General features: G+C 43.8%; 1 protein-coding gene and 2 long non-coding RNA genes across 4 annotated transcripts; 1 reads left to right on the forward strand and 2 right to left on the reverse strand.

Moving 5' to 3' along the window:
- Nucleotides 1–48,284: 48,284 nt before the first annotated feature.
- LOC143809848 (uncharacterized) lies at nucleotides 48,285–50,815 on the reverse strand. Its single transcript, XR_013222488.1, has 3 exons — nucleotides 50,457–50,815; nucleotides 48,712–48,768; nucleotides 48,285–48,436 (listed from the first exon to the last, which is right to left on the reverse strand). It is a non-coding gene; the product is annotated as an uncharacterized LOC143809848 (long non-coding RNA).
- A 1,009-nt stretch (nucleotides 50,816–51,824) lies between these two features.
- On the forward strand, nucleotides 51,825–54,032 carry LOC143809849 (uncharacterized). Its single transcript, XR_013222489.1, has 3 exons — nucleotides 51,825–51,839; nucleotides 53,528–53,584; nucleotides 53,860–54,032. It is a non-coding gene; the product is annotated as an uncharacterized LOC143809849 (long non-coding RNA).
- A 14,480-nt stretch (nucleotides 54,033–68,512) lies between these two features.
- Nucleotides 68,513–120,662, reverse strand: SMPDL3A (sphingomyelin phosphodiesterase acid like 3A). Of its 2 annotated transcripts, XM_077289453.1 has the most exons (8): nucleotides 120,517–120,662; nucleotides 105,992–106,205; nucleotides 104,385–104,529; nucleotides 100,916–101,012; nucleotides 98,338–98,516; nucleotides 74,918–75,098; nucleotides 70,774–70,898; nucleotides 68,513–69,142 (listed from the first exon to the last, which is right to left on the reverse strand). In XM_077289453.1, the coding sequence occupies exons 1-8, from the start codon at nucleotides 120,611–120,613 to the stop codon at nucleotides 68,804–68,806; spliced, it is 1,377 nt and encodes a 458-aa protein (XP_077145568.1). In that variant the 5' UTR covers nucleotides 120,614–120,662; the 3' UTR covers nucleotides 68,513–68,803. The 2 variants fall into 2 exon arrangements, with proteins under 2 accessions (XP_077145568.1, XP_077145569.1); XM_077289454.1 differs by lacking the exon at nucleotides 105,992–106,205 and having other exon boundaries at nucleotides 120,517–120,642.
- Between the last annotated feature and the right edge of the window lie 18,476 nt (nucleotides 120,663–139,138).

Here is a 139,138-nt window from a genome sequence, read left to right on the forward strand (position 1 = left end):
AAACTGAACTCCTCGTGTTCTCTCCCTCTACTAACCTACCTTTGCCTGACATTGCCATCTCCGTGTGCGGTTCAATCATTACTCCAAAGCAACATGCCCGCTGCCTTGGGGTCATACTTGATTCTGAGCTTTCATTCACCCCCCACATCCGATCACTGGCTCGCTCTTCTTATCTGCATCTCAAAAACATTTCTAGAATTCGCCCTTTTCTTACTTTCGACTCTGCAAAAACTCTTACTGTTTCTCTTATTCATTCCCATCTGGACTATTGTAACTCTCTACTAATCGGCCTCCCTCTTACCAAACTCTCCCCGCTCCAATCTTGTTGTGATTTTGCTTTTTGCTCCCTCTAGTGGTCATTAGTGATTTGACTCTGGAGCGTCTGTCTTTTCCTATATCCTCACCTGGGCCGTTAGTTCAGGGGCGTTGCTATATAAGCTCCCTGGACCTTCAGTTCAATGCCTGGCATCGTTGAAATCAGAGCTAATCTGTTGTGCTCTTGTCCTCTGATCCTGGTTCCTGTTTTTCAAGCTAAGTCTGCTTCTTTGCTTTTTGCTTTTGTTTTGTTTGGTATTTTGTCCAGCTTGTTCCTATCTGTATCCTGACCTTTGCTGGAAGCTCTAGGGGGCTGGTGTTCTCCCCCCGGACCGTTAGACGGTTCGGGGGTTCTTGAATCTCCAGCGTGGATTTTTATAGGGTTTTTGTTGACCAGATAAGTTATCTTGCTATATTCTGCTATTAGTAAGCTGGCCTCTCTTTGCTGAACCTGGTTCATTTCTGTGTTTGTCATTTCCTCTTACCTCACCGTTATTATTTGTGGGGGGCTTGTTTCTTGCTTTGGGGTCCCTTTCTCTGGAGGCAAGAGAGGTCTTTGTTTTCTTCTCCTAGGGGTAGTTAGATTCTCCGGCTGGCGCGAGTCATCTAGCGATCACCGTAGGCATGATCCCCGGCTACTTCTAGTGTTGGCGTTAGGAGTAGCTATTTGGTCAACCCAGTTACCACAGCCCTATGAGCTGGATTTTTGTATCTTGCAGACTTACACGTTCCTCTGAGACCCTGTCCACTGGGGTCATAACAGTATGCCAGGCCAGTATTAAATGTTTAATGCATTGCAGAAGTGGGATTATAAGAAAGAAAATTTTGAGTTTTTTTTTTCCCTCTCTCATTTTTTTTTTTCTTTTCCCCTTTACCTCAGAGTGGCTTAAGCTTGCTGCAGACATGAATGTCCAGACCTTGATTACAAGTGTGGACCAGCTTGCCGCTCGTGTGCAGGGTATACAAGATTATGTTACCAGAAATCCTAGGTCTGAACCCAAGATTCCGATTCCTGAACTGTTTTCAGGAGACCGATTTAAGTTTAGGAATTTCAGGAATAATTGTAAATTATTTTTGTCCCTGAAACCTTGTTCGTCTGGAGACTCTGCTCAACAAGTAAAAATTGTTATTTCATTCTTACGGGGTGACCCTCAGGATTGGGCTTTTTCGTTGGCGCCAGGAGATCCGGCATTGGCTGATCTTGATGCGTTTTTTCTGGCGCTCGGTTTACTTTATGAGGAACCCAATCTTGAGATTCAGGCAGAGAAAGCCTTGCTGGCTATGTCTCAGGGCCAGGACGAGGCTGAGGTGTATTGCCAAAAATTTCGGAATTGGTCCGTGCTGACACATTGGAACGAGTGTGCACTGGCCGCTAATTTTAGAAATGGCCTTTCTGAGGCCATTAAGAATGTTATGGTGGGTTTTCCCATTCCCACAGGTCTGAATGATACCATGTCCCTGGCTATTCAAATTGACCGGCGGTTGCGGGAGCGCAAAACCGCAAATTCCCTCATGTTGTTGTCTGAACAGACACCTGATGTGATGCAATGTGATAGAAAAACCGCAAATTCCCTCATGGTGTTGTCTGAACGGACACCTGATTTGATGCAATGTGATAGAATCCTGACTAGAAATGAGAGGAAAATTCATAGACGCCGGAATGGCTTGTGCTACTACTGTGGTGATTCTACACATGTTATCTCAGCATGCTCTAAACGTATATCTAAGGTTGTTAGTCCTGTCACCGTTGGTAATTTGCATCCTAAGTTTATTCTGTCTGTAACTTTGATTTGCTCACTGTCATCTTATCCTGTCATGGCGTTTGTAGATTCAGGTGCTGCCCTGAGTCTTATGGATCTCTCATTTGCTAAGCGCTGTGGTTTTATTCCTGAACCATTAGAAAATCCTATCCCTCTTAGGGGTATTGATGCTACGCCATTGGCAGAAAATAAGCCGCAGTATTGGACACAGGTTACCATGTGCATGACTCCTGAACACCGCGAGGTGATACGTTTTCTCGTTCTACATAAAATGCATGATTTGGTTGTTTTGGGGCTGCCATGGTTACAGACCCATAATCCAGTCCTTGACTGGAAGGCTATGTCAGTGTCTAGTTGGGGCTGTCGTGGTATTCATGAGGATTCCCTGCCTGTGTCTATTGCTTCTTCTACGCCTTCGGAAGTTCCGGAGTACTTGTCTGATTATCAGGATGTCTTTAGCGAGTCCAGGTCCAGTGCATTGCCTCCTCATAGGGAATGTGACTGTGCAATAGATTTGATTCCAGGCAGTAAATTTCCTAAGGGAAGACTGTTTAATCTGTCGATACCTGAACATACCGCTATGCGTTCATATATCAAGGAGTCTCTGGAGAAAGGACACATCCGTCCGTCTTCTTCTCCTCTTGGTGCGGGATTCTTTTTTGTGGCTAAAAAGGACGGATCTTTGAGGCCTTGTATTGACTATCGGCTTTTAAATAAGATCACTGTCAAATTTCAGTATCCTTTGCCGCTGTTGTCTGACTTGTTTGCCCGGATTAAAGGTGCCAAGTGGTTTACCAAGATAGACCTTCGTGGTGCGTACAACCTTGTGCGCATTAAGCAAGGGGATGAATGGAAAACCGCATTCAATACGCCCGAAGGTCATTTTGAGTACTTGGTGATGCCTTTTGGGCTCTCTAATGCCCCTTCAGTTTTTCAGTCCTTTATGCATGACATTTTCCGGAACTATCTGGATAAATTTCTGATCGTTTATCTGGATGATATTCTGGTTTTTTCTGATAATTGGGACTCGCATGTGGAGCAGGTCAGGATGGTCTTTAAAATTTTGCGTGAAAATTCTTTGTTTGTCAAGGGCTCAAAGTGTCTTTTTGGTGTACAGAAGGTTCCCTTTTTGGGGTTCATTTTTTCCCCTTCTGCTGTGGAGATGGACCCAGTCAAGGTCCGAGCTATTCTTGATTGGACTCAGCCCTCGTCAGTTAAGAGTCTTCAGAAGTTCTTGGGTTTCGCTAACTTCTACCGTCGTTTTATCGCTAACTTTTCTAGCATTGTGAAACCTTTGACGGATATGACCAAGAAGGGCTCCGATGTGGTTAATTGGGCTCCTGCTGCCGTGGAGGCTTTCCAGGAGTTGAAACGTCGGTTTACTTCGGCGCCTGTTTTGTGCCAGCCTGATGTCTCGCTTCCCTTTCAAGTTGAGATGGATGCTTCAGAGATTGGAGCAGGGGCCGTTTTGTCGCAGAGAGGCCCTGGTTGCTCTGTTATGAGACCTTGCGCCTTTTTCTCTAGGAAGTTTTCGCCTGCGGAGCGAAATTATGATGTGGGCAATCGGGAGTTGTTGGCCATGAAATGGGCATTTGAGGAGTGGCGTCATTGGCTCGAGGGTGCTAAGCATCGTGTGGTGGTCTTGACTGATCACAAAAATCTGATGTATCTCGAGTCTGCTAAACGCCTGAATCCTAGACAGGCCCGCTGGTCATTGTTTTTCTCCCGTTTTGACTTTGTTGTCTCGTATTTACCAGGTTCAAAGAATGTGAAGGCCGATGCTCTTTCCAGGAGCTTTGTGCCTGATGCTCCTGGAGTCGCTGAACCTGTTGGTATTCTTAAGGATGGTATTATCTTGTCAGCTATTTCTCCTGATCTGCGACGTGTGTTGCAGAGATTTCAGGCTGATAGGCCTGATTCTTGTCCACCTGACAGACTGTTTGTGCCTGATAAGTGGACCAGCAGAGTCATTTCCGAGGTTCATTCCTCGGTGTTGGCAGGTCACCCAGGAATTTTTGGCACCAGAGATCTGGTGGCCAGATCCTTTTGGTGGCCTTCCTTGTCTAGGGATGTGCGGTCATTTGTACAGTCCTGTGGGACTTGTGCTCGAGCTAAGCCTTGCTGTTCTCGTGCCAGCGGGTTGCTCTTGCCCTTGCCTGTCCCTAAGAGACCTTGGACACATATCTCCATGGATTTCATTTCTGATCTTCCGGTGTCTCAGGGCATGTCTGTTATCTGGGTGATATGTGATCGCTTCTCCAAGATGGTCCATTTGGTTCCTTTGCCTAAACTGCCTTCCTCTTCCGATCTGGTTCCTGTGTTTTTCCAGAACGTGGTTCGTTTGCACGGCATCCCTGATAATATTGTGTCAGACAGAGGATCCCAGTTCGTTTCCAGATTCTGGCGATCCTTTTGTAGTAGGATGGGCATTGACTTGTCGTTTTCGTCTGCTTTCCATCCTCAGACTAATGGACAGACGGAGCGAACTAATCAGACTTTGGAGGCTTATTTGAGGTGTTTTGTCTCTGCTGATCAGGACGATTGGGTGACCTTCTTGCCGTTAGCTGAGTTTGCCCTTAATAATCGGGCTAGTTCCGCCACCTTGGTTTCGCCGTTTTTCTGCAACTCTGGTTTCCACCCTCGTTTTTCTTCGGGTCATGTGGAACCTTCTGACTGCCCTGGGGTGGATTCTGTGGTGGATAGGTTGCAGCGGATCTGGAATCTTGTGGTGGACAACTTGAAGTTGTCACAGGAGAGGGCTCAGCGCTTTGCCAACCGCCGCCGCGGTGTGGGTCCCCGACTACGTGTTGGGGATTTGGTGTGGCTTTCTTCCCGCTTTGTTCCTATGAAGGTTTCCTCTCCCAAATTTAAACCTCGTTTTATTGGTCCTTACAAGATATTGGAAATTCTTAATCCTGTATCCTTTCGCCTGGATCTACCTGTGTCGTTTGCTATCCACAACGTGTTTCATAGGTCCTTGTTGCGGCGGTACGTTGTGCCTGTGGTTCCTTCTGCTGAGCCTCCTGCTCCGGTGTTGGTTGAGGGCGAGTTGGAGTACGTGGTGGAGAAGATCTTGGATTCTCGTCTCTCCAGGCGGAGGCTTCAGTACCTGGTCAAGTGGAAGGGCTATGGTCAGGAAGATAATTCCTGGGTGGTCGCCTCTGATGTTCATGCGGCCGATTTAGTTCGTGCCTTTCATGCCGCTCATCCTGATCGCCCTGGTGGTCGTGGTGAGGGTTCGGTGACCCCTCACTAAGGGGGGGGCACTGTTGTGATTTTGCTTTTTGCTCCCTCTAGTGGTCATTAGTGATTTGACTCTGGAGCGTCTGTCTTTTCCTATATCCTCACCTGGGCCGTTAGTTCAGGGGCGTTGCTATATAAGCTCCCTGGACCTTCAGTTCAATGCCTGGCATCGTTGAAATCAGAGCTAATCTGTTGTGCTCTTGTCCTCTGATCCTGGTTCCTGTTTTTCAAGCTAAGTCTGCTTCTTTGCTTTTTGCTTTTGTTTTGTTTGGTATTTTGTCCAGCTTGTTCCTATCTGTATCCTGACCTTTGCTGGAAGCTCTAGGGGGCTGGTGTTCTCCCCCCGGACCGTTAGACGGTTCGGGGGTTCTTGAATCTCCAGCGTGGATTTTTATAGGGTTTTTGTTGACCAGATAAGTTATCTTGCTATATTCTGCTATTAGTAAGCTGGCCTCTCTTTGCTGAACCTGGTTCATTTCTGTGTTTGTCATTTCCTCTTACCTCACCGTTATTATTTGTGGGGGGCTTGTTTCTTGCTTTGGGGTCCCTTTCTCTGGAGGCAAGAGAGGTCTTTGTTTTCTTCTCCTAGGGGTAGTTAGATTCTCCGGCTGGCGCGAGTCATCTAGCGATCACCGTAGGCATGATCCCCGGCTACTTCTAGTGTTGGCGTTAGGAGTAGCTATTTGGTCAACCCAGTTACCACAGCCCTATGAGCTGGATTTTTGTATCTTGCAGACTTACACGTTCCTCTGAGACCCTGTCCACTGGGGTCATAACAGTATGCCAGGCCAGTATTAAATGTTTAATGCATTGCAGAAGTGGGATTATAAGAAAGAAAATTTTGAGTTTTTTTTTTCCCTCTCTCATTTTTTTTTTTCTTTTCCCCTTTACCTCAGAGTGGCTTAAGCTTGCTGCAGACATGAATGTCCAGACCTTGATTACAAGTGTGGACCAGCTTGCCGCTCGTGTGCAGGGTATACAAGATTATGTTACCAGAAATCCTAGGTCTGAACCCAAGATTCCGATTCCTGAACTGTTTTCAGGAGACCGATTTAAGTTTAGGAATTTCAGGAATAATTGTAAATTATTTTTGTCCCTGAAACCTTGTTCGTCTGGAGACTCTGCTCAACAAGTAAAAATTGTTATTTCATTCTTACGGGGTGACCCTCAGGATTGGGCTTTTTCGTTGGCGCCAGGAGATCCGGCATTGGCTGATCTTGATGCGTTTTTTCTGGCGCTCGGTTTACTTTATGAGGAACCCAATCTTGAGATTCAGGCAGAGAAAGCCTTGCTGGCTATGTCTCAGGGCCAGGACGAGGCTGAGGTGTATTGCCAAAAATTTCGGAATTGGTCCGTGCTGACACATTGGAACGAGTGTGCACTGGCCGCTAATTTTAGAAATGGCCTTTCTGAGGCCATTAAGAATGTTATGGTGGGTTTTCCCATTCCCACAGGTCTGAATGATACCATGTCCCTGGCTATTCAAATTGACCGGCGGTTGCGGGAGCGCAAAACCGCAAATTCCCTCATGTTGTTGTCTGAACAGACACCTGATGTGATGCAATGTGATAGAAAAACCGCAAATTCCCTCATGGTGTTGTCTGAACGGACACCTGATTTGATGCAATGTGATAGAATCCTGACTAGAAATGAGAGGAAAATTCATAGACGCCGGAATGGCTTGTGCTACTACTGTGGTGATTCTACACATGTTATCTCAGCATGCTCTAAACGTATATCTAAGGTTGTTAGTCCTGTCACCGTTGGTAATTTGCATCCTAAGTTTATTCTGTCTGTAACTTTGATTTGCTCACTGTCATCTTATCCTGTCATGGCGTTTGTAGATTCAGGTGCTGCCCTGAGTCTTATGGATCTCTCATTTGCTAAGCGCTGTGGTTTTATTCCTGAACCATTAGAAAATCCTATCCCTCTTAGGGGTATTGATGCTACGCCATTGGCAGAAAATAAGCCGCAGTATTGGACACAGGTTACCATGTGCATGACTCCTGAACACCGCGAGGTGATACGTTTTCTCGTTCTACATAAAATGCATGATTTGGTTGTTTTGGGGCTGCCATGGTTACAGACCCATAATCCAGTCCTTGACTGGAAGGCTATGTCAGTGTCTAGTTGGGGCTGTCGTGGTATTCATGAGGATTCCCTGCCTGTGTCTATTGCTTCTTCTACGCCTTCGGAAGTTCCGGAGTACTTGTCTGATTATCAGGATGTCTTTAGCGAGTCCAGGTCCAGTGCATTGCCTCCTCATAGGGAATGTGACTGTGCAATAGATTTGATTCCAGGCAGTAAATTTCCTAAGGGAAGACTGTTTAATCTGTCGATACCTGAACATACCGCTATGCGTTCATATATCAAGGAGTCTCTGGAGAAAGGACACATCCGTCCGTCTTCTTCTCCTCTTGGTGCGGGATTCTTTTTTGTGGCTAAAAAGGACGGATCTTTGAGGCCTTGTATTGACTATCGGCTTTTAAATAAGATCACTGTCAAATTTCAGTATCCTTTGCCGCTGTTGTCTGACTTGTTTGCCCGGATTAAAGGTGCCAAGTGGTTTACCAAGATAGACCTTCGTGGTGCGTACAACCTTGTGCGCATTAAGCAAGGGGATGAATGGAAAACCGCATTCAATACGCCCGAAGGTCATTTTGAGTACTTGGTGATGCCTTTTGGGCTCTCTAATGCCCCTTCAGTTTTTCAGTCCTTTATGCATGACATTTTCCGGAACTATCTGGATAAATTTCTGATCGTTTATCTGGATGATATTCTGGTTTTTTCTGATAATTGGGACTCGCATGTGGAGCAGGTCAGGATGGTCTTTAAAATTTTGCGTGAAAATTCTTTGTTTGTCAAGGGCTCAAAGTGTCTTTTTGGTGTACAGAAGGTTCCCTTTTTGGGGTTCATTTTTTCCCCTTCTGCTGTGGAGATGGACCCAGTCAAGGTCCGAGCTATTCTTGATTGGACTCAGCCCTCGTCAGTTAAGAGTCTTCAGAAGTTCTTGGGTTTCGCTAACTTCTACCGTCGTTTTATCGCTAACTTTTCTAGCATTGTGAAACCTTTGACGGATATGACCAAGAAGGGCTCCGATGTGGTTAATTGGGCTCCTGCTGCCGTGGAGGCTTTCCAGGAGTTGAAACGTCGGTTTACTTCGGCGCCTGTTTTGTGCCAGCCTGATGTCTCGCTTCCCTTTCAAGTTGAGATGGATGCTTCAGAGATTGGAGCAGGGGCCGTTTTGTCGCAGAGAGGCCCTGGTTGCTCTGTTATGAGACCTTGCGCCTTTTTCTCTAGGAAGTTTTCGCCTGCGGAGCGAAATTATGATGTGGGCAATCGGGAGTTGTTGGCCATGAAATGGGCATTTGAGGAGTGGCGTCATTGGCTCGAGGGTGCTAAGCATCGTGTGGTGGTCTTGACTGATCACAAAAATCTGATGTATCTCGAGTCTGCTAAACGCCTGAATCCTAGACAGGCCCGCTGGTCATTGTTTTTCTCCCGTTTTGACTTTGTTGTCTCGTATTTACCAGGTTCAAAGAATGTGAAGGCCGATGCTCTTTCCAGGAGCTTTGTGCCTGATGCTCCTGGAGTCGCTGAACCTGTTGGTATTCTTAAGGATGGTATTATCTTGTCAGCTATTTCTCCTGATCTGCGACGTGTGTTGCAGAGATTTCAGGCTGATAGGCCTGATTCTTGTCCACCTGACAGACTGTTTGTGCCTGATAAGTGGACCAGCAGAGTCATTTCCGAGGTTCATTCCTCGGTGTTGGCAGGTCACCCAGGAATTTTTGGCACCAGAGATCTGGTGGCCAGATCCTTTTGGTGGCCTTCCTTGTCTAGGGATGTGCGGTCATTTGTACAGTCCTGTGGGACTTGTGCTCGAGCTAAGCCTTGCTGTTCTCGTGCCAGCGGGTTGCTCTTGCCCTTGCCTGTCCCTAAGAGACCTTGGACACATATCTCCATGGATTTCATTTCTGATCTTCCGGTGTCTCAGGGCATGTCTGTTATCTGGGTGATATGTGATCGCTTCTCCAAGATGGTCCATTTGGTTCCTTTGCCTAAACTGCCTTCCTCTTCCGATCTGGTTCCTGTGTTTTTCCAGAACGTGGTTCGTTTGCACGGCATCCCTGATAATATTGTGTCAGACAGAGGATCCCAGTTCGTTTCCAGATTCTGGCGATCCTTTTGTAGTAGGATGGGCATTGACTTGTCGTTTTCGTCTGCTTTCCATCCTCAGACTAATGGACAGACGGAGCGAACTAATCAGACTTTGGAGGCTTATTTGAGGTGTTTTGTCTCTGCTGATCAGGACGATTGGGTGACCTTCTTGCCGTTAGCTGAGTTTGCCCTTAATAATCGGGCTAGTTCCGCCACCTTGGTTTCGCCGTTTTTCTGCAACTCTGGTTTCCACCCTCGTTTTTCTTCGGGTCATGTGGAACCTTCTGACTGCCCTGGGGTGGATTCTGTGGTGGATAGGTTGCAGCGGATCTGGAATCTTGTGGTGGACAACTTGAAGTTGTCACAGGAGAGGGCTCAGCGCTTTGCCAACCGCCGCCGCGGTGTGGGTCCCCGACTACGTGTTGGGGATTTGGTGTGGCTTTCTTCCCGCTTTGTTCCTATGAAGGTTTCCTCTCCCAAATTTAAACCTCGTTTTATTGGTCCTTACAAGATATTGGAAATTCTTAATCCTGTATCCTTTCGCCTGGATCTACCTGTGTCGTTTGCTATCCACAACGTGTTTCATAGGTCCTTGTTGCGGCGGTACGTTGTGCCTGTGGTTCCTTCTGCTGAGCCTCCTGCTCCGGTGTTGGTTGAGGGCGAGTTGGAGTACGTGGTGGAGAAGATCTTGGATTCTCGTCTCTCCAGGCGGAGGCTTCAGTACCTGGTCAAGTGGAAGGGCTATGGTCAGGAAGATAATTCCTGGGTGGTCGCCTCTGATGTTCATGCGGCCGATTTAGTTCGTGCCTTTCATGCCGCTCATCCTGATCGCCCTGGTGGTCGTGGTGAGGGTTCGGTGACCCCTCACTAAGGGGGGGGCACTGTTGTGATTTTGCTTTTTGCTCCCTCTAGTGGTCATTAGTGATTTGACTCTGGAGCGTCTGTCTTTTCCTATATCCTCACCTGGGCCGTTAGTTCAGGGGCGTTGCTATATAAGCTCCCTGGACCTTCAGTTCAATGCCTGGCATCGTTGAAATCAGAGCTAATCTGTTGTGCTCTTGTCCTCTGATCCTGGTTCCTGTTTTTCAAGCTAAGTCTGCTTCTTTGCTTTTTGCTTTTGTTTTGTTTGGTATTTTGTCCAGCTTGTTCCTATCTGTATCCTGACCTTTGCTGGAAGCTCTAGGGGGCTGGTGTTCTCCCCCCGGACCGTTAGACGGTTCGGGGGTTCTTGAATCTCCAGCGTGGATTTTTATAGGGTTTTTGTTGACCAGATAAGTTATCTTGCTATATTCTGCTATTAGTAAGCTGGCCTCTCTTTGCTGAACCTGGTTCATTTCTGTGTTTGTCATTTCCTCTTACCTCACCGTTATTATTTGTGGGGGGCTTGTTTCTTGCTTTGGGGTCCCTTTCTCTGGAGGCAAGAGAGGTCTTTGTTTTCTTCTCCTAGGGGTAGTTAGATTCTCCGGCTGGCGCGAGTCATCTAGCGATCACCGTAGGCATGATCCCCGGCTACTTCTAGTGTTGGCGTTAGGAGTAGCTATTTGGTCAACCCAGTTACCACAGCCCTATGAGCTGGATTTTTGTATCTTGCAGACTTACACGTTCCTCTGAGACCCTGTCCACTGGGGTCATAACAAATCTGTCCTGAATGCTGCTGCCAGGATCATATTCCTGACCAACCGTTACACCGATGCCTCTACCTTGTGCCAGTCATTACACTGGCTACCCATCCACTCCAGAATCCAGTACAAAACTACTACCCTCATCCACAAAGCACTCCATGGCTCAGCACCACCCTACATCTCCTCTCTGGTCTCAGTCTACCACCCTACCCGTGCCCTCCGCTCCGCTAATGACCTCAGGTTAGCATCCTCAATAATCAGAACTTCCCACTCCCATCTCCAAGACTTTACACGTGCTGCGCCGATTCTTTGGAATGCACTACCTAGGTTAATACGATTAATCCCCAATCCTCACAGTTTTAAGCGTGCCCTAAAAACGCATTTGTTCAGACTGGCCTACCGCCTCAACGCATTAACCTAACTATCCCTGTGTGGCCTATTAAAAATAGAAAAAAAAAAAAACACATTATCAGGTTCCTTGCATCGTGTTCTCATACACTTTATGCAGTTAATAGCCCTCTGTGTCTGTACTGCTACATACTTAGGCTGTTAACTGGTTCATGCAGCTTTACACGAACACCCGAGCCTTACACTATGGCTGGTCCAAATAACTAAAGCAATTGTTACCATCCACCTCTCGTGTCTCCCCTTTTCCTCATAGTTTGTAAGCTTGCGAGCAGGGCCCTCATTCCTCCTGGTATCTATTTTGAACTGTGATTTCTGTTATGCTGTAATGTCTATTGTCTGTACAAGTCCCCTCTATAAGTTGTAAAGCGCTGCGGAATATGTTGGCGCTATATAAATAAAAATTATTATTATTATTATTATTATTATTACTTGTCCCCACAAAGAAAAAAGTGGACAACTTTGCGCCCTTCATCACGGGATATCATACCCAATGGACCCAGGTAAGGAACATCCTGAATAATCATTGGAGAATTTTGACCACAGATGTGCAAACGGCTCAAGTAAACAGTCCACGACCTCTGGTGACTGCCAGAAGGGCCCCGAATTTTAGGGACATGCTTATGAGGAGCCATTACATCAGGCCCACAGTTAGACTTAATCGTGGAATTATATTGAGAGGCTCATTCCCATGTGGGAACTGTACGGTGTGCCCATATATGCACCCCACTCTTGATTTTGTTACTAACCCCATAGATCAGAGATCACATAGATTGAAATCTTACATCAATTGTAAAACTTCTAATGTTATCTACGTCATCATTTGTCCCTGCCCTCGTTTGTATGTAGGCCAAACGTCACAAGAGCTACGCCGGAGGTGCCAGGGACACTTTTCTACCATCAATACAGCAGCAGCTGACAAACGGAAAGGTAAGACTCTGACCATGGTGGCAGCCCACTACTTGACTCATCATGCTGAGAGCTATATCAATACGAGGGTGGTTGGACTTGAACATCTAAGAGCTTCAGGCAGGGGTGGATCACTACGGAGGAAACTGTTACAGGTAGAATCCCGGTGGATCTACCTGCTTCACTCCATGGTACCTCATGGGATTAACAAAGATCTTCTCTTTACAGGTTTCCTAGGATAATACAACTTGTGCATATGGATATACAACAGGACCTTGTCTAGTGCTAGAGACATTTTATACCGTGTGAACGAAAAAGATGTAGGACCACACGTTTGGATGTATATCCCGTGTTGACACGTGAAGACTAGAGTCTTCCTCTCTGGTTCTGGGGATGATGACAAGAGGAGTGCCTTGGATATGAACAATGAAAAATTGTATTTGCTTCTTTTTCATTTGTATATGCATTTCCCCTTTACCTCCTTGAAGGGGAAGTGGATGAAGACCATATGGGATAAAGATCACATCGCCATATGGGAGGAGCAATTTATATGGACCTTAACTTTATGTGCAATGGATTATGTGCGCTACAATACTATTGATATCCATGTGCATATAGCATTTGTTATATGATGTTTATATTGATTTTTTTGGTTTTGTTTGACTATTATATTTTCTTTTCAGGTGTATGGAGGGGCTTCTTTGCCTCTTCACAGGGTTTATATGGATGCGCTCTATTGAATTTTTATGGGTGTATACTACTTTCTCTATTTATATCTTTATATTTTTAATACATTTAGATACATATCAAACACCTTCAATCTGTATATCTTGTCTTCCTTTGGTGTGTTGACAGTCATATACATATGACTGCCACATTACCTGCTCCCGGGAGCCGCGCATGCGCTATAGTAGCCCTTTCCTCTTCTGGGTCCTCAGGTTTGGTCTCACTGCGATCCGTCAGTCTTTTTGACCGGCGCATGCGCAGTTCACTTTTTGGAGCCGGGCAGCATTTCCTTCTGATCGTCACTCCCGGCACCTCCACTCCTGATCTGCCACACACCGGATCTTATTGATTTTCATTAGACCAGGTATTTATAAGCTTTATTGGTTCTTGTGAGTCCACTTCCCCTGACGAAGCTGTCTTGAACAGCGATACGCGTTGGGCTCTCCCTCTGATGTTACTTACTCCCTGGTGCTCAGCTTCTGCTATCTTCCAGGAGTCCCTGAGCTTTATGCCTTGATCACTATTTGGCTGCCACAGCATGATCCCTTATCACCTCATTACAGGTGATATCTGTGCCTAATTTGGCAGAGCTTTTTTCTTCCTCTTATTCATCTGGGGCAACTGTTTTGGCCCTATCTGTTGCACTTTATACATTTATATTAAGGGGCCACAGGACGCGGTTGTGCTGTAGTATTGTATTAGGCTCTATTTTTGGCATGGCTTCATTATCTATGGGTACTTCTTTGAGCACTATATGGCTTATTTGCCAATAACTAAGGTTGAGCGAAACGGATCGGTCATTTTCAAAAGTCACCGACTTTTGGCAAAGTCGGGTTTCATGAAACCCGATCCGATCCCAGCGTGGGATCGGCCATGCGGTACACGATCTTCGCGCCAAGTCGCGTTTCATATGACGCTTAAAGCGCCATTTCTCAGCCAATGAAGGTGCACGCAGAGTGTGGGAAGCGTGATGACATAGGTCCTGGTCCCCACCATCTTAGAGAAGGGCATGGCAGTGATTGGCTTGCTTTCTGCGGCATCACAGAGGCTATAAAGGGGCGTTCCCGCCGACCGCCATCTTACTGCTGCTGATCTGAGCATAGGGAGAGGATGCTGCCGCTTCGTCAGAAGCAGGGATAGCGTTAGGCAGGGTAAATTAACCCCAAAACCACTTGTGCTGTAGCGATTTCCACTGTCCAACACCACCTTTTCTTTGCAGGGACAGTGGAGGCTCGATTTCTGTGCAACAGCTCTGTGGGTTATAAGGCTCCCTGATAGCTGCGTTGCTGTGTGTACGCCGCTGTGTTAACCAACTGCTTTTTTCAAAGCACAAATCCTGTTGCTCCTTCCTTTCTGCACAGCTATCTTGTTTGTTTGTCCACAATTTTGACTTTTGTGTGCAGCAGTCCTTTTTATTGCTGCCTGCCATACTTTTCTGAGATAACTGTAGGGAGATAGTAATTGTAGTACAGTCCCTTTTTTTCTTTTTTTTTTTTTTGTTATATCTCTTCAAGCCACTTTCTGCCACAGAAAATATACTCTAATACAGTGGCCCAGATTTATTCACTAGTCTCCCTGAAAAAAAAAAAAAAAGGGCAGATTAAAATTGGCAAATCTGCATCAGTGCCAGTCCTGTCTGTGGCATCTGTCTTTCATTTTCTGCCACAGAAAACCTACTGTATAACAGTGGGCCTGATTTCTTCACAATTCTCCCAGATAAAATAAAACAAGTGGGAGATTAAGATTGGCAAATCTGCATTAGTGCCAGTCCTGTGTGTGGCATCTGTCTTTTTTTTCTGCCACAGAAAACCTACTGTATAACAGTGGGCCTGATTTCTTCACAATTCTCCCAGAAAAAATAAAACAAGTGAGATATAAAGATTGGCAAATCTGCATCAGTGCCAGTCTTGTGTGTGGCATCTGTCTTTGTTTTTCTGCCACAGAAAACCTACTGTATAACAGTGGGCCTGATTAAATCACTTCTCTCCCATATCCAAAAAAAAAAATAAAATAAAGGGAGAATAATCTTGCCAACTCTGTGCATCTGTGCAAGTGCTGTCTGTGGTATCTGTGAGTCATTTTGTGCCACAGGAACTATACTGTGATATAGTGGGCCTGATTAAATCCCTTGTCTCCCATATAAAAAAAAGAGGGACATTTCTATTGTCAGTGTGTGCATCTGCATCAGTCCTGTTAGTGCCATATCTGCCAAACTCTTTCTGCCAATCAAACAGTGTGGTGTAATACAGTGGGCCTGATTTTTCCCTGCATTCTCCCACACATAAAGAGGGACATTTCTACTGCCAGTGTGTGCATCTGCGTCCGTCCTGTTAGTGTCAGATCTGCCAGCGTCTGTCTGCCAATCAAACAGTGTAGTGTAATACAGTGGGCCTGATTTTTCCCGGCATTCTCCCACACATAAAAAAGGGAGATTTAAATTCACAACAAGTTCATGTACACCTTCTACCTGGTTTTACAGGACCACCTAACAGTTGTTAGTTAGGCTACATTTTTCAAAGAATGAGGAAGTCTGGTGGAAGAGGTCGTGGTCGTGGCCGTGGGCGGTCATTGCCAGCTGGTAATGATGGTAGTGGTGGTGGTCGTGGAGCATCAGGTGGTCGTGGGAAAAGCAATATAGCCCCTAAGTCTCGAGTTGTTGAGCCAGCGTCATCGTCTGGCTACACAAGGCCTCGAAGGCTCCCTTTTCTGGGAGTAGGAAAACCGCTTTTGAAGCCGGAGCAGCAGGAACAAGTATTGACTTTCATTGCTGACTCTGCCTCTAGCTCTTTCGCCTCCTCCTCGGAAAGTGCCAAATGTCAGAGCAGTGCGTCGTCAGTGGATGCTCCCGATCAGGAACAAGTCGCTTCCTTGTGTCCTTCACCCAGAAAAACAGTGAAGGATGCGTCAGGCGACACAACTGGTTACTCCATGGAGCTCTTTACACATACCGTGCCTGGGTTAGAAAGGGAAATTGTTAACAGGCCATGCCCATTACAAGATGAATGAAAAGGAAGGACAGTGCGTCCGAAACGCACGTCGGGGTGCACACAATTTAGCCGCTGGCAGCCTGGGAATAGTCCCCTGATAAATCGCAAGTAAGTTGGCATATCTATTGCTATTGCACAGAGCACTTTACTAGGTTTTCTGCACTAAGATGCCCCTTGTGGTGGTAATCAGTTATTGCACATAGCACCTTAGTATAGTTTTCCTCATATTCTTCCTGAGACATCATTGCATCTAAGTTGGTCGATTGCACCACCTTGTGGTAGTAATCTGCCACAGCACTTTTCTACATTATATTTGCCCAATAGCACTTTTTTAATTTTTCCACACACATTTTTTTGATATATATTTATATATTTTTATATTGATTGGAGTGGTTAAATGCACATTTACACACAAATATATTTTTTTATTCATGAATATTTATATTTTTATATATATATATATATATATATATATATATATATATATATATATATATATGCAATTTTTTATATATATCTTCCTTTAGTCTCTGGATAATATATGCTATAGATTACCTTATAATTAGATGAATTGGCTTGCCTTATTATAAGCGGCTTTATTTGTGCACATTCTGTATTGTATTTTATTTTATGATATATAAAAATTTTAAAGACATGTACATTTTTATGCTTGTCACTATTGTCACTAAATAAAAATTAAATTTTGTTATAATTATTCCCTGTCACTTTCTCATTGATGCAATTTTGTATTTCGGAGCATTTTTCTTTCCTTTTAGTGGTTCTACACTATAATCTTGGCACATGTGGTGACCCATTTATTACAAATCCTGGATATTAATTATAATTGGGATATAATAATAGTTTTTTATCTTGGTGTCATTACTGTGTCTGTTACTAAGATGAATCGGACATGGAGTGCACAGATGCACAGCCACAGCCAGATTATTATGCTGTTCCTTTGACTCAGATCAGAACATTGCCCTCGCAGTGTACTGATCCAGAATCTGACCCCGATAAGACTATGGAGCCCCGTCACGAACGCTATAGCACTGGCTTACACGGTGACCCAGAGGAAGGTGCACAGAACATAGAAGAGGAGGTCATAGATGACCCAGTTGATGACCCCGATTGGCAGCCATTGGGGGAACAGGGTGCAGGTGGCAGTAGCTCTGAAGCGGAGGAGGAGGAGCCGCAGCAGGCATCAACATCGCAACAGGTTCTATCTGGCAGGCCCGTATCTGGCCAAAAACGTGTGGCAAAACCAAAACCAGTTGTAGGACAGCGTGGCCATCCGGTTAAAGTAGCTCAGTGTGCAATGCCTGAAAAGGTATCCGATAGTAGGAAGGGTGCAGTCTGGAATTTTTTTAACCAAGATACCAATGATCAGCGCAAAGTCATCTGTAAGAAATGCTCAAGGACCTTCAGCAGAGGTCAGAATGTTAAAAATCTAAATACAAGTTGCATGCATAGACATTTAACCACCATGCACTTGCAAGCCTGGACAAACTACCAAACGTCCCTTAACGTTGTAGCACCCTCTCACAATGAAGCTAGTCAGCAATGCGACATCCCTTCCCTCACTGTAAGCCCACCGTTTACCACACCACCTGCAGGTAATGTGGCGGTTTCGTCACAAGGCCAGAGCAGTCAGGGAATCACCAGGTTCGTGGTAGGAAAAACTGTATGTAGGGCAACAGCAAGAATACCATCACCAACCCTCTCTCAGTCACCCATGTCCACAGGCACCCCCGCTAGTTCCACCGTATGCAGCTCTCCAGTCCAGCTCACCCTACATGAGACTCTCGTTAGGAAAAGGAAGTACTCATCCTCGCATCCGCATACACACGGTTTGAACGCCCACATTGCTAGACTAATCTCGTTAGAGATGATGCCCTACCGTTTAGTTGAAAGCGAAGCTTTCAAAGCCCTGATGGACTACGCTGTACCACGCTACGAGTTACCCAGTCAACACTTCTTTTCAAGAAAAGCCATCCCAGCCCTCCACCAGCATGTAAAAGACCGCATTGTTCATGCGCTCAGGCAATCTGTGAGTAGAAAGGTGCACCTGACAACAGATGCATGGACCAGTAGGCATGGCCAGGGACGTTAGGTGTCCATCACGGCGCACTGGGTTAATGTGGTGGATGCAGGGTCCACAGGGGACAGTAATATTGGGACAGTTCTGCCTAGTCCACGGCCTAGGAAACAGTTAGCTGTAGGCGTTCGTCCCCCCTCCTCCTCCTCGTCCTCCAGCCGAAGCGAGAGCTCGTCCACAGACCGCAGTCGCATGACCACTCCATCCGCAGCTGCCACTTTTGCACACGAGGTGTCCAATTATGGAACAGCTAGTGGCAAGTGTCAGCAGGCAATGAAGTGTTTGGGCGACAACAGACACACCGCGGAAGTTCTGTCCGAGTTCTTGCAGCAAGAAACTCGGTCATGGCTGGGCACTGTACATCTTGAGGCAGGCAAGGTAGTGAGTGATAACGGAAGGAATTTCATGGCTGCCATAGCCCTTTCACAACTGAAACAAATTCCTTGCCTGGCTCACACCTTAAACCTGGTGGTGCAGTGCTTCCTGAAAAGTTATCCGGGGTTACCCGACCTGCTGCTGAAAGTGCGCAGACTTTGCTCTCACATCCGCCGTTTGCCCGTACACTCCAGCCGTATGCAGAACTATCAGCGGTCTTTGAACCTTCCCCAGCATCGCCTAATCATCGATGTTGCAACAAGGTGGAACTCCACACTGCACATGCTTCATAGACTGTGCGAACAGAGGCGTGCTGTTATGTATTTGTGGGAGGATACACATACACGGGCAGGCAGTTGGATGGCAGACATGGAGTTGTCAGCTGTGCAGTGGTCGAAGCTCCAAGACCTGTGTCAAGTCCTTCAGTGTTTTGAGGAATGCACACGGCTGGTTAGTGCAGACAACGCCGTAATAAGCATGAGCATCCCCCTAATGCGTCTGCTGATGCAAGGTTTGACGCACATAAAGGAGCAGGCATCTGCAGCCGAGGACGAGGAAAGCCTTGATGACAGTCAGCCATTGTCTGCTCAGGGAAGTCTACAGGACGAGGTGGCGGGTGAAGAGGAGGAGGACGAGGAGGATGATGGGGATGAGTATTTTTTGGATGAGGAAGCTTCTCAGGGGGCAATAGAAACTGCTGGCGGTGCAAGGCTGGGTTCGGGTTTTTTGAGGGAGACAAGTGACGTTGATTTGCTAGAAACTGCTCCTCAACCCAGGATATGCACTGACTTGACAACTGGAACATTGGCAAACATGGCAGATTATGCCTTGCGTATCCTCAAAAGGGACCCACGCATTATAAAAATGATGACCGATGACGATTACTGGTTGGCCTGCCTCCTTGATCCTCGCTATAAAGGCAAATTGCAAAATATCATGCCACATGAGAACCTCGAACAAATATTGGCAACCAAACAAGCTACTCTTGTAGACCGTTTGATTCAGGCATTCCCGGCACACAGCGCCGGTGATGGTTCTCACACGAGCTGCAGGGGGCAACAGGGCAGAGGTGTTAGAGGTGCACAAATCAGAAGTGGCGTAGGACAGAGTGGTTTTCTGACCAGGTTGTGGAGTGATTTCGCAATGACCGCAGACACGACAGGTACAGCAGCATCAATTCAAAGTGACAGGAGACAACATTTGTCCAGTATGGTTACTAACTATTTTTCCTCCATTACCGATGTTCTCCCTCAACCGTCATTCCCCTTTGATTACTGGGCATCCAAAATAGACACCTGGCCTGAATTGGCAGAATATGCATTGCAGGAGCTTGCTTGCCCAGCAGCTAGTGTGCTATCAGAAAGAGTATTCAGTGCTGCTGGTTCAATACTGACCGAAAAAAGGACTCGTCTGGCTACCCAAAATGTTGATGATCTAACCTTCATTAAAATGAACCACTCATGGATTTCAAATTATTTTGCCCCACCTTTCCCCGCTGACACCTAGCTTTCCTGTAAAAAGGTCTTGCTTTGGGACTGGTGTTACTGACTGTTCCAATCTCTTAATTTGCAGCTGCTGTTTGTCCTGCATACAACATGTTTACACCTCCCAAAATGGCCTAACTCCCCCCACGGGGCCATGGTCTCGCCACTTGGCGCAAGCACCCGTCAGAGTGCCGTTTTTCTGAAGAGGTGGGTGTGCGCACTTTTGGTCAACGGCACTGGCACTGGGTCCCTCATAGTACAATGAAGTGTCTCTGGCGGTGGTGGTGTGCACCCACCATCAGACACACCATTGTAACATGAGAGGCCCTGTGCTTGTACCGCAGGCCAGGAGAGAGTGTCCCCCCCAGGTCAAACAGTGCTCTACCACTTGCAAATTTATCTGTCGCTGCTCCACCACTGTTTAGTCTATGCGCTGAAATCCTTCAATGGCTGGCACAGACAATAACAATTTGTTGACATGTATGATGCTAGTTAAAATAGTCAGGGGCCCTGTCCTACATTTACACCAGTAAATACTTTGCGCAACATTACAATGTCTGAAAGTCAGCATAGGAGCACACCCCTGTACCTAAGTATGCCACCCTTTTTTTTTTTTTTTTTTTTGGTTTTGTTATTTGTTGGGATACATTAACATCAATTTAGTTTTTGGGAGTACTTGCTGTGTCAGACACTCCTTCCAATTGTCCTCCGCTGACCACACCAATGCTGCCTGTGTACCCAAGTAGCCAAGTTTAAGCTGCATAGAGCCTATTTTATTATTTTGGGCCTAGGAAGTCTGTCTGCGGTCCCTCCTTCCAATTGTCCTCCGCTGACCACACCAATGCTGCCTGTGTACCCCTGCCACATAATGGAAGCTGCATAGAGCCTATTTTATTATTTTAGGCCTATGAAGTCTGTCTGCGGTCCCTCCTTCCAATTGTCCTCCGCTGACCACACCAATGCTGCCTATGTACCCCTGCCACATAATGGAAGCTGCATAGAGCCTATTTTATTATTTTAGGCCTAGGAAGTCTGTCTGCGGTCCCTCCTTCCAATTGTCCTCCGCTGACCACACCAATGCTGCCTATGTACCCCTGCCACATAATGGAAGCTGCAAAGAGCCTATTTTATTATTTTAGGCCTAGGAAGTCTGTCTGCGGTCCCTCCTTCCAATTGTCCTCCGCTGACCACACCAATGTTGCCTGTGTACCCCTGTAACCAATTTAAAACTGCATAGAGCCAACTTTTTGAGTTAACACATACTACCTTTGTCTGTCTGCGCCACTCAATCACGCGGTTCTCCACTGAAAAAGCTGAGCTTCAACCTTCAGGCTCTCATTAAGTAGTTTTTAATGTAACACTGCTGTTGCCCTACTACTTTGGTTGGGGCCTAGTAACGGTGTCTGCCGCTCCTTGGTGTTCTCCTCCTCCTTGGTGTTCTCCGCCAGGTTTCCTTGTCTGAGCTTCAACCTTCAGGCTCTCATTAAGTAGTTGTTTATATAAGACAGCAGTTGCCCTACTACTTTGGTTGGGGCCTAGTAACGGTGTCTGCCGCTCCTTGGTGTTCTCCTCCAGGTTTCTGTTGTGAATTCCGTCTGGGCTCCCTCTGGTGGCCCTTAGCGATACTGCGGGTCTGGAGCTGGGCTCAGCTGCCTCATTTCCTGCTATGCTGGTTCCTATTTAACTCCACCTGGACCTTTACTTGTTGCCTGCTGTCGTTGTATTCAGTACTGGTTCTGACCTCTCCTGGATTTTCCTGGTGACCTGTCTATTTCTGAGAAGCTAAGTCTTGCTAGTTCTTTTTGCTCATTGTTTCCTTGAATATGTTTCTCAGTACATGATGTGTTCAGTCCAGCTTGCTTATATGTGATTTTTTTCTCTTGCTGGAAGCTCTGGGGAGCAGAGTGTGCCCCTCACATTGTGAGTCGGTGTGGGGGTTCTTGTACTTTCTGTGTGGATAGTTTTTGTACCGACCGCACAGATCCCTGCTATCTTCTGTTATTATTTGTGGGGGGCTGCCTAAACTTTGGGGTTATTTCTTTGAGGCAAGTGAGGCTTTGCTTTCTCTCTAGGGGTAGCCAGTTTCTCAGGCTGTGAAGAGACGTCTAGGTTTTTAGTTAATGCATCGCATAAGAGGGATAAGAGAAATCCTGAGTTCATTTTTTTTTCCTCTGCAGTGTGTCTAGCCTCTCTCCTCCCCTTAATCTCTGGGTGGTTCAGAATTCAGCTGCAGCTATGGACCTTCAGAGTCTGTCTTCTAGTGTGGATCATCTCACTGCTAGGGTACAAGGCATTATGTAGTCCGCAGTCCTATGTCAGAGCCTAAGATACCTATTCCTGAGCTGTTCTCCGGAGACAGATCTAGGTTTTTGAACTTTAAAAATAATTGCAAATTATTCCTTTCTCTGAGACCTCGTTCCTCTGGTGATCCGGTTCAGCAAGTTAATATTATTATTTCTTTGTTGCGTGGTGACCCTCAAGATTGGGCATTCTCTCTGGCGCCGGGAGATCCTGCATTGCAAAATGTGGATGCGTTTTTTCTGGCGCTTGGAGTGCTTTATGAGGAACCTAATCTGGTAGACCAAGCAGAAAAGGTTTTGCTGGCTCTCTCCCAGGGTCAGGATGAAGCTGAGGTTTTCTGTCAGAAGTTTAGGAAATGGTCTGTGCTCACTCAATGGAATGAGTGTGCCCTGGCAGCGATTTTCAGAAAGGGTCTTTCTGAAGCCATTAAGGATGTTATGGTGGGGTTCCCCACGCCTGCAGGTCTGAATGAGTCAATGTCTTTGGCCATTCAGATTGATCGGCGCTTACGGGAGCGCAAACCAGTGCACCATCTGGCGGTATTTTCTGAGCAGAAGCCTGAGTCTATGCAATGTGACAGGATTCTGACCAGAATTGAATGGCAAAATCACAGACGTCAGAATGGGTTGTGCTTTTACTGTGGTGATTCTGCTCATGTTATCTCAGATTGTTCTAAGCGCATAAAAAACTTCGCTAAGTCTGTCACCATTGGTACTGTACAGCCTAAATTCATTTTGTCTGTTACTTTGATTTGCTCTCTGTCATCCTACTCAGTTATGGTTTTTCTGGATTTGGGTGCTGCCCTGAATTTGATGGATTTGTCTTTTGCCAGGCCCTGTGGTTTTATCTTGGAGCCTTTGCAATTCCCTATTCCACTAAAGGGAATTGATGCCACGCCATTGGCCAAGAATAAACCTCAGTACTGGGCTCAAGTGACCATGTGCATGACTCCTGCACATCAGGAGGTGATTCGTTTTCTTGTGTTACATAATTTGCATGATGTTGTCGTGTTAGGTCTGCCATGGCTGCAGGCTCATAATCCAGTCCTGGATTGGAAAGCAATGTCTGTGTCAAGTTGGGGTTGTCAGGGGATTCATGGCGATGCTCCTTGGGTGCGGGGTTCTTTTTTGTGGCCAAGAAGGATGGTTCTCTAAGACCCTGTATAGATTATCGCCTTCTAAATAACATCACGGCCAAATTTCAGTATCCTTTGCCACTGTTGTCCGATCTGTTTGCTCGGATTAGGGGGGCCAGTTGGTTCACCAAGATAGATCTTCGTGGAGCATATAATCTTGTGCGTATAAAGCAGGGCAATGAATGGAAAACAGCATTCAATACGCCCGAAGGCCATTTTGAGTACTTGGTGATGCCTTTTGGGCTTTCTAATGCCCCTTCTGTGTTCCAGTCCTTCATGCACGATATCTTCCGAGAATATCTGGATAGATTTATGATTGTGTACCTGGACGATATTTTGGTCTTTTCTGATGATTGGGAATCTCATGTGAAGCAGGTCAGGATGGTATTTCAGGTCCTGCGAGCCAATGCCTTGTTTGTGAAGGGCTCTAAATGTCTCTTCGGAGTCCAGAAGGTTTCCTTTTTGGGCTTTATTTTTTCTCCTTCTACCATTGAGATGGATCCAGTCAAGGTCCAGGCTATTTATGACTGGACTCAACCTACATCGGTAAAGAGTCTTCAGAAGTTCTTGGGTTTTGCTAATTTTTACCGTCGCTTCATCACTAATTTTTCCAGTGTGGTTAAGCCTTTGACGGATTTGACCAAGAAGGGTTCTGATGTGACGAATTGGTCTCCTGCGGCCGTGGAGGCCTTTCAGGAGCTCAAACGTCGGTTCTCTTTGGCTCCTGTCTTGCGTCAGCCGCATGTCTCTCTGCCCTTCCAGGTCGAGGTTGATGCTTCTGAGATTGGAGCTGGGGCTGTCTTGTCTCAGAGAAGCTCTCATGGCTCTGTGATGAGGCCATGTGCTTTCTTTTCAAGAAAGTTTTCGCCTGCCGAGCGGAATTATGATGTTGGTAATCGGGAGTTGTTGGCAATGAAGTGGGCATTTGAGGAGTGGCGACATTGGCTCGAGGGAGCCAAACATCGTGTGGTGGTCTTGACGGATCACAAGAATTTGACTTATCTCGAGTCTGCTAAACGGCTAAATCCTAGACAGGCTCGGTGGTCGCTGTTTTTCTCCCGTTTCAATTTCGTGGTTTCATACCTTCCGGGTTCGAAGAACGTGAAGGCTGATGCTCTTTCTAGGAGCTTTGTGCCTGACTCTCCGGGAGTTTCTGAACCGGCTGGTGTCCTCAGAGAGGGGGTGATTTTGTCTGCCATCTCCCCTGATTTACGACGGGTACTGCAGGAATTTCAGGCCAATAGACCTGACCGTTGTCCACCGGAGAGACTGTTTGTCCCGGATAGATGGACCAGTAGAGTCATTTCCGAGGTTCATTCTTCGGTGTTGGCGGGTAATCCTGTGATTTTTGGTACCAGGGATTTGGTGGCTAGGTCCTTTTGGTGGCCTTCCTTGTCGCGGGATGTGCATTCCTTTGTGCAGTCCTGTGGGATTTTTGCTCGGGCCAAGCCTTGCTGTTCTCGTGCCAGTGGATTGCTTTTGCCTTTGCCTGTCCCGAAGAGGCCCTGGACGCATATTTCCATGGATTTTATTTCGGATCTTCCAGTCTCTCAGAAGATGTCTGTTATCTGGGTGGTTTGTGATCGTTTTTCTAAAATGGTCCATTTGGTGCCCTTGCCTAAGCTGCCTTCCTCCTCCGATTTGGTTCCACTGTTTTTTCAGAATGTGGTTCGTTTGCATGGTATTCCTGAGAATATTGTGTCTGACAGAGGATCCCAGTTTGTGTCCAGATTTTTGCGGTCCTTTTGTGCTAAGATGGGCATTGAATTATCTTTTTCATCGGCTTTCCATCCACAGACAAATGGCCAAACCGAACGAACTAATCAGACCTTGGAGACTTATCTGAGATGTTTTGTTTCTGCGGATCAGGATGATTGGGTGACTTTTTTGCCATTGGCTGAGTTCGCCCTCAATAATCGGGCTAGTTCTGCTACTTTGGTTTCGCCTTTTTATTGCAATTCTGGTTTTCATCCTCGTTTTTCCTCAGGTCAGGTTGAGCCTTCTGACTGTCCTGGGGTGGATTCTGTGGTGGATAGGTTGCAGCAGATTTGGAACCACGTGGTGGACAATTTGACGTCACAAGAGAAGGCTCAGCGCTTTGCTAACCACCGTCGCTGTGTGGGTCCCCGACTTCGTGTGTGGGATTTGGTATGGTTGTCTTCTCGTTATGTTCCGATGAAGGTTTCCTCTCCTAAGTTCAAGCTTCGTTTCATCGGTCCTTATAAGATTTTGGAAATCCTCAACCCTGTGTCTTTTCGTTTGGACCTCCCAGAATCATTTGCCATTCACAATGTGTTCCATAGGTCATTGTTGCAGAGATATGTGGTGCCTGTGGTTCCTTCTGTTGACCCTCCTGCTCCGGTCTTGGTCGAGGGAGAATTAGAGTATGTGGTGGAGAAGATCTTGGATTCTCGTGTTTTGAGACGGAAGCTTCAGTACTTAGTTAAATGGAAGGGCTATGGTCAGGAGGATAATTCCTGGGTTGTCGCCTCTGATGTCCATGCGGCCGATTTGGTTCGTGCCTTTCATTCAGCTTGTCCTGATCGGCCTGGGGGCTCTGGTGAGGGTTCGGTGACCCCTCCTCAAGGGGGGGTACTGTTGTGAATTCCGTTTGGGCTCCCTCTGGTGGCCCTTAGCTATACTGCGGGTCTGGAGCTGGGCTCAGCTGCCTCATTTCCTGCTATGCTGGTTCCTATTTAACTCCACCTGGACCTTTACTTGTTGCCTGCTGTCGTTGTATTCAGTACTGGTTCTGACATCTCCTGGATTTTCCTGGTGACCTGTCTATTTCTGAGAAGCTAAGTCTTGCTAGTTCTTTTTGCTCATTGTTTCCTTGAATATGTTTCTCAGTATATGATGTGTTCAGTCCAGCTTGCTTATATGTGATTTTTTCGCTTGCTGGAAGCTCTGGGGAGCAGAGTGCGCCCCTCACATCGTGAGTCGGTGTGGGGGTTCTTGTACTTTCTGCGTGGATAGTTTTTGATAGTTTTTGTACCGACCGCACAGATCCCTGCTATCTTCTGTCTATTTAGTGTTAGCAGGCCTCATTTGCTTAAACCTGTTTTTCATTCCTACGTTTGTATTTTCCCCTTAACTCACCGTTATTATTTGTGGGGGGGCTGCCTAAACTTTGGGGTTATTTCTTTGAGGCAAGTGAGGCTTTGCATTCTCTCTAGGGGTAGCCAGTTTCTCAGGCTGTGAAGAGGCGTCTAGGTTTTTAGGTAACGCTCCACGGCTGCCTTTGTGTGTGTGGATAGGATCAGGATTGCGGTCGGTATAGTTCCCACATTCCCGGAGCTTGTCCTATTATTCAGGTTTACCTATCAGGTCAGTTTGGTGATCCTACCATCATAACAGGTTTCCTTGTCTGAGCTTCAACCTTCAGGCTCTCATTAAGTAGTTGTTTATATAAGACAGCAGTTGCCCTACTACTTTGGTTGGGGCCTAGTAACGGTGTCTGCCGCTCCTTGGTGTTCTCCTCCAGATTTCCTTGTCTGAGCTTCAACCTTCAGGCTCTCATTAAGTAGTTGTTTATATAAGACAGCAGTTGCCCTACTACTTTGGTTGGGGCCTAGTAATGGTGTCTGCCGCTCAATGGTGTTCTCCTTCAGGTTTCCTTGTCTGTGCTTCAACCTTCAGGCTCTCATTAAGTAGTTGTTTATATAAGACAGCAGTTGACCTACTACTTTGGTTGGGGCCTAGTAACGGTGTCTGCCGCTCCTTGGTGTTCTCCTCCTCCTTGGTGTTCTCCTCCAGGTTTCCTTGTCTGAGCTTCAACCTTCAGGCTCTCATTAAGTAGTTGTTTATATAAGACAGCAGTTGCCCTACTACTTTGGTTGGGGCCTAGTAGCGGTGTCTGCCGCTCCTTGGTGTTCTCCTACAGGTTTCTTTGTCTGAGCTTCAACCTTCAGGCTCTCATTAAGTAGTTGTTTATATAAGACAGCAGTTGCCCTACTACTTTGGTTGGGGCCTAGTAACGGTGTCTGCCGCTCCTTGGTGTTCTCCTCCAGGTTTCCTTGTCTGAGCTTCAACCTTCAGGCTCTCATTAAGTAGTTTTTAATGTAACACTGCTGTTGCCCTACTACTTTGGTTGGGGCCTAGTAAAGGTGTCTGCCGCTCCTTGGTGTTCTCCTCCTCCTTGGTGTTCTCCTCCAGGTTTCCTTGTCTGAGCTTCAACCTTCAGGCTCTCATTAAGTAGTTGTTTATATAAGACAACAGTTGCCCTACTACTTTGGTTGGGGCCTAGTAACGGTGTCTTCCGCTCCTTGGTGTTCTCCTCCAGGTTTCCTTGTCTGAGCTTCAACCTTCAGGCTTTCATTAAGTAGTTGTTTATATAAGACAGCAGTTGCCCTACTACTTTGGTTGGGGCCTAGTAACGGTGTCTGCCGCTCCTTGGTGTTCTCCTCCTCCTTGGTGTTCTCCTCCAGGTTTCCTTGTCTGAGCTTCAACCTTCAGGCTCTCATTAAGTAGTTGTTTACATCAGACAGCAGTTGCCCTACTACTTTGGTTGGGGCCTAGTAATGGTGTCTGCCGCTCCTTGGTGTTCTCCTCCAGGTTTCCTTGTCTGAGCTTCAACCTTCAGGCTCTCATTAAGTAGTTTTTAATGTAACACTGCTGTTGCCCTACTACTTTCGTTGGGGCCTAGTAACGGTGTCTGCCGCTCCTTGGTGTTCTCCTCCTCCTTGGTGTTCTCCTCCAGGTTTCCTTGTCTGAGCTTCAACCTTCAGGCTCTCATTAAGTAGTTATTTATATAAGACAGCAGTTGCCCTACTACTTTGGTTGGGGCCTAGTAGCGGTGTCTGCCGCTCCTTGGTGTTCTCCTACAGGTTTCTTTGTCTGAGCTTCAACCTTCAGGCTCTCATTAAGTAGTTGTTTATATAAGACAGCAGTTGCCCTACTACTTTGGTTGGGGCCTAGTAACGGTGTCTGCCGCTCCTTGGTGTTCTCCTCCAGGTTTCCTTGTCTGAGCTTCAACCTTCAGGCTCTCATTAAGTAGTTTTTAATGTAACACTGCTGTTGCCCTACTACTTTGGTTGGGGCCTAGTAACGGTGTCTGCCGCTCCTTGGTGTTCTCCTCCTCCTTGGTGTTCTCCTCCAGGTTTCCTTGTCTGAGCTTCAACCTTCAGGCTCTCATTAAGTAGTTGTTTATATAAGACAGCAGGTGCCCTACTACTTTGGTTGGGGCCTAGTAACGGTGTCTGCCGCTCCTTGGTGTTCTCCTCCAGGTTTCCTTGTCTGAGCTTCAACCTTCAGGCTCTCATTAAGTAGTTGTTTATATAAGACAGCAGTTGCCCTACTACTTTGGTTGGGGCCTAGTAACGGTGTCTGCCGCTGCTTGGTGTTCTCCTCCACTGAACAAAGCAGTGCCGCCTGTTTCCTACTGTTACCAATTTAGAACTGCATTTAGCCTAGTTACTTATTTGGCCCTACTCACTGTGTCAGCCTCTCATTACAGTTGTCCTCCACTGAACAAACCAATGCCGCCTGGTTAGTCCTGTTACCAATTTTGAAGTGCATTTAGACCACTTTATTATTTGGGCCTAGATCTGTGTTTCCTCCTCATCCTGCCCATTGCCCAACCACTGCTAGATGAGTCCGCTGGTACATTGACCCAGACCACTACATTCCCCTTGCACTCTACACAGCCAGAATCTGACCCTGCTGAAAGTCAGGTTCCTCTTCCCGCTTACTATACTGTTATGATCCGGTGACCTTGGAGCCCCATGAGACTTTCTCAGGAGTAGGTGGAACCTGTACTGACCGCAAACCCTAAACTGTCACTGCAACTAGAAGTAGCCGTGGGGTGTACCTAACACATCCTAGACACCTCGACACAGCCGGAGGACTAAATACCCCTATAGGTGGAAATGGGAATTCTATCTTGCCTCAGAGCAGAACCCCAAAGGATAGGCAGCCCCCCACAAATATTGACTGTGAGTATTAGAGGAAAGACACACGCAGGCAGAAATCAGGATTTAGCAAAAGAGGCCACGCTAGCTAAATAGGAAAGGATAGGACAGAATACTAAGCGGTCAGTATTAAAACCCTAAAAATATCCACAGCAGATAATACAAAAATTCCACCATCTAACTAAAGACATGGAATGTATATCTGCATCTCCTGAGAATCCAACTTGACTGAATTATCCAAACACAGTCTAAGCTGGACAAGAAAAAACATTGAATAGTACTGATTTGTAAAGCACACAGCATGTGTGCTACAAAAACAAAACCAGACACTTATCTTTGCTGAGTTGGCAGCAGGGCAGGAGGAACCAGACAGAGATGCAAAACCTCCAAGAACAATGGACAACTGGCAAGGGCTAATGAATCCTGCACACCTAAATATCCCAGTCAGAGCTGCAATCAGCAGGGACACCTGCCCAGGATTGCAACCCAGGGACAACTGCATTACTACCAACAACCACCGGAGGGAACCCAAGAGCAGAATTCACAACACTATACCACCTTACACGGGGACAAAGAGGAAGGTGCAGGTGAAAGTGCAGTTTCCTTCATCAGGTGGGGGGGCATACTCGTTGGCGACGTCACTGGCACAGGGCCCCTCATAGTTCGCAAAAGTGTCGCTGCCGGTGGGAGGCACCCCCGCCATGCAAACACACCACCGTACTGTGAGGGGCCATGTGCCAGTGCCAATGCGAACGAGTGGGCCCCCCCTGCTTGCTCAGGATCACAGCACTTGCAACATTGAAATACTTACCTCTCCCTGCTCCACCGCCGTGACATAGTCCACGTTTCCTGGGCCCACTAAAATCTTTAACCAGCCCTACCCCCCACAACTTTAGTCAAATGACCCCCAATTTCCAATGCCTAACTATTATTATAAAGTAAATTAATATTGACAAGCTTCAGTAACAAGAATGGATGTTTTTGCCATTAAAATGAGCACTCTAGGTGTTTTCCTGGCCTCCACTCACTGCCGACTATGCTTCCCCATTGACTTGCATTGGGTTTCATGTTTCGGGCGATCCCCGACTTTTTGCGGTAATCGGCCGACTTCACTCGACTCGACTTTTGACAAAGTCGGGTTTCGCAAAACCCGACTCGACCCCCAAAAAGTAAAAGTCGCTCAACCCTACCAATAACTACTAGTATGTACATATTATAGGTTGACTGTTATGCCTTATATATACTTTCCATGATTATATGGTAGATCTATGTGACATCTGGTAGTTTTGGGAGCATGTACACAGAGGGAGCTATTTGTGTATGTTTTAATTGTTTTTATTCATGTTACGAATAAAGCTTATGTATTTTTTTCACTATAATTTTGGTGGTGTGCAAATGTTATAGTGGCTCCTTTTTCTTTGTTCCATATGATTCTGTCTATTTGCCACTGTTTTTGCACCCCCATCACCTATTTATTACATTACTGTGGTGCGCCAGCTATTCAATATGTCTCAGGTGCTGTTGCCACTGCAGTTTCAGTTGTGGTTATGGTACACACTATAGTCTTGGTGATGGATTTAGGGGCTGGTGTTGCAATTCGAGCAGTAGTGGTGACCACTTTAGCACTAGGTGGCAATGCTGGTGTTTTTGGTCTGGTATCCTTTAATTTTGCAGCAGTGTCTCTGAGTTTCCTCACATTTAAGGCATACCGCCCCTTATCGCCAAAATGTCGTGTGTAAGTCACAGTGTCCCCAGGATACAGGTCCCTGTCCGGGTGTCCTTCTCTGTGGTGAGATTCTGCATCTGTCCTGTTAACGAACACTTCAGCATACAAGCCTGGCTCCTTGATGAATCCCCAGCCTCTTTTCAACTTAAAGGCCACTACAGCGCCCTGCCTCAGCGGGGCCTGGTATTTCTGCCTGTCCTTGCGGGCCAGAGCTTTAGCGCACAGATCTCTCTCATCAAACGCTTTGCGCCCAGCCTGGTATTCCTTGTCTTTCTCCTTCCATTTATAAGCAAGCTGCTGTTGATAGTCCTCCCAGCTAAGGACCTCCATAACTTCTCCTTCTTTCCTTTCTGTCCTGGGGAACCCCATCAGATCTGTCCCAGTGTTCATCCAGCGGCATACAGTCTATATTTCGCCGGGCTTATTGGTGGGCTGGATCGGGGCTCTCATGTGGCTCTATCCCACTTTACTCACTAATGAATCTACACGTTGCTTGGTGACTCCCTAGGGTAGAGAGAGTCATTTATTAAGATGCCTCTCATCTATTAGCTGGGAGCCATCTTGCTGGTGTACACATTATGCTAAATAACTCTCAGCAACAGGCTGAGGGAATTTAGCAAAATGTGAGTGCTGCCCTTTTAAGAGTAGAGGAGAGTGCGCGTGTGTGCAATAGGTGCACCACAGGGAGTTGCAGCAAGCACACAACTAGGAATCATGCAGGGGACTGCACCGAGGGCTGGGGCAGTGAGTAAGCCAGTATCCCTGCTTGGATGCAGGGGAGCTGGACATAGTGCTACAGTACACCCCTTGGACCACCTCTACTTCAAGCTTGCAAGGATTCTCTGCAGAGAAGTTGGAGGCCGACACCTCTTCACAAACTCCCACAAATTCTATTCAGGCCTATGACTGTCCAATAGAAGAAAAATCACAGCTCTCATCATCTTCATGACTAGGATGCTTTTCTCCAAGCCATCCACAGCATGGGACGAACACGGGCATAGTATCAGGACCTTGGCATTGGGAACTCTCTCTGTATGTTGAGATCAGCTACCACCCCGGAGGATTTAAGGATCAACTGGAGTTCCTCTGCCTGGTTGGTTGATTCCACAGACTTGGCAGATGCCACCACCTTGATGTTCTCTTCTCCAGACCACCTAGAGACTGAAGAAATCTCCTCTGATCCTGTCTTCTGTCTGATCTCCAAGATGACATGTCCACAAGGAAGGGAGGTTCCTGTGGGCAGACTATTGGTACAATAGTCAGGACTTCCCCTCCTCTTCCCTATCTTTGGAGACCCAGGACATAGTGACTCGGAGACTAGCAGATCTGGTGAAGTAGATGGTGACTTTCCTGACTGACCATGGTGTATGGGGACCAGACACCTCTTGTGATTTGATTGTCTCCAGTGCAGCACCATATGAGGTCCCAGTCAGGCATCTAGTGTTATCAGATGCCAACAAAGTTCCAAGCATCTAGAGGACTGGAGATCAGTGACCAAGCAATCTCTTACACCCAGTAGTTGTACAAGTGATGTGTGGACCCACTGTGCCACAGGGCCAGGCCTGCCCAGGAAGGTGCATAGCTAAGCAGATAACTGGTATTCACTGGATCTCCTGATGGTGGAGACAGACTGGGCTACAAGTAGCCACCAGTTACCACTCCTGGGCAGAGCCCGGTACTGCAGCTGCTGACCCCAGGAGTCAGGTACGCTGACACTGATTAGAGCCATGTCTGGCACCTCTACAGATCGGTTAATGACAAAGATTCAGACAGAAGTCCAGGGTGAATGGTACAGCTCCAAAATAATTCTACGTGTCACCCTGGGAAGATTCACTTCAGTTCACTAATAACTGGATAGTCCCAATAGTGATCCAAAAAGTGGAAAACACGGGGGGGGGGGAGAATCCGGTTCATAGAATTCCTTGTCCATTCCATATTAAGACAATAATGATGAGATGCTGTTTATATCTCCCTATTCAGGGATGTTAAGCCAGTATCTAGGGCTATTCGCTTTGTCAGAAGATATACAGAAACCAGGAATCAGGTAAGTACTTCATAGTCACAGATGACCACAGGACCACAGTCATATATAGGGCACACAAAATCACGGTCAAATATATGATGATTGAAGACCAAAGGAATAATTAAATATTACAGATTTTTCTTCCTTGCCTAGATATTACTGGAGTCTTCAGGATTACAGCTAAACCAAATGGTAACCATATAGGATGAGCATCCCCAGGGTAGATCATCAGATATAAATATAGAAACAAATTAGACATCAAATAAAAATACAACTTAAAAGCAGATAACAAATTGACAAAATAAAAATAAATGCATATATCACAGAAATGCTGAAAAACTCAAACTCTCATTGAGTTCCCTTGGACTCATGGTTCCCAATTGATAAATCCATCTGCTTTCTACATGGGAAAGAGTCCTAGCTAAATCCCTTCCACGTGACCCCAACACTACTTGGTCAATGGCTTTGACAACAAGACCCCTAGCATTACACCCATGATGGAGTTTAAAGTTTCTGGGAAGAGACATAAGGGAGGAATTATTTTCAATGCTTTTAGCTTTTTCGTTGTCCCTCCCATGTTCACGTGTTCTTACCTTGACCTCTCTAGTGGTCAAGGCAGTATATATTTTCCAAAAAAGACATTGACCATGATAGATGACTCCATGAGATGTACAGCTCAAATGTTTGAAAAATGTCATAACAATGGGAGCCATCAAGATAAGTTTTCTAGCGAAGAGGTTTGTGTCCTTCACTGATGTGAATGCATCTAAATGATGTGAAGGAGAGAAAGTTAAACCCTGTTGTAACACTTTAAGTTGAACTTGTGTTAAAGTATGATCAAAGAGATTCACTACCTGGTACTGGTCTTTATTTCTACATCCCTTCTGAGCTTTGTTGAACATGTCTGGGAATTTTTTCCTACGACCACCACTCCTGGGGTGAAAATCACAAGAAGGTTCATATTCGCTAGTAGAAGTGGTACTTTCAATGCCAGGTATACTTGAGGTTTCGGTTTTTGCCATTATTCTTAGTCCGTCAGTAGGTTTGCTTCTATTTTGTTGCCAACATTATATACTCTATTGTTATCATAATCCCCCAACATCACGCTGGTATTTTTTAAGTTTGTCCTGACTGACATTCTCCTCCCATTTGGTGATGTCTGTTTCCTATTCCTTGGACCATTTAGTGAATTGTTCATTTGACAAGTCCTTAACTAAGGATTTGTTTAACGTATCGAGTCCTTTATTGATTTAGTGTAAGGACAGAGTGTTCTTATCAATGAGTATCTGTATGAATTCCAGGGAGCACTTTAAAGCTGCTGACATCCATCTTTTAGTAAGATCTTGCTCTCCTTGTTCATATGTGGGATAGAGCTGTATCCTGAGTCCACTAGGAATAATCATTTTATCATGATAATTTTCCAATGACTATCTATTCCATCATAATTTTGTTTTTCGCTGTAGAGCGTTTCTTTATTTATGGATAAGGTCCTTTATTTCAAAAGAGGCATCTTGCAAAACAACTGGGGCATTTCGTGCAAAAATGTCTATAGCCTTTGACGGTCAGGCAGTTTCCCTGGTCTTCAAGTCCATATTAGGGACAATCTGTTAGAAAACAGTAAACATATGAAACAACTTAAATAATGTTCAAATAAACTAAAAATGGCACTTTACCCTATATGGTTTCTATTTGGTTTAGCTGCTGGTCCGTTATCTTCTTTAACATATGCCGTAGTCCTGAAGACTCCAATAATATCTAGGTGGGATGAAAAATCTGTAATCTTTCAGGATTCCCTTGGTCTTCATCATATCTTCAACTGTAATTTTTTGTGCCCTATATATGGGTGTGGTCCTGTGTTTTGCATAGTTTGGTCACAGAAGAAACTTGTGAGAGTAGATTGTATGAGGTAATTCAACTTTTATTTACGCAGAACATGAAGTACATGCATCAGCTTCTTAATGCAGCATAACAGGAAGTCTGAAGGATCTTTTACCAGAGAGAAAGTGAAACCAAAGTACAAGTGTATGAATTACATTCAACTAAGCATATAACAGTAACATCACCATCTACTGTCAGAAAAGTGTAAACTTCTCCCGCACACAAATAAGCCTGCATCTGTCGCATATCTGCCAACACCCTTTCTCAACAGTAAGAACTTATTCAGTGAAGCCTAATTTCTTCATCAGTCTCTGATGTCTTTCATCATTCAATGCCTTTGTGAAAATATCTGCTGTCATATCTTCAGTTGCGAAGTAGTTTAAATTTAGGATTCCTTGTTCCTGGCGATCTCTCAAGAAGTGGAACTTTACATCAATGTGTTTAGTTCTTGGATTAACTCCTCATTCCATCTGAGCAAGAACTAGACATCCTTGATTGTCCTCATACATCTTTGTGGGCCTCAATTGTTGTTGTTCTAAGTCTGTTAGCAGTTGTCTTAACCATAGAACTTCTTAATTGGCATGTGCTGCGGCGACATATTCTGTTTCTGTCGATGACAGTGTTACTATAGATTGTTTCTTACTAGTCCAACTAATTGGTCCACCTGAGAGCAAGAAAAGATAGCTACTGGTAGATTTCCTGTCAATTGGATCGCCAGCCCAGTCTGCATCAACGTATCTGGTTAAAATGCATTTCTCACTTGCAGGTAGTTTCAGTTTAACTCAGCTAGTCCCTTCCAAATAACAGATTACTTTCTGCACTGCACCCCAATCCATTTTGTTTGGCTTTGACACCTTCCTGCTCAAAATTCCTACTGCTGCTGCAATGTCTGGCCTTGTAACAATTGCAAGATGTAATCATTTTCCCATTGCCTTTCTGTATTGTTAATTATTTGGTAACAGATTCTGTTCACTATGTATTTCCTTCAGATAGTTGGTTTCCATTGGAGACTTTACTGGTTTTGCATCTTTCAATCCAAATGTTTTGATTATGTCTTGAATCATGTGATTTTGATTATTATTATTTTGATAAGGAAACTCCTGTCTTCTCTTTCTATCTGTATTCCTATTCACTGTTTCACATTTCCCATATCTTTGATCTCGAAGTGTTGATACAAAGTTTTCACTATCATACGCTTCATCCATTTCTTTTTCAAAACAAACTAAAATATTGTCCACATATATCAGCACACAGATCCATCTGTCTGTCAGTCTCTTTGTATATAGACAAGGATCCACTTTGCTTCTTTGCAGATGCTCATTTATAAGTACTTCTGTGATTTTATCATTCCATGCTTTAGCGGCTTGTTTTAAACCATCTACCGTATACTTTTCTGTAGCTTAAAAACCATGTTTGTTTTCCTTTTATCCTTGAATCCTGGGGGTTGTTCCATGTAAATGTCTTCTGTCCTGACATTACTCCCTCCTTAGAAGCGGACTCAGTGCGATCCTGGACCTGGTTTCTCAGGGAATCTCTGATGAAAACGAGAAATCGTCTGTTGGGTATTGATGTTTTCCACAGGTTCCCAAGAGTCTTCCGGAGAGAGATATCCCTGCCATTGTCAGGATTCTGAAGATTTTTTATTACCTTCTGTGCATTACTGCCCTTTTCCAAGATGGCGTCTTTGGTCTCATGTGCACTGTGTCTTCCTGCTATAAAACCCCACCCCAGCCTTCAGTCTGTGCTAGAGTATTCTGCCTTGCATCCAGCTCCTGACCTCTGGTTACTCCCTGGCTATATACCTGCTCCTGTGAACCTGTGGGGTTATCCTGCTACTCTGCTCTGAGCTCCTGCTGCATACACCAGTTCCAGTAATCCTCCTTCACCTGCTGCTCGTGTTTACTTCCATCTGCATTTTCTGGACATGTAAGCTGTTGCTGCTCTGCAAGAACCTGAGACTATTACCCAGGCATCCCTGGTTGAGCTAAGATATTATTTGAACTGCCTTATAAGCATATCTATCTGTGTTTTGGACTAAGCAAGGACTTATTCGTGTCAAGTATCCTCAAGAATAATTGTGCTTCATAGACTTTCTGCATGATTGCATTTTCATCTGAAGTTTCCTATAGACTGCTAAGCTGCATGTAATATTTACTCCAAGTGTTGTGGACTTGAGTTTCTCTCTGCACCTGTTTGAATTACCGTGTGATAATATAGACTTTACACTTATAAAACTGTGTCCTGTAGTTGTCTTGCTCCACGCAAAGAGTCTCCTGATTTATCCCCTATAATTATTACAGGATACTCTAGCCTAAAAAAAAAAAGGAGACTGCTGGAACAATGACTGCAGAAAGCAGACTAGAGCAGGTGTTTTCCATAATTAGATCGCTGCAGAAAGATGTGGAAGGTCTGCAAAAGAAGTTTGGAAGCTTTGAACACAATCAACAAGTGTTTGGACAGACTTTGCAGGACTTAAGCACCCGCATGGCAGCCCAGGAAAACAAACTTGCTGGCATAGAGTCCCAGTATGGACGGGCTTTTCAGGACATAAGCACGCAAATAGCTGCACAAGCGACTTTTCCCTCTGGGCAACCGCCACCAGCTAGCCCACCTAAGTTGCCCCCATTCAGATTTAATGGTGATCGCGACAAATTTCGTGGCTTTGTGAATCAATGTATGCTATATTTTGATGTGCATGCTGACCGTTTTCCTAATGATAGATCCAAAGTATTGTGTGTAATAATGTTGCTGACCGCACGAGCACTCGCCTGGGCGAATCCGATGATTGAGTCTCGTGACCCACGGTTAAATAACTTGGATGATTTCTTGGCCGCTATGGCATTAATGTATGATGATCCTAATCACCGTGCAACCGCTGAATCTGCTTTATTGTCTTTACGCCAGGCAAAACATTCTGTTATTGAGTATGCTACTGAATTCAGGAGATTAGCATTAGATACCAATTGGGACAGTTATGCACAATTGCCTATTTTTAAAAGGGGTCTGTCTAGTATTGTAAAAGATGAACTAGCTCACTCTGAGTCACCACAAGAGCTAGAGACATTTATACAGCATTGTGTGCGCATTGACATTCGCCTTACTGAGCGTAGGCAGGAGAAGTTTGCTGCATATAACCGTATTTCTAACTTTTCCCTTCCTTCCAAAGAGCCTGCAGGTAAGACATCTCAGGAGGTGGAGGAGGTGCCCATGCAAATTGATTCTGTTCAGAGGCGCGAGATCAATGAGTGCCGGGAGCATCGCCTTTGTGAAAGTCTGTTTCTACTGTGGCCAGTCTGACCACTTCTTGATCAATTGTCCTAAGTGTCCTAGATGGCCTAACAAGGTGCTAGCAGCAGTAGGGGAGTATGACAACTGTGATGATGAATCTGACATCTCTGAATGTAGCCTGCCTTTAAACGCTGTATTCCATTTACTTTTTATGACTTCACCCCCCAAGGAGCTTAAGGAAAAGAACTCTCACTGTTCTCTCCCTATTAAGATCCTGTGTTCAGGACAGTGGATTTCCAGTGCAGCTATGATTGACTCTGGTGCAGGTGGCAATTTCATGGATATCGCATTTGCCAAGGAACATGGTATTGAAATTCAGCAAAGAGCCTCTCCAATTACCATGGAAACAGTGGATGGGTCACCTTTAATCTCTGGGCCTGTGGATCAGGAGACCATACCCCTTGAAATTTTGTTGGAGCCTAATCATCAGGAGCAACTTTCTTTCTTGCTAAATTCTTCTCCTCATTTTCCTGTGATTTTAGGCATTCCTTGGTTGCGTTCTCAGAACCCAATTATCAACTGGGAGACCAAGGAGATTATCTTTCCAACAAGGAGCAACTCAGCGTTAACAGAAGCTGTCCCAGAGTCCACGGCTACGTAAGCACATGTACAGGTATTTTCTTTACCTCCAGCATATAAAGAGTTCTCTGACATCTGTGACAAGAAGAATGCAGATCAGCTTCCTCCACACAGGCATTATGACTGTCCCATTGAGTTGCTTCCTGGGGCAGCTATTCCTTTTGGTAACGTATACCCTTTGGCGGTACCTGAGCTTCAAGCCTTAAAGGAGTATATTGATGAAAATCTGGCCAAAGGCTTCATAAATCCTTCTTCCTCACCAGCAGGGGCACCTATCTTTTTTGTAAAGAAGAAGGATGGGACCCTGAGACCCTGTGTTGACTATCGGGAACTCAATAAGGTAACCGTACGAAACCGTTACCCTTTGCCTCTGATTCCCGAATTACTGGAAAGAGTTTGCCATGCTAAGGTGTTCTCTAAACTGGATCTTCGTGGGGCTTATAATTTGGTGCGTATTCGTCCAGGGGATGAGTGGAAGACAGCATTCAGATGCCGGTATGGACACTTTGAATCTCTTGTGATGCCCTTGGGGCTTTGTAACGCCCCTGCAACGTTTCAACACCTTGCTAATGACATTTTCAGAGATTTGTTGGACCAGTTTGTAGTGATCTATTTGGACGATATACTAATCTTCTGACTCTCTACAGGAACATGAAGAACATAACTGTTTTAAGACGTCTGAAAGAGAACCATCTGTATATTAAGCCGGAGAAATGCGAGTTCCATCGTTCTGAGATACAGTTCTTAGGTTATATCATCTCTCCCCAGGGCCTGAACATGGAATCTGGTAAGATTCGGACTATCCTTGACTGGCCGGTACCCAAGAACATTAAGGAGGTCCAACGTTTTATTGGTTTTGCAAATTTCTACAGACGCTTCATTCGAAATTTTTCTGATATTGTCCGTCCCATTACTTCCCTGACAAAGAAGGAAAAGCCCTTTAAGTGGTCATCACAGGCTCAAGAAGCTTTTGATCGACTTAAGATCTGTTTCACATCAGCACCGTTGTTGATACACCCAGATCCAACACTTTCTTTCATTGTGGAGGTGGACGCTTCTGATAATGCTTTGGGGGCTATTCTCTCCCAAAGAACTGGAGAGAAGGGTCTGCTACATCCTTGTGCTTTCTTTTCCCATAGACTAACCTCAGCAGAGAAGAATTACGACGTGGGAGACAAGGAATTGCTGGCTATTATTGCGGCTTTCAAAGAATGGAGGCATCATCTGCAAGGAGCTGCACAACAGATCATAGTGCTAACTGACCATCTCAGTTTAGAGTTCCTTAGATCCGCTAGATGTCTTTCTCCTCGTCAGGCTCATTGGAACTTATTTTTAAATCAATTTAACTTTATCTCGTACCGTCCAGGTTCTCGTAATGGGAAGGCTGATGCTTTATCCCGAATCCATGCTACGGATTCCTTACCTGGAGCCCCTTCCAAGACCATTTTATCTGATGCCAATTTCATCGGAGTTATCCACGATCAGGACTTGTGGAAGGAGTGCAGGGAGGCCTATGACGGTGATGTATTTCTGGCCAACCCACCTGTGGATATTAGTCTTGTCCAAGTTGGCTGGTCACAGGGGGGTACAGAAGACACAAGAGTTCCACAAGAGACCAAAGACGCCATCTTGGAAAAGGGCAGTAATGCACAAAAGGTAAAAAATGTTCTGAGTCCTGACATTACACCCTCCTTAGAAGCGGCCTCAAGACGATCCTGGACCTGGTTTCTCAGGGAATCTCTGATGAAAACGAGAAATCTTCTGTTGGGCATTGATGTTTTCCACAGGTTCCCAAGAGTCTTCCTCAGGGGGATATCCCTGCCATCTTATCAGATACTGGAGCCGATTCCTGCGAATCCTGGAATCAACAATTTCCTCCACCACAAATTGTTCTTGCCCATCAATCACCACAGGCTGCGGAGGTGGCACAACACGTCCCTGGAAGGTATTAGGAGATACAGGCTTTAGTAAAAATACATGAAAAACTGGGTGTACCTTCATAGTCCTAGGCAGCTTCAGCCGGCAGGCCACAGAGCTCACATTACCGTTGATCTTGAAAGGGCCAATGAATTTCTGTCCAAGTTTTTGTGAAGGAACATTTAACTTCAGATTCTTAGTTGCTAACCACACGGAATCTCCTACCTTGAACATGGGTGCAGGTTTACGGAATCTATCAGCCGATCTCTTATCACATTCTTGAGCTGTGGTCAGGGATTCCTTCAGAACCTCCAGATTTTGCCTCATCACAGTCAGCCTTTCCTCCACTGTCGGAACCGGAGAATTAATTGGAGACCCAGGTAAGATACACGGATGATAACCCAGATTGGCAAAGAAAGGTGTATATTTAGTGGAGGCGCTCTGAGAATTGCTATATGAAAATTCGGCTAAAGGTACCATCACACTAAACGATATCGCTAGCGATCCGTGACGTTGCAGCGTCCTGGATAGCGATATCGTTGTGTTTGACACGCAGCAGCGATCAGGATCCTGCTGTGATATCGCTGGTCGTTGATTAAAGTTCAGAACTTTATTTGGTCGTCAGATCGCCGTGTATCGTTGTGTTTAACAGCAAAAGCAACGATACCAGCGATGTTTTACAATGGTAACCAGGGTAAACATCGGGTTACTAAGCGCAGGGCCACGCTTAGTAACCCGATGTTTACCCTGGTTACCAGTGTAAAATGTAAAAAAAACAAACAGTACATACTCACCTTCGCGTCCCCCGCCGTCCGCTTCCTGCACTGACTGAGCGCTGGCCGTAAAGTGAAAGCACAGCACAGCGGTGACGTCACCGCTCTGCTGTTAGGGCCGGCACTCAGTCAGTGCAGGAAGCGGATGCCGGGGGACGCGAAGGTGAGTATGTACTGTTTGTTTTTTTACATTTTACACTGGTAACCAGGGTAAACATCGGGTTACTAAGCGCGGCCCTGCGCTTAGCAACCCGATGTTTACCCTGGTTACCCAGGGACCTCGGCATCGTTGGTCGCTGGAGAGCGGTCTGTGTGACAGCTCTCCAGTGACCAAACAGCGACGCTGCAGCGATCGGCATCGTTGTCTGTATCGCTGCAGCGTCGCTTAGTGTGACGGTACCTTAACGGCAGCCACTCCAACCAATCATCCTGGAGATGGCTGACATAGCATCTTAGATATTGTTCCAGCGTCTGGTTGGTACGCTCAGTCTGACCATTTGTCTGGGGATGGTAAGCAGAAGAGAGACAGACATTAACATTGAGTGCAGAGCAAAACCCCTTCCAGAATCTTGAAGTGAACTGCACTCCATGGTCAGAGATGATCTCATCCGGAACCCCATGCAAACGAAAGACATTCTGTATAACCAAGTTCACTGTATCTTTAGCTGAGGGGAGGCCGGTGCACGGAACAAAATGAGCAGCTTTAGTCAGGCGATCAATTACCACCATGATTGTATTCATGCCCCCCGATGTAGGCAGCTCCACAATAAAGTCCATTGATATAGACCCCCAAGGGTGGGACGGAACAGGTAATGGTTGTAGAAGACCCGTAGGTGCCACATGAGGAGTCTTGTAATGAGCACATACCTCGCAAGAGAGAACATAGTCCTTGGTATCCTTCAGGCAAGTTGGCCACCAGAAGAATCGGCTCAGGAACTCTTGTGTCTTCTGTACCCCGCTGTGAACAGCCAACTTGAAGTCATGTACCAACTTGAGGATCTGCAGACGGACGACCTCAGGGACGTAGATACGTCAATCTCTGAACCACATGCCACCCTTAAAGACAAGATTAATATCCACAGGTGGGTTGGCCAGAAATACATCACCAAAATACATAGGCCTCCCTGCACTCCTTCCACAAGTCCTGATTGTGGATAACTCCGATGAAATTGGCATCAGATAGAATGGTCTTGGACGGGGCTCCAGGTATGGAATCCGCAGCATGGATTCGGGATAAAGCATCAGCCTTCCCATTACGAGAACCTGGACGGTATGAGATAACAAAGTTAAATTGATTTAAAAATAAGTTCCAACGAGCCTGACGAGGAGAAAGACATCTAGCGGATCTAAGGAACTCTAAATTGCGATGGTCAGTTAGCACTATGATCTGTTGTGCAGCTCCTTGCAGATGATGCCTCCATTCTTTGAAAGCCGCAATAATAGCCAGAAATTCCTTGTCTCCCACATCGTAATTCTTCTCTGCTGAGGTTAGTCTACGGGAAAAGAAAGCACAAGGATGTAGCAGACCCTTCTCTCCAGTTCTTTGGGAGAGAATAGCCCCCAAAGCATTATCAGAAGCGTCCACCTCCACAATGAAAGAAAGTGTTGGATCTGGGTGTATCAACAGCACTGCTGATGTGAAACAGATCTTCAACCGATCAAAAGCTTCTTGAGCCTGTGATGACCCCTTAAAGGGCTTTTCCTTCTTTGTCAAGGAAGTAATGGGATGGACAATATCAGAAAAATTTTGAATGAAGCGTCTGTAGAAATTTGCAAAACCAATAAAACGTTGGACCTCCTTAACGTTCTTGGGTACCGGCCAGTCAAGGATAGCCTTAATCTTACCAGATTCCATGTTCAGGCCCTTGGGAGAGATGATATAACCTAAGAACTGTATCTCAGAACAATGGAACTCGCATTTCTCCGGCTTAATATACAGATGGTTCTCTTTCAGACATTTTAAAACAGTTTTGACATGTTCTTCATGTTCCTGTAGAGAGTCAGAAAAGATTAGAATATAGTCCAAATAGATCACTATAAACTGGTCCAACAAATCTCTGAAAATGTCATTAGCAAGGTGGTGAAACGTTGTAGGGCCCGAAGGGCATCACAAGAGATTCAAAGTGTCCATACCGGCATCTGAATGCTGTCTTCCACTCATCCCCTGGATGAATACGCACCAAATTATAAGCCCCACGAAGATCCAGTTTAGAGAACACCTTAGCATGGCGGACTCTTTCCAGTAATTCGGGAATCAGAGGCAAAGGATAGCGGTTTCGTATGGTTACCTTATTGAGTTCCCGATAGTCAACACAGGGTCTCAGGGGTCCCATCCTTCTTCTTTACAAAAAAGATAGGTGCCCCTGCTGGTGAGGAAGAAGGATGTATGAAGCCTTTGGCCAGATTTTCATCAATATACTCCTTTAAGGCTTGAAGCTCAGGTGCCGCCAAAGGGTATAAGTTACCAAAAGGAATAGCTGCTCCAGGAAGCAACTCAATGGGACAGTCATAATGCCTGTGTGGAGGAAGCTGATCTGCATTCTTCTTGTCACAGATGTCAGAGAACTCTTAATATGCTGGAGGTAAAGAAAATACCTGTACATGTGGTTCCGTAGCCGTCGACTCAGGGACAGCTTCTGTTAATGCTGAGTTGCTCCTTGTTGGAAAGATAATCTCCTTGGTCTCCCAGTTGATAATTGGGTTCTGAGAACACAACCAAGGAATGCCTAAAATCACAGGAAAATGAGGAGAAGAATTTAGCAAGAAAGAAAGTTGCTCCTGATGATTAGGCTCCAACAAAATTTCAAGGGGTATGGTCTCCTGATCCACAGGCCCAGAGATTAAAGGTGACCCATCCACTGTTTCCATGGTAATTGGAGAGGCTCTTTGCTGAATTTCAATACCATGTTCCTTGGCAAATGCGATATCCATGAAATTGCCACCTGCACCAGAGTCAATCACTGGAAATCCACTGTCCTGAACACAGGATCTTAATAGGGAGAGAACAGTGAGAGTTCTTTTCCTTAAGCTCCTTGGGGGGTGAAGTCATAAAAAGTAAATGGAATACAGCGTTTAAAGGCAGGCTACATTCAGAGATGTCAGATTCATCATCACAGTTGTCATACTCCCCTACTGCTGCTAGCACCTTGTTAGGCCGTCTAGGACACTTAGGACAATTGATCAAGAAGTGGTCAGACTGGCCGCAGTAGAAACATAGACTTTCACAAAGGCGATGCTCCCGGCGCTCATTGATCTCGCGCCTCTGAACGGAATCAATTTGCGTGGGCACCTCCTCCATCTCCCAAGATGTTTTACCTGCAGGCTCTTTGGAAGGAAGGGAAAAGTTAGAAATACGGTTATATGCAGCAAACTTCTCCTGCCTACGCTCAGTAAGGCGAATGTCAATGCGCACACAATGCTGTATAAATGTCTCTAGCTCTTGTGGTGACTCACAGCGAGCTGTTCATCTTTTACAATACTAGACAGACCCCTTTTAAAAATAGGCAATTGTGCATAACTGTCCCAATTGGTATCTACCACTAATCTCCTGAATTCAGTAGCATACTCAATAACAGAACGTTTTGCCTGGCGTAAAGACAATAAAGCAGATTCAGCGGTTGCACGGCGATTAGGATCATCAAACATTAATGTCATAGCGGCCAAGAAATCATCCAAGTTATTTAACCAAGGGTCACAAGACTCAATCATCGGATTCGCCCAGGCGAATGCTCATGCGGTCAGCAGCATTATTATACACAATACTTTGGATCTATCATTAGGAAAACGGTCAGCATGCACATCAAAATATAGCATACATTGATTCACAAAGCCACGAAATTTGTCGCAATCACCATTAAATCTGAATGAGGGCAACGTAGGTGGGCTAGCTGGTGGCAGTTGCCCAGAGGGAAAAGTCGCTTGTGCAGCTATTTGTGTGGTTATGTCCTGAAAAGCCCGTCCATACTGGGACTCTATGCCAGCAAGTTTGTTTTCCTGGGCTGCCATGCGGGTGCTTAAGTCCTGCAAAGTCTGTCCAAACACTTGTTGATTGTGTTCAAAGCTTCCAAACTTCTTTTGCAGACCTTCTACATCTTTATGCAGTGATCTAATTATGGAAAACACCTGCTCTAGTCTGCATTCTGCAATCATTGTTCCAGCAGTCTCCTTTTTTTTTTTAGGCTAGAGTATCCTGTAATAATTATAGGGGATAACTCAGGAGACTCTTTGCGTGGAACAAGACAACTACAGGACACAGTTTTCTAAATGGTAAAGTCTATTTTATCACACGGTGATTCAAACAGGTGCAGAGAGAAACTCAAGTCCACAACACTTGGTGCAAATATCAAATGCAGCTCAGCAGTCTATAGGAAACTTCAGAGGAAAATGCAATCATGCAGAAAGTCTATGAAGCACAATTATTCTTGAGGATACTTGACACGAATAAGTCCTTGCTTAGTCCACAACACAGATAGATATGCTTATAAGGCAGTTCAAATAATATCTTAGCTCAACCAGGGAGGTCTGGGTAATAGTCTCAGGTTCTTGCAGAGCAGCAACAGCTTACATGTCCAGCAAATGCAGATGGAAGTAAACACGAGCAGCAGATGAAGGAGGATTACTGGAACTGGTGTATGCAGCAGGAACTCAGAGCAGAGTAGCAGGATAACCCCACAGGTTCACAGGAGCAGGTATATAGCCAGGGAGTCACCAGAGGTCAGGAGCTGGATGCAAGGCAGAATACTCTAGCACAGACTGAAGGCTGGGGTGGAGTTTTATAGCAGGAAGACACAGTGCACATGAGACCAAAGACAACATCTTGAAAAAGGGCAGTAATGCACAAAAAGGTAATAAAAATGTTCAGAGTCCTGACAGTGGGTTATAAATAGTGTTGAGCATTCCGATACCGCAAGTATCGGGTATCGACCGATACTTGCGTTATCAGAATTCCGATACCGAGTTCCGATACTTTTGTGATATCAGAAATCGGAATCGGATCCATATTCATGTAAAAAATAAAGAATTAAAATAAAAAATATGGATATACTCACCTCTCCGGCGGCCCCTGGACCTTACCGCTGTAACCGGCAGCCTCCGTTCCTAAGAATGAGCGCGTGAAGGGCCTTCGATGACGTCGCGGCTTGTGATTGGTCGCATGCCGCTCATGTGACCGCTCACGCGACCCACCACAGGCCGCGACGTCATCGCAGGTCCTAAACTCCTCATTGAGGAGTTTAGGGCCTGCGATGACGTCGCGGCCTGTGATTGGTCACATGAGCGGTCACATGAGTGGCACGCGACCAATCACAAGCCGCAACGTCATCGAAGGTCTTAAACTGCTCATTCTTAGGAACGTAGGCTGCCGGTTACAATCGGTAAGGTCCAGGGGCCCCCGGACGGGTGAGTATATCCATATTTTTTATTTTAATTCTTTATTTTTTACATGAATATGGATCCCAGGGCCTGAAGGAGAGTTTCCTCTCCTTCAGACCCTGGGAACCATCCAGGATACCTTACGATACTTGAGTCCCATTGACTTGTATTGGTGTCGGGTATCGGTATCGGCGATATCCGATATTTTTCGGCTATCGGCCGATACTATCCGATACCGATACTTTCAAGTATCGGAAGGTATCGCTCAACACTAGTTATAAATTGTGCTTTTTACTTTCTCTTTATTCTCCTTTTGGTGTAATTTCTGTTGTTCTGCTTTCAATATAGTACAGTCTTTCTTTAAATGTCCCATTTTCTTACATCTGAAACATTCTCTTGTCTCTGTATTATGGGGCTTCTTGTCTGTCGCTTTAAGAGCATTTTCACAATCCCTTTTAGTGGAATTGTTTGTTTTTTCTTTACTTCTATGATATTTATCTTTAAGTCTGGTCTTTACAAACTCTAGTGTAATATATGCTTTAGGTCTTGTATCTAGTGCATTTATCAGAGCAGTGTAGGAATCTAGTAAACTGCACAATAATATTGCTTCTATATGGCTTTCCTTAATGTCTTCACTGACAGATCTCAGCTGTGTTACCACCCCCATCATGGAGTTTATATGCTCCTGCATGCCTTTCCTTGCACTTAATTTCATCTTGTAAAGTTTTCTTAGCAGGATTAGTTTGTGATTTAAGCTGAATCTTTCAATCCTTATGTGGGTTAACTGATCATCTTCCACTAATAAGCTGATAATAGCTCTTGCTTGTCTGTTTTTCTTATCCCATGTCTGATTATTATTATTGGGTCTGTCTGTAGTGATTGCCTCCCATAAATCATCTTTAGACAATAACATTTCCAGTTTGAACTTCCATAACTGATAGTTCTCATTGTTCAGCTTAGCTACTGTGAGTCTCAGCTCTGAACTGCTTCTCATATTTGACTTATTTGTCTTACTTGTTTGGAGAGAATTACTCTGAAGTATTCTTTTGCATTCAAGTACATGCATTACATTCAACTAAGCATATAACAGTAACAACATCGCCATCTACTGTATTGTTTTCAATATTTTCATTTTTTTAGTTTTCAGTTTATTTATATGGGCTTTTGTATGGCTTTAATCTACTGTATATTATTTTATTTTAATATATTATAGAAGAATGATGCATGCGACTTTTTGTATTATATCTCTGTTTACAAGGCCTAAGCTCTTTTTTATGACGCCACCTGTGGTATTCGAGAATTAAATTAAATACACCGCACACTCTGAGTGTATCATTTGTGAAAAACTTGAAATTTATTGAAGTGCTATAGACATATCATTCAACAATGCAGAATGCGACCAGAAGTCAAACTGACAACGTTTCGACTCCTCCCGAGTCTTTATCAAAATGGTCGCTGGAAGGAATAGAACAAATGTAAGTGACTGTACATCAAATATATACATAATTTACATACAAAGTGGTAGCACATAGCAACCCGAGAAAGAAAAAAACATAATATATACAAATATACATATAGGACATAGCATAGTACAGGTACTTGATCCTGTCTCGCAAAGGAAAAAATTAGAGAAAATATCCCCATCCTATGGGTGAAGGTGTCAATCCGCGCGGTGATTTCTGATAGTTGAGAGGACGGAGGGTTCGAGAAGAGACCGAAGTGAGGTTTACCTTAGCAAGGTGAATAGTAGTATAGCATAAATAGTATCCTCGTGGTATAAAGAGTATCTATAAGGAATAAAAAGTGTTAGTAAGGACCGTAGATGAGATGCAACCTCTCCCAGATTATAAGAAGAATTTACCTTACAAAATGGTATTAATAATAGGCAGGTGGCCTTTCGTTATGGTACCGCAGGTATAGTCTGTTGGGGATACATGGAATGGGAATGTGTGATGGAACAAGATATATAGAAGGGCATACCCAGTGAAAGTATCGGTGAGCCGTTTTACCTTGCAGAGTTGGTGGGAGTAATGCGAGTATATTTGTAGCTCAAAGAATGCGACGTTCCTGTTGCGTCATAAAGTGGAACCTATATAAGGTGCTTAGAATTAGGGTGTATATAGATAACCATGACCTATAGCAGGTGTGTTGGACACTGCTATATATTATTACCTGGCAGGCTTAGTAGGTAGTGAGGGGGTTAACCTCATGTGGTATATGCTCAGCAAATGGATCTAGCGTGACGTAGGTCCTGCCTGATATAAATGCACCAGGTTAGGTGAGAAAAGCGTTATATAGGAAACGTTTATGAAAGATATTACCTAGGATTACTGTTGGTGTGGGGCTATCCTCTGGTAATGCAAGTAGATAGGTAGCAGCAGCTAAGAAGCTAAAAACAGGATGCTTCTGTAGGTAATAATCCAGGTAACATGTGGTTAAAATGCATATGTAGCAGTGGTACACATGGAAAGATGTTTAGCAGGTAATACCTTTATGAACAACGCTCCACAACGGCTGTAGGCGGCGGTATCAAGGAATCGGTGTCATAAATGGCAAATGGGCCATGAGTTGGAGACCTCTAGGGGGAAATATATCGTGTGAGCCAATAGTATAGAGGCCGCCAGGGCCATGTATGGCCTGGAGCTGAGGGCTACATCTACATTGGTGGATCAGGGCATTACCTTCGGGTGCTGGGGTGTCGGCGGCGTTCCTGCGCCTTGCTGTGACGGCAGGTGCCCTGTGGCGTCCGAGACTTCTATTTAAGAGCGGCGGGACCCGCGGCGCCGGAAGTGCGTCACCCGGTACCGGAAGTCCCGCCGCCTAGTCTCTAGTGTGGAGTGCGCAAGTGCGGGCGTTGTCAGGGAGACCGGGCACTGTGTACTTGCTGCTGTGACTGCGCATGCGCTATCGGGTCATCGGCGGAATAGGGTATAGATGAAGTGTCTTATTAATGGACATCAGGTCAGACTATAGGTGCGGTACTGGTTCATTGCTATAGCTGGAAGGGATAAGTCCCTCCAGGTATAGGATAATCTGATTGAGGGCAAACAATACATTGACACATATATGCAGGTGAAATAAACTCATACTACGGGTCGAGCTTGATAATAAGGGGAGGGAAGAAGAAATATAGAAGATAAAAGTAAAATAATCAAAAATTGAATCGTAAAAAAAGGAAAATTGGACCAGGTAAAAGGAAAAAAATGTGAGAAATATATGGAAAATAAGCAAAAATATGGAAAAATAAAAATAAAGCTAATAATGAAAATAACAATAAAATATAATAATAAAAAGAATAGAAATAAAAATGAGAGTAACAATGAAAGAGAAAGAAAGAAAAGAAAAAAAGAAAAAAAGAAGAAAAATGGGGGAAAAAAGAATGAAAAATTTATAAAAATAAAAAATGAAAAGTCAAAAATAAACAGGGGTTGGAAATGAGGATAGTTGCCCCATAGGGGGAAGAGGGTAGTCATACCAATTGCGATTAGACCAACCACCACGGTCAGCGGGTCTATAGGAAGAGAAAAGAGAACATGTCAATGGCAACGTTAAGGCAACCAGTCAATTTCTCTGTTGAGGCCCTTGGGCGCGAGCGTATCGAGTGTATAGATCCAAAATGTCTCCCTGGAACGGAGCAGTTTGATATGGTCACCCCCCCGTCTCGGTCTAGGTACCTGTTCTATTACCTGGAACTTGAGTTGTGCTACCGTGTGTCTGGCAGCAGCAAAGTGAGCAGGTAGGGGGAGCCATGTTTTCCCACATCTAATGGTGGATTTGTGGCTAGCCACGCGATCCCTCACATGTTGAACTGTCTCGCCCACATACAAAAGGCCACATGGGCACTTAATTAGATTGAGTACTGACCTTTATTCTAAACCCACGGATTGTAACAGCTTACTGTTATACTCAAGCTGCCATCCTAGGTCTACTAAAAACAGCCTTCCCCGCTCCCAATTCAAAAGAGTGTCACGAATAGTGTCAGATCCAGAAGCACGTCACAACAGACTCGACCTTATGTCCCAAAAGTTCAGGGACAGGGAATATCCACCTATACTACTACAACAGGAACGGATATTGTCCTCTACTCCTAACGAAAACCAACTACCTAAATTACAACAGGAGCGGGTTCCGTTTGTCCATACCCACCACCCGTTTATGCAAAAGGTCTACTCAACTATCAGAAGACACTGGCCTCTTCTGGGCAGAGCTTATCCCGGTATCCCCTCATTTCAGTCACCGGTACTGATTAGTACAAGACGACCCCCCAACATTAGGGATCAGATTGTGAGGGCCGACATAGGTAGTACACGCACGGAACATACCCAACAACTTTTGAGTACACGCCGTCATGGCACATTTCCGTGTCTCCACTGTGCTGCCTGCTCTAATGTAATCAAAACTGACAACATTACGCACCCAAGGACTGGCAAGTCCTTCCCTATACGGGGTTTTTTCACCTGCGAATCAAATTTTGTAGTGTATCTAATTAAGTGCCCATGTGGCCTTTTGTATGTGGGCGAGACAGTTCAACATGTGAGGGATCGCGTGGCTAGCCACAAATCCACCATTAGATGTGGGAAAACATGGCTCCCCCTACCTGCTCACTTTGCTGCTGCCAGACACACGGTAGCACAACTCAAGTTCCAGGTAATAGAACAGGTACCTAGACCGAGACGGGGGGGTGACCATATCAAACTGCTCCGTTCCAGGGAGACATTTTGGATCTATACACTCGATACGCTCGCGCCCAAGGGCCTCAACAGAGAAATTGACTGGTTGCCTTAACGTTGCCATTGACATGTTCTCTTTTCTCTTCCTATAGACCCGCTGACCGTGGTGGTTGGTCTAATCGCAATTGGTATGACTACCCTCTTCCCCCTATGGGGCAACTATCCTCATTTCCAACCCCTGTTTATTTTTGACTTTTCATTTTTTATTTTTATAAATTTTTCATTCTTTTTTCCCCCATTTTTCTTCTTTTTTTCTTTTTTTCTTTTCTTTCTTTCTCTTTCATTGTTACTCTCATTTTTATTTCTATTCTTTTTATTATTATATTTTATTGTTATTTTCATTATTAGCTTTATTTTTATTTTTCCATATTTTTGCTTATTTTCCATATATTTCTCACATTTTTTTCCTTTTACCTGGTCCAATTTTCCTTTTTTTACGATTCAATTTTTGATTATTTTACTTTTATCTTGTATATTTCTTCTTCCCTCCCCTTATTATCAAGCTCGACCCGTAGTATGAGTTTATTTCACCTGCATATATGTGTCAATGTATTGTTTGCCCTCAATCAGATTATCCTATACCTGGAGGGACTTATCCCTTCCAGCTATAGCAATGAACCAGTACCGCACCTATAGTCTGACCTGATGTCCATTAATAAGACACTTCATCTATACCCTATTCCGCCGATGACCCGATAGCGCATGCGCAGTCACAGCAGCAAGTACACAGTGCCCGGTCTCCCTGACAACGCCCGCACTTGCGCACTCCACACTAGAGACTAGGCGGCGGGACTTCCGGTACCGGGTGACGCACTTCCGGCGCCGCGGGTCCCGCCGCTCTTAAATAGAAGTCTCGGACGCCACAGGGCACCTGCCGTCACAGCAAGGCGCAGGAACGCCGCCGACACCCCAGCACCCGAAGGTAATGCCCTGATCCACCAATGTAGATGTAGCCCTCAGCTCCAGGCCATACATGGCCCTGGCGGCCTCTATACTATTGGCTCACACGATATATTTCCCCCTAGAGGTCTCCAACTCATGGCCCATTTGCCATTTATGACACCGATTCCTTGATACCGCCGCCTACAGCCGTTGTGGAGCGTTGTTCATAAAGGTATTACCTGCTAAACATCTTTCCATGTGTACCACTGCTACATATGCATTTTAACCACATGTTACCTGGATTATTACCTACAGAAGCATCCTGTTTTTAGCTTCTTAGCTGCTGCTACCTATCTACTTGCATTACCAGAGGATAGCCCCACACCAACAGTAATCCTAGGTAATATCTTTCATAAACGTTTCCTATATAACGCTTTTCTCACCTAACCTGGTGCATTTATATCAGGCAGGACCTACGTCACGCTAGATCCATTTGCTGAGCATATACCACATGAGGTTAACCCCCTCACTACCTACTAAGCCTGCCAGGTAATAATATATAGCAGTGTCCAACACACCTGCTATAGGTCATGGTTATCTATATACACCCTAATTCTAAGCACCTTATATAGGTTCCACTTTATGACGCAACAGGAACGTCGCATTCTTTGAGCTACAAATATACTCGCATTACTCCCACCAACTCTGCAAGGTAAAACGGCTCACCGATACTTTCACTGGGTATGCCCTTCTATATATCTTGTTCCATCACACATTCCCATTCCATGTATCCCCAACAGACTATACCTGCGGTACCATAACGAAAGGCCACCTGCCTATTATTAATACCATTTTGTAAGGTAAATTCTTCTTATAATCTGGGAGAGGTTGCATCTCATCTACGGTCCTTACTAACACTTTTTATTCCTTATAGATACTCTTTATACCACGAGGATACTATTTATGCTATACTACTATTCACCTTGCTAAGGTAAACCTCACTTCGGTCTCTTCTCGAACCCTCCGTCCTCTCAACTATCAGAAATCACCGCGCAGATTGACACCTTCACCCATAGGATGGGGATATTTTCTCTAATTTTTTCCTTTGCGAGACAGGATCAAGTACCTGTACTATGCTATGTCCTATATGTATATTTGTATATATTATGTTTTTTTCTTTCTCGGGTTGCTATGTGCTACCACTTTGTATGTAAATTATGTATATATTTGATGTACAGTCACTTACATTTGTTCTATTCCTTCCAGCGACCATTTTGATAAAGACTCGGGAGGAGTCGAAACGTTGTCAGTTTGACTTCTGGTCGCATTCTGCATTGTTGAATGATATGTCTATAGCACTTCAATAAATTTCAAGTTTTTCACAAATGATACACTCAGAGTGTGCGGTGTATTTAATTTAATTCTAGTGTATCAGGACATTCCAGTCCTCTACACCTGCACCTCGCCCTATTACACCTTAGTGCACACCAATTTCTCCTCCACCTGTGGTATTCGGTCAGTGGGGACCGACGCTGCTTTAAGGGGTCCTCTGGGGTGATGTTATGGTAGCTAGCTGTATAACTTCCCACAGGTGAAGTATATCCCCAGGGCTTCCAGTGTGTAGATGGTAGATGGTGAATAGCGCAGTAAAGAATGAGGACACAGGGTTGCAGTCTCTTTACCTTGTTTACTGTCGACTTCAGGCAGCCACAGTCAACTGCCTATGGCTTCAGATAAGGTCCTCACAGATGTTCTCTCTCTGTCCCCCGTATAGGATAGGACATAACCCGTATGACTGGGGACTTGAGTCTGTTTATAAGGACTCTAGCACACCCCGGGCTCTAAAGTTGTGACCGTGTCTCCTGGGTATTAAGGCAGACAGGTAACGTGAATTTCAGCTGTCCTGCAGGTCTCTGCTGTAAGTCATGGAGGGCCTTACAACCTCGGTGTTCCGGCTACTGGTCTCTGTGCCTTAGATAGAGGCAGCCTGCTCGGGGCTGGTCTCCCCCTGGTATCCTCTCCTGTGCTTTGCTCTCCTGCACATTCACTGCAATCAATTCGGCTTTCTGTATGTCTCTTTCCAGGAACTGCTGCACTGCGGCTACACAGCTCCGTAAACCCTCTTCTGCCTCAGACTGATCCAGTCTGTTTCCTGGCAAGAACTGTTCTCAGCTCTGACTAACTACATTCCCTCCAAAAATACCATATATATGGGGAGTCACCTAGTAAATAGGACCAAAAGCTCCCCCTGGTGGCCTGGAGTGTGAATGTGTTGCATGCTTGTGTTTACCTGGATACAGTTATCCCTTCTTGCCTTCAAGCGTAACATCACCTCCCTGTGAGGGAAATAATGCTACTGTGACAACCAGGACCCTGGGGCGCCACACTAGCATGAGTAGGAAGGCTTACAGACCTCACCTGGGAGAGGGATCCACCTTTGACTCCAGGCTGGCCGTACCTTATCACCATCTGTTCTTGGTACCCTGGACTGTGGCCTGCTACCACTAGTAAATCAGGTAAAGACGTTGCAACCTTGTGTCCTCCATTTATTTGCCGGCATTCACCACCCTTGCCATGCACATTAGGAGCCCTGGGGACCCCGCTTCACCTATGGGAAGCATCACCATCTTTGCTGCAGTATCATCACCCGAGAGAACCTCTTTGAGCAGCGTCGGTCCTCTCTGACTGAGAACCACAGTTGGCACCACGAACACAAACTTTATTACAAATCCCTTTAAAGGACCTTTCCCTTTTACTTGGGCCACGGACAGGGTCGCAGCCACCATAACATCCCCTTTAACGAAGACCGGACCCGCTACCGAATACCCCATGGCCCTGGCGGGCGACTCAACTTGGCATCACGAACAGGATGGACCGACCCGAAAAATTGGGTCCTGTGCGCCATGGACTGTAATGGACTGTATGAAATTGTTTAATGGCCACCATTATTGCACCACGAGGCGGATAAAGAACAAAGAGGATGTGTTGCCATGGGTGGAGTTCAAGAACCAGCGTGAAATCTGGACCCACCCCCTACAGAGACTTTAATGCCAAAAGAGCATGACAGACAAGAGGACGGATCCACCCCCAGAGATGGCTGGCGGGAAAGTGGAGCAGAGACTGCCCACGAAGTGAAGAGAAGGAAGAGGACGGTGGAAAGCGTGGCCACAGCATGGCTGCACGCTACCCGGTGAGAGTGATGGCAGGCAGCAGTGGAGAGCCGCTGAGACATGCTGACAGAGAGGATGTCCCCGGTCAGCAACAAGAAACCCCAGACCTGATGACGACCTTGGATCCAGAGCTCCTTGGTGCAGAGATGGAGGAGCTGGCCCGACGATTCCTGTGAACCCAGATGACAGTGGTAGCCGCATGGAAGGAATCCCTGATCAGGAGGATGATGACCTCACAGCGTCGGACCTACCCACCAGCGCTCACAACCCCGGCAGAGCCAGAAAGAGTGGCACTGCTGAAAAAGATTGTGGCGCCGACTAAAGACCCGAAGCCTGCACCTTTAACCCCAGCGAAGCCGGAAAGGGAGATGCTGCCAATGGAGATGACAACGCCGCAGCACCAGGCCCTGTGACCAGTGCACCTGACCCCAGCGGAGGTGGGAAAGGACACCGGAACCGGAGAGACAAGTGCGCAAACTGCCACGGTAGCTGAGGAAACCCTGGTGGAACCCCTAGCATCCATGCCGATGCTAACGCCCGGCCAGACAACAATAACCACTACAATAACCTGGGACCGAATGACAGATCTGGGGGATAAGCTTACTGACCCAATTGTACCCTCACCCCTGAAGGCATGTAGGCCAAAAGAAACCATACGCTGGAGGCACCCTAAAACTGTCCTAATGTTATTCCCAGTAGAGGCCCAAGCAGCAACCAACTGTGTACAAATGATAGAGAAAGAGGAGTACTGTAAACAACAAATTCTAAAACTTGCTGCGGAAGAAAAGCAGCATAGAGCTAAATGGGAGATGATGGAGGAATGCAATGTGCTGGCTAAAGCCTGGTCCCGCAAAACTAGACCTGCGGATAGAGGACCAATAAGATCAGGAACTGTTGTCACCTTTAAACTGGGCAAAGGATGGGGATTCATAAAGGAACATGGTGAAACTGCAGAACTGTTTGTAAACCGCAGAGACGTGGAGTCACACCTCTTAAAGGGACACCCTGACCATGACCTTTTTCCAGGAGACAGAGTCACCTTTACTTGGCACCATGGTGAAGGGGGATATTATGCCCTACATGTTAAAAGGTGAACAGTAAAATGTACCAATACCAGTGTAGCAACTGAGAGAGGAGTGCAAAACCAGAATGTCATATACTGTAATGTCAGGGTGTACAGCTGAGTTAAAACTGTATTGAAATACTGTAGCTAATATCAGAGCACACTATTCATATTAATAGTCTGTTGACTGACTTTTTAAAAGGCATTAAAGGGGTATCCCCATCTCCAAAATCCTACCCAAATATGTAGTAGGTGTAATAATATTAGCAAATACCTCTAATTAGAAATGTAGTATAGTTTTCCTAATTCTCTATATCGCTTACCTCATGTACAGGCATTGCAGTAGCTTAGATATCCATGGTTACGACCACTAACAGCTGTCTGTCACTATATGAGTGGTCGTAGCCATAGATTCCTAAGCTGCTGCAATGCCACACATGGGGTAAGCAACATAGCAAATATGAAGAACTATATTAAATTTCTAATTGGAGGTATTTGCTTATACTATTATTATTATACCTACTACATATTGGGATAGGATCTTGGCAAAGGGAATACCCCTTTAACTATATTTTCCAGTTTTGTTTATTTTTCTTTTAATCCTAAAGTGGTAAAGTTTGCTTTCTTCAAGTGGATAAAATGCTTTTGTGCTTTCAGAGGTAAAATGTGCTTTGTTGACTCTGCAGTCACTTCAACAAGCATAATCTCTCGTAAGATGAAATATGACACCGAATCTGCATGGAGCGAAAAATATAATGCTGGGGTTAAGAGCATACAAGTACGAATAAACAACAGAACTGAGATTTATTTTATGTTAGCTTTACATTAAAAAAGAAAGAATAGCCTTATCTGCGTCTTCACTACTTGATGGAATAGAGATTGCAAAACTTTTATTGCTGATGACATCTAGTGGGCAGATTTCATAATGCAAACACAATTCGTATGTGCACAAGGTGATACTTAATGTATTTTGCTGCATTGGAAGTTAAAGAATATTCTCACACAGGAATCAGATGTAATAAGTGATTGGTAAGGAATTTTCAATTGATATAAATTACAAAAATGGTTCATTTTTTAAATGAAATAGACATTGACTATTAGGTTTTGGATAACCCCTTAAACCTCTTCACCCTCCATGCTAGTTTTCACCTTAAAGCGAGCCTTTTATCAGGATTTTGCACACAGGCCTCCCAGAGTGCGAAAATCTCTTTAACTGAAAGCTGCAAATACAGATTAAACAACAACCACAAGACGGATTTCATCAACCAAGGTATAATTTTATTCAGTGTTACAGTGCCAACCTGACAGTGTCTGTAGTTTAAATAGAAAAATCCTGCTGACAGGTTTGCTTTAAAGATCAGGCAAAATTTGACAATTATGACTACAGTAGTGTCAATGTATGTGATAATAACTCTGGAACATTTTAACAAATCCCAGTGAGTCTGAAACTGTTTGTTTCATGACATTGTACTTCATAATAGTGGTAAAATTTATTCGATATGCTTGTACTTGTCAAAATATCGGAAATTTGAAATTTTTTTTGAATATTTCCCAATTTTTTAAATTTTAGTTATTATGCTCTTAAACCAGAGAGTTCTGTCACAAAAAGTTAAGAAATAATATTTACCACATGTTCACTTTACATTGACATCATTTTTTAAACATATGAAATTAGATAATTTAAAAGTTGTTCAAATGTAATGTGGTCCCTAAAAAATGGTTATGTAAATTTGTTGGAAAAATGAGAAATTATTGAAGTGACATTGGGGACAGACAATACCCCAAAGTCACATTGCCGTGGTCGCATGGGCCAGGAGGTACTCAGTAGCCAGGCAGGCAGTCTATCAGGGATGTCACAGTGGCGATTGCTCAGCACCGTGGCCCTGACTAGGCAAATGAAAAGGGAATATTTACAGGGGATAATAGCTTATGGTTGTATTGTGACGCCAGCTGAGGTGTCTGGCCAGTGATTTCCAGCACTGCAAGTGGGGTCCCCTGGGGATAGATGGTAATGCAGCAAGATGGATCACTCCCCCCAACAGGAGCATGTCCATGGAGCAATGATGGGGGTTGTAGTGGGCAGTGCAGCAGAAAGAAGCAAGGAGAATAAAGAATTCAATCTTTACCTTTACTGATGGATGCAGGTTGAATCCAGGGGTACTGGTCACTAAGTACAAGCTCCAGCCAATGTGGACGCAGCTGGAGTTCACTCCACTAAGTGGGTAGAATGAGCCTTCCGTTCTGTGTCTGTCTCTTTGGAGATTCAGCAGCTTGTGAGCTGATCTGTACTCCCTGCTTGTCTATTCTGAAGCAGCTCCAGCCAGCATACATTGCAAGCCCCTTTTAGAAGCTGTCCTCTCAGTCCCAGCTCTGAACTCTCTACAATATGGTGCTTCTGGTGCTGCAGGGGTGGCCAGAGAACCTGCAGTTCCCCAGTCTTCAGATTCTGCTCCTAGGATTTGCAATTCCTGGTGGCCTAGGGCTCTGGTGCCCTGTTCTCTTCGTAATCCTAGGGTGAGCTTTTCATAGCTCCAACTCCTGGAAACTCCATGTGCGCTCTCTTCCCTTCCTCACACTGCACTGCACTACTCTGCTCTAACTCCTCCCCCCCTAGCCAGAAAGGACAGTCATCCTACAAACTAGGGGCTTGTGCTCCCCCTTCTGGTCAGGGATCAGACTTGTGTGTGGATGTGTGGTTTGATCAGTGTAGGGAGCTCCATTTAATTCCAGACATGATACCACCACTGGCTAGGGAGGTGATACCATTGTGCCAGCCAAACTGCAGGGGCGCCACAACACCATTTTAAAAACTGAACCCATCAAAGTGCTCAAAACCACATTCAAGAAGATAATTAAACATTCAGGTGCTTCACAGGAATTAAAGAAATGTGGAAGTAAACAGCAAACATTTAACTTTTTTTGAGCCACAATTTTTTTATTTTCACAAGGGTAAGAGGATAAAATAGAACCCAAAATTATTTGTACAATTTCTCCTGAGTATGCTGATACCCTATATGTGGAGGAAAAACTACTGTTTGGGTGCATTGGCAGAGCTCGGAAGGGAAAGAGCACCAGTTGACTTCTTAAATGCACAATTGGCTAGAGTCAAAAGAGGAAGTCATGTCACATTTGGAGAGCCACTATTGTGCCTAAACAGTCTAAACCCCCACAGGTGACCCCATTTTGGAAATTAGGCCCCTCGAGGAATTTATCTAGACATGTGGTGAGCAGCTTGATCCCCCAAGTGATTCACAGAAGTTTACAGCATTGAATTTAAACATTTTAGTCCTCTCACAAAAATGTTGTTTTAGCCTCAATTTTTTTTCATTTTCATAAGGATAACAGGAGAAAATTGACCCCAAAATTTGTTGTGCAATTTCTCCAGAGTACATTAATATCCAATATGTGGTTAAAAATTACTTTTTGAGGCACTGTGCAAAACTCAGAAGTAGCGCCATATTAGAGTTCAGATTTTCCCGGAATGGTTTGAGGGTGCCACGTCACATTAGTAGAGCCCCTGAGGTTCCAAAACAGCAGAAATTATTTTACATAATACACAGCCCAATTAATTCATCTAGGGGTACATTGAGCATGTTGACACCACTTGTGATTCACAGAATTTTATACCATTTGGCTGTAAAGACAGAGAATTTACATTTTTACCCCTAAAATGTTTTAGCTACAAGTTTTTAATTTTTATAAGGATTAATAAGAAAAAATGGAACTCAGTTTGTTGTGCAATTTCTCGTGAGCATGCCAATACCCTACATGTAATAGGCAACTACTTTTTAGGCACAGTGCCAAGCTCAGAAGGGAAGGAGAGCCATATTATAGTGCAGATTTTACTGTTATGATTTGCGGGTGCCGTGACCCACTGAAAGAGCCCCTGAGGCATGTGCCAGAAAACCAGAAACTCAGAAACTCCCATTAGTGACCCTATTTTACAAACTTCACCTCTCAATAAATTCATTTAGGGGTGCGGTGATCATAGTGACACCATTGGTGTGTCACTGAATTTTATATCATTGGGCAGTGAAGAAAAGATGATGACATTTTTACCATAAACATTTTGTTTTAGTCCCAGATTTTACATTGTCACACAGGTAAATGGGTAAAAATGACCCCAAAATTTGGTCCCATAATTTTTGCTGAATGAAGAAATACACTATATATGGCTGTACAGTACTGCTTAGCCACACGAAACTTGGCTCCTGGAGCACAGATTTTCCTAGAATAGTTTGCTGACTCCATATACAGCGCCCCTAAGTGCTAGGAGAGAAGAGTAACCCCCTCATGTGACCCCCTTTTGGAAAATACACCCATCTGGGAATTTAACTACAGCTGTAGTGACATTTTTTACTCCAAAGGTGTTTTCCAGAAACAAGCAGCAGTGGATGTTACTGAGTGAAAATTACAAATCTGCCATTGTAGAGCTTGTAATTTGTAATGCTCAATACATTGTAGTACCCAGTATATTTTGGCCAGTTTGTGCTTCTGGAGACATGCACATGTAAATTATACGAGCTTGTAGGATGCTAGCAGGTGCATAGGATGCAGTGACTCACAGGAGGCAGAGCAAGAGTTAACAGGTATTTTATGTAAAACAATAGTAGGTCAAGCAGGGGGGTACTATTATAAAGGTAACGACAGTTTAACTTATCAGTCTCTGGGCCTTGGTGGAAGGTGGCTGGAAGATCCCTTGGTGGCGCCGCAGGCGGCACGAGATGTCTCCGATCCAGTCCTGCAGAAAGGCGATGCACTGTCTCCTTGTGGTGGTGAATCCTCCGGGTCCTTCGGCACATGGTCTCCTGGTATTGGCACGAGATGTTGTAGAGGTGTAGGTCTGTGGCACAGCAGACATAGCAAACACTTCAGCAGACAAGGCTGCAGAAGAAGTACAAAGTCCAGCGGTCACAGCCACAGGAGCAGGCCAGTTCTCAGTGGGCACTGCAGGGATATGACTGAGCGGTGCCTCTGCGGTGGTCAGCGGAACGATGCTGAGCAGTCCGTACTGGTCAGTGTATGGTGCGGAGGTCTCTCTGGGCAGTGTGTCATCAGTCAAGATGGTTTTGCTAACCAGGTACAATGGCACAAATAGCTGGCATGGTTAAGTCGAGAGGGAGTCAACTGTCTCTGTGCTCACACACTGGTTCCCTCCCCGCCAAAAGCCCCATCTTCCCATGCACACTGCTATTTAAGTCAGACCCACACCCACCAGTCAGGTGTCCTGACCTGCTCCTATCAGAAATCTCTTACCCCCAGAATAATGGTGACAGTCCTGACAGTTCCAGCCCAAACAAGCAGGAGGGACCGTCAGCCTGGTCCACCTCCCTACAAGCTCTCAAAAATGCCAAACATGTGGATGCTAAATGAGGTTTAAGCACGCTTGGGCTCAGAAACAAGTGGATTTGGGAGTGCAGAATTTGCAGAATTTCTTTTTGGGGGATTAGAGCCTTTTCACTTTTCCAAAGCCTTTGTACTACAAGTAATGTGGAAGCCCCCTACATTTGAGTTAGCAGATGATGGACCTGAGTGGGTACTTTTTTTGTGGATATATTTGAAGTTTTTGTTGGGAGCATTTTACATAACATTTTGAAGCATCACATATATAATGTGCTCTACGCTGAGCACTTACATCAGGGTTTCCATCCAAATTTCTGAGTGATGTGATTCAGATGAAATATCTGAGGGCTGAATTCACTATAATGAGACAGCAGAGTTAGTCTGGACTCCATCTGGCCTCTGTTCAGCGTTGTCCTTTTTTCAGAAGTGCACTAAAATGTGGTTGACCGCACTTTTATATATGCTTCAAAACACACCGGATCATCGGCCAGATAGCGTCCACTGTGCCTCCATCTTCCTCATTTAAATCTCCAAGTTATGTGATTCAGATGAAACTCCAGAGGGAGCCACTCACTATAATGAGGCAGCAAAGTTACTTTAAACTGTGTCTGGTATCTGTTCAGCGTTGTTCTTCTCTTCAGAAGTGCACCAAACTGTGGCGGATTGCACTTTTATACATGCCTAAAAAGACAGATACCACCAGATCACAGGCCAGACACAGTGTCTCCATGTGCCTCATTATAGTGAATCCTCCACCAGGTGTTCCATCTGAATCACGTATTTCAGACATTTATGAATGAAGAAGCCCTCTCTGAAGGGCGATACGCGTGGGGCCTTGTTCCTGGGTCCGTCCACTTTGCGTATGGGGTGACCTGCCCCTGCCAATATCTACAAATGGGTAATTTATACTCTTTTCTGATCTCTAGGGTTTCTGCTGTATGGGCCTTTGTGTTAATTCACAGACATTTCCCGGCCAGGGGCTTTTCAGCTTTGGGAATGTTCGTGCTCTATTCCTCCTTTTGTAAGATATATATATTTCTCTGCTAGAGTCATACTTGTGTGACGGGTTATAAAGTTCAGGTTAGCAGTCCCATGAGCCAGTAGATGTATAGGCCATGTTTAGGTATTTTATTATGCATGATTTGTTATGTGGATTTCATTTCTAATGGACCAGGTTCTCTGCTGTGTTGCATTTTTAGTTACATTTTAACCCATGTGTGTTGTATCAATAAAAGCCTCTTTTGTATTTTGTATACATATGACGTGGTGTGCATTATTACAGTGGTGCTTTTTTCTACATTATACATTTCAGAAATTTACATGGAAATTTACATGGAAAACCCAGGTATAAATGCTCAACGTATAGCTCAGGATAAATGTGAGCTGAGCCTTGAACAAACCAACAGCAGGTGAAGAATTTTTTTAATTTATTTTTTCTACATTATACATTTCAGAAATTTACATGGAAATTTACATGGAAAACCCAGGTATAAATGCTCAACGTATAGCTCAGGATAAATGTGAGCTGAGCCTTGAACAAACCAACAGCAGGTGAAGAATTTTTTTAATTTATTTTTTACGGAATTCCTTGTGTAGTATACAGTTGGTATGGAAAGTATTCAGACCCCTTTAAATTTTTTACTCTTTGTTTCATTGCAGCCATTTGGTAAATTTAAAAAAAAAACATTTTTTTCTCATTTAATGTACACTCTGCACCTCATGTAGAAATGTTTGCAAATTTACTAAAAAAGAAAAACTGAAATATCACATGGTCATAAGTATTCAGACCCATTGCTCAGACACTCATATTTAAATCACATGCTGTCTATTTCCTTGTGATCCTCCTTGAGATGGTTCTTCTTCATTGGAGTCCAGCTGTGTTTAATTAAACTGATAGGACTTGATTTGGAAAGGCTCACACCTGACTATATAAGACCTCACAGCTCACAGTGCATGTCAGAGCAAAGGAGAACCATGAGGTTAAAGGAACTGGCAAAGGAACTCAGAGACAGAATTGTTGCAAGGCACAGATCTAGCCAAAGTTACAAAAGAATTTCTGCAGTACTCAAGGTTCCAAATAGCACAGTGGCCTCCATAATCCTTAAATGGTAGAAGTTTGGGACCACCAGAAGTCATCCTAGACCTGGCCATCCAGCCAGACTGAGCAATCGTGGGAGAAGGACCTTGGTAAGTGGTAAAGAAAAACCCCAAGATCACTGTGGCTGAGCTCCAGAGATGCAGTAGGGAGATGGGAGGAAGTTCCACAAAGTCAATTATCACTGCAGCCCTCCACCAGTCAGGCTTTTATGGCAGAGTGGCCAAATGGAAGCCTCTCCTAAGTGCAAGATATATGAAAGCCTGCATAATGTTTGCTAAAAATCACATGAAGGACTCCCAGACTATGAAAAATAAGATTCTCTGGTCTGATTAGATGAAGATAGATCTTTTTCGTTGATGATTCTAAGTTGTTTGTGTGGAGAAAACAAGGCACTGCTCATCACCTACCCAATGCAATCCCAACAGTGAAAGATGGTGGAGGCAGCATCATGCTATGGGGGTGTTTTTCAGCTGCAGGGACAGGACGACTGGTTGCCATTGAAGGAAACATGAATGCGCCAAGTACAAAGATATCCTGGATGAAAACATCTTCCAGAGTGCTCTGGACCTCAGACTTAGCCAAAGGTTCACCTTCCAACAAGACAATGACCCTAAGCACACAGCTAAAATAACAAAGGAGTGGCTTCAGAACAACTCTGTGATCATTCTTGACTGGCCCAGCCAGAACCCTGACCTACACCCAATTGAGCATCTCTGGAGAGACCTGAAAATGGCTGTCCATCAACTGTCACCATCCAACCTGATGGAACTGGAGAGGATCTTCAAGGAAAAATGGAAGAAAATCCCAAATCTACTGTAGGTGTGAAAAACTTGTTGCATCATTCCCAGGAAGACTCACGGCTGTACTAGCACAAATGGGTACTTCTACTCAATACTGAGCAAAGGGTCTGAATACTTATGACCATGTGATATTTCAGTTTTACTTTATTGATACATTTTCAAAAATTTCTACATTTCTGTTTTTCAGTCAAGATGTGGTGCAGAGTGTACAATAATGAGAAAAAAAATGAACTTTTTTGAATTTACCAAATGGCTGCAATGAAACAAAGATGGAAAAATGTAAAGTGGTCTGAATACTTTCCGTACCCACTGTAAGATGATAAGATTACTTTATTCTTCGGGTTGGTGCGATTATAGTAATACCAGATTTATACTTTTTTTTTATATTTGGCTGATGTCAAACACTAAAAGACGCCATATTTGATAGCTATAATTTTCTATATTTCTGCTGTCAGAGTAATGTGAAGGCTTGTTTTTTGTGGGATGGGTTGACATTATTATTACATTTTCGGGCACATGACATTTTTTGATCGCTTTCTTTTCTGATTTTTGTGAGTCAGAATGAACAAAACCCAGCAATTCAGAAATTGTATTTTGTGTTTTTTTTAATGCCGTTCTACGTGTGAAAAAATTGTTAAAGAAGTTGTCCACTACAATAAACATATTTTTTTTTCATAAATCCTGCTATTATGTGCCACTGAAAACATCCACTGTCTTTATTTTAGCAATATTACCTTTTATCATGCTGTAGCAGCACATCTTCAGTGCTGGATCCAGCTCTCATGGGGTTAATGGACAACTTCCTTTCTCCTGACTTACTGTGCTCTAATACTACAAGTTCCATGATGCATTGCACTCGCCTGTAACTCTGCACCTGGCACACCCACTCCAAAACACACCCAACCCCTCCCTCCTCTCCCCCCTCTATCTTCAAAAAGATTTGTGATGTCATTTCTGTCCAACCTCCTCTTTTACATTTGTCCAACCCACACTCCATTACACACAGATAGATAGATAACAAATAGATAGATAGATAGATAGATAGACAGACAGACAGACAGATAGATACATACATACATACATACATACATACATACATACAGATATATCTATGTCTATTTCAATAGATATGTCCATATCCATGTTTCTAAACCCCTTCACCCCTGGAGCTTTTTTCGTTTTTCGCTCCCCTTCTTTCCAGAGCCATAATTTTTCCATCAATATGGCCATGTGAGGGCTTATCTTTGGCGGGACAAGTTCTATTTTTGAACGATACCATTGGTTTTACTATGTAGTGTAACAGAAAATGTGAAAAAAAGTCAAAGTGCAAAAAAAAAAGTGCAATCCCACACTTGTTTTTTGCTTGGCTTTTTTGCTAGGTTCACTAAATGCTAAGGCTGTGCACACGTTGCGGATTTGATTGCAGATCCGCAGGGTTTTTTGCCGCACACAATTGCATCAAATCCGCAGTGTAGAGCACAACCAATGTAAGTCTATGGGAGCCGCAGACTTGTGCACATGCTGCGGAAAAAGCCGCATCGAAATGCAGCTTTTTTTTTTCCGGAGCATGTCACTTCTTTTGTGCCAAACTGCAGCGTTTATGCACCCTTATGCAGCCACACTCCAGCACCTTCGGTTTCACCGCGCAGACCCCCGCCGTCGCACAGGCCACCACCACCGCACCGGCCGCCGCCGCACTGGCCGCCGCCGCAACGAACGCCGCCACTGCACCGGCCGCCTCTGATGCACTGGCCGCCGACGCAACGAACGCCGCCACGGCACCAGCCGCCGCTGACACACCGGTCGCCGCCACGGCACCGGCCGCCGCAACGAACGCCGCCATGGCACCCGCCGCCGCCACAGCACCGGCCGCCGCTGACGCACCGGCCGCCGACACGTCGGCGGAAATTAGCGGTGGCTGCAGCCTGGGCGTCACGTGACCCGGACTCAGCCGCCGCCATAGCGCCGCTCACAGGCGAAAACGGCAACAGAAGGTATTTATAAAATTCATTAGGGGCCTCGGGGGGATACATTGGGGGGGTTAACTGAAAGTAGAGGACAACCCCTTTAAGGCAGTTTTATTCTATAGGTCAGTACGACTACAGCGATATCACATTTATATATATATATATATATATATATATATATATATATACATTTATATAATTTTTTTTATATTTTGGCACTTTAATACACTTAATTAATTTTTTCTATAAAATGCTATATTTTTGCATCGCTTTATTATGAGAGCTATAACTTTTTTATTTTTCCGTTGATAGAGCTGTGTGACAGCTTCATTTTTGCGGGAGAAGATGTCATTTTCGACAATACCATTCTTTTTTACATTTGTCTTTTTGACTGCGTTTTAATTCACTTTTTTGTTCGGCAGTATGATGAAAAGCATAGTTTTTGCCTCATTTTTTATTTTTTTATGTTGTTCACTCAAGGGGTTAACTAGTGTTACAGTTTTATAGGTGAGATCTTTACAGACACACCAAATGTGTACTTTTTCTGGTTTATTTTTTGTTTGCATAAAAATACCTACATACTTTTTGCAATGCTTTATAACTGTCAGTGCTGCAGTGACAAAACCCTCTTAGTAACAGGCTTTCTGTAGCCTGGTGACCAGCATGTCATCGTGATGACCTCCGGTCCCCATAGCAATGATCAGCCCCTCACAATGACATTGTGGTGGCACTGAACGGAGGGGAGAGGGAGCCCCCTCTCTCTCCCTGACTTCCAAATGCTGCGATCAATATTGATGGCAGCATTTAGGGGGTTAAACAGCCAGGGTCTGTGCGGGCACCGCTCCTTGCAGTGAGAGCTGGGTGTCAGCTTTCATGTTAGCTTAACACGCGGTGGCGATCCCGTGCGCACAGCCCCTGTGCCTGTGTGATCCTAGGTAGGGGATCTCTTCCCAGCCAGGACATATGGATACATCTAAGGTCATAAAGGGGTTAAAGGGACTCTATCAACACAGAATGACTGTTCAAACTAAGTCCCAAAACTTGGGGTTTTCCCAGCGAAGCAAATGATTTAAATGAACCTGCCCTTCTGCTTGTTGTCCCTCTATCTCCACCCTCTTTCCTTATTTGATTGATAACTCTGGCTTCATAGAGCCAGAGAAGGGTGGAGATAGAGGAAAAACGATCAGGTGGGAAGACATATTTAAATGATTGGCCCCGCCATGATGCATAGAACGGCGGGACTTAGTTTGAACAGTCATTCTGTGCTGACAGAGTCCCTTTAATTGTATCAATTCATAAAACTTCAAGTCCATTACATGCATCCAATGCATTTTAAACAGTTTATTCTTACTCATGACATAGTTGGCCAAATGTACTAGACATTATTGTTTATTAACTGATGTAATAGAACTGGAAGTACTCTGAGCTATCTGTGTCTAGATATACTGTAATAATAAAGTCAACAAAAAGGTGAGGGATTATCTTTTTCTTGTTTATTAGTTTACATTCTCTTTGGCGTTAACAAACTTTTCCCATACATAAAATGACTTGGTCCCATTTTGGTTGATGTTAACGAATCTATCAACTCCAAGCTTAGTTTTGCTCATTTAAGATCTCTTCCTTTTCTGAGATCTGTGGACAGACTTTTTCAGAACTGTTTTTAGATACTTCACAACTGTTATAGTTTTTTGTGGGAAAATAAAATTTAGAATAATAAAATCATCTTTTCCTCTAACTCCTTGACCTCACATTTTGAAACACAGTTCTCCTTAAAGAAAATTTGAGGTGTCCTCAAAGGCATTATGTATTTTAAAGTTCGAAATGCAGCGTATGTAGGAGGAGGCATCCACATGTTGTATTGCGCAAACTTGTCTTTTTTTGCATAATTCCTCACAACCTTCTGGGGTATCAAAGTTCACTACGTAATTCTTGTAGTAATTATGGAAGTCAACACTTCTTGGCTTTTGAAATCTTCCAATAAGTTCTTGCAAACTTTCAGGCCGTAGATCCTGTATGTTGTACTCTTTGGTCATAATATATTCCAGCTTCCACATGGCTTCTTTTCTTAGGTTTGCATCAGTAAGATTTAAGTAGTAATGCCAGAGGTCCTAAAACACAGTAATACAAATTTTTAGGAGGTTAAAGCTGACCTGTTAAATTTATACTGATATGAATAGCAGTACTTATTGCTCTGAAGAATCAAAGGAGCCCACCCCCTGGCAATAATGCACTTTCACTTGCACAATGAGTGTGAGGCTGCACTCCCCTCCTCCCTCTACCTCCTTCATATAATATTTAGCAATTGGAGGTTGGTGGGGGTTGCTGATCATTTCCATAAAGCAGATGTCACTTCACCTAATCAAATGAACTACAAAGTTTTATACATTTAAGTATTAATAATAGGACTGCTATTAATAATTTAGATGGTAAAACCTAATATGTTTGGGAGTTGGGTCATGAAATGTAGCATAATAATTTTTGTCATGTGTGAAAGACAAATTCATTATGGGAATGAAAATTGCTTTATCTCAGGACAATCCCAAGAAATATGACAGATAAGAATTAGTTCAAACTTAACAAAATACACTATATGAACAAAAGTATTGAGATCCCTACACATAACATCTACAGGAACTTTCATGACTTTAAATTCTACAACCCCATCCCAAAAAGTTGGGATACTGTGTAAAATGTAAAGAACACAAGAATGCAGTAATTTGGAAATCTGTTATAGCCATATTTTATTCACAACAGAGCAAACAACACATACTAGAAGGTGAAAATCAACACTTTCTATCTCAATTGGAAAAAAAATAAAATTAGAAATTGTCTCCTTTGCCACACCATACAGTTTTGAAGCCATGAGCTCCAAAAACATTTATCTAGGTTCCATCCCTTCAAAATATATTTTCCCAGTAGTCTTCATATTTTTCAGCATGGGCCCTGGTATTTTGTAAGGGTTTTTTATGCATGAGGTTTAGGAGAAGCTTCCTTCATGGACAACATCCATGAATGCAATTCCTCAGCAGTTGACACCATATTGTGTCACGAGAAACACACAACTCAGTTTGGATTTCTACCTCTTTAGCTAAGCAGTGAACTTGCATATTGATTTTCTTCAATCCTTCTTAACAGAAGACTCTCCTGTTCAGGTGATAACTTCCGAGGTCACCCTGAAACCCTGTGTGATGCTCGAGTTACATCTTTCCTATATGTTTATATCACTGTTTGCTACAATATTTTGTCTGATAATTAAACATTTGCTGATATTCTTGTAGCCTTCTCTATTCCTGTGTAAAAAAAAAATATTTTCTTTCTCTGGTTTTGTGACATTTCTCTTCCATGTGGTGCTATTCCTGACAGAATGAAATATGAAGATTTTTTTTATTATCAATTTATAGTCAACTGTCTGCTGGACACGTGTTTACTGAATAATTAGATTTAGCTGAGGTTGAATTCTAGATAATTAGACTTTTGTATTAAGTAAGATTTTTATTGGGGTGCATTCATTTTTGCAACATGGTCTTGAGTGAATTTGTTAGGAAAATTACCTTTTTGCTTTTGCAAAGCAACAAATCTTGTTAGCAATCAATTTCCCACATTTGTGGGAGTATGTTGTGACATGGTATCCCATATACAATTTGAATTCTGAAAGGAAACTAGGTTTTCTGACAAATCTCTTGGAGTATACTCATTTATGCTGAACACTGTATTATTATGAGTATAGGTAACCACTCACCTTTAAGCTGTAGCTATTAGTATCATATTGATACAAGCGGAATCCTGGGTTATTTGAATCCTGTTCACTGGCAGACTTAATAGGTGTTACAGCTGGTGCAACAAATGCAGTTCCAACTGGCTTGTCTGAAAAATAATAATGAATCAGCGATGATGAATGTGTCCGGAAATTGTCCAGGTCTGTGTGGCTCAAAAATCATGGCATTACGTTTGGAACATTGGCATTCTGAAAAGTTTGGTGCCTGGATAGGGTCCCACCCAGTAGTTTAATAATGTAGAAAAAATATCACACTCATAGGTAAATGAAAATAAAAGCTTTAGTTTTTACATAAAACAATTCACAGTGTATCACTATGATGTTTTGGTCTACTCTAGAATTCAGAATATCACCATAAGATATACAGAATAACAATGTACTTACAAAAAAACAGTAAGATTGCAGTACCTACTTAGACCTTTCGGCTCTAAAGTCGGAAGGCTAGGATCCAAATCAACTTTCTTTCGGGGAACATGTTCCAATGCTTGGAAACTTAGAGGGAATCTGTCAGTAGGATCAACACTCCTAAGCCGTTTATATAGGCATGTAGGTCATAAGAAGCTGAATAAAATAATAACTTGACATCTGCAATCTGATGTCTTATTCCAGAGAAATCCCTGTTTTTCTTATATATACGATAGCCTGGAAGAGCTCATTTACATAATCGGATAAAAGTGGATTTCTCAACAGCAAGGCATCTGATATGAGACATATACGTGTCATTCTCTTTAGCAGTCTATAACCTGTATGCCCATATTAATAGTTAGATAGATCAAATGTGGTGACAGATTCCCTTTAACTGTGACACCCAATTGTACTTGCATCATTTATTTTCTGTTTTCTAATCAGACCTTTCTCTTCACAGGACCATCTTCATCACCTACTGGCTTCATGGTTAGATCAATCAAAGGGTTTGTTTTATCATTCCTCTTAATTTTTCTTATTTTATTTTAATTGTTAACACCCTTCCTTCTATCTTCTGTGATTACTTATCTATTAAGCATATCTCACTATCCCTTCTACTTCTCCTTCTATGCTTTTCTTTTTTGTTTCTGCCCCCTCCACCTTCCTATTTCCTATCTTTACATACACCAGTTCTATTATTCATATTTATCTCAATTCCCTCCATGGTTTAATTACATGCATCTATACATTAACTCTCTCACTTGTGTATTTCTCTAACATGACTTTTCTTACATATACAGTAGTTACCAAGGTCAATAGTTGCAGTGGTGACTCTTGTCCTTCCTCGCATCTCATATACGGCTCCTTTCTAGTACTTCCGGTACACGTTTACTCACACCCACTATAACCACCATTGCCATCCAGCTTCATGTCACCACCGATGCATCCACTGGAACTGATGAGGCAGCTCTACGCTTTCCTGTCAACAGGTGCATAACGTGAGTCCCATTGACATCCAGTTTCACGTCACTTCTGGGATCACGATGGGAAGTGACATTACGGTTCTCCTTATAGCTGCCTAGTATCATTAAGGATATGGATGTCTATACTACAGTGGCGGCCATTGCATTACTTCTTTCGTCACTTTAGAAATTGCCATCCAGCCTATTCTGCTTTATCCAGCTTCATTTAACTCTGTGTTGTTCTTTTCCAGTGATTGACACCTGGACCTATATATGTTTTATCACATGTTAAAAAGAGTCCCTAGGATCCTCTCTCCTTCTATACTGTTATAATCTTGACTCCCTCTGAACCATCAATGGTCATCATTATTATTAATTTTCCAATTAGCAGATATTACCCCAGATATACATTAGCAAATGGTACCTGATTATTCTAATTTTGCTACCTTGGTTTAATGCATGGTCTCATTCGGCTTATAATTACAATGCTAGTTGTCCACATATATCAGTATACCTTATATACATATGAAACTATCATTTGATGTATACATTTTTATATGTCTGGCTTATATATTTTATTATACTTTATCATTGTACTATATGTCCGATGAAGGTCTAGAATAGACCAAATGTCTATGATACACTATGGATTATTTGGCTGCTGCTTCTGTTTTCATCGGCTGTGGGATGGGATCACATCGCGCACTAGCTCTGCCCATATAGAACGCCCTGACTCTGCAGCAGAATATGAACCATAGGTTACTGGGAGGTGAGTGAATATTTTTCACATTGGTACTACCCTGATTAATGTGTTTTGAATATAATGTGTATGAGAAAAGGTATTTATGAGAAATTATTTGCTATTCAATCAGTTCTACCAAACTAATTAATGTACAAATAAACAGAAAGTGAACTGATCGGCAGATCACACAGTCCGTGACTTGGGGTGTCCGATGCAGTGCAGAACCATATAATTCTCTCCCCTGTTGTCACAATTTAAGCTTTATCAAGTTCATCATCCTATATTGTTGGGAGTGTGGGGACAATATTTTGTAAGCTGGGCTGGGGTTTCATTATACTGTGTAAGGGGACTGTGGAGGCCATAATACTGAAGATTGGCAGTGGATGTCATTAAATGTGTGAGGGTCATCATATTTTGTGGAGGAACGTGAGGGCCATCATGCTGTGTGGGGAGTTGTGGTTCATATCATAATGTGTGGCAAAACTGTTAGGTCCATCATAATGTGGGTGGAAGGGCTTTTGAGGGTCATACTTGGTCGGGGTCATCATACTTAGGGGGGGTGCTGTGGGGGGGCCATAGTACTCTGTGGATGTGCTTTGGGGGCATCATACTATGTGGGGCCCATCATACTGTGAGTAGAGGGTTTATAGGGACATCATACTGTGGACATTGCATTTTATACACATCATAATTAGTGACAAGCGAGTGTACTCATTGCTCGGGTTTTTCAGAGCACGCTTGGGCGACCTACGAGTATTTATTATTGCTCGGAGATTTCGTTTTCATCGCGGCAGTTGAATGATTTATAGCTACTAGCCAGGCTGAGTACATGTGAGGGTTGCCTGTCTGCTAGGGAATTCCCACATGTAATCAAACTGTCTAACAGTCGCAAATCATCCAGCTGCTGTGAGAAAAACTAAATCTCCGAGCACTCACAAATACTCGGAGACCACCCGAGCGTGCTCAGGAAAACCCGAGCAACGAGTATACTCGCTCATCACTAATCATAATGTGTCAGGGGACTATAGTGTACATCATACTGTGTTGGAGGCACTGTGAGCGGGCATTTTGGTGGCAGTATAATCTATCAGGGTCATGAAAGGTGTGCCTAAGACTAAGTTCACATTAGCGTTTCTGTGCGCAGCGTATCATCTGCATGTGCAAACGCATGCCAAAACACATGCAAAAGCATGCTTACCCATTAAAAAGAAAGCGGAGAGGCACATACCGTCCCGTGCAACAAAAGCCTTTATTGTGGCATCATACCAACAGCAGGCGGATAAAATAATGGAGCAAATACAGACGACAATCGTTTTGCGCTTACATTGCGCTTCAACAACATCTTGCGCATGACGCAAACAAAAATGCTGCGTGTGCATGCGTTTAAATGCATTTTGGCATGCGTTTGCATTTTTATGCGCATGTTGATGGCGGTGACATCATTTTCTGGACATGCGCAGTCTAAAGGACGCATGCGTATCGAATGCATTCGTACACATGTCATTGCGTACCAATGCGTTCCTATAGACACTAATGCGTTTTTTAATGCAATCATCTGCAATTGTACGCAAGCAGAAGATCGCACAATATTTGATGCCTCAAAAAATGCAACATGTTGCGTTTGCCGGACCCCGCCGCACAGCTCAAAACAACGTATTCGTACGCATCCACAAGCGCACGCATGCAAAAACATGTCCCTGCGTACACAATGTTAAAGATATGTACTTGTGACCCATGCGGATCGATGCAGATCGGACGCTGCGCACACAGACACAAATGTGAACCCGGCCTTAGTGGGTGACTACACTAAGGAACTTCAGGAGGGGCACAATTACTGTGTTCATGCAGCACCCTTAAAGGTTGGACCATCCATAACTGCCACTGTGCACCATCAACCTGCCTAATCTTGACGCTTTTTTTTTCTTTGGGTCGGTGCTGAGAGGGGGACCAATTTTGCTTTGGGGCCTGTGTTCTATGTGTACTAATGGAATAATCTTACCTTTTTCATCTAAAACAACCATAATACTATCACGGTGAGTGTGGCCATAAAACTGTCCAGCAATAACATCACTATAATTGCGGAAGATTGTCACGAGTTTCTCATTGAATCCATCTCTCATTGCTGTTGTCAATATAGTAAATGGAAGAAATCCAATGGGAACATGAGCAATGATGTAAACCTACAAAAATAATGTGGACATGGACATCAGAAAAGTTAAATAAATAATAAGATACATACAAAATATTTGTAATATTAGATTAAAAAGTGTTTAAACGTAAAAACATTTACACTGACCTGATTTGGATTTCAGCTACTTTTCTTCTAAAGCTGATACAAATGTATTATTTATTTGTGTATTAATTTTGTTTACTTATATAGTATATAAATAAAATTATTATAACTATATAAAGTTATTTTACAGCTCTGGCAAAAATTAAGAGACCACCACATCAAAACCCTGTCTTGGGCAGCCCAATCTCCAGACCTGAACCCCATTGAAAACCTCTGGAATGTAATCAAGAGGATGATGGATAGTCACAAGCCATCAAACAAAGAACTGCTTACATTTTTGCGCCAGAAGCAGTGTGAAAGACTGGTGGAAAGCATGCCAAGTCGCATGAAAGCTAAGATTAAACATCATGGTTATTCCACAAAATATTGATTTCTGAACTCTTCCTGAGTTATAACATTAGTATTGTTGTTTCTAAATGATTATGAACTTGTTTTCTTTGCATTATTTGAGGTCTGAAAGCACTGGTTTTTTTTATGTTGATCATTTCTCCTTTTCAGAAAAAAATACAAAATTTATTGCTTGGAAATTCGGAGACGTTGTCAGAAGTTTATAGAATAAAAGAAAAATTTACATTTTACTAAAAAATATACCTATAAAGAGAAAAATCAGACAAACTGAATATTTTAGCTTAGGACCGGCAAAATGTAAGGACCCTTGACACGGGTTACCGGCTTACGTATTGAGGCCCCAATATAAACTAATACCTTACATACACTGATATGTGTTTTTTTTTTTTGTTTTTTTTTCACTTTATCTTGCAGGGCGCAGTCGGACCAAGATGGCTCTGTAAACTGTAGGCCTCTATTCACACAGCATGCATTTTGTGGCACTGGGCAACCCGCATATATGTGCGTCAGTATAGGCTGTAAACCAGATGCTATGCATTGCCTGTGTGAACAATGCCACATACAGACTATTATCGCTTATCTTTTTGTGCACTAATGCCAAACAGCCAACACTGGATTGAAAGTGGTTGTTTCATCTGTATTTTTTGCACCTGTGTTTTTGCCATCATTAATCGGGTCCGATGCGCCCTGCTAGTGCATTTGTTTGGAGGCTTCAGCAGGTAATCATCTCTGCTTTTTTCTCTGTGATTTTTTCAATTTTCTGGAGGGTTTTTAAAGTCCTCTTTTTGTGTCTGTAAACTGAATATTTTGCAGTGGTCTCTTAATTTTTGCCAGAGCTGTATGCATTTCCAAGCAGCATTTTACTCAAGTAATCAGAAACAAGCAATGTTACTGCTCCTATAACTTGTAACAGCTATCAGTTTCCACAATATTCCACTTCCATCACTACTAGCCACTAGAGGGAGACTCAATGCCACACATTCACCCAAAATTGGACATTACTGCTATAATATCTAATAATGACCATTAACATAAACTTTTAAATTTTAAAATTTTTATACTGTTTAAAGGGAATTCATCACAATTCATGTCGACTTCTTAATCACTATTTTTAACCCCTTCACCCCCAAGGGTGGTTTGCACGTTAATGACCGGGCCAATTTTTACAATTCTGACCACTGTCCCTTTATGAGGTTATAACTCTGGAACGCTTCAACGGATCTTGGCGATTCTGACACTGTTTTCTCGTGACATATTGTACTTCATGATAGTGGTAAAATTTCTTCGATATAACTTGCGTTTATTTGTGAAAAAAACAAATATTTGGCGAAAATTTTGAAAATTTCGCAATTTTCCAACTTTGAATTTTTATGCCCTTAAATCACAGACATATGTCACGCAAAATACTTAATAAGTAACATTTCCCACATGTGTACTTTACATAGCACAATTTTGGAACCAAAATTTTTTTTTGTGACGGAGTTATAAGGGTTAAAATTTGACCAGCAATTTCTCATTTTTACAACACCATTTTTTTTTAGGGACCACATCTCATTTGAAGTCATTTTGAGGGGTCTATATGATAGAAAATACCCAATTGTGACACCATTCTAAAAACTGCACCCCTCAAGGTACTCAAAACCACTTTCAAAAAGTTTATTAACCCTTCAGGTGTTTCACAGGAATTTTTGGAATGTTTAAATAAAAATGAACATTTAACTTTTTTTCACACAAAATTTATTTCAGCTCCAATTTGTTTTATTTTACCAAGGGTAACAGGAGAAAATAGACCCCAAAATTTGTTGTACAATTTGTCCTGAGTACGCTAATACCCCATATGTGGGGGTAAACCGCTGTTTGGGCGCATGGCAGAGCTCGGAAGGAAAGGAGCGCCATTTGACTTTTCAATGCAAAATTGACTGGAATTGAGATGGGACGCCATGTTGCATTTGGAGAGCCCCTGATGTGCCTAAACAGTGAAACCCCCCACAAGTGACAGCATTTTGGAAAGTAGACCCCCTTAGGATCTTATCTAGATGTGTGGTGAGCACTTTGACTCAACAAGTGCTTCACAGAAGTTTATAATGCAGAGCCGTAAAAATAAAAAATCATATTTTTTCACAAAAATGATCTTTTCGCCCCCAATTTTTTATTTTCCCAAGGGTAAGAGAAGAAATTGGACACCAAAAATTGTTGTGCAATTTGTCCTGAGTACGCTGATACCCCATATGTGGGTGTAAACCATTGTTTGGGCGCAGGGCAGAGCTCGGAAGGGAAGGAGCGCCATTTGACTTTTCAATGCAAAATTGACTGGAATTGAGATGGGACGCCATGTTGCGTTTGGAGAGCCCCTGATGTGCCTAAACATTGAAACCCCCCACAAGTGACACCATTTTGGAAAGTAGACCCCTTAAGGAACTTATCTAGATATGTGTTGAGCACTTTGACCCAACAAGTGCTTCACAGAAGTTTATAATGCAGAGCCGTAAAAATAAAAAATCATATTTTTTCACAAAAATGATCTTTTCGCCCCATTTTTTTATTTCCCCAAGGGTAAGAGAAGAAATTAGACCACAAAAGTTTTGGAAAGTAGACCCCCTAAGGAACTTATCTAGATGTGTTTTGAGAGCTTTGAACCCCCAAGTGTTTCACTACAGTTTATAACGCAGAGCCGTGAAAATAAAAATTCCTTTTTTTTTTTACAAAAATGATTTTTTTAGCCCCCAGTTTTGTATTTTCACAAGGGTATCAGGATAAATTGGACCCCAAAAGTTGTTGTCCAATTTGTCCTGAGTACGCTGATACCCCATATGTGGGGGGGAACCACTGTTTGGGCGCATGACAGAGCTCGGAAGGGAAGGAGCGCCATTTGGAATGCAGACTTAAATGGATTGGTCTGCAGGCGTCACGTTGCATTTGCAGAGCCCCTGATGTACCCAAACAGTACAAACCCCCCACAAGTGACCCCATATCGGAAACTAGACCCCCCAAGGAACTTATCTAGATGTGTTGTGAGAACTTTGAACCCCCAAATGTTTCACTACAGTTTACAACGCAGAGCCGTGAAAATAAAAAATCTTTTTTTTCCCACAAAACTTATTTTTTGGCCCCCAGTTTTGTATTTTCCCAAGGGTAGCAGGGGAAATTGGACCCCAAAAGATGATGTCCAATTTGTCCTGAGTACGCTGATACCCCATATGTTGGGGTAAACCCCTGTTTGGGCACACGGGAGAGCTCTGAAGGGAAGGAGCACTGTTTTCCTTTTTCAACGCAGAATTGGCTGGAATTCAGATCGGATGCCATGTTCCGTTTGGAGAGCCCCTGATGTGCCTAAACAGTGGAAACCCCCCAATTATAACTGAAACCCTAATCCAAACACACCCCTTACCCTAATCCCAACAGTAACCCTAACCACTCCTCTAACCCAGACACACCCAACCCTATTCCCAACCGTAAATGTAATCCAAACCCTAACCCTATCTTTAGCCCCAACCCTAACTGTAGCCCCAACCCTAGCCCCAACCATAGCCCTAACCCTAGCAATAACTCTAGCCCTATCACTAGCCCTAACACTAGCCGTAACACTAGCCCTAACCCTAGCCCTAACCCTAACCCTAGCCCTAACCCTAGCCCCAACCCTAGCCCTAACCCTAGCCCTAACCCTAACCCTAGACCCAACCCTAGCCCTAACCCTAACCCTAGCCCTAACCCTAGCCCCAACCCTAGCCCTAACCCTAGCCCTAACCCTAACCCTAGCCCTAACCCTTGCCCTAACCCTAACCCTAGCCCTAACTCTAGTCCTAACTCTAGCCCTAACCCTAACCCTAACCCTAATGGGAAAATGGAAATAAATACATTTTTTAATTTTTTTATTTTTCCCTAACTAAGGGGGTGATGAAGGGGGGTTTGATTTACTTTTATAGCGGGTTTTTTAGCGGATTTTTATTATTGGCAGCCGTCATGCACTGAAAGACGCTTTTCATTGCAAAAAATATTTTTTGCGTTACCACATTTTGAGAGCTGTAATTTTTCCATATTTGAGTCCACAGAGTCATGTGAGATCTTGTTTTTTGCGGGACGAGTTGACGTTTTTATTGGTAACATTTTCGGACACGTGACATTTTTTGATCGCTTTTTATTCCGATTTTTGTGAGGCAGAGTGATCAAAAACCAGCTATTCATGAATTTCTTTTGGGGGAGGCGTTTATACCGTTCCGCGTTTGGTAAAATTGATAAAGCAGTTTTATTCTTCGGGTCAGTCCAATTACAGCGATATCTCATTTATATCATTTTTTTTATGTTTTGGCGCTTTTATACGATAAAAACTATTTTATAGAAAAAATAATTATTTTGGTATCGCTTTATTCTCAGGCCTATAACTTTTTTATTTTTTTGCTGATGATGCTGTATGGCGGCTCGTTTTTTTGCGGGACAAGATGACATTTTCAGCGGTACCATGGTTATTTATATACGTCTTTTTGATCGCGTGTTATTCCACTTTTTGTTCGGCGGTATGATAATAAAGCGTTGTTTTTTGCCTCGTTTTTTTTTTTTTCCTTACGGTGTTTACTGAAGGGGTTAACTAGTGGGGCAGTTTTATAGGATGGGTCGTTACGGACGCGGCGATACTAAATATGTGTACTTTTATTGTTTTTTTATTTTATTTAGCTAAAGAAATGTATTTATGGGAATAATATTTTCTTTTTTTTTTCTTTATTTAGGATATTTTTTTTTTTTTTTTACACACATGTGGGGAATTTTTTTTTAACTTTTTTACTTTGTCCCAGGGGGGGACATTACAGATCATTGATCTGACAGTGTGCACAGCACTCTGTCAGATCGACGATCTGCTGTGCAGGGCTGCAGGCTTACCAGCGCCTGCTCTGAGCAGGCACTCGGTAAGCCACCTCCCTCCCTGCAGGACCCGGATGCCGCGGCCATCTTGGATCCGGGACCTGCGGCGAGGAGGGAGGTAGGAGACCCTCGGAGCAACGTGATCACATCGCATTGCTCCGGGGGTCTCAGGGAAGCCCGCAGGGAGCCCCCTCACTGCGCGATGCTTCCCTATACCGCCGGTACACCGCGATCATGTTCGATCGCGGTGTGCCGGGGGTTAATGTGCCGGGGGCGGTCCGTGACCGCTCCTGGCACATAGTGCCGGATGTCAGCTGCGATATGCAGCTGACACCCGGCCGCGATCGGCCGCGCTCCCCCCGTGAGCGCGGCCGATCGCGTATGACGTACTATCCCGTCGGTGGTCATACGGGCCCACCCCACCTCGACGGGATAGTACATCAGATGTCAGAAAGGGGTTAAAGATGAGTGTTAGAGTAAAGTGTCAGTGTTTGACATAAGCAATCTAGATAAGTTGCCTTCAAGAGCAAACACTTGGGAGATGAAGTTTCAGGGTATGTGCACAGGTCAGGATTTCTTGCAGAAATTTCCTAAAGAAAACCGGAAATTTTCTGCAAGAAATCTGCATTTTTTTTTTGCGTTTTTCTCCCGTTTTTTTCGCGTTTTTTTTAGCATTTTGCAAGCGTAATTAGCTTGCAGAATGCTAAAGTTTTCCAAGCGATCTGTAGCATCGCTTGGAAAACTGATTGACAGGTTGGTCACACTTGTCAAACATAGTGTTTGACAAGTGTGACCAACTTTTTACTATAGATGCTGCCTATGCAGCATCAATAGTAAAAGATAGAATGTTTAAAAATAATAAAAAAATTAAAAAAAGGTTATACTCACCTGCAGACAGCCGATGTCCTCAGCGTCGTCCGTTCCTATAGATGCTGTGTGTGTGCAGGACCTTCGATGATGTCGCGGCTTGTGATTGGTCATGTGAGCGGTCACATGAGCAGTCACGCGACCAATCACATGACCGTGACGTCATCGCAGGTCCTTCACACAGACCATCTAAAGGAACGGAAGCGGCAGCATGCCTCCGGGGCCATCGAAGGTGAGTATATCACTATTTTTTATTTTAATTCTTTTTTTTTTAACAATTATATGGTGCCCAGTCCGTGGAGGAGAGTCTCCTCTCCTCCACCCTGGGTACCAACCGCACATAATCTGCTTACTTCCCGCATGGTGTGCACAGCCCCGTACGGGAAGTAAGCAGATCAATGCACTCCTAGGTGTGTGGAATCCCCGCAATTCCGCAAATTTAATGAACATGTTGTTTTTTTTTCCGCAATGCGATTTTTTCGCGGAAAAAAATGCAACATTTGCACAAAAAACGCGGAATACCCTGTAAATAATAGGAGGCATTTGTTAGCGTTTTTTTCACATTTTTATCACGTTTTTATAGCGAAAAAACGCGAAAAAAACTTGAAAAATCCTGAACGTGTGCACATGGCCTAAATGTTGAGTAATGCACCTAGGTTGGAGTAATCATTTTGCTGCATATACATTAAATTAAAATATACAAGGGACTACAGAACAGGAGAAGGATTTGGGTATTCTGGTCACAAGTAAGCTAAGCAGTGGTACTCAGTGTCAAGCAGCAGCTGCAAAGACAAACAACATTTACAGATGTTTGAGGGTATGACTCCATGGTACGGATGGGCGGCGGTATCGCCGCAGCGGTGAAGCCGCTCGGCGCTAAGCCCCGCCCCCTTAATGGGACGTGATCATGCCGGATGTGTTAACTCTTCACATCCGGGATGATCGCTCTGTCCCACAGGGCCCTGTGATATGCCTTGCGGGGACGCAGCGTCCCCGCAAGGTGTACGGGCATGCTGCGATCTGAAAAGACGCGCAGCATGTCCATAGTCGCAGGGCCGACGCACGCATAGTGGAGACGGGATTTCATCAAATCCCCTCCACTATGCTGGAACATCTGGACGCTGCGTGTTTGACGCTGCAGCGCTGCGCAGCGTCAAACAAGCAGCGTTTCCTGAACGTGGAAACATACCCTAAGGGTAAGTTCACACAGGGCGTTTTTGCTGCGTTTTTTAATGCTAATTTTCAGCTGCTTTTTACAGTACCAGCAAAGCCTATGAGATTTCAGAAATCTCATGCACACACATTGGGTTTTTGTGTGATCAGTATTTTGTGCTTTGCAGCGTTTTCTTGACATAGGGCATGTCACTTCTTTCAGCATTTCTAACCCATTGACTTGAATGGGTGGTGGAAAAATACTGCAAATTCGCTAGGTTGACTTTTCTTGCTCCGTATTTGCTGCAGAAAAGTCAAGGTCAGCCAGATGTGACCTCACACTCGGCTCTGCTACCTCTAGATGGCAGGCTGCATGATGCGTCCATGTAGCCTGTCATCCAGCAGTGGACCCCCCATTCACTTGAATGGGGGGTCCTACATTAGTGTTTGACACACTGTCATATGCATGACAGCGCGTCAAACACCGCTTCTGATCGGCTCAGAATACAGCGGGGAGCACTCAGCTGTGATCGGAGGTATAAACTTCACCTCCGATCACTGGTGTCAGCTGATGGGAGTACTGATCCCATCATCTGACACCTACAGCCAGTAATTACAGTGAGAGCAGGAGCGGTGGATGGGAGTATTCGTCTGCTGTTTCTGCGCTATAAATAAATAATTTAAAAAAAAAAACAGCATGGGTTCCCCCCTAATTTTGATAACCAGCCAGACAAAACTCACAGTTGGGGGCTGCAACCCCCTGCTGTCAGCTTCAGCAAGGCTAGTTATCAAGAATAGAGGGGTCCTCATGCTTTTTTTTAAATTATTTAAATAAATAATTTAAAAAACGGCGTGGGGTCCCACCCATTTTTGACAACCAGCCTTGCTAAAGCTCACAGCTGGGGGCTGCTATTCTGAGGCTGGTAAGGGGCCATTGATATAGGCCCCCCCCCAGCCTAAAAATAGCAGCCCACAGCTGCCCAGAAAAGGCGCATCTATTGGATGCTCAAATTCTGGTGCTTTGCCTGGCTCTTCCCACTGCCCTGTAGTGGTGGCAAGCAGGGTAATGAGGGGTTAATGTCCCCTTGCTATTGTAAGGTGACATTAAGCCGGCTTAGTAACGGAGAGGTGTCAATAAGACGCCTATCTATTACTAATCCTATAGTAATTAAAGGGTTAAATAAACACACACACAGTAAGGGTACCGTCACACATTGAAATTTTCATCGCTGCGACGGCACGATCCGTGACGTCGCAGCGATCGTATGAATATCGCTCCAGCGTCGTAGACTGCGGTCACACGTTGCAATCACGGCGCTGGAGCGATGCCGAAGTCCCCGGGTAACCAGGGTAAACATCGGGTAACTAAGCGCAGGGCCGCGCTTAGTAACCCGATGTTTACCCTGGTTACCAGCGTAAATGTAAAAAAACAAACAGTACATACTCACCCGTCGGTGTCCTTCAGGTCCCTTGCCGTCTGCTTCCTGCTCTGAGTGCAGCCGTACACTGAGAGCAGAGCGCAGCACCGCTGTGATCTGCTCTCATTTTCCGGCCGGCACTCAGAGCAGGAAGCAGACGGCAAGGGACCTGAAGGACACCGACGGGTGAGCATGTACGGTTTGTTTTTTTACGTTTACGCTTGTAACCAGGGTAAACATCGGGTTACTAAGCGCGGCCCTGCGCTTAGTTACCCGATGTTTACCCTGGTTACAAGCGAAGACATCGCTGGATCGCTGTCACACACAACGATCCAGCGATGTCAGCAGGTGATCAAGCGACGAAAGAAAGTTCCATACGATCTGCTACGACGTACGATTCTCAGCAGGATCCCTGATCGCTGCTGCGTGTCAGACACTGCGATATCGTAACGATATCGCTAGAACGTCACGAATCGTAACGTCGTAGCGATGGAAATTTCAATGTGTGACGGTACCCTAAGAAAAAAGTCTTTTAATGAAATAAAACACCACACAGTTTTGACCATCTTTTTATTGTTCTGCCATTCGAAAGCAAAGCCATCTATCTTCTGTAATAAAAATAAAATAAAAAAGCAAAAGTATACTTCCTGCTCTGTCACACTCCGATATAACAAGTGTCCCACGCATTATCTGAGGGAGATAAAGCTTACAACTGGGAGTGCTGCTAATGCGACCGCTCCCGGCTGTAAGCTACTGGGGAATGAATGAGACGGAGCGGGCACAGGCTCAGTAAGTAGCGGTGATGTCATCGAGCCTGCGCTCCCTCACAGCCTGACCTGAGGTAACCACTGCACCGTGGGAAAATGTCAATAATGTATGTACTCTATCTATTCTATTGTTCTATTCTATATATTCTATCTATTCATTCTATCTATTCTATCAATCTATCTATTTTATCTATTCATTCTATCTACAGGAAGTTGTTGTTTTTTCTCTGTGCGCACTCAACTTTATTGGCATGCACAAAGAGAAAAAAAAAAGCATGAAAAAATGCACCAAAAACGCCACACAAAACACACCAAAATTGCACCTAAACCTGCATTTTTGGCGCAGCTTCTTTTTTGCCAAGATGATCAGGTTTTGCTGCAGAAAAAGAAAACGCCGCAAAAACGCCCTGTGTGAACTTACCCTAAAATGAGGTTAAATTCTGTGCTTCCAATGTATTGTTAGCTCTCTATAAATCACTTGTCAGGCCACATCTAAAATATGTGATCCAGTTCGGGCTATTTAAAAGGATAGATTACTACATTGGAAAGTCTCACCTTAAGGGCTCATTTCCACATGCGAGTCACACGTCCGTATCTCGCATGTGGAAACCAAGCTGTGGAGCCGGCACTCAGGAGCAGAGCGTGCGGCTGCATAGGAACACATGGAGCTGCACAGCTCTGCTCCTGAGTGCCGGCGCCAGAGCTTGGTTTCCACATGCGAGATACGGACGTGTGACTCGCATGTGGAAATGAGCCCTTAGGGCTCCTTTCCACTTGCGAGAAATACGTCTGTGTCTCGAATGTGAAAACCAAGCTCTGGCGCCGCCATGCTCCGCTCTGGAGTGCCGGCACCATGTGAGACACGGACGTATTTCTCGCAAGTGGAAAGGAGCCCTTAATGAGAGGCAAGAAAAGCTGGGCTGGTTTAGCTTAGAATATAAATGCCTCAGTTACATGTGTGCTCAATACAAAGGACTGGCACATGATCTATTCTTACTAAGGACCAAGGGACATTCATTATGTTTGGAGGAAAGGTGATTCTGGCAGCTAAATAAGAAAGGATTTTTTACATTTAGAGCAGTCAGACTGTGGAATGGCCTACTGCAAGAGTTAGTAACAGCATACTCTTTATTTGCATTTAAAACACAGAAAATGTCATTGTGGGATATGAGTACTAGAGAATATATGACTGGTAACTTGCTGGACCTTTGTCTTTTTCAACCTACGTATCTATTGTAGTGCTGCGGTATTCAAACCATGTAGTAATGAGGCAATGACCCAGGAAAGTTCACAGCTAACGTATTTAATGTTCATACAACTCACAAAATGAAAAGCACACAGTATCCTCCAGATCGCAGCCGGGGCGTCACAACAGTCCGTATCTGCTGTGGGGTGCCTGGCATTCGCTGCTCTTGGCTCTGTGTTACCTCACACAGGCCAGCTGTTGCAGAGCCAGCGGCTCTGCCACTTGCAAACACACACTGACATACCCAAACCCTTTACTTTACTGCAGGGTTTTTAAATGGAATCTGTGGTCATGGGCCACTTATAAGACCCGGCTGGAGAGAGCGAACCGCCTCAGTACCATCCTATAATTCGTTCAAAAAATAAAAGCCCATGCCGGGTTTTCTTAAATCTGCCTTGGGCAAATAGCTTATCCAAGACCACACTTTTATTCTGCATTGCAACCACAGCTATACCTGTGACTGCAATGCACTCCAGCAGCCTTAAAATGCTTCTATGCACATCCTGGGGGATACATAGCGTCCCTCACATATAATACCCATCACTGCCTCACACTATACAATGATGAATCAGGACTCCATTTTGAAAACTAGACTTATTTAGATGTGTGGTGAGCACTTTGAAATACCAGGTGCTTCACAGAAGTTTATAAATTTGGGCAGTGAAAATAAAAAAATTAAAAATGTTCCCACATAAATGTTTTTTAGCCCCAAATATTGTATTTTCATAAGGGTAACAAGAGAAAATAGACCCACAGAAATGACCCCATTTTACAAACTACACCTCTCAATGAATTCATTTAGGGATGAAGTGATCACATTTACACAACAGATGGATCACAGAAGTTTATACCATTGGGCAGTGAAGAAAACATAATTAACATTTTTTCCACAAAGATTGTGTGTACATTTTACATTTTCATACTGGGAGACTGGTAAAAATGGCACCAAAATTTCTCCCACAATTTCTGATGAATGTACAGTATAAATACCCTATATATGGCTGTACCGTACTGCTTAACAGGGCCGGCTCCAGGTTTTTGTGGGCCCCGGGCAAAAGAGTCTCAGTGGGCCCACATACCACGATTCATGATGTACAAATACGGAGGAGAAATATAGATATACTACACAGGGCCTAGCCTTCCCCCTCGTCCTTCACATAGGCAGATCTGCACACACAAAATACGCATACAATACATAAATATACACATACATACAGTAAGCAGACATGTACACACACAGTATGCAGACATGCACACACACAGTACGCAGACATGCACACACACAGTACGCAGACATGCACACACAGTACGCAGACATGCGCACACACACAGTACGCAGACATGCACACACAGTACGCAGACATGCGCACACACAGTACGCAGACATGCACACACACAGTATGCAGACATGCACACACAGTACGCAGACATCCACACACACAGTACGCAGACATACACACACACAGTACGCAGACATACACACACACAGTACGCAGACATACACACACAGTACGCAGACATGCACACACACACAAAACGCAGATATGTACATACATATATTTGAAGACAAATACACAAAAATACATAAATATATAGTCATACACACTGATATACATGCATACACAGACACAAGCCTCACTCACCTCCCCCTGGCTTGTCGCCCATCAGGCTGCTCTGGCATGTGGCTATGGAGGGCGCGCTGCTTGATGGCCATCAGACATGGCCGCACACAGTGCACTCTGCAGCTGTGTCAGCTACTAAATGATGTGGTCGGGCCGGCACTGTGCCTTTAACTTTGCTTGTGTGTCTGCCCGGCCGCGTCATTACTACAGCTGCCAGAGTGCACTGTGCGCGACCATGTTTGTTTAAGTGACGGCTGAGCTCAAGTAGTGCAAAAGCTGCTGGGGAAGCGGCCAGGTCTCCCTGGTGTCCCGGCCACCAGTGGACCCCCCATTTGTTCAGGGCCCCCGGCAGTTGCCCGGGTATGCCGGGTGCTGACGCCGGCCCTGCTGCTTAGCCACACGCCGAGACTCAGGAGCTCAGATTTTCATAGAATAGTTTGCAGACTTCATATATATAAATATATCACAGACATGACAAATATGTGGGCGCTAAATGTGGTTTTGACACACTGGGGCTCAGCAGGGAGGGAGCATTTGGATTTGGGAGCGGAGAATTTGCTGAATTTCTTTTGGGGAGCAAGGGCCATTTTGCTATTCCAGAGCCTTTGTACTACCAGTAACTTGGAAGCCCCCTATATTTTCATTGACAGATGACGGACCTGAGTGGGGACTTGCTTTTTTTGAGGATTGAGTTAAAGCTTTTATTGTTAACATTTTACATAAAATTTACGTCTACATTTATCCGGCGCTCTACACTGAGCACTTACTTTGGGGTTTCTATCTAAATCTCCAAGTGATGTGACAGATAAAAGCCCTAAGGGACTAAGCCGTGTGCCGCCCGTGTGCCGACTGAGTACCACACGGACCGTGCAGGAGACAGCGCTACAGTAAGCGCTGTCCCCAGCGTGGTGCTGAAGCCGCAATTCATTCCTTCTCTCCAGCAGCGTTTGCTGGAAAGAAGGAATGAAAAATCAATGTTTTTTTATTACTTTTGTCTTTAAAATCAAGTTCCTTGTCACCTCCCCCCTCCCACCCCCTGTGCGCCCGCCCGCTGGAAATAAAATACTCACCCAGCTCCCTCGATGCTTCCTCTCAGCGCCGCAGCTTGTCCTGTATGAGCGGTCACGTGGTACAGCTCATTACAGTGATGAATATGCGGCTCCACCCCTATGGGAGGTGGAGCCGCATATTCATCACTGTAATGAGCGGCACCACGTGTCCGCTCATACAGGACTAGCTGCGGTGCTGAGAGGAAGCATCGAGGGAGCTGGGTGAGTATTTTAATGCCAGCGGGCGGGCGCACAGGGGGTGGGAGGCGGCAGATGACAAGGATCTTTATTTTAAACACAAAAATAATAAAAAAAACATTGATTTTTCATTCCTTCTCTCCAGCGAACGCTGCTGGAGAGAAGAAATGAATGGCGGCTTCAGCACCACAAGCTGGGGGGACAGCGCTTACTGTAGCGCTGTCTTCTGCACGGCACACAGACGGCACACAGACAGCATCTGTGTGCGGTACGTGTTTTACACGGACCCATTGACTTTAATGGGTCCGTGTGGTCCGTGCGCTCCGACGAACACTGACATGTCTCTGTGTTTTTCAAACGGACACAAGGTCCGTGAAAACACGCTGACATGTGCAGAGACACATTGATTTTAATGTGTCTACGTGAGTCAGTGTCTCCGGTATGTGAGAAAACTGTCACCACACGTACCGGAGCCACTGACGTGTGAAACAGGCCTAAAAGACACTTTTTATTGCAAAAACTAGTTTTTGCATCACCATATCACCCCCGGAGCTTTTTCCGTTTTTCCATTTTTGTTTTTCGCTACCCTCCTTCCCAGAGCCATAACTTTTTTATTTTTCCGTCAATTTGGCCATGTGAGGGCTTATTTTTTGCGGGACGAGTTGTACTTTTGAACGACATCATTGGTTTTAGCATGTCGTGTACTAGAAAACGGGAAAAAAATTCCAAGTGCAGTGAAATTGCAAAAAAAGTGCAATCCCACACTTGTTTTTTGCTTGCCTATTTTGCTAGGTTCACTAAATGCTAAAACTGACCTGCCATTATGATTCTCCAGGTCACTACGAGTTTATAGACACCTAACATGACTAGGTTATTTTTCACCTAAGTGGTGAAAAAAAATTCCAAACTTTGCAAAAAACAAAACAAAACAAAATTGCGCCATTTTCCGATACTCGTAGCGTCTCCATTTTTCGTGATCTGGGGTCAGGTGAGGGCTTATTTTTTGGGTGCCGAGCTGGCGTTTTTAATGATAGCATTTTGGTGTAGATACGTTCTTTTGATCGCCCGTTATTGCATTTTAATGCAATGTCGTGGCGACCAAAAAAACGTAAATCTGGCGTTTCGAATTTTTTTCTCATTACGCCATTTAGCGATCAGGTTAATGCTTTTTTTTTATTGATAGATCGGGCGATTCTGAACGCGGCGATACCAAATATGTGTAGGTTGGGTTTTTTTTTTATTGATTTATTTTGATTGGGGCGAAAGGGGGGTGATTTAAACTTTTATATTTTTTTTATTTTTTTCACATTTTTAAAAACTTTTTTTTTTTACTTTTGCCATGCTTCTATAGCCTCCATGGGAGGCTAGAAGCAGGCACAGCCCGATCGGCTCTGCTATGCAGCAGTGATCATAAGATCGCTGCTACACAGCAGATTTGCAGGTGTGCTGTGAGCGCCGACCACAGGGTGGCGCTCACAGCCACCGGCAATCAGTAACCATAGAGGTCTCAAGGACCTCTATGGTTACCTTCCTGACACATCGCCGACCCCCGATCATGTGACGGGGGTCGGCGATGCGCTCATATCCGGCCGCACGGCCGGATGCGGTAGTTAAATGCCGCTGTCTGCGTTTGACAGCGGCATTTAACTAGTTAATAGCGGCGGGTGATCGCGATTTCACCCGCCGCTATTGCGCGCACATGTCAGCTGTAAAAAACAGCTGACATGTCGCGACTTTGATGTGCGCTCACCGCCGGAGCGCACATCAAAGCGGGGGTCCCGACATGTGACGTACTATACCGTCACATGTCGGGAAGGGGTTAAACAGCTATAATTTTTCCATGTAGCACAAAAGAAGCTTGAAGTATGAACGGCACTAGGCAGCGTGGCTACAAGCGGTTCAATGGCAGACATAGGATCCTAATTAGGACACATGCAGCACATGTAGACCAGCAACGTGCGAGTGGTGCTCAACGCCAAGTAATACTCAGGTATAAAAAGAAGAAATAGAAGTGGCACTCACCCAAATGTTGCTGTGATTCAATGTCCTTTATTCATGTTACGAAAAAACAGACATGGTGTGGAGAGGCGGCTGGTGAGAGTTGCACCGCACCGCAACTCTCACCAGCCGCCTCTCCACACCATGCCTGTTTTTTCGTAACATGAATAAAGGACATTGAATCACAGCAACATTTGGGTGAGTGCCACTTCTATTTCTTCTTTTTATACCTATAATTTTTCCATATTTCTGCTGACAGAGTCATGTTAGGGTTTGTTTTTTGAGTTGACGGCTTTATTTGTACCATTTTCGGGCACATGACATTTTTTGATTGCTTTCTAATCTGATTTAGGTAGAATGAACATAAACCAGCAATTCAGGAATTGTTTTTGTTGTTTTTTTTGAAACCGTTCCGCATGTGGTAAAATTGGTAAGGCAGCTTTTTTCTTCAGGTCAGTACGATTACAGCGATACCACATTTATATTTTTTTTATGCTTTGGTGCTTTTACCCAATACCTTTTTTATTTTTGCGCTGACAGAGGTTTATGACAGCTTGCTTTTTGCAGGACAAGATGGTGCAGCGCCCCAGAGTCCTGGTCGTTGCAGTACTGTCGCTCCGCCACTAAGGGGAGTGATGGTACGTCTGATTGCACTAAAAGAGTTCACCTTGCAGGTATCACAAACACACATTACACTTCACACTCCGGCCGCCAGGGGGAGCAAAAGATCCTATCTACTAGGCCACTCCTCACACATGGGTAAATCTGGGGGTTGGATAGGAAGTCAGGGAGAAAGTAGCTGGGGAGAGCTCGAGAGAGGACCTGTCAGGGGTGGGATCCTGGCAGAGCCCGAGAAAAGGACAGATTGTTACGGAGCCGTGCCTGTGCCTTATAGCGGCAGACTCCTAAGAAAGGACACGAAGCGAAGCATATTGTGGAGAAGTGAGAAACGGGATCACAGCACAAAGGAGATAGAACCAGAAGGAGTCGTGCCTCAAGATCAGCAACATCCTTCTGAGGCGCGTAGCCGGCGGCCGGAACGCCGAGGAAGTAAGAGACTCTACGCATTATTTTGAACTACGGCCGGGCAGTTAACTTTAGGTTGGCTGTCTCACCTTTACACCTAACGAAGACAACGGAGGCAATTGTGGGAGAGGGGCGTCTCTAGGGTCCCTATAAAATAACTCCAGGCCTACCCCGTCATACGGGTGCGTCCTATCCATATCATCTGGGGGACGGAGAGAGAAAGAACAGAAACATACACGACAGTTGTGAGGACTATCCCGTGGTGCTCAGCAGGGAGGTACTACGACACACAGGCGCTGGTAGGAAGGACACTGATTTCCACCTGTAAATGGAACTCTGGATGTGCCTTCGGACCGGCCGGTGTCAGCCAGCCCTGTTAGCAGTGCTCTGGATTGCGGATGCCGAAGCCTTCAGTAAAGAGGTAAAGAGACTGCAACCCTATGTCCTCGTTATTTACTGCGACCTACACCACCACCTACACCTTTTATTGGGCGCCCCTTAGCAGGACCACGGACCGGGTCGGGCCACCGTGACATCCTCAGAACCGATAGACGCGGTACCGAGTACCCCGTTGTCCTGCGTTTGGGGGCCGCTCCAATGACATTTTCAGAGTTATCATTTTTTGTTTACATTTGTATTTTTTATCGCGCTTTATTGCACTTTTTGTTAGATGGTATGATGATAAAACATAGTTTTTTGCCTCATTTTCTATTTATTTCTACTGAAACAGTTTTATAGATCGGGTCATTCCAGACACGGTGATACTAAATAAATGCACTTTTTTTGTTTATTTTCTTTTTTACATAAATAAATGTATTTATTGGAATAATATTTTTTCTTTTTTTGTTGTTTTTTATTTGGGGATTTTTTTAAAATACTTTTACACTTGCAATAACTTTTTTTTTATTTTTTACATTCTCCCAGGATGGGACATCACTCTATAGTATCAGATTACTAATCTGATACTTTGCAATGCTTCTGCGCTGCAGGGCATCAGAGCAACGTCTGACAGGCAATGGAGGAGGCTTGTCAACTCCTGATCTTAGCAGGAACTCACAAGCCACTATCTCTGCAGGACCCCACGGCCATCTTGCGGCCAAGGGGCAACCATGGAGACCATCAGCACAACGTGATTGCATCGCGTTGTGATGTTGGAAGCACACAGGGAATTCACTCCCTGTGCAATGCTCCTCGATGTTGTTGTCACTATTGATAGTGGCATCAGAGGGGTTAAATACACTTGATCTGTGCTAGCACCGATCATGGGCGTTGCTACAGGATAGAGTGGACACTCGCACCCATTCATGGCGGCACTCAGAGTGAGCCCACATTATCACAGCACCGTACATGTGTTTCTCTTTGCGGGAACACAGCTCCCGCAGAACAGTATATGTACGGCGCATGTTGTAAAGGGGTTAAGAGAACTTGAACCTGCGATCGTCTGATCGTTTGTGCTATACATAGCAGGGCTAGAGCTCTTCTACGTATAGCTAATATCAGTCTTCTATGATCGCCAGCCACAGGCTGGTTTTCACAGAAGTACTGTGATGACAGACACAGACCCCTGGCTTTCAAAGCAATACATCGGAATCCTGCGATAGCGTCACAGGAGCACCAATGAGGAGATGGAACGATACGCCCTCTGCCGTTTACATGTTACTGGCACTGATTGACAGCGGCATTTAAGCGGCAGAGTCAGATGATGGCTGAATACTTGGCAAACCCGAATCAAAGGTAGGGGGTAGGATGAGGGACATTATTACAGGATTACAGGAACATTACAACAGGATAACGACCCTGAATGAGGGATATGATTATAGAAAGGGGCCCAGGATGGGGGACATTTTTACAGGATGGGGACAATATTGAAAAAAGGGGCTAAGGAAACTGAACATTCTTACAGCATGGGGGCAAGAATGGGGGACATTATTTCAGGATATAGGCCAGGAGGGAGGACAATATTATAGAATATGGACGAAGACAGAGGACATTATTACATGATAGGGGCCATGATGGAGGACATTACAGGATATAGGACATTATTACAGGATGGGGACATTATTACAGGATGAGGCTAGGATGGGAGGACAATATTACAATTACAATATTAACAGGGGACATTATCAAAAGCGGCCTATGAAAGAGAAGATTACTACAGGATGGAGTACTGTATATTATTATAGGATAGAAATATTATTGTAGGATGGGACCAAATGGAAGACATTATTACAGGATGGGACCCAGGACAGGGGACATTATTCAAAGGGGCCTATGAAAGGGAACATTACTACAGGATGGAATTCGTTATTATAGGATAGGGATATTATTATAGGATGTCACCAAATGGAAGACATTATTACAGGATGGGGCCCATGACAGGGAACATTATTACAGGATGGGGGATGTTATTGCTGTATGGGGGCAAGAATGAGGAACTGTCATGTCGGACGCTGTTCACACTAGGGCATCCGATAGACAGCAGTAATTCCACTTACGTCCACTACACGCTCAGTGGCGTCGGCTAGATTTTATCCAGCTTGCTCAGGGTTAATCTAGCTGGTAATCAGGTTGGAGGCTGGGTCACGCCCACGGCCTTTAAATAGTCGCGCTGGACTTTGGGCGTCGCTGATTATAGCTTATGCTTTATGCCTAGTGGTTCCGGTCTGGAGTGGTGGTCTTGTTGTAGGAATATCGTATCTGGTGGTGTATTATCCTTTGTCATATTCCTCCTTCCTATTTGTATTTGTTTTGCCCTGTGCACATTATAGTGTATTCCTGTGTGTCTGCGGCGTGGTGCGTTTTTCAGTTTTCCTTGTCTGTGCTTTCTGTGGGGATTGGTGTGTGGTCTCTTCACTGGGTGGCGGGTGGTGGTTTCAGCTTAGGGCTGAAACAGGAGTCAGGGTCAGGCCTGGTGGCCCAGACATGCACACCTTTAGTGTATCTTCTGGGAAAAGGACAGACAGGGTTTCCCTAGCCTGAGGGATATCGCAGGGGCTCGGGTAACCAACCTTAGTCTACCCAGTTCCCCCGTGACAGGAACATACAGTTGTACTCAAAAGTTCACATACCCCCAGCAGAATTTTTGCTTTCTTGGCCTTTTTTCAGAGAATATGAATGATAACATCAAAACTTTTTCTCCACTCATGGTTAATGGTTGGGTGAAGCCATTTATTGTCAAACTACAGTGTTTTCTCTTTTTAAATCATAATGACAACCTAAAACCAAAACATCGAAATGACCAAAAGTTTACATACCCCATTTCTTAATACCGTGTATTGCCTCCTCTAACATCAATGACAGCTTGAAGTCTTTTGTGGCAGTTGTTGATGAGGTTCTTTATTTTCTCAGATGGTAAAGCTGCCCACTCTTCTTGGCAAACAAGCCTCCAGTTCCTGTAAATTCCTGGGCTGTCTAGCATGAACTGCGCGCTTGAGATCTCTCCAGAGTGGCTCAGTGATATTGAGGTCAGGAGACTGAGAAGGCCACTCCAGACCCTTCACTTTGTTCTGTTGTAGCAAATAACAGGTTGATTTGGCCTTGTGTTTTGGATCGTTGTCATGTTGGAACGTCCAAGTACGTCGCATGCGCAGATTCCAGGCTGATAAGTGCAAATTTGCCTTGAGTATTTTCTGATAACGTGCTGCATTCATCTTTCCTTCAATTTTGACCAAGTTTCCTGTACCTTTGTAGCTCACACATCCCCAAAACACCAGATATCCACCTCTGTGCTTTACAGTAGAAATGGTGTTCCTTTCATCATAAGCTTTTAGACCTCTCTCCAAATGTAACATTTATGGTTGTGGCCAAAAAGTTAAATTTTGGTCTCATCACTCCAAACTACTTTGTTCTAGAAGTTTTGAGGCTTGTCTCTGTGCTGTATTGCGTATTGTAGGTGAGATATGTTGTGGCATTTGTGCACTAATGGCTTTCTTCTGGCGACTCGACCATGCAGCCCATTTTTCTTCAAGTGCCTCCTTATTGTGCATCTTGAAACTGCCACACTGCTAGTTTTGAGAGAGTCCAGTATTTCAGCTGATGTTATTTGTGGGTTTTCTTTGCATCCCAAATGATTTTCCTGACAGTTGTGGACGACATTTTTGTTGGTCTACTTGCCAGTGGTTTTGTTTTTATTTTCCATCAATATGGCCATGTGAAGGCTTGTTTTTTGTGGGACGAGTTGTACTTTTGAATGACTCCATTGGTTTTACCATGCCATGTACTGGAAAACGGGAAAAAAATTCCACGTGCGGTGAAATTGCAAAAAAGTGCAATCCCACACTTGTTTTTTGTTTGGCTTTTTTACTAGGCTCACTAAATGCTAAAACTGACCTGCCATTTTGATTCTCTGGGTCATTACTAGTTCATAGTCACCAAACATGTCTAGGTTCTTTTTTTTCTAAGTGGTGAAAAAAACTTCCAAACTTTGGTAAAAAAAAATAGCCATTTTCCAATACCTCTCCATTTTTCATGATCTCATGTTCAGCTTATTTTTTGTGCGCCGAGCTGACCTTTTAAATGATACAATTTTGGTGCAGATACGATCTTTTGATTGCCTGTTATTTCATTTTAATGCAATGTCGCGGCGACCAAATAAAACATAATTTTGGTGTTTTGACTTTATTTCTCGCTAGGCTGTTTAGCAATGGGGTTAATCTTTTTTTTTATAGATCGGGCGATTGTGAATGCAGTGACACCAAATATGTGTATGTTTGATTTTATTTGTATTATTTTATTTTGAATGGGGTGAAAGGGGGGTGATTTGAACTTTTATATTTAAATTTTTTCATATTTTTAAAAACATTTTTTTTTTACTGTTGGCATGCTTCCATAGGAGACTAGAAGCTGGCATAACCCGATTGGATACTACATAGAGGCGATGATCAGATCACCTCTATATAGCAGATTTACTCACTTGCTATGAGCATCGACCACTGGGTGGCGCTCATAGCAAGTCGGCACTGACAACCATAGAGGTTTCCAAGAGACCTCCGATTGACATGCCAACACATCTGTGACCCACGATCACGTGACGGGGTAACCAGTGTGTGTATTTCCGGTGCGATTGGTGGAAGTGCTTGTTAAATGCTGCTGTCTGAGTTTCGCGATTCCACCCGCGGCTAATGCAGGCACATGTCAACTGTTTAAAACAGCTGACATGTCCCCAGAAAGTTATTGGCTCACCACCGAAGCCAGCATCAAATGGAGGGAGGGAGTCCGACATCGGCATACTATTATGCCGATGTCGGAGAGGGGTTAATCACAGTTTGAACGCTGCTGACTAGCATTATCAATTCCTTGGATATCTTTTTGTATCCCATTCCTGTTTTATACAGTTCCACTACCTTTTCTTGTAGATCCATTGACAATTCTTTTGCTTTCCCCATGACTCACAATCTAGAAAGTCAGTGGCTGGATGAAAGATGCAAAAGTCTGTCTGGATCCCAGAAATTCACTCAGCTTTTATGCACACACACTGATTACAAACAAACAGGTCACAAGTGAGGATGTTACCTTTAGTAGCCATTCACACCCATTTGTGTCAACTTCTGTGTATGTTATCAGGCCAAAATCACTAGGGAATGTTAACTTTTGATCAGGGTCATTTGGATGTTTTGGGTTGTCATTATGATTTAAAAAGAGAAAACAAAATAGTTTGACAATAAATGGCTTCACCCAACCACTAACCATGAGTGGAGATAAAGTTTTGGTGTTATCATTCATATTCTCTGGAAAAAGGCCAAGAAAACAAAAATTCTGCTGGGGTATGTAAACTTTTGAGCATAACTGTATACCGGGGCATAAAGAGGAAACTTTCTTTTAATCGGGTGGCACAAAACAGGAATTGTACATTAATATGTTATGGGAGCCATAGAGTAGGACATTTCTGCTTTAAGGTGATCACATAGGAAAACATCACTACTGTAACATATTTTACATTTGAGGACACAGCTATCATGTGGGGAACATAAGAGAGGTATGGGTACTGTGCAGGGCACAAGGGTGGTACCATTGCACAAATTTCTTACAGCAGTGTTGAAGTGGGGTTAAAAGGGTGGAAGGTGTGCTGTACAAGTGATCAGTCATAAATGTCTGTGCATTACTTTCTGCAGAGGCAATTCCTGACTGGAAGAAGCAATAGCGGGATGTGCCAGATTAAGAAGAAAAGGGAACATGATCTAAAACGTTACTGGGGTCCATACATCTGACCAACATGCTACTGGGGTCTGAAATGCAAATTTTGTACTAGGACCCATAGGATTCTAGTTACGCCACTGATAGCAACTCATTTAATAAAAAACATATACAGCATGATATAGATTTCTTTTTACTTTGTCCCACTGTAAAGGAAAGCACAATCTGCTGAACTTTGATAGAACACAAAGCTTACGGTATACAAATGCATTTATGCCAGATGGAGGATGAAAGAACACATTTTTGCCCTCCGTCTGGTGAATGGGGGCCTATTGTAACGTTTTAGTATACACTGGGAAAACCACCCGACATACTATATATTTTAGGCTAAGTGCATATACATAGTGTGCATGGAGCCTAAGGAACTCTCATGTCCACTCATTTGTTACCTTCTCATTGTTTTGGCGAGAATATTTTAATGTTTCTTCCAGCCATTCCAACTGATCAGCAGGGTCTGTTATGTTAACCGTCTCTTTATTTGGACTATAGTACAAGTTGGTGTTTAAACTGATGATTCTAAGAGGAGGCGAAGATTGATTCAATTTGTAGATCTGAGAATAGTACCCGCCTGCAACAAAAAATGGAAAGATGCTATGGTTAAATAATCCTACAATTTATATGTATTATTTAAAGGCAAATTCTTTGTCTATACTAGTGGATTTTGTTTGATTTTTTTAATGTGTGACAACATTTTAGTTTCATTTTAGCTATAGGTAGAAGTGAGGATATTGATAGCGTATTAGAGAGCTCACTAGAGGTCATATTTTAACATTTTTTCAATAATTTTTAAATTATATTTTTTAATTTTAGACTTATTTTCTACACTTTTACATTGCACACATATTTCACAGAAATTCCTAAGAATTCTTACCTGGAAAGTCATTATACAGTTCGATTTATTATCCCTATTCTTATGGTGTGTTAAGTAGTTTAAGACCAGGCCACGCACATTTTTTTAGTACATGTGATTTATAGAAGTGTACACTTTTTTCTCGTTTCGATATTCAAATAACATGTGCACCTTTTTTCCTGATATGTGGGGCGTAATTTTTATATCTTATTTTCATATTTATTTGTTGCTGATATTGGAGGGAAAATAAAGGAACTGCATGTCTATTGTTCACTTTTTTTATAACTACAAAATACTATTGAAAAACATTTTAAATTCTGTTCCCTTTTCAAAAATAATTATTTTTAAATATCGGACATGTTGCTTTTTCTATGGGAGTGGAACTAGTTACAAAAATTTGGTATGTAGCAACTTTTTTTTATTGATTGAATTTTTTTCCCAGCTTTTTATTTATTCATGCATTTAATTATTCATTTTTCATTTTTTTCACATATTGTGCCCATCATAAGGTCGTAAAAAGCCTTTTGGGGGCATTTCAACCTTTAAACACTTTTTTTTTACTGACTTCGCCTGTAACTGGGGTTGGCATATTATGCCCAGTTAAAGAGAAGTTCAGCCTCCTGGCTGCATAGCAAAGCTGACTAGCGCTCCTAAGACCCAGTAACTTCTATTCCTTTCCTGCACCCAGCATTATCACATGACCATTGGGTCCAGAGGTGGAAACACCATTAGCACTTCTTATCTATATATATAATTGTCTAAGGGTTTTTCTGTCTGTCTGTCCTGGAAATCCCGCGTCTCTGATTGGTCGAGGCCGCCAGGCCTCGACCAATCAGCGACGTGCACAGCATGGCGATGATGATGTCATAAAGGTTGCCTCAACCAATCAGCGACGGGCACAGTCTGCCACGAATTCGCCTCGACCAATCAGCGACGGGCACAGTATTGACGTAGATGTCATAATAGTTGCCATGGCGATGATGATGTCATAAAGGTTGCCTCGACCAATCAGCGACGGGCACAGTCTGCCGTGAATTCTGGAATCATCATTGTCCATATACTACGGGGACATGCATATTCTAGAATACCCGATGCATTAGAATCGGGCCACAGTCTAGTTACTGTATAAACAGCTTGTTTGATGCTGTGCACAGTACACACAGGGAAGGCAAAGATGGCAATAAGCTGTTTCTGCTCTCTCTGTGTGGATCACGTGAAGCTGCTCTACTATGCAGTGATCTTTTAGAACTTCACTGCAGAGTAGAAAGAGGACCACCAAGACATTTACTGTCTTTCGGTCATCCAGATCCAGGAATAGTTAAACAGGAATTTCTTTGGATTTTTTTTTATTTGAACTGAATGTGTTGCACTTGGTACTAGTCCACTGATTCTGGAACAGTTTCTCGTTTTTTATTGTGACTTTCCCTTTCAAAGTTATGCCCCTGAGAAGTTAAGGATTACATTTTCCCTTCAACCAACTGATGGTATACTGCAGAACTTCACTGTGGGCTTTTGAAATGTTATGGTGTCCAACCAGGATGTTGAAGGAAAAATTGGCTTTTTTGTTTCCAGGGATGGGATGTGGGGAGACATAACTTTGAAACACAGGGGCATAGAAAAAAAAAAGGAAAACTTTTTCGGAATAAGCGATTCAGTTCTTTAATGACAGATTTTTAATGATTTGGGTCCTAATGAATCAGAAACATAATTTGCTAAATTTTTTCAAGTATGGATTTTTCAGAAAAGGGCATCCCAATATTCAGTTAAAAATGACAATGACATGATTTCCTATTTTGTAAACATTCATTTTACAAAAACAACACAAAAAATTGGACCTAATTATAAAAATTATAAAATCTTGGTTGCTAGAAGCTAAAGATTAGGCGTCCCAAAATAAGGACATTGGAAGATAATGGGTTAAACAGAAAAGATAATTTATTGCTGACCAACCATTGCTCTAAGTGTGGCCAAGAAGAATAGCATTGCTTGTTGTGTAACTTTATTCAGTAACATAGAAATTTTTCATAAGTTCTATATATATTTTTGTTTCCTCTTTTGGCAAAAATCATATGCTCAAAAATAGTAAACCAACGTACACGTAGGAAGTACAAAAATACCTTTCCGAAATGTATTGAGAGCTTCTTCACATAACCATGGTCTCCAGAATTCGGCCACTGCTGTATACACCTCACTTCCTGATACAGGCAACTGGTCCTGAAATACATAACGACAACAGTCTGCTTTTGTGGCTCCAATTGCAGTAGATAAAGAAAATGTAATTTAATATAGACATTTTAAACGATGTAGTTTTTAGGGAATTTATATAGAATTTTAATTATATGTTGCGTTTATGTCCAAAATTCTGAGCTGCTTTTTTCTCAGTAGCCTTAAAGCAGTCTGAGCATTGAAATCATACTTCAAATCCCCTTCACAGTCATAGAATTAAAGGAAGATTTATTATCAGAGTCAACCCCTTTAATATTGCCACTGCTCCGATGTGTTTGCTGACATCTCTAGGGAAATGTAAAACATAATGGATATTCAGGTGCACAGTTTTCTGACATCACAAGTCCACCAAAAATTAAAAAGTGGCTTACGAAGCGTCTTTCTAGCTTATATAGAGAACATAGAGAAAGGGACATCAATCTATGACATGCATGGGGCAGATCGGTGGCTCAGTGGTTAGCCCTGTTGCCTTGCAGCATTGGGGTTCTGGGTACAAATCCCACCAAGGACAACATCTGCAAGGAGTTTGTATGTTCTCCCCATGTTCACATTGGTTTCCTCTGGGCTCTCCGGTTTCCTCCCACATTCCAAAGATATACTGATAGGGGGTGTCGTTTGTGAGCCCCAATGAGGACATTGATGATAATGTCTGTTTAGCACTGTGTAAATTAATGGCATTATGTAAGCAATTAAATAAAAATAAATATAACTTCGAGAGAATTATAATTAAGAATTCCACCATATGTGTTTAGTAACACCCAAGCATAGGCAACGTTTCAACCCTGTATGGGTTTTTGTCAAGCCATGGGGTACACAGACAGATGCAAGGCAACCCCTATAAAAGATGAACGTATTTAGATATGAAAATAGTGGAGTTCAAAGATTAATGGAAATTCTCATTAAGCAAAAATAGAGATGGATAATTATGTTTTAGTAACTCAGAGCTAAGAGCACAACAGCACGGTTACCAAAACAGTCAAGGTTGGAAACAGAAAATTGAGCAGATTCTATTTAGATTTTTCTGCAGTTTTCGACAATAGAAAAAGAGAAGTTCAGTGGTTTATATGTCCACTTCTCTTCCCTTCACAATTCACTCCTGAGTCCTGACATTCAAAAACTGTGTAAAAATGCCATCACTAAGCCGTGTGAAATTACTCTATGTAAAAAAAGGAACGACATGATTCAGCAATGTATAATTTATAATCTAACAGATCTTCCTTGTGCTTTGCCCTTTGGGATCTCATTAGTAACACGTATACGAGAATTCCCTCATGTTTAGCCGTACAGCAGGCAAAGGATTGCCTTACCCATTTTGCTTTCTCCGGATTTTTGTTCGCCTATATAATATCAATATTTAATTTATATCAGAAATATATTAACATTTTTGAAACCTCACCCTCATCAATCTGCCATAAACTAGTGAGAATCTAACAGCATTATTCATCTTCATTCACTAAATGGTTAGAAGATATAATTACATAAAGCAGAAGTGGTGTGTCATAAAACATAAGAAAGACATAGGAATGGCAAACACAGCAAGTATAATGTGATAGAACTTAAAGATAAAGAGCGAATTTTACTATTCGTACATGCGAGCGTTCAGTATTGTTGGTGTAATGCTTAGATTCACTCAAGATCTGCATATTCATACACCAAAAACCCCAATGTCCCACATCCTCCATGTTATACTCAATTGGATCTGAGACTTTGAGTTTTTTTGAGTTTAAGGTCTCCTTACACATTAGAAAAAAGTTGGATGAACCCACCGATATATAATGGGACCAGGTGACCATCTAACATCTATGTGTGTAAGTATGGAGAAGACATCCAAACCTGTCTGAAGACTTCTCTAATGTTATTGTGTGGATTTGCCGTTCTGAAAGTGATTTTACATGTACTTTGGTCTGCAGCAGGTTGTTTGGCTGTGTCAGGGTTAACAGGTAGTAGCAGCCAAGGTGTGGAGGCGTTACTGGGGCATTTTGCATGGGAAGCTACTTCCTGTTAGTTGATGGAGAGATTGTGAAGAAGATAAGAAGCATTGTGGAATAGTTGGTCACAAGTGGGGATTGTGCAGCGACTTAGAGCCAAGAGCAACTTTTAGAACAGTGTGAAAGGAACCTACTACCATCTCTATGGCCAGAGTACAGACAGAAAAGAAGTCACAGTGACAAGCATTGACCCGTGGGACTTATATAGAGGGTATTCTTCACCCATTGACTGAGAACCTGAAGTGGAGCTATAGAGCTGATGTAGGCTTGATTCCCGTAGGAAGGTGGTATGGATTGGGCTACTGACAACGTTTGAAAATGGCTCTGGAGGTGTAGAGATATCATCCTATTCTGGCCACAGGGTGCTACACGATAGTTTGGGATCTTTGAAGCGTAGAAGGATTACTTTGTTACTCTGCAGTGTCTTATAGCTTCAAGATATGCCTCCTCCTTTGTCTACAGGACATAGCGACAATTTGAAAAAGACCCAGGATGGGTTGAAATGTCAAGCAAAACCTGTCGCTATATGTCCCCCTACCCAGCACCACCGTGAATTATTTGGTAGCAAAAAAAAACAGCATTAAAATTCCAAGATTTTTGTTTGAGTGCAGTTGATTCCTCACTTTTTAATACTTGACAGCCAGATCTGTACTGAAGCTGGGGCGTGCCTACAGTCACACAACCACAGCTCTCAGTACTGTGAGCGACAACTGCTCCGGACACACCTGCATGACTAAAAGTACTAAAAGTCAGCAGCTCCTGGGAGAATAAAGTACATTTTCTCCCGGGTGCCGCACTTTCAGTACGGAGGTCGGACACCTTCATAATGCTAGTAATCTGCAGATTCATCTGCAGATTACAACTATATCTGCAGGTTAATGGCATTATCGAACCTGACAAGTTACCTTTAACTCAGTCTTTTTAACTTTAGCACATACAAATATATATAGTGAAAGCAATTTTTTTGTTTTTAACCCCCAATGGTCAAGTGTATACTATCGTTTAAAAAACGTGAAGAATTTTGATATATAAGGGTCAATTGCAACCAAAGTACAAACAATTGGACATTTTGTTGGGGCCGTCGGTAAATCTGTAGGTGGTGCCACTATGGTATTAAGAAGTTTTCCTTGGGTGCTACTACAAGTGCCCACTCTTGGAAATCAGCACTTCTGATAGAAATAATATGTTTTGTGTGAGTATTAGAGCCAGGAAAGTGCTGATGGAGCCAGAGGTCCTATGGCACGTGGCACATGGGACGATGGCAGCTTTGTGAACTTCACTGACAATGGGATCAAGATTGGTGGAAAGGGAATAGGACAGATTAAGAGTCAGGAATAACATTTTATTGCAGAACGAAACAGTAGAAAAATACCTGAGGCCAGTAGTCATGATTACCGAGTGCAGGAAAAACAAGTATATCAGGTAAAAGGCCACGAATAGTAGAGGTCATATTTCCAATTACATCTATCACCATTTTTGTGGACAACTCGTTCACAGGAACATGAGGTGGACTATCACTGTGGAAGAGAGATATAAGTTAGATTTCTCTGAATTAGACAATTTTCTATATTATTGTGGATTTTTCATGTTTTGCTGCTTTACAAAAGCTATTGTTACGAAAGCACAGTCAGGGTTGTCAACTAGTTTTGTTTTTAGTTTTTTCTGGACACCTTATCAAAAAAATCACAGACAGACAATATGTCTGCAGTTCAGAAACATGTTTCAAAGCCATTAGCTGCATTCACTGTGAATTGTAAAATGATAATTAATTAATAAGTAATAAACATTTGCTTCAAGTTGTTGCCCCAGCTTCATTTTTTTAAGACAATAGAAAAAAAATGACCCTATTCTTTATGGACCGTCCTGGAATTTTTGGGCACTTGGGAACCCTGTGCAGAGTTATCTTCTTTTACCTAGCTGAAATATTGAAAAACTCCAGAGAATGTTTGCAGACCATGTTAAATCAGGTCTGGGCACTTAGGACAAGAGATAATGTCTGGTCTGCCCTTCTCCTAGTAATTAGCTCACACACATTCTTGGTGCATTGTTTGCTTCTTCATTGTTCATTGTTTGCTTGTGTCAATAGGGAGAGGAATGACCAAAGATTGTATACCCTGACCTGACCTAATAAACATAATGTTACAGATTGTCAGTAAGGATGTAAAGAGATGTTTTTTTCCTATTTTTCAGAAACAGAGCCTTGTCCATGGATTGTTTCCCGATTAGCATTGAAGTGAATGGGTGCTGAACTGTAATGCCAGAAAAGAGTGCAAAAAGAAGGCATTTTTTCTTTATTCTTAAACAACCCGTTTAACACTTGAGAATCCCACATTGTACATGGGACTACTAAAACAGAGGAAAAGCTCAGTGACAACAAAAAGGAAAGAGACAGCTCCTTTATGGCTCACTCAAACGTCTGTGGATCTCGATCTGATCTCGGACTGCAATGCACAGACTGGCCGCCAAACTCGCCATCCGAGAGTGACAGCTCCATATATTTCTACGCTGGGGTCAGGAGCGCCATGGCCAGCCAAGCACTAACTGTCCATGCTAGGAATAATTTGCATGGACTTGTAAATGTGCTCTTAGATTAACTATTTGAGCATTCCCAATCACTTAGTTTCATGTATTACTTATTAAAGTTCAAAAGCCCACCCTGGTCCCCCACACACATTCTTTTAAAGGGAATCTTTCACCAAGTCTTTTCCACCTAATCTGATAGAAGCATAATGTAGGGGCAGAGACCCTGATTCCAGTGAAATATCTCGTAGTGCGTTTCTTTCTGTAGTTTTGATAATATCGCTATCTTATGTCCATATTACGGTATGTTGCTCTCAGATAGTGAAGCAAAAATCTAGTGACAGATTCCCTTTAACTATTAACATAATTTAGTATCATTAAAAATTAAAAAAAGACAACCCCTTTAACTTTGACAGCTAGATATCTCTTTAACAGTGGCTGGCACAAACTTTTATTTACCCAGTCCAAATCATGAAGTCAACTTTTTGTCCAGATGTTTTGATATACTGGATTGATGATAAGATAAGTTCATATGGTGAATCACACATAAAGTCTCCAAAAATTCCAGGACTCGAGGCATTGACACCCTTAGAGGATAAGCATACTTTGGTATGGTCATCAGTAAGGTGATAGGAAAAGTCCAAATGAAGGTCTGAAATATGCCAAAACTGGCCTGTAGGTAAAGGAGAAAATAAAAGTTAGCGTTTACTTGACCCAAAATGATTTACCGTAAATTATATTTTGGGGTATACATCCCAGAATTATTATGATTTAATGTGTTCAAAATTATATTCATAGAGATGATAAAAGATATTCTGGAGGTGGATTTATCTCTGGAAAATAAATCTGTGCCAATCAGGAAACATGACAGCTGGCTATTGACGGTGAGGGGTTGGCATTGCCCTCTACCCCAGCTATGCCCCTAATAGAACTAGAAACTTTGGACAGGATGTTTTAGCTCAATAGGAATTCTCACTAACACTTATGGGAATAACACAAGTTCGATAACACCTTTATACATAGGGAACAGGAATTTGGAAACTGTACAAAATTGAAGATTGGAAACTATTTTTGATCTTTAAAAGGTGTATTCTCAAGTTTCATAGTTATCCCTTATTCATGGGATAGAGGATAACTTCCCAACTGCTGTGGGTCTAACCACTGCATCATCATCAATCTCAGAACACGTGTTGGAGCGGTGGTCAATCATGTGCCCTTCTGCTTCATTCATTCTTGTTGGTGATCCTGCCATAAATGCAGTACACATGATCGACCACCGCTCCATTCACATGGGAGCTTTGAGTCTCAGTTCTAATAATTGCTGAGAGTCCCAGTGGTTTGACACCCAGCTATCGGTAAGTTATTCCTTACCCAAGGGATAGAGCACCATTTTCAAACTTGAGAATATCCATATTTAGGGTATGTGCCTACGATCAGGAATAGCAGCGTTTTGGATGCAATGCGCTTGTGGAGCGCCCCCAAGGGCAGCGGGGTACTCAGTACTGGGTCCTTCGGTTCTCAAGGGGGATGTCACGGTGGCTGACCCGATCCGTGGCCCTTGGGACATCCGAATTAAAGGGAAAGGTCTTTAAAGGGATAGAGTTTATGTTTGTGATGCCACCTGTTGTATTTGGTCAGGGTGACCGACGCTGCTTAGGGTTCCGCTGGGGTGATGTTATGGCAGCTAGATGGTATACCTTCCCACAGGTGAAGTATGTCCCCAGGGCTTCCCAGTGTGTAGATGGTGCAGGGCCGGCGTCAGCACCCGGCGTACCCGGGCAAGTGCCGGGGCCCTGGCGAGACGGGGGGGCCCATTTACGGTGCGCAGCTGCAGCTGAGTCGGGACCGTCCGTCACCATGGATACGACGCAGCCAGAGTCACTTCCGGGCCGGGCCTGCTGCTGGGACTGAGTTTCACACAGCTGCGCCTGCAATACTTACCAGTCACCGCCGGCACCGCCATCACCATGAATGCGAGTCGCTCTGTCCTGTCACTTCCGGTCGTGAGAGCTCGTCAGATTCCTAAGAGCTCAGAGAAGAGATCCGGCTGCTGTCATCCATGCGTCCAGGACAGGTCCAGGCGTCCAGCGGCAGTGCAGACACAGGGACAGCAGCAAGCAGAAAGACGAGCGGAGCAGGAGGCAGGAGCAGCAGTCAGGTGCCATAAGTTAATATGAGGAATGTGGTGCCATAAAAATTCCTTTTCTGCCCTCTGCATCTAACAGTATAATGGCTTTCGCTGTTTACAGGCCACTTACACAAACACAGATCTAAGCTGTGAATCGTAAATAGCAGCCCCGGCCCCAGCAATTGTGTCCTGCATAGAGGCTGTTTGCACCGACCTCTATGGTAATCCCTTTTCCTTGACTTATTAACTATTGCACAGCTGGAGGCAGATTGCATTGGGCAGAGGTGCAATGTGCTGCATGCAGTCCCCCCTGTTTGGATGGGTACTATCACCTTCCATGCATGGCCACTGGAACAATCACTATTGTTTGCCTTCACTTTAATAAGTCTCTCCTCCCAGGGGGTTTGCAGGAGCTGAATCATCTCCAGGGGAGATCCAAGTTCCAGCATTGCTGTGACCCTGATGTCAGAGGGGGCGCTATTAACATAGCACTGGCCATGCAACTGCAAAGAGAGAAAAACACACTGTAAAGAGGTGGGCGGCCATGACTAGATGCCTCATCTGTGCGGCCTGACCTGCCTGTTTGTATCGATGGATCTGACAGTCTGTGCTACATACTGCATGGGCTGTGCTATATACTGCGTCTGCGTGGGCTGTGTGTGTTATATACTGCGTGGGCTCAGGCTGTGTTATATACTGCGTGGGCTGTTATATACTGAGTGGGCTGCCTGTGTTATATACTACGTGCGTGCCTGGGCTGACTGTGTTATATACTATGTGGCTGTGCTATATACTACGTGGCTGTGCAATATATTACGTGGCTGTGCAATATATTATGTGGCTGTGCAATATACTACGTGGCTGTGCAATATATTACGTGGCTGGGCAATATACTATGTGTCTGTGCTATATACTACGTGTCTGTGCTATATACTACGCGTCTGTGCTATATACTATGCGTCTGTGCTATATACTATGCGTCTGTGCTATATACTATGCGTCTGTGCTATATACTACGTGTCTGTGCTATATACTACGCGTCTGTGCTATATACTACGCGTCTGTGCTATACTACGTGGCTGTGCTATATACTACGTGTCTGAGCTATATACTACGCCGCTGGGCAATATACTACGTCACTGGGCAATATACTACGTCACTGGGCAATATACTACGTGGCTGGGCAATATACTACCTGTCTGTGCTATACACAGTACTACGTGGGCTGTGCTATATACTACGTGGCTGTGTTATATACTACGTGGGCAGTGCTATACGATACATGGGCTGTGCTATAATTCTCTGCTGTATCTGTGCATCATGAATCGTGGTATGTGTTAAAGAGGGGGGCCCACTGAGACTCTTTCGCCCGGGGCCCTCAAAAACCTGGAGCCGGCCCTGAGATGGTGGATGGTGAGAGGCACAGTGAAGAACGAAGGGACAAGGTTGCAGTCTCTTTACCTTTACTGAAGGCTTCAGCATCCACAGTCCAGAGCACAGACCACAGGGCAGGCAGAGTCTGGCCAGTTTGGAAGCAAGTCCAGAGTCCCCTTATCCAGGTAGAAATCAGTAGCCTTCCTCTAGCACCGTGGTGTTGTAGTACCTTACTGCTAAGCCTCTCATAAGGTCCTCACAGATGTTGTAGATGTTATCGATGTTATATCTCTCTCTCTGTCCCCCAGATGGATGTACAAACTTGTATGACCGGTGGTTTGAGGCGTTTTACAGGGACTCTACCATGCCTCAGCCTCTAAGCAGTGCCACCTTGCCTCCTGGATGTAGGGGCGGATAGGTAGCGTGAAATTAGCTGTCCTGCCGGTCTCTGAAGCAAGGCATAAAGGACTGTTGCTCCTTCGGTGTTCCGGCTACCGGGATCCTGCGCCCCAGAAGGCGGCAGCCTGTATAGGGCAGAGGTCCTCCTGGTATCCACTCCTTTGCTATGACATCTTCACCCTCTCTACAATACAATTCTCTTTCAGTATCCTTTCTTAGAAACTGCCACACTTAGGGCAGGCGCAGCTCCGTGATCTTCTGTCTAGGTCTCTGACAGGCTCCCACCCCGGTCAGGGACCAACTAGCTGAGCAAAGCTCAGCCAGTAACTGCCTAACTTCCTCTCCAGGCAACCAGTTTTACCTAAGTGTGAAGAGTGCCCTAATAAATAGGAGCATAGCTCCCCCTGGTGGCCTTGAGTGCGAAATGTGTTGCATGTTTGTGATACCTGGATTCGGTTGTCTTTCTTTGCCTCCAAATGTAACATCACTCCCCCCCTAGAGGAGAATGATATTACTGCAAAGACCAGGACCCTGGGGCGCTGCACTTGTGCTGCTTTCAAAATGCTGCATTGTACAGTACAAGCACAGTGGATGGGATTTATAGAATACCCATTGTTAGCACCATGCCGGAGTGTCACTTCACTCACCCGTGCTGCAGTCAGTTCTTCCCTTCCCCATGTTCTGCATTCTTCCAGCCGGTGCTCTAGCCATGTCCTTAGGGCACGTGCGTGTGCACTCCCACCCTCTTAAAGAGTCAGCGCGTCCTGTTTTGCAGTCTAAGTTGTGTAAGGTTGCATACTTGTTCCTGCTGCACTCTGATGCAGATCTCGCCTGCTGCACTCTGATACAAATACTGCCTGCTGCACTCTGGTCTAAATCCTGCCTGCTGCACTCTGATTCAGATCCTGCCTGCTGCACTCTGATACAAACACTGCCTGCTGCACTTTGGTACGAACTCTGTCTGCTGCACTCTGGTGCGAACTCTGTCTGCTGCACTCTGGTGCAAACTCTGTCTGCTGCACTCTGGTGCAAACTCTGTCTGCTGCACTCTGGTGCAAACTCTGTCTGCTGCACTCTGGTGCAAACTCTGTCTGCTGCACTCTGGTGCAAACTCTGTCTGCTGCACTCTGGTGCAAACTCTGTCTGCTGCACTCTGTTGTGAACTCTGTCTGCTGCACTCTGGCATGAACTCTGCTGCGTTCTAAATCAAACTCTACCAGCTGCTACCTCCAGTCTGTACTCTGGGTCCAGCAGCTGTATGTTTGTTGATCTGTCTTGCAGTGGCATCTGGCGTTCATCGGGAGCCAAGTCTAACCTCATCATCAGAGGCTCTAGTGACGAGTCAGGTGTTCACTTAGTCACGCCCCTCCAAGCTCTCCATGGTCCGTGGCACAGTGGTTCCACAAACCACGTCAGTGACACCCATGCTCACTGTGCTTCTATTTACCACTGCGTAAATTCACCCACGGCTCTGGTTTAAGAGCCACAGTATGACAAAATCTGTTGTGGAGACACTAGTCTATTTCCACAATAGAATGTATTTGATGCGGTAAATCCGCATTTTTCAGTGAACTCATGTGGATTAAGCAAAAATACGTTGCGGCCAAAGAGCTTCTACTTCCTGATCGTGGGAAAGTACCCTTAGAGTTGTTTCTTAACCCATTATCTACCAATATCCTTTTTTTGGGACGCCTAATCTTTAGCTTCTAGTAACTAAGATTTTATAATTTTTATAATTAGGTCCAATTTTTTGTGTTGTGTTTGTAAAATGAATGTTTTCAAAGTAGGAAATCATGTCATTGCCATTTTTAATTGAACATTGGGACGCCCTTTTCTGAAAAATGCGTACTTGTAAAAATGTATGCAAATTATGTTTCTGATTCATTAGGACCCAAATCATTAAAAATCTGTCATTAAAAAAAAATAAAAAATGAAAATTGCTAATTTGGCAAGTAATGGGTTAATTGGATAAATTTCAGAACCTCAGAAAAAAGGGCCACATTGGGCAAACTGCAAAATTTTGAAACTTAAGGATCTATTCAATGGAGAAAATCTCCTATCCTTCAAGTCTTTAAAAGAAACTTTCGCCGTTCCGTCCACGGCCTTCGGTGACTACCAGATCGTAAAAAATCAAATTGAAAAATTTCTCGCAAATAGACCATCCCTCTCAGAACCTGTTGTTAACCTATTATGCAATCCGGGTCACAGTATCTTCTGGAGCTACAGGTACATTTATGGCTGGTTCAACAACAATTTGGTTTTTGCTAAAACTCCCTCTATGATCAAATGGGAGAAAGACCTCCAAACTACATTCCAGAAGGAGGAGTGGGAGGAAGCCCTAGCTTTCACCTATTCGTCCACGATCTCCTTAACCCTGCAAGTCTTTTTTCAAGATGGTCTCTAGGTGGTATTTAACCCCTGCAAGGCTATCCTTGATATGTGGTAATAGTTTTCCTGATTGCTGGAGGAATTGTGGGCAGAGGGGAAATACACTACATGTTTTCTGGCAGTGCCCCAAATTGAAGCCATTGTGGCAGGGTGTCTCCAACATTATAGACACTTTGGCAAAAGAAAAGATCGACCTTTCCCTCCAACTTGCCGTACTGTCCATAGGCATAGATCGCCTCAAGCCTTCTATTAGGCCCATTGTAGCACATATTCTTCTTGTAACTAAGAATTCCATTGCATTTTATTGGAAAAACCCCTGCCCTCCCACTGTGCAAGAAATAGTTGAGAATGGCATCGCTGGTTGGAGGTATTCCCCTAATATATTTGGTCACCCTTATGTGGGTTTTAGTGGTTAATAAGAGTTAATAAAAGTTCAGGTTAGCATATATTATTCTTACCTACTATTTCACAGAAACTGCTTGAGAGTTACTGATTTATCTAATAAATAAATGAAACCAATTAGAGGTATTCAGTTTTCAGGTTGCCATACCCAAAATGTTTATTAGCACTTGTTATTAAATTACTATTTTTTCTTCGCAAGTACTCATCTATAAACTTAAGCCCCTGTCACACTAAGCGAGGTCGCTAGCGAGATCGCTGCTGAGTCACAAGTTTTGTGACGCAACAGCGACCTCAGTAGCGATCTCGCTATGTGTGACACGTAGCAGCGACCAGGCCCCTGCTGTGAGATCGCTGGTCATGTCGGAATGGCCTGGACCTTTTTTTGATCGTTGAGGTCCCGCTGGGTAGCACACATCGCTGTGTTTGACACCTTACCAACGACCTCGTTGACTACAACGTCACACAGGACGTCCCTCATCGAGGTCTGAATCGTCATAATAGCTGCCATGTGACAGGGTCACAACGACCAACGACATCGTTGTACAGGTCGCCGCATCGCTGCTGCGTCATTGGGAAGATCTCACTGTTTGACATCTCACCAGCGACCACATAGCGACGCAGCAACGATCCCTGACAGGTCGCATCGTTGTCGGAATCGCTTTAGCGTCGCTAAGTGTGACGGGGCCTTTAGATATATAAACTGTCTACGCTGCATACGTAGAATATATTTGTCTTCTTATCCCCTCCCCCGTCTTCCCCCCCCCTCCTCTACCTTTTTGTGTGTTCCCAGTATTATCCCCCTTCCATCCAGCCCCGCGACTCCTTACCATTACCTTCCCTCTTGCGTTATGTTTTGTTGACATGGTTAAACTTTCAATAAAAACTATTTGAAAAGAAAAAAGGGCTACAGAGATAAATCTACATTTGTATAGTAAGTTGGGAAATGTTTAGAAATTCCTTGTTTCTTTACTGTAATCAGTTCGTTAGTCAGAAACAGTGATCTGAAAAAAAAGCCGACTGATGTAAGTATGGCCAGTATTACGTTGACAAGTATGTCATGCAGCAGAGGGAACCTGCAACGTCCCTGCTATTAGATCGTTCAAGTTCAAAGATACGGGAAATTGTTCCGCAAGCATTGGGTCATGTTTAACCCACAAAAGAGGAATCTACAAATTAACTCCTGCAAGCTAGACTTTCCACAATGTATGAAATGCTTTATTACATGAGTTTATTGTTTACTATACTTTATAATACTATGCTATATTGCCCCTCAATAAAAACCCTGTGATGGTACAGCACTCAATTCTTTCTAGTGTTTATGTTGAGTGCTCCACTCAAATTCCCAGTTTTATGCTTCATAAGGATATGAATATGGATAGCACTCACCCCCCTTATTAATCTCAGTCTAATATGTATCCCCTATTCAGTGAATGGTGAATACAAGTTTCTGGCTGGAATACCTCTGTAAGCAAGTGAATGTTATTTGAGCAAAAGTAGAAAAATATTTAGAATTGAGAGTCCTCAGTGGTTGATACCTTTTAATGGCTAACTGAAAAGATGGTAACAAATTGCAAGCTTTCAAGACTACTCAGATCTCTTCATCAGGCATAGACTAATAGAAATTCTGTAGAATCACATATTTATGCACAACACAGCACAGAAATAATGCTATAGATAAGAGAGGTGATGTGAAGCAGAACTACCATTATGTGAGTGATAAACAGTTATGTCCATAAATATTGTAACAGTTCATAGATAAGGAGTGTGAATGTTTTATTGTCCACTGATTGGGGTCTGGTTCTATGTTATGATGCCCCAACATGGTCTGAGGAGCAAATTCCTTAATTGATGTAAAAATACATAAATCCATGTGATATATTCATTCCTGCACTGAGAGTGTCAAAGGTTGTCATAAGTTTATATTCCCAGACTCTTCTGTCTCTCTGAGATTTGAAGATACCTTTTAATGCAAGTAATTTCATGTCCATAATACTGTGATCAGAGAGACAAAAAGGTATTGCCACAGGTAGATCCATTCTTTTTTCTCTTATAGTGTGGCGATGAGAGTTCATTCTTGTTCTAAGCTTTTGCCCTGTCTCCCCCCACATATAGACCCCCAGTTGGACATTTAGTACAAATAATTAGGTACACCACATTAGAAGTGACGCAGCTGAAAGTACCTGGGATCTTGTAGTCCTGATGTGAATTGGGGATCTTTATCTTGTCCGTGGTCATTGAGTGGACAGGTTTTACATTTTTTCTGGTTGCAAGGAAAGGTTCCTGCAGCAGTTTGAGAAGACAGGGAGCTTCTGACAATGATACTTCTTAGATTTGGGGGCTGTCTAAAACACAGTAGTGGGGGGGTCTGGAAAAATGGATTGTAATCGGGCATCTTTTTGTAGTAAAGGCTGTAATTTCCGTGCAGCTCCTCTTATCACCTCCAGATTTGGATTGTAGGTGACTACTAGAGGCACCCGATTATTTTCTTCTTTAGCTTTGTAATGTAGCGGTTGATTCCTTGATATTCTAGTGGCTCTTGTAATTTGGTTTTGAATTGTTCTTGGATGGTAGTCCTGAATCAAAAGGTCTTTCTGAGGCAACCAAGTTGTCCATCCCTATCCATTGGGTTGGAACATATACGATTGTATCTGATGGCTTGGCTGTAAACAATAGCGTTTTTTATGTGTTTTGGATGGAAACTATCCCATTTAAGGTATGTTGGACGGTTGATTGGCTTCTGATACAGGGATGTCTCTATTTCATTGTTCTGCAGCTTAATGATAGTGTCTAAAAAGTTAATTTCAGTGCAGGAGTAGTTAAGTGTTAAGTTGATGGTGGGATGAAATTGATTAAACTGTTCATGCAACGTCTTTAGCTGTGGCTCAGACTCCATCCAAATGATTAAAATATCATCAATTTAGCAGTAGTAGGCCAAAGGCCTGATGGGACATGAGGACAAAAAGTCGCTTTCAAGCTTGGCCATGAAAAGATTTGCATACTGTGGGGCCATTTTTCTTCCCATTGCTGTGCCAGTCTCCTGTAGATAGATCTTGTCAAATTCAAAGTGATTGCGGGTGAGGATGAATTTTATGTTTCACCACAGAAGAAACTTGCTCAAAAGTAGTGAGCAGAGTCAATTCTCAACCTCCAACTCAACTCAAGCTCTAACCATAACAGACAAGTCTCCAAAACTCTTTCATGTGGACATATAAATGCACATGTGTTCTTACGTATGCAGATTACAGATTACAGTAGCATATGAAAAGAAGCACATCTGTGGAAAAGCAGGTTGGATTTGGGTTAGATTAGTGGTTTCCCACAGCTCAAAGGTTCAATAATAGGAAGCAGTGGTCAATGCATTGACAGTCCCCCATCTAGGATGCCCCATACATGTGTTCAATGACTGCTTGTGCTTCCCTAAAGGCCTTACCCCCCTCAGTAGCTGGTGCATTTTATATTTCACCTGGGCTTCTTCAGGAGTTTCACCACATCACAATACCTCAGCTATTGATACTGTTATCTTCTTCTGTGTATACCATTATCCACAACTTCACCTTGTGGGTCTTTCATAACTATGGTGGGTACAGGGACCAAGGTGTGCTGAAAGGTCCCTATGGCTTAAATGAGAAAACCAATACTATTATAGATCCATGATATTTGGAGGTCCTGTTGGTGATTTTGCATTGAGACTTACAAGCTTCAATTGATGCTACTGATTTCTACCAATGGTAAAGACCAGGAGTCACCATCTTCTGGCTGCTGAGCTTCAAGTAGAAAATGATTAACAAGCGCAAAATTCAAGACTTCTCATAAAAAAAACAAGGGGCACCAAACCAAGTATGTAACAAAAATATGTAGTCATGGGTGCATTGTTTTCAAATTCTTCTCACAGAAACTATGGTATACTAAGATATAACAAAAGAATTGTAATGTTAAATTGTAGGACAATCCTGATAACACTGGCATCCACCGACTGCTCCCCACAAGAGTGGACATATCCCTTTAACGATGCTGATCAATGCATATATATTTTTAAAATATTTGACGTTGCTTGCTTATCTTCAATTTTTATGAGGTTGTTTTCTTCTATGTATAAAAAGCTCCTGGTGACACAACAATGAGAAATGTCAAGTGCCAGGATTATATGTGGATATACTGGTTGCTCTAGTAACACAATTCCACTACATATTACACAGTATATTGCTCTGGCGTACCGTACTTCTTATGCTAATTCTGTAGAAGAGTCACTATCTCTACATGATGTGCATATAAGTATAGCTTGCTTTATGTTTTGTGCCAATAGTACATTTATTAAACATTGCGATTTATGGTTTTTATGAAATCAATGCAAGTATAAAAGGTGGGCGCTGCCTATAGCAACAAGCCTGCATTCATTTATTAACCCTCTTATAACATAACTAGATGGTGGTCCGATTCTAATGCATCGGGTATTCTAGAATATGTATAGTAGTATGTACAGTAGCACAGCCCACGTAGTATATAGCACAGCCCACGTAGTATATACTACAGCCCATGTAGTATATAACACAGCCCACGTAGTATATACTACAGCCCACGCAGTATATAACACAGCCCATGTAGTATATAACACAGCCCACGCAGTATATAACACAGCCAAGTAGTATATAGCACAGCCCACGTAGTATATAGCACAGCCCACATAGTATATAGCACAGCCACGAAGTATATTGCCCAGCCACGCAGTATATTGCACAGCCACGTACTATATAGCACAGCCCACGTAGTATATAGCGCAGAGACATAGTATATAAGACAGGCCGCGCAGTATATACCACAGCCCACATAGTATATATCAATGTGGGCACCATATCCCTGTTAAAAAAGACTTAAAGTAAAAAATAGTTATATACTCACCTTCCAGCGGCCCCCGGATCCAGGCCAGGCATTTAGCGATGCTCCTCGCGACACTCTGGTCCCAAACATACATTGCGGCAATACCACGTGATGATGTAGCGGTCTCGCGAGACCGCTACATCATCATCTCGCGAGACAGCTACGTCATCTCCGGTCATTGCCGAAATGCATTCTTGGGACCGGAGTGTCACGAGGAGCGGGAAAGGCGCCGGAAGGTGAGAATATAATGATTTTTTTTATTATTATTTTTAACATTAAAAAGTTTTTACTATTGATGCTGCATAGGCAGCATCAATAGTAAAACGTTGGTCTTTCAGGGTTAATAGCAGCATTAACGGACTGCATTACACCACGTTATGCCATGGTGTTTAGCAGTCCATTTAACGGACTGCTAAAACCCTATGTGGCCACTGGCTGGAGGGAAGTATGGAGGGGACACTGACTGGAGGGGAGTAGGGAGGGGCCAATTCGCAGCCAGACTGTGCCTGTTGCTGATTGGTTGCAGCAAGTCGGCCGCGACCAATCAGCGACCCTGGATTTCCATGACAGACAGACAGAAGTTAGAAACAGACGGAAGTTCCCCTTAGACAATTATATTTATAGATACATGGAAATGGCATAGCTCTCTTGGGTCATTGCCTCAACACTTACTATTTCTTCCGTGATGACTTCAACATTGCTGAAAACTCAGAAAAGGCTTGCTGACATGAGCTTATATATTAAAAGCAATATATCAGCAGGACTTTTCCCTAACCCAAACTATTTATTTGCGCATTTAGCTCTTTCAAAAAAAAGTTCAGCAATACCTGAAAAATCAGCATTTAATATGCAAATGAAGCTGAAGAGCAGCAGGAGGAAGTAGCGTTTGGCAGGGAGTAGAGCTGGATGACAGCCATCTCACGAACATCAAGGTGTTCTGGATGGTCCTAACTTATAATCTTAAAACCTTACAATGCATCATGGTGACATCCTGTGTGACTAATAGCTGAGCAGGACCAGGCCTCAAAACATAGACACACAGCTAGTGGGCAGCTTTTTAATGTAAAATACAACCCAAAGGAAAGGAGGCCACTCTCTTACCTGCACTAAATGCAGAAACCTAGAACTAAACCCAAAAAAATGAACTGGAGTACAAGTTGGTATACATGCATATAACTGAATATTCAAATGAGGCTGAAGATCTAAAGCCTCTGTCACTCCAGCTCTATTTATTCCGTTAAGTGCTGCCTCCTCCTGCTTCACTGACGGTCTCTTTCCTGTGTGACTTCAGGCAAAGGAGCCATCAGTCAGGCAGTAGGAGGGAGTGCTGGACGGTGAATAGAGCTGGACTGACAGAGTAATGGAGGAATGGATTGGCCATGAAAAGTTTTTTGCTGGAATTATGTTTGAAAGAGCTACATGTGCTTTTAAATAGTTTGGGGTGTAAACTATAAATCTCATTTCATTTAAGAAGTCATCAAAAGCAATTAAAGTTACATCATCTAGTTTGCAATATTTTTGTCATAATAGTGGTACTGCAAGTCCCATTAGTTCTGGGTCTATCAATGTTGCTGAACATGGAAAGTCTGATTATTATCTCCAGCTTTTCAGACTATTTGCCTGTTTAACCTAAAATAAACTTCATGTATTATCTACATACTCTCAGACTGTCATTTACCCTATGTGTACGGCCAGTATACATCTCCCATGCCATGAACACAGATTTTATATGCACTGCAGACCATCTACACACTGTTTAGGGGGTTGGGGGTTGCGTTTTGTGGATCCCATCCGGTGTGCCCTGCCTTGGAGACTCCTATCGGTAAGTGCTGCTAGCCTAAATTTTCATCTTAAAGCCACATGGCGTTTTTCTGCTATCATAGGTAGCTTTGTACTCACAGCAGCAGACCGTATACACTGTATATATGCATTTGGTGGTCTCCTCTGACAGCGCACACCGGGGGTTTCTCCCTCTCTCTTTTACATCCTTGGGCACTGCATCTGCTGATAATATGTTTTTATGTATTTTGCTACTAAGCATGTAATCTGCATGTTATTTATTTAATAAAGTATTTTGTATCACGTAAACACCTATTTGCTCCTAGTTTTCTCCTTTCCTTCATGTGTTTTATGGAGTTGGTTTTTTCTTTAGGTGGGGGGTCGTCTTGCACTATTTAGTGCCCTCACCCCCTCCCTGTATCTGATATGTTGCCTGGTTTTGTTACCACACTGTTTAGTAAGAAGTTCACTTGCGCGCTCAGTTTCATGATGACTGTTTACTTGTGTTTCCACTGAGTCAGTAAGGAGACAGCTGATCGGGAACTTTATGCTGAGCACTAAAGATATCAGCCACGTAACATACAAACTATGTCAGAGGCAAAATATAATAAGGATTTAAAAGGGTTAAAAGGTTGTTTTTTTCCAGTAAGATTTGTCCATGGATTGTGACCGACACCTTCATTGAAGTAAACAAGGCTTAAAGTAGTTGAAACACTAGGAAGAGTCTACTGACAATCCACACAGACAAATTACATAAAATGTAGATCTCCAATGACATGTATATCACCTGTGTACTGTCCATTTCACCAATACCAAGCATGAGACTGAGCCATAGATATTTCGTCACATGCAGCATTTATTTACCGGGATCCTGTCGTCTGGTTCACACCGCCTAAACCACAGGCAACATGAATCAGGTACTGGCTGTGCTATTCCAACTGCTTATGTTATACTCTAAAACATTGTGACATTTCAAAGAAAACATATTTCGAAAAGTTTTCTATGTTACAATATTGCAATGTATCCATAAAGATCGGATGTTGTACTGTGGCTCCTTATGGAATTCAAATGAGCCTCCTTGGATTTACGGAAGAAACTAGACCATTCTGTGATTTTTTTTAACACACAAATTTGGTCATTTAGAAACAAAAAATCACATAGGGAGAGAGCTGTCAATATAGCAGAGCAAGGCAGAGGAAGAGTTCATATTAGTCCTCAGCACAGCTTTCAAAAGTAAGTTTATTCTGAGACACCATGGTATTTCAGCATAAGATATACATAGCTGCGATAGCCCAGCCAGACTGATTCCGATAGCATGAATTAGGCAAGAGGTTCCCTTTATGAATAGGATCTAGACCTTACATGGCTGAAGTTGAGGAGGGGGCAGATAAACAAAAAATTAAAAATTGCTAAAAGACACAAAAACACAGTTTACATTTTACAGACAAGCAGATTATAAGCACAAACCACAAGAAATGTTCCATTAGGAAATAGCGCATTGACCGCTCTGTCTTTTGCCATCACCCTTCTGTAGATAATATGTGTTCCCTTAGTTGTACGCTAAAAGGTCCATTACCGGAGTGCACAGTTCCCTTGGCATGCTGCCTACTAGTTACACACTGGCCACCACTCTACTGACCTGACGCTTCTCCTGTACTGTAATCTCCAGGATTCACTGGAAAAGCTGAGGTGGCCAAAGGGGCAAGAAGTATCAACCAAACACTAAGAGAATCCATGTTGCTCTTCTGTTGGAGCTGTGGGATCTGAGGCTATTCCTTCACTAGATTACACTTAGAAACTTCCTTGTTTACACAATGATAGGCGTGAGTTACTTATCGGGTTACAGCAATTAACCTCTTCATGTGTAGTAGCAAGTATAAGCAGGAAACCACAGGAAACATGCAAGAAACACTGTCTAATTTTTTACTAAACAACTTTTTAACTTAAACTTAAACTAGATAGTCTTACAATACATCAAATTTTTCTAAGGCTCATGTTGGTTGGTAAATTTGAAGCATCTTTAGATTGTCTGGTCTAAATTGATACCATTTGTTATTTGGCTTACTTTGGTTCACAAAGTTAATTCAAATTTTGGCTAAATGTTAGAGCACAATATCTCATTTTAAGCATCAACCCTTTCCCATTTATTCCTAATAGGTCACACCACCTTAATACATATGTGTGACGACAAGGGCACTGTTTGTGGTCTCCGGCCAGCTCCAAAATGGCTACCATAAACAGGCTTGGTGCTAGCTACTTCATTTTCCAGACACCAGGAGTTACACTGGGCTTCACCATTTAACCCTTCTACAGGAATCTGGACACAGACAGGGGCGTAATAATCGCACTCGCAGAGGGTGCGCCTACTTCAGCTGTATGTGCACTCACCTCTGGATCCATGCACTGCAATATCTCCCACCGGCTAATCAGAGTCCAGCGTGCCAAACGTGCTGTTCTTATAGCAGGCATGCCGATGTCAGCTGCCCAGGGCCTGCACTGAAATCCCTGCTGCCAGGAGCAAATTATCTTTATTCCTCTCGAAGCCTCAGACTTTCAGTCATAGATGCCCAGTTTCAGTCACCGCTCCGTACGTATTGAGCGATGACTGAAGCCATGTCCCCACACTGACTGACAACTGGCACTACAGTACATCAATCGGCTGTTGGTCGTTGCGGGGATGTGGTTTCAGCCACCACTCTTTATGTACGGAGCAGTAAACTGAAAGAAGCTGGCAGAAGGAATAAAGGTAATTTCTAAAGATGTGCAAATTTTTCAATGTTCGGTTCGGATTACGATCGCCGAATTTGCAATATTCGACTAATTCATCGAACATTCACCAAACATAAGCGAACGCCATTCTGGTCAATGGGAGGCAAAAACACACGCATGCACAACACCTTATAACGGCCCAAAATGCTGCCAAAACACATCAAATGAGGGACAGACAAAAGGAAAGTGGCCTCAATTTACCCACAGTACAAATTTTAGCATGGCCCTGCAACAATCAGCCAGGCATGATGTATCAGGGTCTGGAACAGCATTTAGAGCTTTCAATTGAGCATCACAGTAAGACTCGGTGGGTGAGGGATCAGTGTAGGCCTCCGTTGCTGGGAACTCTGATACCACATGCAGCACCTCTACATGCTTTCATGCTGAGCCACACTCAGGTGGCACAAATATCAGTTTTGTTTACTACCATTGTCAGAAAAATGTAAGGATAGAAACACGGGTAGTTGACTCCAAGGAGGTGGAGGCCTGACGGTCTTGGAGACCTACTGCTACAGGCAACATGCATGAAGGAGACCCAACCAGGAGTCTACACATTTACAAAAATTAGTGGCAGACACCAACAAAGTGGTATCAGTTGCATTAGAGTAGAATTAGTATAGCGGGGACTGACACCTCTTCCACTACAGCCAACCTAGCAGCTGAAGACTGTAATGGGCAAAGTGGTGGAATCACTGTTCCATATCCCTCTGAAAGCCTGGAGAGGGTGTAACTAGTTGGCCTACCAAGTCCCAACTCGAACAAGTGGCAGCAGGCGAAAACTGCGACCTAAGGAGGTACAAAGAGGTGGCGCCAGGTGCTACTCCATGGGTGACCTGCAGGAGGTGGCAGCTGACCCCCCCCCCACAGTGGGTATGCTGCTGCAATCCAAAGGAGAGATAAAAATGCAGGCAGGCACTGTAGGGACACTGGAACCAAGGGTGCAGATGGGGCCGGCTGAGGAACAGAAAAGCACTGACAGGTGCAGGCTGGACTGGGTGTTAGACAGAAGGGGACTGGCAGGTATGATCTGGACTGGCTGATGGACAGAAGTGCACAGACAGGTACCAGCAGACGGGCACAGACAGGTAAGAACAGATGGGTAAAGGGAAGACAAGCAGACAGGTGGACCTGGGGAACCTGACAACTAGCTAGCAAGCAAGGCAAACTAACAACATAGTTCAGGCACCTCCATATTGGAGGAGAAGCCTTAAATAGAAGGTGTCGCCCAGCTATAGGTTGGGAATACCTTAGGCTGATGCAGGCGGTCCCTTTAAGAGGGAAAGAGCACATGTGTGCACCCTTTAAGCATAGTTCCTACAACTGAATCTTGGTGCACACTGACACATAGGGAGGAGGTAGATGAGGAGGTGATGTGTGAGTGGGAGACACTGAATGTCCTGTCTGTTAGGTATGAGGAGAACTGCAACACCCACTAGGGCCATGGGGTGTTGTGAACTCTGTTTTCGGGCTCCCTCTTGTGGTCAGTGGTGGTATTGTGTGACTTTTGCTTTGGGCTCCCCCTGGTGGCTTTGTTTGTTATCCTGCTGGTCTCTGGCTATCAGCTGGTTCGTTATCCTCTGGGAGGTTCCTATATAGCTCTGTTTTACTTCCACTTGTGGCCGGCTGTCGATGTAATCAGTGCTACTCAGATTCCTTCTGACTACCTTGCTCCCAGTCCATCCAGGATAAGCTAAGTTTTGTTTGCTCATTTTTTGATCAGCAGTGTTTATCATGTTTTCTGTTCCAGCTTGCTAAAATGTAATTCCCTCGCTTGCTGGTTGCTCTAGTGGGCTGAGTTTCTCCCCACACACCGTTAGTTGGTGTGTGGGTTCTTGAAATCTCAGGATGGATATTTTGTAAGGGTTTTTTATTGATCGCATAGACCCCTGCTCTATTTTCTGCTTTCTAGTACTAGTGGGCCTCTTTTGCTGAATCTGATTTCATCCCTATGTATGTGCCTTCTTCTTACTTCACCGTTAATATTTGTTGGGGGCTTCTATATCTTTGGGGATTATTTCTCTGGAGGCAAGCGAGGTCTTTCTTTTGCTTTAGGGGTAGCTAGTTCCTCAGGCTGGCTCGAGACGTCTAAGAATTTCTTAGGCACGTTCACCGGCTACCTCTAGTTGTTTTGGATAGGTTCAGATTTGCGATCAGTCCAGTTACCATCTCCCTAGAGCTCGTCCTTAGTTTAATCACTTGCTGATCTATTTGTGATCCTCCGCCTCTAGGGATCATAACAGTACGGCCGGCCTATAAAGTGTTAATTGCATGGCAGAAGCAGGAGAAAAGAAGCCTTGAGAAAAAAAATTTTTTGTTGTTGTTGCCGTGTGTCTAGCTGCTGTGGCTAGCTTCTCTCCTCCTCTTAATCTTGGTGTGGCTCTGAGTTCAGCTGCTGACATGGATGTCCAGAGCTTGGCTTCCAGTCTGGATCATCTTGCTGCTAGGGTTCAAAGTATTCAGGATTTTGTTGTTCACAGTCCTATGTCAGAGCCTAGAATACCTATTCCGGAGTTGTTTTCTGGAGATAGATCTAGGTTCCTGAATTTTAGGAACAATTGTAAGTTGTTTCTTTCTTTGAAACCTCGTTCCTCTGGTGATTCCGTTCAGCAAGTTAAGATTATAATTTCCTTTTTGCGTGGTGACCCCCAAGATTGGGCCTTCGCATTGGCGCCAGGGGATCCTGCATTGCTTAGTGTAGATGTGTTTTTTCTAGCCCTTGGATTGCTCTATGAGGAACCTAATCTTGAGAACCAGGCTGAAAAAACGTTATTGGCCCTCTCGCAGGGGCAAGATGAAGCAGAGGTGTACTGCCAGAAATTTCGGAAATGGTCGGTGCTTACTCAGTGGAATGAGTGTGCCCTGGCTGCAAATTTCAGAGAAGGTCTTTCTGAAGCCATTAAGAATGTCATGGTGGGGTTCCCTACGCCTGCAGGTCTGAATGAGTCAATGACTCTGGCCATTCAGATTGATCGGCGTTTGCGGGAGCGCAAACCTGTGCACCATTTGGCGGTGTCTTCTGAACAGACACCTGAATCTATGCAATGTGACAGAATTCTGACCGGAAGTGAACGGCAAAGTTATAGACGGCAAAATGGGTTGTGCTTTTACTGTGGTGACTCAGCTCATGTTATCTCAGCATGCTCTAAGCGCAAAAAAAAGGTTGATAAATCTGTCACCATTGGTACTTTACAGCCTAAGTTCATTTTGTCTGTTACCCTGATTTGTTCCCTGTCATCTTACCCGGTTAATGCTTTTGTAGATTCAGGTGCCGCCCTGAGTCTGATGGATTGGTCATTTGCCAGGCGCTGTGGTTTTGATTTGGAGCCTTTAAAATTCCCTATTCCACTAAGGGGAATTGATTCTACACCATTGGCTACAAATAGACCTCAGTACTGGACACAAGTGACCATGTGCATGACTCCTGTTCATCGGGAGGTGATTCGCTTTCTTGTACTGCATAATTTGCATGATGTTGTCGTGTTGGGTCTACCATGGTTGCAGACTCATAATCCAGTCCTGGATTGGAAAGCTATGTCGGTGTCAAGTTGGGGTTGTCAGGGAATTCATGGTGACGCTCCTGTGGTGTCAATTGCTTCGTCCACTCCTTCTGAAGTCCCTACGTTTTTGTCAGACTACCAGGATGTATTTGAGGAGCCCAAACTCAATTCTCTACCTCCTCATAGGGACTGTGATTGTGCTATAAATTTGATTCCTGGTAGTAAGTTTCCTAAGGGACGACTTTTCAATTTATCTGTGCCGGAGCATGCTGCCATGCGGAGTTATATAAAGGAGTCTTTAGAGAAGGGACATATTCGCCCGTCCTCATCCCCTCTTGGTGCAGGATTCTTTTTTGTGGCTAAAAAGGATGGTTCCCTGAGACCCTGTATTGATTATCGCCTTTTGAATAAAATCACGGTCAAATTTCAGTATCCTTTGCCATTGTTAACTGATTTGTTTGCTCGCATTAGGGGGTCTAGTTGGTTCACCAAGATAGATCTTCGTGGTGCGTATAACCTTGTGCGTATAAAACAGGGTGATGAATGGAAAACTGCATTTAATACGCCTGAAGGCCATTTTGAGTACTTGGTGATGCCTTTTGGACTTTCTAATGCTCCTTCAGTCTTTCAGTCCTTTATGCATGACATCTTCCGTGAATATCTGGATAAGTTTATGATTGTGTATCTGGATGATATTCTGTTTTTTTCGGATGATTGGGAGTCTCATGTTAAGCAGGTCAGGATGGTCTTTCAGGTCCTACGTGACAATGCTTTATTTGTGAAGGGCTCAAAATGTCTTTTTGGAGTCCAGAAGATTTCTTTTTTGGGTTTCATTTTTTCTCCTTCTACTATTGAGATGGACCCAGTCAAGGTTCAGGCTATTCATGACTGGACGCAGCCTACATCTGTTAAGAGTCTTCAGAAGTTCTTGGGTTTTGCTAATTTTTACCGTCGCTTCATAGCTAATTTTTCTGGCGTTGTTAAGCCTTTGACGGATTTGACCAAGAAGGGTTCTGATGCGACTAATTGGTCTTCTGCGGCTGTGGAGGCCTTTCGGGAGCTGAAGCGTTGGTTTTCTTCGGCTCCGGTCTTATGTCAGCCAGATTTCTCACTTCCCTTCCAGGTGGAGGTTGATGCTTCCGAGATTGGAGCGGGGGCTGTTTTGTCGCAGAGAAGCCCCGATGGCTCTGTGATGAAGCCATGTGCTTTCTTTTCAAGAAAGTTTTCGCCTGCCGAGCGGAATTATGATGTCGGTAATCGGAGCTGTTGGCTATGAAGTGGGCATTTGAGGAGTGGTGACATTGGCTCGAGGGAGCTAAACATCGTGTGGTGGTCTTGACTGACCACAAGAATTTGATTTATCTCGAGTCGGCCAAGCGGCTGAATCCCAGACAGGCTCGTTGGTCGTTGTTTTTCTCTCGTTTTGATTTCATGGTCTCGTACCTGCCGGGTTCGAAGAATGTGAAAGCTGATGCTCTTTCTAGGAGTTTTGTGCCTGACTCTCCTGGAGATTCAGAGCCGGCTGGTATCCTTAGAGAAGGGGTGATTTTGTCTGCCATCTCCCCAGATTTGCGACGTGTGCTGCAAGAGTTTCAGGCGGATAGACCTGACCGCTGTCCACCGGAGAGACTGTTTGTCCCGGATAGATGGACCAACAGAGTCATCTCCGAGGTTCATTCTTCGGTGTTGGCGGGCCATCCTGGAATATTTGGTACCAGAGACTTGGTGGCCAGGTCTTTTTGGTGGCCTTCCTTGTCGCGGGATGTGCGTTCCTTTGTGCAGTCTTGTGGAATTTGTGCTCGGGCGAAGCCTTGCTGTTCTCGTGCCAGTGGTTTGCTGTTACCTTTGCCTGTCCCGAAGAGGCCTTGGACGCACATTTCCATGGATTTTATTTCAGATCTCCCTGTCTCTCAGAGAATGTCTGTCATCTGGGTGGTGTGTGATCGTTTTTCTAAGATGGTCCATTTGGTGCCCTTGCCTAAGTTGCCTTCCTCCTCCGAGTTGGTTCCACTGTTTTTTCAAAATGTGGTTCGTTTGCACGGGATTCCTGAGAACATTGTTTCTGACAGAGGATCCCAGTTTGTGTGTAGATTTTGGCAGACCTTTTGTGCTAAGTTGGCATTGAATTGTCTTTTTCGTCGGCCTTCCATCCTCAGACGAATGGCCAAACCGAGCGAACTAATCAGACCTTGGAGACTTATTTAAGATGTTTTGTTTCTGCTGACCAGGACGACTGGGTTACTTTTTTACCGTTGGCCGAGTTTGCCCTTAATAATCGGGCTAGTTCTGCTACTTTGGTTTCTCCTTTTTTTTGTAATTCGGGGTTTCATCCTCGTTTTTCCTCGGGTCAGGTGGAGCCTTCTGACTGTCCTGGAGTGGATGTTGTGGTGGATAGGTTGCATCAGATTTGGAATCATGTGGTGGACAATTTGAAGTTGTCACAAGAGAAGGCTCAGCTCTTTGCCAACCGCCGTCGCTGTGTGGGTCCCCGACTTCGCATTGGGGACTTGGTGTGGTTGTCTTCTCGCTTCGTTCCTATGAAGGTCTCCTCTCCTAAGTTCAAGCCTCGGTTTATCGGTCCTTATAAGATTCTGGAAGTCCTTGGCCCTGTGTCATTCCGTCTGGACCTCCCGGCATCATTTGCTATTCATAATGTGTTCCATCGCTCGTTGTTGCGGAGGTATGTGGTACCTGTGGTTCCTCCGGTTGAGCCTCCTGCCCCGGTGCTGGTTGAGGGAGAATTGGAATACGTGGTGGAGAAGATCTTGGATTCTCGTGTTTCTAGACGGAGGCTCCAGTATTTGGTCAAGTGGAAGGGCTATGGTCAGGAGGATAATTCTTGGGTTGTCGCCTCTGATGTTCATGCGGCCGATTTGGTTCGTGCCTTCCATGTGGCTCATCCTGATCGCCCTGGGGGTTTTCATGAGGGTTCGGTGACCTCTCCTTAAGGGGGGGGTACTGTTGTGAACTCTGTTTTTGGGCTCCCTCTTGTGGTCACTGGTGGTATTGTGTGACTTTTGCTTTGGGCTCCCCCTGGTGGCTTTGTTTGTTATCCTGCTGGTCTCTGGCTATCAGCTGGTTCGTTATCCTCTGGGAGGTTCCTATATAGCTCTGTTTTACTTCCACTTGTGGCCGGCTGTCGATGTAATCAGTGCTACTCAGATTCCTTCTGACTACCTTGCTCCCAGTCCATCCAGGATAAGCTAAGTTTTGTTTGCTCATTTTTTGATCAGCAGTGTTTATCATGTTTTCTGTTCCAGCTTGCTAAAATGTAATTCCCTCGCTTGCTGGTTGCTCTAGTGGGCTGAGTTTCTCCCCACACACCGTTAGTTGGTGTGTGGGTTCTTGAAATCTCAGGATGGATATTTTGTAAGGGTTTTTTATTGATCGCATAGACCCCTGCTCTATTTTCTGCTTTCTAGTACTAGTGGGCCTCTTTTGCTGAATCTGATTTCATCCCTATGTATGTGCCTTCTTCTTACTTCACCGTTAATATTTGTTGGGGGCTTCTATATCTTTGGGGATTATTTCTCTGGAGGCAAGCGAGGTCTTTCTTTCTCTTTAGGGGTAGCTAGTTCCTCAGGCTGGCTCGAGACGTCTAAGAATTTTTTAGGCACGTTCACCGGCTACCTCTAGTTGTTTTGGATAGGTTCAGATTTGCGATCAGTCCAGTTACCATCTCCCTAGAGCTCGTCCTTAGTTTAATCACTTGCTGATCTATTTGTGATCCTCCGCCACTAGGGATCATAACAATGGGGTACTCGGAACTGGGTCGGTTGGTTCATAAAGGGGTCGTCATGACAGCAGTGACCCGGTCCGTGGCCCTGGGTGCACAATTAAAATGGATGAGGGAATGTTTGTAGGGGATTGTTCATGATGCCACCTGTGGTGTTTGGCTATAGATGGCCGACACTGCTTAAAGGGACCACTGGGGCCGATGGTGATGCAGCTAGGATGGTCCTGCTCCCCACAGGTGGAGTGGGGCCCCAGGGCTACCAGAACAGACTCTGAGGGGTTGTGGATGTTGGGGTGCAGGAATGATTGGAGGACACAGGGACTGTAGTTTCTTTACCTTTAATTGTAGGTGCAGTCCAGAGCACAGGTACAGTTGGTATTGGAGATCCAGGCAGCCTGGAAGCAGTTCAGAATCCCCCTAGCCAGGTGGGGTTGGAAGCCTCTCTACTGCGCTGCTCTTTAGGCTCTTGCTGCCTTAAGCTCTCTTCAAGTCCCTCTCTCAGTCTGTCCTTTTAGTGGAACACTACCCGCATGGCAGGCAGCTTGAGCCTTTTCCTGATGTCATTCCTTCGTGGTGACTCCGGGCTCTCTAGTTTTCTGCTGTGCCTTCAGGAGTCAGATGTGGCCAGGAGACCTGCAATCTCCTGTTTTCCGGATTCAGTTGCTGGGCACGTAGTTCCCACACAACCACGGACTCCGGTGTACGGTCTGTTGTGCCCAGTTCAGGGGTGAGCTCAATCGCAGATCCTATCCCCAGCTTCTCACTTGCTTCCTCTTCCTTCACTCTCTCTGACTGACTGACTAACCCCACCTCCAGACCAGAACTTATAGGGCAGCTCCCCTGAAACTGGGTTTAGAGCTCCCCCTTCTGGTCTAGAGTCAGGAAAGTGTTGCATGCTAGTGTTACCTATTAAGGGGATCCATTCTTGCTTCCAGGCATGGCATTACCCCTGTTAGGGAAGTATTGCCACTGTGGCATCCAGACTCCTGGGGTGCAACAGATCCAACAAAGTGCCAAGTCTGTAATGTTAACAGATCAGAAAGTCTGTAGTTAGTGGGAATGGTCCACTGTGTCAAAGACAGGTGCCAGGTCCAAGAGAAGGAGGAGGACAAACTCATGTCGCTTTCATTTGGTGGTTAGTAGGTAATTGGTGACTTTAGTCAGGGCAGTTTCAGTGGAATGGTTCAGTCTGAAGTCAGATTGTAAGCGGTCAAAGAGGGAGCAAGAGGAGAAGTGGGAAGACAGTTCAAAATGAACGTGTTGTTCCAGTAGTTTGTAGGCATAGGGGAGAAATGATATGGGGCAATAGGTAGACACAAAGGATGGGTCAAGGGTGGGCTTTTTGAGGATGGGTGTGATCGAGGTATGTTTCAATCAGGATGGAAGACACCAGTTGTTAGTGACAGATTGAAGAGATGGGTTAGGCTTGTGATGAAGACTGTGGTAAAGTTTGGGATGAGGTGGGAAGTTATTGTGTTAAGTTCACAGGTGGTGAGGAAAAGTAATCAGCTGAGATTGGAGGAGAGGGAGAGGGGACTGGTGGATGCAGAAAAGAATTGAAAGTACTGAATAGCTGTTTAGAGTTATGAGACTGGTATGATACGAGGGATGAGAAATTGGTTTGTTTTGCTGCAGACAGAATTTGTGCAGCATTTTTACAACTTCTGTTACTGGACGGGCAACTGCGCTCACTTTCTTTGGCAGCCATACAATGGTATGCTTTGTAGATGAAGGCCAGAAAGAACATGTGCTCCAGTACATGGCAAGCGCTGCATCAAGTGGCCTCTGCTTCTCTTCCTCCACCTTAATATCACGTATAGTACAGTCTTCAGTGGTGGCACCCCAATTACTTTTTTTCCCCACATCACAACTCTCCAAACGCTCAACTGACTGTTGGGAACCACAGATGGCTGAGTCTGCAGATCTCTTCACACATTGTATGCCATAGACATAGAAAGTGTGCGATTCAGAGGAGGAGGATTCAAGAGGAGGAAATCATCTGCACCGATGGCCAAATTTTTTCTCACTTTGATCGATAGACGGGCGAAGTATGGTCTGAGCACAATCCAAACCCTCATCAACAGACGTTAACCCTGTTGGGTGAAGGTGATCCATTTGTGACGAGACTCAGATATTTGCTGACTGTACTGTGCTGTCAAGGCAGTAAGAGTAGGAGGGTGACTCTCAGGGCGAGGAGTGGGAGAAACACAGATGATGACGATGAGGTAGTAGATCACATTTGGTGTAACCCAGAGGCCTGCAGCTGAGTAGCTCAGCAGAGGAGGAGGAAGATGAGGAGGTTATGTAGACACAGATTTATGTAACCACGACAACCAATGCATCCTGAGGCCCAACTCTAGCAGTGTACAGCAACATTCAAGGTTTTGCAGTTGGCTATCTTGGGTCATATTTTCAGACCAGCAAAAATCTAAAAAATCATGTTATCTGTCAACTTTTTAAAAAAAACAACCTAGTAGAGTAAAAAAAAAAAATAATAATTTCAGTACTACTTGCTTGACCTGGCACATGCACGATCAACATGCGTTAATCTGGAAATGTCACTGTGATAAAATGCAGACTAGTGGGTCTCACCAACCACTGTCCACCCCATCAACCGCATCTTCTGATTCTTCCTCCTCCCTTACAGCGGCAAGTATTGTCACACAAGTCTCCAGCCGAAGATCTTCCACTTGTTTACCCCTACAGTTGGGGTGACCGAGAGCCTGTCAGCTGATATAGAATTGGACATGCCTGCTGTTTTTGACTGATCTTACATACCAAGCACACCCCATCTTTCTCAATCCACCATAACATCTCAGCCTGCACCTCCAGCAGCTTGTTGTGTTCACCCTACTTCACCGTGTGTCAGCACAGCAGCAAACCCTCATTTGTGCAGTTGTGTTCTTGTAAACGATTCTTTACTCCTGCACATGGCAAAGTTAACAGCTTGAATTTCACCATCTTCAATCTACTAATAATAATAACCTTTATTTATATATCGCAAACACATTCAGCATAGCTTTACAAGTCAGAAGTTCATATAAAACAGTCAAAAGTTGCAAAGTTTAAGACAAACAATTAAAGCAAAAATAATGATGACCCTGCTCTTCAGAGCTTACACTCTACAATGAGGTGAGGGTGACACCAATTACAGGTGCTTATTTACAATGATGGTACGACCATTTTGAGGAAATGGGGGGTAGATAAAGGCTGCATGAGCCTTTTCGGTATGGTTGAGTTTGATGGCAAATTACCGCATTTTTCAGATTATAAGACGCACTTTTTCCCCTTCAAATTTGAGGGGAAAATGGGGGTGCGTCTTATAATGTGGATATACCTTACAGTCTGCTGTGGAGCAGGGTCCCAGGGTCTCTGCTGGGGGAGGCAGGACTGGAGCGTTGCTGCAGGCCGCAGGCTGGGATGAAGGGGTGGTCAGATGTGCGCCGCTGTGAGTGTTCAGTGGTGCGGGGGCTCTGCTGACATTTTGTGAAAGCCTAGAGCCCCTGCACTTACACTTGGTTTACTATGCAGTGGACTCCGGGAAATTGGCTGCCGGGGACGGCGCATGCGCAGATGGAGATTTATAGCTGAATTTCAGATTAACAAAATTAGAAGGTGATATATGGCGTGATTAATCACATTACTGACAGCAGAAAGAATTGTTTCAATGTTGATGAGGCCTGTATGACAAAGAAATTCTGCTGCAAAAAATTTCAAAGTAAGATGTCCTCTACTGTATGACAATAGTAACAGATTTTTCTTTTTTTTGTGTGGATGAGGCCTGTATAACATTGACTAGATGCTGCAAACAATTTCAAAGTGAGAGGTCCCCTACTGTGTTATGTTAGTAACAGAAGAATTTGGGGGGGGTCTGTCGATGAGGCCTGTATAACATTGACTAGATGCTCCAAATAATTTCAAAGCGAGATGTCCTCTACTGTATTATGTTAATAAGAGAATAATTTTTGGGGGGCCTGTCGGATGAGGGCTGTATAACATTGACTAGATGCTACAAACAATTTCAAAGTTACATGTCCCCTACTGTATTACGTTAGTCACAGAAGAATTTTTGGGGAGGCTGTTGATAAGGCCTGCATAATACTGACTAGATACTGCAAACAATTTCTAAGTGAGATGTCCCCTACTGTATTACGTTAGTAACAGAAGAAATAATTGTTTAAGTGTGGATGAGTGTTGGATGACAAAGATATGCTCCAAACAATTTTTAAATTAGATTTCCCCTGTTGTATTATGTCAGTAACAGAAGAATTTTTGGGGGGCCAGTCAATGAGACCTGAGTAACATTGACTAGATACTTAAAACACTTTCAAACAGAGATCTCCTCTCTGTATTCGGTTAGTAACATAAAATATATTTTTTTTCAGTATCGATGAGGCCTGTATAATCTAGAAGATTTCCATGGCGTTAGAAGCCCTCTTTCCTATAGTTGCTGCTGGTAAGGTGCATTTTGCTGGATAAATATGGCTGACATGTCGATACATAAACTGATCAGGAAAAGGGTCATTACGCTGGCGGGAATGGGAAAGTACAACAAGATCAATAGCAGGGCGGCAATGGGAAGTACGAGATCCAGGATCCAGCCTACAATGATTACTCATTTACCCAACACCAATTACCAGAGAGCGTTTGATGCTCATCAGAAGATAGGTGTAACAGATGCGCTTCTCAAGCTATGTATAAAAGATGCCCGTGAGAAATTGGATACCAAAGATGCACATAATCTAGAAGATAGGCTCAAAACAATTTCAAACTCAGATCTCAGCTGCTGTATCACGCTTGTAAAAAAAATAAAACACATTAATTTTAATGTGCAACAGCTCTGCACAAAGAACAATTTCAACGCCACTAAATGAAAAGGTTGGATATCACGGGCTGAATCATGTTTTTCAACAGAAAAAAATTAATATTTTAATGTGCTTGAGGTCTGCAGACAGCTTCATATCACTGCCACAAAATGGCAACTAGGGATATGGCGGGCTTTTACACATTCAGCAACATAATTTTTTTTAATTTTTTCTTAATGCGCATTAGGTTTGTAGACAGGTTTATATCACCACACAGACCATGTGGGATACGGCGGGCTGTATCACATTCAGCAACAGAAAATATCATTTTTTTAATGCATGCTAGGTCTGCAGTCAGGTTCTTATCACCATCACAACATGACAATGTGGGATATGGTAGACTGTATCACATTCAGTAATAGAAAAAATTATCATTTTTTTAATGCCTGTTAGTTCTGCAGACAGGTTCATATCACCACCAAAAAATGACAATGTGGGATACAGCAGGCTGTATCACATTCAGCAACATTTTTTTTAATGCGCGTTAGGTCTGCAGACAGGTTCATATGGCCACCACAAAATGACAACGTGGGATAGGGCGGGCTGTATCATATTCAGCAACAGAAAAAAATATTTTTTTTAATGCTCCTTAGGTCTGCATATAGGTTCATATCACCACAGCACTAAATGACAATGTGGAATACAGCAGGCTGTTTCACATTTAGCTAGTGAAAAAACATTATTTAGAAAGCTATACTCATGCATGGAGCACAATAAAAGCAGTGCAGAACACACTTGTAGGAGATGTGCCCTGCTGGCTTTGTTTGTGAACCTAAGTAATGGCCAAAAAAAAGTGCTGAAAGGTAAATTTTACAGCCACACTGGACACTAGCTAGCTACACTATCTGAATGATATACAACTGCCTAGCTAACTAGTTAAAATCTTGCTGCTAACAGTGCCAAAGTCAGGAGTAGCCTCTCTGCGCTATTACAGTGTCAAAATGGTGCTAAAACAAGATGTCCACTTTTTACATGGAGAGGGACATGTGATTTCAGCAGCCAATGACACAAGCCGTTGTGTCAGGATATTTTAGGTGTTTCCTGTGCCCTGATTGGCTAGCTGCTATGTGCACACATAAAGTTAGGGGGAAAAAATTACTGTTTACAAGAATGCCACGCCTCTGAGCTCTGTAAACCAACTCCCCTCATCAAATGCTCATGATACATCACCATTATCCAGGTTCTAGTACATGACATGGTAAAACCAATGGTGTCATTCAAAAGTACAACTCGTCCTGCAAAATATAAGCCCTTACACTGCCATATTGATGGAAAAATATAAAAGTTATGGCTCTGGGAAGGAGGGGAGTGAAAAATGAAAACACAAAACCGAAAAAAGCTCCGGGGGTTAAGGGGTTTATAGTGGCACAGTGTTAGCAGCCACCAGCTTCCTGCAGCTGCTAGGCGATCACGTGTGCTCACTATTAAAGATCAATTAATATTCACTGCTCTCCACACCTATAGGAGTGGAGAGCAGTGAATATTCATTTTCTTTAGTAGCGGGCATATGTGATCGCCAGGCAGCTGCAGGAAGACGGCGGCTGCTGCTAACACTGTACCACTATTAATGATGAATATTAACTGCACCACATGCCCAGTTTCCTAGGCATGGGGAGCAGTGAGTATTCCCACAGCTATCCTCTTGCCATGTGCTGCTTACAATCATAAATGAGCTGGTGTGATCAAAACATGACTTATGTGACTTGTGGTCAAATGTGTCTTATAGCCCAAAAAAACAATAAATCTTTGCACTAATCTGTTTATTTTCCTTTTAGCTATGATTAGGCTACTGATCACCTGGATCTATTCTCTTATATCTTGTATCAGGATATTGTGTTGGACAGCCAGATATTTAGTCCTGTGCCATATGATCCTGTTTTAATTGTGCTTCCATCTGCATTTGTGTTGATTCAATAGAAATGCTCTTTAACTTGTAATCTTTCATAGTTGCAATGTGGTACTGCATTCTGGCTCCTTTGAGCGTTGTTTAGGATTGCTATCAATAAAATAAATTATATTGCAAGCAACGTTGATTGTAAGCTGAATAAAGGATTATTCAAGTGCTTCTTACTAAATTAGAATATCATCAAAAAGTTAATTTATTTCAGTTCTTCGATACAAAAAGTGAAACTCATATACTGTATTATATAGAGTCATTACAAACAGAGTGATCTATTTCAAGTGTTTATTTCTGTTAATGTTGATGATTATGGCTTTCAGCCAATGAAAACCCAAAAGTCAATATCTCAGTAAATAAGAATACTTTATAACACTAGCTTGAAAAATGATTTTAAAATCTGAAATGTTGGCCTACTGAAATGCGTGTTCAGTAGTGTTGAGCATTCCGATACTGCAAATATCGGGTATCGGCCGATATTCGCTGTATCGGAATTCCGATACCGAAATCGGAATCGGAAGTTCCTATAAGTTCCCAGGCGTGTGCAGTGCGTATGGTTCCCAGGGTCTGGAGGAGAGGAGACTCTCCTTCAGGCCCTGGGATCCATATTCATGTAAAAAATAAAGAATAAAAATAAAAAATATGGATATACTCACCCCTCCGACAGACCCTGGACCTCAGCGATGCAACCAGCAGCCTCCGTTCCTAAGAATGCAGTGAGTGTAGGACCTGCGATGACGTCGCAGCTTGTGATTGGTCGCGTGAGCGGTCACATGAGCGGTCACGCGACCAATCACAAGCCATGAATTCACAATCACAAGTATGAATTCAGTTCTATCCAAACGTGGGAAGAAGAAGTTGGTCTACGAGAATCACATTTACGTATTTTCCAAACGAACGGCTGACGATGTCCATTCCATCTGGGTGTGTGAAAAACGGTCGACTTGCAAGGGACGTGTTTGGACCAATGAAGCGGTGAAAGTAACCAATCCCCACAACCACGCAGCACAAGCAGCAAGACCTGAAACAATCCAGCTTGTCAATGAGGCGGTCACCAGGCCAAGGACAACACAGGAGACGCCACAACAGATTCTCACAGAAGTCATTTCAGGAGCCCATTCTAATGTTGTAGCACTTCTCCCAAAGAAAGCATCACTGAAGAGAACAATACAATTATCGAGGCAACTTGGCAATATTCCAAGGTCGCCCCAAACCCTTGATCAACATGTTATTCCCCAGGAGTTCCAGGGGATCAATATTGATGGCATTCAGCAGCAGTTCCTTCTGCATTACTCTGGTAAGCATTTAACATTTCCATTATGCAGAATTATTGCAAAGTTTATGTTGCACAAATGTGAAAAATTATATATTACAAAGAGCTGATATAGAATACTATGTGATTTTTTTTGCCTTAAAGGGAAACTTTGAGGATAGTATAATGTAGGATGAGACCTACTGATTCCCACTATGCCTCACTTGTTTAGTTGCAGTTTAATTCTCTGCTCAGCTTCAAAGTAGAAGTCCTGCCTTTAAGATACAGTTCATAAGCAGAGTGGTAACCTTGTCCACCAACCATGATTTGCAGGTATCTAGCCATTGTCAATCACAGCCAGAGGACAAGGTTGTCGCATCAAACCTGCATCACTAGATGTTAATTTTAGTGTAGAATTTTCTGCTATAAATTAGCTGCAGATTGTCTGCTGCAACTACTCAGTGCATGTGAATGGACCTTAAAGGGAACCTGTCATCCAATTTTTCACCTATAACCTGTGGCCACCGGCATCAGGGGCTTATCTACAGCATTCTGTAATGCTGTAGATAAGCCCCCGATGTATCCTGAAAGATGAGAAAAAGAGGTTAGATTATACTCACCCAGGGGTGGTCCCGGTTATGTTCTGGTCCGATGAGTGCCCGGTCCAGGGCCTCTCATCTTCTTACGATGACATCCTCTTCTTGTCTTCACGCTGCGGCTCTGGTGCAGGCATACTTTTCCTGCCCTGTTGAGGGCAGAGCAAAGTACTGCAGTGCGCAGGCACCTGGAAAGGTCAGAGAGGCCCGGCGCCTGCACACTGCAGTACAATCTCCATCTACTGGCCCAAAGTAAAGAGTGGTTTGCTGATGGCATTTTTTCCACTACACTATCCCTGTTCAAGCAACTTTATACAAATCATACAGTCCACAGCGGCCTTGTTGTTCCTGTAGTGTACGCCTTACTGACGGACAAGAGCCGTTCAACATACCAGAGATTGCAAAAAGAGCTGAAGAACATGCAACCTGGACTGCAGCCACACACCCTGATGTTGGATTTTGAACTAGCTGCAATCCAGGCATTTGAGAATGAATTCCTCAACCTCAAGAAGACCGGTTGCTTCTTCCACCTATCACAGTCAGTTTGGCGTAAAGTTCAAAATGAAGGACTCAAGGTGCAATATCAAGCTGATCATGAATTTGCTCGTTGGATATGCATGATACCTGCCCTTGCCTTTCTACCAACACAGAATGTTGTGCCTTCATTTGAAGAGTTAATGGAAAATCCTGAATTTCCACAAGAAACCATACCCATTGCCAACTATTTTGAAGATACCTATATTGGTCAAATGACTCGTAGAGGACGTCAGGCACCTTTATTTTCAGTTGAACTTTGGAATATGTATGAACGAACATTAAATGATCAACAGCGAACAAATAATGATGTTGAAGGATGGCACCGTAGCTTTCAAGAAACATGTGGTACTCTTTTCCCAAATATATAGCAGTTCATGAACTGTCTGAAACATCAGCAAGAGCTCCACAGTTTAGAAATTATTCAGATAATAGCAGGAAATCCCACCACTGCAAGAAACAAAAAATATGCTGCAAATTCAGCAAGGGTTAAATGTTTTGTGCAAGATTTCAGCAATAGAAGCTTAATAGATTATCTGAGAGGCATCGCCTACAGCTTTGAATTTTAGTTGATGGTCATATATTTAGCTGTAAAATAATTCAAACATTAACACCTGCAATTTTTGTTTTCTTTCCTCTTTTTCTCTATCCCTTCCCCCTCTATACCGTTTATGTTTCTTGTTTAACAGTTTTAATTTATACAGTTAAAGCGTAACTCTAAAAAAAACAAGTTTTGCTATGTTATAGTACCTGTGGCACTTCTTCTAAAATTTACAAAATATTATATTTAAAACAATAAACTAAAGCTGCTGGAAGGGTTCTCCATTGGAAAAGATCAGTGACCCAGGTACTATAACATATCAAAAGTTTTTGGGCTTTCTTTAGAGTTACGCTTTAAATATATTGTTCTGCAATGTTGGTTGGTTTGACCAATTGTTAAGATTTTTCTGTCTCTTTGTAAAGTTACTTATCTAGAAAACTCAAAGTTTTGGAATTAAAAAAAAACTGTAACTTGATCACATTTATACATATTAGACCCAAAATATGATTAGTGAGAAGTGAACCTGCCAGATTCAGCACCCCCAAACTATCATCTCCATTGAACTCAATGGGTA

This window comes from Ranitomeya variabilis, chromosome 2 (genome assembly GCF_051348905.1).
Source record: "Ranitomeya variabilis isolate aRanVar5 chromosome 2, aRanVar5.hap1, whole genome shotgun sequence".
NCBI classification, from domain to species: domain Eukaryota; kingdom Metazoa; phylum Chordata; class Amphibia; order Anura; family Dendrobatidae; genus Ranitomeya; species Ranitomeya variabilis.

Excerpts from the sequence above, each read along its gene's own strand:
- SMPDL3A (XM_077289453.1), bottom strand. The coding sequence starts at position 120,613 with ATGGATTCTCTTAGTGTTTGGTTGATACTTCTTGCCCCTTTGGCCACC. Across the intron at positions 98,517-100,915 it reads TCTCAATACATTTCGGAAAG|GCGGGTACTATTCTCAGATC; the intron begins GTATTTTTGTAC and ends TTTTTGTTGCAG. Across the intron at positions 75,099-98,337 it reads CTCGCCAAAACAATGAGAAG|GTTTACATCATTGCTCATGT; the intron begins GTAACAAATGAG and ends TTATTTTTGTAG.